The 144,179-nt window shown below is 40.6% G+C and overlaps 2 protein-coding genes across 5 annotated transcripts; both read right to left on the minus strand.

The window, feature by feature from the left end:
- Positions 1-7,302: 7,302 nt before the first annotated feature.
- On the minus strand, positions 7,303-22,213 carry sptssa (serine palmitoyltransferase, small subunit A). 3 transcript variants are annotated; one of them, XM_059956426.1, is made up of 4 exons: positions 21,868-22,213; positions 19,621-19,904; positions 14,223-14,359; positions 7,303-7,973 (listed from the first exon to the last, which is right to left on the minus strand). In XM_059956426.1, exons 3-4 carry the CDS (start codon positions 14,323-14,325, stop codon positions 7,870-7,872), a joined length of 207 nt encoding a protein of 68 aa, XP_059812409.1. In that variant the 5' UTR covers positions 14,326-14,359; positions 19,621-19,904; positions 21,868-22,213; the 3' UTR covers positions 7,303-7,869. The 3 variants fall into 3 exon arrangements, with proteins under 3 accessions (XP_059812409.1, XP_059812402.1, XP_059812392.1); XM_059956419.1 differs by lacking the exon at positions 19,621-19,904 and having other exon boundaries at positions 21,868-22,210; XM_059956409.1 differs by lacking the exons at positions 19,621-19,904; positions 21,868-22,213 and adding an exon at positions 21,294-21,843.
- Positions 22,214-27,169: 4,956 nt separating this feature from the next.
- snx6 (sorting nexin 6) lies at positions 27,170-105,133 on the minus strand. Of its 2 annotated transcripts, XM_059956493.1 has the most exons (14): positions 104,996-105,133; positions 104,812-104,862; positions 96,481-96,585; positions 94,520-94,630; positions 85,194-85,315; positions 84,983-85,106; positions 82,787-82,882; positions 75,927-76,032; positions 74,858-74,933; positions 54,341-54,380; positions 42,329-42,415; positions 37,290-37,449; positions 35,331-35,416; positions 27,171-30,216 (listed from the first exon to the last, which is right to left on the minus strand). In XM_059956493.1, the coding sequence occupies exons 1-14, from the start codon at positions 104,999-105,001 to the stop codon at positions 30,163-30,165; spliced, it is 1,224 nt and encodes a 407-aa protein (XP_059812476.1). In that variant the 5' UTR covers positions 105,002-105,133; the 3' UTR covers positions 27,171-30,162. The 2 variants fall into 2 exon arrangements, with proteins under 2 accessions (XP_059812484.1, XP_059812476.1); XM_059956501.1 differs by lacking the exons at positions 94,520-94,630; positions 96,481-96,585 and having other exon boundaries at positions 27,170-30,216; positions 104,996-105,130.
- Positions 105,134-144,179: the final 39,046 nt, after the last annotated feature.

Here is a 144,179-nt window from a genome sequence, read left to right on the forward strand (position 1 = left end):
ACCTGATAAAGGTGTATAAGATGATCAGAGGCATTGATGTCAGAGGTAAGTTTTTCATTCAGAGAGTGGTGGGTGTGTGGAATGTACTGCCAGCAATAGTGTAGAGGCAGATACAGTAGAATCCTTTAAGAGTCTCTTACATAGGTACATGGAGCTTAGAAGCATAGGACTATGCAGTAGGAAAATTCCATGCAGTTTCTAGAGGAGGTTACATGGTCGGCACAATATTGTGGGCTGAAGGGCCTATAATATGCTGTAGATTTCTATGTTGAGTGTGGAATCAGACTTTCCTCTAAATGTCAAAGCATATTTCTCTTCAACTTCCCATACTTGCCCAAAATTTTGAAAAGTACCTGTAAAAAAACATGGCGTAAAGCAGAAGTTAAGCAAATATTTACAAAGGTGATCAAATGTGCAAATACTCTGTAGTTCCTTCACAACCATTTAAACATCAACATCAGGATACAATTGGTCAGTGTTGAATCAAGCAAATCTGGTTTTCAGTTTACAGCAAAAAAAATAGAATTTTACAAGAAACTATACATCTATGTACAAAGACAAACAACCAATGCTAAGCAGACTAACTGCAAATAAAAGTAATACTAATAGTCCCCGAAAATGAGTCTGAAGACCATATAATCATGAGTTGTTGTGAATGAATTTATCCATGCCATTTTAGGACCCTGATTGTTGTTGGGCAATAACTATTCCTAAACCTGGTGGCGTGGGACACAGGGTTTCTGTACCTCCTATCTGATGGCGGTGACAAGAGAGCATAGCCTGGATAGTGGGAGCCCTCGATAATGGATGCTGTTTTCTTATGGCAGCATTCCCTGTAAAAGTATTCAATAGAGAGCAAGGCTGCACCTTTGATGTACTCCATGTATCACATCTGAGTTTGCTGGGGAAGTTGGGCCCAGTGTTTCAGAAGCCACAGTCCATAGGAGGCCCAAAAAGATGGGCTGTCCTGTCATGAGAGGACTGTGCATGGGTGGGAGGAAGGAAAAGTGCTTGTTTTGCTGATGTTGCTGGATATGTTCTGCTTTGTTGTGTTCTCCTGAGCATCGTGGGCATGCTGTTAGTATGGAATATCTGGCAACTTGGCTGTGATGTATTCATGCAAACATATTTCCCTGTACATTTTGGCATATGTGATAAATAAATCTGGATTGGAACTTCTTTCGCATCCTTTTCTGGCCCTGGGCAGTAGAGTTTTATAACAAATTTGGGAATGGTATAAAAGTAATAAGTCTTGAATAATCAATGGCTTGGTTGTGAACAAGCACCTGAATCACTGAAAAACATAAGGTATGATATGAATTTGACAAGCTAAGGCAAAAATTTACTTATGAAGCAGCAAGATAATGTTGCACCTGACACATAGGGCTAGGAAAGTTTCAAGAATGAATTTGCATAATAAGACTTCTTAAAATCAGAAAAAATTCCAACAATTAAGTGAAATAGTTTAAATCAGAGGTTCCCAACAATTATGCCATGAGCCCTACCATTAACCGAGGGGTCCATGGACCCTAGGTTTAAAAAAAATACTAGACACCTTGAAAATATGCAAAACACATGCTACATGTCATAATTTGTACTGTATTGGCCAATGCTGTGATGATTACAGTGAACTTGCTACTTCATTTAATTTTCTTTTAACACTACATTCCATTTTAATGAAACACTTAAGTTATTATGAGCATTAGACACACCCTGTTTTTGCATACATCACGAAACAGCTCCCTACTACAAACAAGCCTGGAAATACATTTTAGCACATTTCCTCTACCATCAAAAATTCATTACAGTGAGTAAAATAGGTCAGCCTTGGGTATTTTGAGTTGAATTTGCTGATTTTATAAAACCAGCAAGGCTAGATCAAGGTCCACAATTGTTCCTTCTAGGTTAATTTCAAATTTGACATGCAAATTTGTTAATAATTAGGAAGCAGATTTGGGTTCCTTCATACCATTGAGAGCCACAAAATTTCCTTGAATACAGCAGTAGCTTTTGCTGAATTTCATTCTTTGACATCCTGCTACCTTTCTCACATTTTCAAATGCATTAAAACTATATAACATTTGTCACTTTTGATAGCATTGCAACCGATATTATCCCAACTTTATTTACCCAACATTCAGTGGCAGTCACTCTATAAGAATCAGGAACAGAAAGACTGGTTGCTTAACTTAGATGAACTAAATACACTCTTGTTTCCATGACATAATGGAACATAGAAAAGTCCAGCACAATAAATAAAGGGTTCTGTGGCTTGAATGACTGAATTCCAAGCTGTGTAAGACATTCCATCTTTGAAATTTAGGACTTTCTACCTGAAGAACCTAAATCATGGGTCGGCAACCTGCTGCTCCAGAGCTGCATGCGGCTCTTTCATCTCTGTGCTGCGGCTCCCCGTGGTTTGTTAGTTTTTGAAATGTAATTCGAAATTTGAAGATTATGGTGATCTTGTACAATCTAAAAACGTTGTGGAGACCCCATTTCCTGGCACATCCGAACCGGCTCACAATTAGCCACCGTTCCGGCTAAGGGAGATAGCCTATAGGGGGTTGTGAGTACATGTCTTTTGGAGCATCCGCGCCAACGGGGACGGGTTGAGGGAGGCTTTAAAGCAAGGCTGTTTAGTTCGAATAAAGTCACCTTTGACTGCAGTGTCTTTATTTCAGCGCTGCGTGTAGCACACCGCTACAACGTGTTTTTTAATCGCTATTAATATACATCACCACTGCCAATGCCTGACACCCGCCAGTGCGCGCTTTCTTTTAACTCTTCGATCCAAGGTAGGCTAACTATGGAGTAACCTTCAACCCAACATCTTTTTTTCGGAGTTCAAAATGTTTTTGTTGCATGCAGAAATGTAATTTTGTTTTCTCTGCAGGAGTTCATCAATTTCATAAATGCAACACAGTATAGTTTGTTTATACATAGCATAAAGGCAAAAACGTTGTATGCAGTGTTATTTCATTTTAAATGTCAAACGGGTTTTGTGGCTCCCAGTGTTTTCTTTTCTGTGGGAAATGGGTCCATATTGGCTCTTTCAGTGGTAAACGTTGCCGACCCCTGACCTAAATGATCTTTCACCCCATTGAAGTGATAGTTTTACATTCTCACCTCCAAATTCCTTTAAGTTCATAATCAAGTGCACAAGTAAGGTTTAATACGAGCATAATGGAAAAAAACTTGCTTGTAGCAGTATCACAGATATGTAGATTCAGGCAGTATGTAGAATAAAAATTATACAAAGCAGTTACGAGTCCATTCTTAATAGCCATGAATTCGTCACTGTCCTTTTATCCCAATCACACTTAGGATGAACACTCAAATTCCCTACACTAAATTTAAAAAGTCAGAGGAAATTAATAGATAATATAAACCAACATTATATTCCATTTCCTGATGCACAATGAGATAAAAGAATGAAGGACTTTAAACTTGGATTTGTTGCACCTGTTCTATGGATCAGAACCACCGGTGATTCTCCTCTGGGAGTAGCATGACAAATAAGAGATAGTAATCAGCATGATGGTAAAAATACCCATTGTACATGTAACTGCTTGTGTATCTTGTGCAGCCAGTGCAATCAAGCCAAACTACATGAATATTTATTTGTAAGTTTGGCAATGATCATGTGAACCAAAATACTGAGTAAATTTACTGAAATCAATAAGTGTGCCAGATTGTATACAGAAGTCAAACAAGTGTACTGTAAGGGATGATCTCAGTTAAACCAAGTTTTGAGTTCTAATGGATGGTCACTGACCTAAAGCATTAAAACTTTTTCCACAGATGCTGGGAAACAGGATTAGTCATTATTTCTCGCTTAAACTTTTCTACACCACTTCACGGACAAGGTACAGAAATGTAGTGTATTACCAAATAAAAAAGGGTATCTGAACTACAAAAAGACAGTCAAAAGAAAAATCCACTTGACTATTTCTCCCAGTAGCAGACTTCATAAAATCCATGCTCAATTATTTTTTTTTAAAAAAGAACATGAGCATAGTTTAATTATCAGTGAAATTAACCCCGTAAAAGATCACCTGACAATTTTCTTGATGGCCCTGGTTAATTCCTATTTTTCAAGCCCATTATCTCATAATAAAGAATATTTAGCTAACACAAGATAAATTGGGATAAACAACATACTGGTGATGAGTAACAGCTTACAAATTTTCATAGATCAGCAATGTTATATTTGACAAACACGAGGAAATCTGCAGATTCTGGAAATTCAAGCAACACACACAAAATGCTGGTGGAACGCAGCAGGTCAGGCAGCATCTATAGGAAGAAGTACTGTCAACATTTCCGGCTGAAACCCTTCGTCAGGACTAACTGAAAGAAAAGATAGTAAGAGATTTGAAAGTTGGGGAGGGGGAGGAGGAAATGCGAAATGATAGGAGAAAACTGGAGGGGGTGAGGTGAAGCTGAGAGCTGGAAAGGTAATTGGCAAAAGGGATACAGAGCTGGAGAAGGGAAAGGATCATGGCACAGGAGGCCTAGTGAGAAAGAATGGGGGGGGAGAACGGGGGGGGGGGGGTGGAAGGAAAACTAAATATGTCAGGGATGGGCCAAGAAGGGGAGGAGGGGCATTAACAGAAGTTAGAGAAGTAAATGTTCATGCCATCAGGTTGGAAGCCACCCAGAGCTGGTACATGAGATTTTAATTCCACGTCCCATTCCCATTGATATGTCTATCCATGGCCTCCTCTACTGTCAAGACGAAGCCACACTCAGGTTGGAGGAACAACACCTTATATATATGCCCCTCCTCCCCTTCTTACCCCATCCCTGATATATTTAGTTTTTTTTTCTCTCTGCCCATCACTCTGCCTGTTCTCCATCTCCCTCTGGTGCTCCCCTCCCTCTTTCTTTCTCCTTAGTCCCATGATCCTTTCTCTTCTCCAGCTCTGTATCCCTTTTGCCAATCACCTTTCTGGCTCTCAGCTTCACCCCACCCCCTCTGGTCTTCTCCTAACATTTTGCATTTCCTCTTCCCCCTCCTACTTTAAAATCTCTTACTATCTTCCCTTTCAGTTAGTCCTGATGAATGGTCTTGGCCCAAAACGTCGACAGCGCTTCTCCCTATAGATGCTGCCTGGCCTGCTGTGTTCCACCAGCATTTTGTATGTGTTGAATGTTATAATGGTCAATTTTTGGTGCTATCCCCACAAAAGGTTAATCCTTATGTGAAGCAAGAAAAATTGTTTGGGATTACTGTTTGAAAGGCACAATCGAAATTCTTAAAGTCTGTACATGAATATTTACGCTCAAGTTTCCAAATTTATCTTCAAATGAATTAGAGCCACATTGGAAATTTAAAAAATTCACCTTGGTCTGCTTTGCTTTTAGTTACGCTGTAATATTTAAATAACTTTTACCCTGCTAGATACTTTGAGCTTTAAGTACTGCAGGTTTATCCATCGGTGAGTTGCTTGTTGGTGGAGAAACTTAAGGAACTGGACTTGGTGCAGATCGTGCTGCTGTCTGCGTCACAGATATGTCAGAGGAGTCAGCATGCGAAGGTACTGTGCAGTCTAACAGTGAGTGATCTTCTTAGTCACTTTTCTTGGATCACAAGACCATGTTGGACATTGGTGGTGGAGTGCTGCAAGTACAATTAACTGGATAGATTAATTATCACTTTTAATGTGATGGTAACTAACGTATAGATCAAGAGAATCATACCAATCAATAGAAATGATCCAAAGGATTAAGTCATGAGTTAAGTTTGTCTGATATATCATATCTCAATTTGGTGGTTATTCCATTAAATTCAATCACAATACCCAAGATCAGCACAAGCTATAAGAACTTAGTAGCAGACTGGAAGACAATAGGGGACAAGGCAGGGACTGGGTATTGATAGTGAATGATCAGCCATGATCTCAGAATGGCGGTGCAGACTCGAGGGGCCGAATGGTCTACTTCTGCACCTATTGTCTATTGTCTAAGAGAGAAATCATTCAAATATACTGTATATCATTAGTTCAGCTTGCATACAAATGAAATTCTTTCTAATATCCTGACCATTACATAGGCTTTATTATAGCTTATATATACACAAATTAATATACCCTGTTCAAAACTGGAACATCAGGATGGAGGGGGGAGAAAGCGGATGGATTACCACATTAACAAATGTAACTACAAAAGAAATGTCTAGTTGTTCAGCTACATTTTAAGTAGAGCCACTTCCTTCCAGACTTGGCTGTAAATACCACTCATTCCCATACTAAATAGCAAAATCAACATTATAAGTGAAACAATCTGGTGACTAGATCTGTCAGATTACTACCAGCAGTGATTAATAACTATTACCATGGACTTATGCAAATTAGCTTCCAAGGAACCCACAAAATAAATAAAATTACTCCCTGACCAAGGAAATTTTGTTTAAACCCAGTAAAAGTTTCCTCCGGACAGGAAGGTACAGCAGGAACTATAATGAATTCTACAAGTCACAATAATTGCCTTATATGACAATAAAGCTACAGTAATAATCTGAGGCTTCTTCAGCTTCGTATGTCCACTGAGCTTATTACTGATTTCCTGTTGAACAAGTTCAAATTTAGATTGTAAATTTTTGGTATAAAGTATTGTTCAGTTGATTACCTACATCCTTAAACACCTGGCCATTCAAACAAATTTGGGAGTTTTCAGGAAAGTTTCCCACCTATCGACGTCAGCAATTTACCTCATTGACCTACCCAGCTGAAGGCACTCCACAAGACCACTTCTTAGCAGTTGAAGTAGCCTTTACAAGCTGATAGAAGGAGAGCAAAAAAAAAGCACTGCATTTGGGCGTATGTACCGCGTACTAAGCTTAAAGCAAGCAGAATGGTGTTAAACAAACGTTTTGGCAACAGTCTTGTAGTCAAACCCAGGGAAAGTGTCCAAACAAGAAAAAAGTACTCATTATGCTATTGGCTGAACTGGCAACAAAAAGACAGTTATCAATGATGCTGTTGATAAAACAGACAATAAATACACCTTTGGCAAACTTTCAAAAACTGGTTAGTTTAACCAACAAATACACATGCAGTCAATCGGTTTACAATATACATACATCATCCATGTCATTTAGAAGTCAATAGTGGAAGATTTGCATGGGTACTTTAATGTGTTAATATAGAAAGTTCAGTTGCATTGTAATTTATCTTACACATGATGAATATTGCCAGAAATAGTAGCATCAAGAATGTGTGTCTTTCTTTACGATTAAGTGGTACTAAATGTACTGGCCAATCTCAAATCTAAATAAACGAAAACAAGGGAAAGTCATCATAGGAATTTTCTATTTAATTTTAGGACACCAAAAATATGACATCTATACAAGTCCTTACAGGTGGTCATTTTTAAATGGTATTAAAAATGATACTTCAAAATATGCATCTCATGAAATTCCAACTAGGTGCCAAAAAATTCAAAAAAGTTAAAAATTTAAATTCTCAGACTTTGATATATTATCAAATATGGCATTTTACCAAATATTTAATTAATGAGATCCAAGATATAGTTGAATTACATGTATCACATTTTACAATAGTGACATTTATATAAAGATACAATAATGCATTCACAGTGCAATATGCACACTGTAAAAAAAGGCAAGTACTGTTATCAGTAAATACATTAACTAGGTTAACAAGGGCAGTTTAATGTTGAAAGAATGTATATTAAAACAATAAATACAAAACCATGAAATACACTCCATTCTATTTTGGTTGCAAGCTTCTAGTTTTATAATCCATTCAAGCTGATCTTCACCAACATTCTTAGTGCAGTTACTAAATAGAGATCTTCCTACTCCCTTGTGTACTTCCGGTCCTTGGTCCAGGCTTAAGGCAGTCATGGTACAATCTCAAAGTAGTGCAATATTGCCATAATGTGCTGAGGCATGAATACATAACCTGTGTACACTGCCATCCCAACAATAGATATCAATAGGGAGTCTAAGTAGTAATGTTAAGGAACAGAATTTGATAGAAGCATTGCACTCATTACCAAAAATGGATACATGAACTTAAAAGAGACTGTATTGGTCTCAAGTTCTTCTACATTGCCATTTAGGAAGACAATTAAGCATAACAGGAATTTCTAAACAACACTTTGACTGGAGAACAAAACTTAACAGCAGAAGCAGACTTAGTTTATCAAAACAAAGATTCTGTAGATGCTGGAAATCCAGAGCAATACACACAATATGCTGAAGGATCAGTCCGCCATACCACCAAACACATCTACACAAAGTGTTGTCACAGGAAAGTGCATCCATCATTGGAGAATCCCACCACCCAGGATATCCTCTCTTCCCATTGCTGTCATTAGGAAGGAGCCTCAGAACTCACACCACCAGATTCAGGAACAATTACCCCTCAACAAAAAGGCTCTTGAACCTGAAAGGATAACTTCACTCACCCTACCACAACCAAAGGATTCACTTTCAAGGACTCTTCACCTCATGTTCTTGATATTTATTTTTTTATTATCACTACTTCTCTTTGTATTTTCACCGGTTTTTTTGTCACACTTTGAACAAAATGCTGGAGGAACTCGAGCATCTACTGAAAAGAGTAAACAGTTGACATTTCAGGCCAAAACCCTTCATCAGGCCTTATACTACATATTACAATTCTTAAAATGCATATGCCTAACACATTATAAAGAATTGACCTTCTGGAAAGAATTGCTGCAGGGGATGGGGGGAAAAAAATCAAATATTTTGAACTTTGTGACATAACAGACCTTAGTGGAATTAATTCACCTGATATCAACAATATTAACTGTAGTCAGCACTGAAAAAGTATGAGTGAAGCTGCCATTACTAGTAAGAAGGTGCTTTGGAAGCTGAAAGGTTTGAAGGTAGGGGATAAATCACATGGACCAGATGGTCTACACACCAGGGTCCTGAAAGAGGTGACTGAAGAGATTGTGGAGACATTAGAATGATCTTTCAAGAATCAATAGATTCTGGTACAATCCTGTAGGGCTATAAAATTGCAGATCACTCCACTCTTCCAGGGAGAGAGGCAGAAGAAAATTATAGGCCAGCTGGACTGACCTCAGTGGTTGGGAAGATGTAGGAGTTTATTGTTAATGATGTGGTTTGGGAGTACTTAGGGACATATGATAAAATAGGCCAAAGTCAGCATGGTATCCTTTAGAGGAAATCCTGCCTGACAGATCTGGTGGAATTTTTTGAAGAATTTTTTGAAGCAAAGGAGAATTGGTAGATGTTGTGCACTAGGATTTTCAGAAGGCCTTGACAAAGTGCTGCACATGAGGGTGATTAACAAGTTAAGAGACCATAGTATTACAAGAAAAATACTAGCATGGAGAGAAACAGCAAGAAAATTCAAAACTCCAAGGTGCAAGGGGACATGGGAGTCCTCGTGCAGGATCCCCTAAGGGTTAATTTACAGGTAGAGTCAGTGGTGAGGATGGCTAATGAAATGTTAACATTGATTTAGAGAGGACTAAAATATAAAAGGATGTAATGTTGAGGCTTTATAAGGCACTCGTAAGGATTCACATGGATTATTGTGAGCAGTTTTTTGGGCCCTTTATCTGAGAAAAGATGTGCTGCTATTGGAGAAGGCTCAGAGGAGGCGCACAAGAATGATTCCAGGAATGAAAGGGTTACCATATGAGGACCGATTGATGGCTCTGGGTCTGTACTCTGTGGAATTCAGAAGAATGAGGGGGTTGATCTCATTAAAACCATTGTATGTTGAAACTCCTCAGTAGAGTGGATGTTTCTAATAGTTGTGGTGGGAGGTGGGGACAGTGTACAACCAGACAGCAGAATCAGGTTAACTAACACCAGCATGTGTCATGAAATTTGCTAACTTAAAATGCTATTACTGTGTAGATGCAAATTTTGTGAGCTCAGCTACAATGAAGTGCCAGGTGAGAAATTATACAATTTCCTCAAACTCAAATGCTAAACTTTGGAATGTGTGCATTAGACTTTATCAATAGTATCTGGCCCAAATGTTAATAACATACAGTGCTTTGTAAAAGTATTCAGCTGCCAACCCTATGCTCACATAAATGTGTATTACAACCAGGGATTTTTATCAATTTAACTGAGAATTCTTATTTGCGAATTAAATGCTCCTCCCCCTGCCCACAGTAGACCCAAAAAACAGGGAAAATTGTAAAGCATGAAAAACTCAATTCGAAAACTGAAATGGCAGTTCAACCCTTTTGCTCAGTACTTAGTTGAACCACCTCCCACAGTTATTACAGCTAGTAGTCTTTTGGATGAGTACTATTAGCACTGCACAATGTAATGGGGCAAGACTTGCCTATTGCAAAATTGCTCAAGATGTGCCTGGTTAGTCAGGGAGCAGTGGTGAACAACAATCTTGAGATCTCGCCAGCTATTCAAACAGGTTAAGGTCAAGACTCTGACATGAATTTTCTTCACTAAAGCCACACTTGCTGTGCTGTGCTCTTTGGGCCATTGGCCTGCTGAAAGACAAATTTCCTCCCCAATTTAAGCTTTCTAGCAAAGGCCAGCAGGTTTTCAAATCCAGGTTCTCTCTGTATTTAGCACAATTCACCTTCCCATCAATCCCGACCAGATTTCCAGTCCCTGCGGCTGAAAAGCTTCCCCATGGCATGATACTGCATTCACAATACTTTATAGTAGGGATGGAGTTTCCAGACTGATACGCAGTATTGGATTTATGCCACACATACTGCTTAGTGTTGAGGCCAAAAATTTCCACTTTAGTCTCATCCGACCACAAGACTTTCTTCCACATCTTTACAATATCTTCTAAGTGACGGGCAGTTACACTTTTAGTTTTAGCCAGAGCTTCCTCCTTGCCACTCTTCCATAAATATCCCTTTTATTGAAGGTCTTAGAGATTGTGGAGCCATGAACTTCACCTCCACTTGCAGGTACTGACTATTGCTGCTTATTCAGAATGACCCTTAGCATCACAGTAGCGTCTCTTATAAGTGCCATTCTTCTCCGTCAACTAAGATTAGAGGGGCAGCCTTACCTAGGCAATATGGCTGTGGTTTCATATTTTTGTTCACTTTTCCACAATGGACTGCACTGAGCTCTAAGGTATGTTCAGTGCCTTTGAGATGGTCTTGAACCCCATCCCCAGATTAGTGCTTCTCTCTTATCATTTCCCTGACTTGTCTTAAATGTTCCTTTGTCTTTATTTTGATTTGGTTGTTATAAATCTACTATACTGTTGAATCTTACAAAGAGAAGAGGAATTTACTCTTTTGAATTCATTGAAAACAGGTTATCCTACAATCTTCTAAATCAACAAATTAAGTGAGTCAGTAAGTTAATATAGAGTACTGCATCTGAGGAAAGTTAGCGTAATTACAAAAGGGATGAGTACATTTTTTTTCAGCCTCAATTTTGATTTTTAATGTTTTTAGTACATTTTTGAAAGGTTTGGGAAATTTATTTTTGATTTGGCATGATGCACAATGTTTTGTAGATTAGCTCAAAAAATCTTACTTTAATACATTTTAAATTTAGAAAATGATACAGTAAAATGTGAAAATAGTTGTGTGTGCAGAATACTTTTTGAGTGCACTGTATACCCCCCTGAAAATCGAGAAAATACTGCCAGTGACTTAAATATTTCAGTTTTCTACTCAAATCTTCAATATATTTCCTGGTATCACAAACCTTTGAGCTAAGAGGCGGGCACTAAGTTGATTGGCAAAACCTACTGCAGCAGAAGATCCCACCAAATGGCAAACCTGACGAATTATAATAGTTGGTGAAGCCATCACCAAGCCTGAATGGCCTGCCAGAGTCAACTACCAAAACATCCGGCAGGCACCAATACGCTCATTAAATTAATAATTTAATTATTAAATCTATCAAAACAAAAGCACTGGAAAAACAAAGTAAATTACTATTTCACTTCTTCCTTTTCAAACTAACAAGCTCCCTGGCATGCTAGAACAGGATTATTGGGAATAACTTTTCTTCAAAAGGGCAAATTTACTCCATCACAAAATTTCAAGAAGAATCCACAGCCAATGCAATGGAAAATTTCCTGCAAAGAACAGTGTGGGAGCTTGAGCTTGAACTTCCACTTGCTTGACACTCTCTAAATTACACACCAGAAAAAGCAAGGAACTGTTTCGACTTCAGCAAAAACATCAGAATAATATTCAAACAATACACACAAAATGCTGGTGGAACACAGCAGGCCAGGCAGCATCTATAAGGAGAAGCACTGTCGACATTTCGGGCCGAGACCCTTCGTCAGGACTAACTGAAAGGAAAGATACTAAGAGATTTGAAAGTAGTGGGGGGAGCGGGAAATGCAAAATGATAAGAGAAGACCGGAGGGGGTGGGATGAAGCTAAGAGCTGGAAAGTTGATTGGCGAAAGTGATACAGAGCTGGAGAAGATATCTACTATAAGCCTACAGACTCTCACAGCTACCTGGACTATTCCTCTTCCCACCCTGTGTCTTGCAAAAATGCTATCCCCTTCTCACAATTCCTCCATATCCGCCGCATCTGCTCTCAGGATGAGGCTTTTCATTCCAGGATGAAGGAGATGTCTTCCTTTTTTAAACAAGGGGCTTCCCTTCTTCCACCATCAACTCTGCTCTCAAACGCATCTCTCCCATTTCCCGCACATTTGCCCTCACCCCATCTGCACGCCACCCCACTCGGGATAGGGTTCCCTTTGTCCTCACCTACCCCCCCACCAGCCTCCAGGTCCAACGTATAATTCTCCGTAACTTCCGCCACCTCCAACGGGATCCCACTACAAAGCACGTCTTTCCCTCCTCCCCTTTCTGCTTTCCGCAGGGATCGCTCCCTACACGACTCCCTTGTCCACTCATGCCCCCCAATTCCTTCCCACCAATCTCCCTCCTGGCACTTATCCTTGTAAGCAAAACAAGTGCTACACCTGCCCTTACACTTCCTCCCTCACCACCATTCAGGGCCCCAGACAGTCCTTCCAGGTGAGGCGACACTTCACCTGTGAGTTGGCTGGTGTGGTATACTGTGTCCAGTGCTCCCAGTGTGGCCTTTTATATATTGGTCAGACCCGATGCAGACCGGGAGACCGTTTCACTGAACACCTACACTCGGTCTGCCAGAGAAAGCAGGATCTCCCAGTGGCCACACATTCTAATTCCACGTCCCATTCCCATTCTGAAATGTCTATCCATGGCCTCCTCTACTGTCAAAATGAATCCAAACTCAGGTTGAAAGAACAGCACCTTATATACCGGCTGGGTAGCCTCCAACCTGATGGCATGAACATTGACTTCTCTAACTTCCATTAATGCCCCTCCTCCCCTTCTTACCCCATCCCTGACATATTCAGTTGTTTGTTGTTTTTTACTCTCTCTCTCTCTGCCCATCACCCTGCCTGTTCTCCATTTCACTCTAGTGTTACCCCCCCCCCCCACTTCTTTCTCCCAAGGCCTCCCGTCCCATGATCCTTTCCCTTCTCCAGCTCTGTATCACTTTCACCAATCACCTTTCCAGCTCTTAGCTTCATCCCACCCCCTCAGGTCTTCTCCTATCATTTCGGATTTCCCGCTCCCCCCACTACTTTCAAATCTCTTACTATCTTTCCTTTCAGTTAGTCCTGACGAAGGGTCTCGGCCCGAAACGTCGACAGTGCTTCTCCTTATAAATGCTACCTGGCCTGCTGTGTTCCATCAGCATTTTGTGTGTGTAGTTTGAATTTCCAGCATCTGCAGATTTCCTCGTTTTTTTTTCAGAATAATATTACTGGCTACAGCATTGTCATAAGATTTAGGGAATAAAATAAAAAGAGCCAAAGTGCCTGTTTCAGTACTTCACAAGATATCCTGAAGGACATGTTAAATTGAAACACACACTAGTTTAAAAAAATTACAATTGGTAATAAGAGGCCTTTAAAGACAGCGCTCAGTATTTCACAAGTTACCATCATAAGCAAAGGTAATATTTAAAAAAAAGGTCTTACGCAATCCACTTTGTACTTTCAAAGTCCATGATACTGTCTGTAACAAATGTTGGTTGATTACTTTAAGTGCTACTCTTGCTATTCTTGCTCTTCAGTTCGTTGAATATTTGTTTTAAAAGCCTTTGATGTTCAAGGACATGCACATTTATTGTTGACAAAGCATTTTGCGTAATTTGCTTCCTGCTTTTAAACCTTACACAAACAAAATGACAAACACATTTTGGAAGGATACTGAATATGGTCCTTTCCCATGGTTCAAGCATATATAGTGCTGTAACCAACAAGTACTGATAGTATAGCCAAGACATCTGTTTCCACGCCGTCCCCAGTGCCATGGTCACTGCTTTGGATTCCTCCAAAGATTGCAAGCTAGAGAAAATAGACGCATTAATGAGTACTGTACGACATTTACTGTGTCAACTACTTTATGAAGCTACATTATTTCAATCCAAGATAATGCAAATTCTGTGCAAAGCAAAACAAAAGGAAGTTAATTTTGGTTAAAATTGGGAGAGGCAAATAACATCAAGTAACATCATGAAATCCCATTAGAAATGCTTGTTCCAAAATAAAAATCTTGCTTCTAAATACCACAGGAACAAGTGTGCATCTGAACATATATTCCAAAGACATTTGCATATGGTTTAAATCATCACAAGCTGTGAATCAAATCTTCAACCTACTGGAAAATCAGATTTAATATCACTGGCATATGTCATGATACTGTATTTGTTTTATGGTGGCACTAAATGGCAATGCATAATAAAAAAAACTACAAATACTGTATACATGAAACTTAAAGTAGTGCAAAAAGAGAGGGAAAAAAACTGAGGTAGTGTCCATAGGTTCATTGTCCATTCAGAAATCTGATGGCAAAGGGGAAGAAGCTGTACCTGAAACGTTGAGTATGTCTTCAGTGTACCTCCTTCCTGATAGTAGCTATAAGAGGGTATGTCCGGGTTGATCAGATCATTGATGATGGATGTTGAGTTTGAAGCATCACCTTTTGAAGGAGCCCTTGATGGTAGTGCCCATAATGGAGCTGGCAAAACTTACAACTTTCTGCAGCTTTTTCCAATCCTGGGCAGTGGCCCCTCCATACCAGACAGTGATGCAACCAGTTAGAATGCTCTCCACGGTGTATCTGTAGAAATTTGTGAGTGTCTTTGGTGGCAAAACAGTCTTATCTTCCATTTATCCCCGAGTTCTGACCTTTACGAACAACACTGTCACATGACAAATCATGGAACAGAGAAACAAACCCTTGTGCCCTCCTCATCTACGCCAAGTACCTATCAATACTAAACCTGTTCACTACATCCTATCAAGCCATGGCAATTCAAGAGTTAGTGCAGGTGCTGTTTAAATACTATGAGAGCATCTGCTTCCAAACTGTGTTTCAGACTGCAGTACATACACCAGATAATGAGGATAAGTATCCCATCTGCCTTCTTCAATATCCCATCTATCTATGCTGCCACCTTTGCAATTGTAAATTACTGTTCCTCAAAACTCCCTCAGAACCTGCTAGGCCCTTTCCTTATTGTATCCCCATCCCAACAAATTGCATCATCTCACACATATCAGCATTAAATTCGCTGCCCATCTTACCAGCAGATCAGTAACATTCTGTAGCCTGAGTACCCTGCTCAACATCAACAACATTACTACTTTTCATCAATTCCTCCGAAGTTTGCATTAATTATGTTTACACAAAATGTCCGTTAACATTTGCTACCACTATTATTGGTGCTGATGCTTCAAGTTACTTCCTACATCCTGCAATTGGAGGAAAATCACCTCATAGCCATCACATCTTAGCAGGTCAGAGAGAAAAGAGCAAGAAAATCCCAATCACCATATGTTGGCAACAGTAAATGTGGCTCCTAACTGAAGGGTGAATATAGAATCAGAAGAGGACTGCAAACAATGAAGATATGTATGCATGTCAAGAGCCGGAAAACAAAGCTGTGTACATATTTGCTCCCAATTATGAAGTCACATTTTCCATCTGTAGAACTTTCCACAGACTTCTCAGTAGTCACGTTCACCTTGCATACTTGTGTTTGGGAGACAGAAGTGGGTCAATTTTAGGCTACATACCTACATTATTGAACATTAAGATTGGTAAAGGTTTCCAGATCAACTAAAATAAAAGACTCCAGATTATGTGCTTTGCATTTTTAAAAAATACAAGTCCTATTTATATCTATTTGCTCCCATTCTCCAAATTACTGTAATTAAGAGTTCGGCACGGACTAGGAGGGCCGAGATGGCCTGTTTCCGTGCTGTGATTGTTATATGGTTATATTATACCCTTGAAATACTCAACATGCAATTCCAATGCAGCTTTAAAATGTAACAACTTGAACCTATTGACATGATTTAACAGAGTAACACACAGTAGTATAAAGACTTCACCCCTCCCCCCACCCCTGAAGTTTTCATATTTTGTTTTACAACATTCAATCACAATGGATTTAATTTGGCTTTTTTTGACACTGATCAAAAGAAAAATACTATCTTGTCAAAGTGAAAACAGATCTCTACACAGCGATCTAAATTAATTAGAAATATAAAACACAACATAATTGATTGCATATGTATTCATCCCTCCCCCCCTCCGTAATATGACACACCAAATCATCACTCATGCAGCCAACTGGTTTTAGAAGTCAGATAATTTGTTAGAGATCACCCGTGTCAATCAAAGTGTTTCAATTGACTGTAGTAAAAATGCACCCGTATCTGGAAGGTCCAACTGCTGGTGAGTCAGTATCCTGGCAAAAACTACAGCATGAAGACAAAAGAACACTCCAAGCAACTCTGCAAGAAGGTTAATGAAAAGCACACGTCAGGAGATGGATACAAGAAAGCTTCCAAGTCATTGAGTATCCCTTGGAGTACAGTTAAGTCAATCAACAAGAAATGGAAAGAACATGGCACAGTTGTAAATCTGCCTAGAGCAGGTCATCCTCAAAGACAGCGACTGTGCAAGGACTAGTGAAAAGGTCACCAGAGACCTACAACTCTGGAGGAGTTACAAGCTTCAGTGGCTGAGATGGGAGAGACCGAGCATACAACAACTGTTGCCCGGGTGTTTTACCAGTCACAGCTTTATGGGAGAGTGGCAAAGAGAAAGCCACTATTGAAAAAAAACACGCATGAAATTTCAGCTAGAGTTTGCCAGGAAGCACGTGGGAGACTCTGCAGTCTGCTGGAAAAAGGTTTTATGATCTGATGAAACCAAAATTGAGCTTTTTGGCCATCAGACTAAACAATATATTTGGCATAAGCCAAATACCATGAAGCATGGTGGTGGCTGCATTATGCTGTGGGGATACTTCAGTGCAGCAGGGCCTGGAGGAGAGTAAAACAAATGCAGAAAAATACAGGGAAATCCTGAAAGAAAACCTGATACGGTCTGCAAGAGAACTGCAACTTGGGAGAATTTGTTTTCCAGCAAGAAAATGACCCCAAGTGTAAAGCCAAAGCTACACAGGAATGGCTTAAAAACAACAAAGTCAATACCCTAGAATGAGAATTTGTGGCTGGACTTGAAAAGGACTGTTCACTCACGATCCCCCTGCAATCTGTTAGAGCTTCAGCAATTTTGTAAAGAAGAATGGGAAAGATCTATCCACACAGACTCAAGACAGTAATTGCTGCCAAAGGTACATCTACTAAATACTGACTTGAAGGGGGTGAATACTTATGCAAACAATTATTTAGTCTTCTATTTATAATTTAGATACTTTATAGAGATCACTTTTACAGAAAAGTCTTTTTCTGTTGACCAGTGAAAAAAAGTGATTCAATGTTGTAAACCAACAAAACATGAAAACTTCCAGGGGGTGGGGGGCAGATGAACTTTTTAAATCGGCAGTGTAATATTTAAAACAATTCAGTTCCATAACTGCTCAACAAAGAGCGAACATCAAGAGGAACAAATAGGACCACCTTCTCAAGGGCAACTAGAGACAAGCAATAAATGCTGTCTTAGCTGGTGACGCCCACATCCCGTAAATGAATTTTTAAAACATATAAATAAAACCTTCCCTGTTGTGGCCCAAAAGTGATTCTAGTCAAATCAATGTTGTTGATCATTCTCAGTTCAGGGTCAGTTTGGGATGGGCAATAAATCCAGGCATTACCTGTGCACTCATCTGCATAACCTGAACAGATTATTAGCTTTAAATGTGAAAGTTAGATTTTCTTCTGTCTACTGTCTAATAAGTATTTGGAAAATGTCTCAGATCACCAACGATCTCAATGACATGTGAGGGCAAAATGATTTATTAATGTTCTTAGATCTAAAGAAAACTTCCCACATTGGAAAGGAATATGTTTAAAGAAAGCATATTAGACAATAAAATGAAAGGAAAATATCAGGCTGACAAAAGGCACAGCAGAGCACATATTCCTGGACCCAACCTATTGATGCACACAAGAAGAATGCACGTCAGCGCCTCTACTTCATTAGGAGTTTGAAGAGATATGGTATGTCACTAAAAACTCTTGCACTAAATCTCTTCAGGTGTATGGTGGAGTACATTCTGACTGGCTGCATCACAGTCTGGTGTGGAGCCTCAATAGGATGCCGAGCATTACAGACACAGCTAGTTCCATCACAGGCACAACTTTCCGTCACCAAGGACACCTTCAAGAGGATAGTATACATCATTAAAGATGCTCGCCATTTGGGGGCATGCCCTTTTCACCTTGCTACCATTGGGAAGTGGTACAGGACCCTGAAGACCAACACTCAACATTTCAAAAACAGCTTCTTGCCCTCTGCCACCAGATTTCAGAATGGCCCAGGAACACTAACTTATAACTGCTCATTTGCATTATTTTCAGTAATTTATGTCTTGCACAGTACTGCTTCCACAAATCAACAAATTTCACGTCAGTAATAATAAACTTAATTCTGATACGAAACATATAGAAGTGATCCAAAAAAAGGAATAAGAGGCCTACATAAAAAGGAGAATAAGTGAAAAATACTTCATAAACATAAGTGAAAGGCTGGTCAAAGAGTGATAAGGGCAGCTAGAAAGCAAAGGAGAAGTACTAAATACACCTTGCACTGGTCTTTACTAGAGAAAGATGTTGCTGATACAGCAAAGAACAAAGCAAATATTTAAAAGATTGCCTATATTCAAAATGGATGGGGAAACAAAACATCTTGTCTGAGCGAGATGCATCCCAGGTAAATGCTAAACAATCTTTGATCCTGCTTTGCTCTGAGATGGTACAAAAAGACAGGAAGATTTCAAGTGTAATCCTTCTAAGAAAAATATAGGCCAGTAGGTCCAACTGCTGTGATGCGGTGTTGTTTTGACAAAATAATCAGGGATCAAATGTAGTAGAACTTAAAAACCAAAACCCAAGCCAAACACAAACAACTTGTGCCATTGCCTGACCCATAGGATTACAAATACATTTCTGAAATGCAAATAGTATTGCAATAATTGAGCTCTTTGACATTACTGTGCTCATAAGGGTAGTGTAACATGGATGTTAAAAAGCACTGATGAAATGCAACAGAAGACTGCTAGCCTACAAAGTTAAAGGTACAGCAATCACACAAACATACAAACAGCTATTTTTAAAAAAGGATGCTTTACCTTTTTGGACAGAATTACTAGACCACCATTCTTGTTGGCATATATTAGATGATATTCGAGGTGTGGAGTAGAATTCCAAATAAAATGAAGCTGAGGGTGTGTAGCAAGGAATGAAATGGATGCAAGAGATATCAGGATGGCCCATGTCATCTGGCAAAATGAGCAGCTGTACACAGATCTGTTCTTGCACCCCTATTAAAGCAATACAACTTAAATAAGGATGCAAAAACAGATGGGATATATGCTCAAAATATCTTTGAAGATGGCAGGAAATGTTGGGGAAGCTATTAAAGAAAAACAGAAGTTATCCAGAGTTAGACCAGAATTGACCAAAAAACTTCAGCTGAGTATCACACATTAATAAAGATTAAGGCCCAGGCTGAATGCAAAATAAATTTACTTGAATGACGACAGGAACTTTGTTCATATAGAAAGAATGGGGAAGGTGTGATTGTTTATTTGGTCTCTAAGTTTTCTCCTTGGAGCAGTGACTATGTAGAAATTATTTCCTATGGCAGAAGTGTCAGTAGTCATCAGTAGCAAAAAGGCAAAATTTAAAAGTGATCTACAATGTGCTTCAAGGAAAATGTTAGGAAATGTTATAGAATGAAAAGGAGTGAATACTCAGTTTAAATGGAAAGGAGTTTACAGAGAATCAATGAAATAGTTCAGCCAAAAGGCCTCTTTTTACATTATATCATTCTCTGATCACATTATTTCTGGAAATTCAGATTTTTGCATTGTTAAAATCAAGCTTTTACAAGTTTAAAAAATACAACTATCTGTTTGAAAGTTGCATTGGACAAAATTAGTACCTTGCAGTTAGTGTGCATTATTCAGTTATGTCAAAAACTCATTGTATTTAAAGTGGTCTCCACCCAAGAACTCAATTAGCAACTTTCCATTCTTCCCAGCAGGTTACTCTTGTTTTGTCAGAATATGGTCTCATACAATTGCTTTTGTGATGCATAAGCACTCGTGTGTTGGATACAATCTGCAAAATTAGCTGCATTTCAAAGCTGGGCAAATCTAAAATCTAACTGCCAATTTGAAATTTAGAATGTTCATAATCAATGATTACAACTAAAAGTTGGAATGTATAACTAACATATCTCCAGTAGGCAATAAAATATTATTCTCCTTGTTGGAAGTGCATTCACTCCTGATCAATTTAGCTGCATCCTTCAAATGCTGAAGCCTAGAACTGGTGGCCATGTCTTTTGTTTCAGCACAATAACAGCTGCAAGCTTTTAATTTTAAATAGGACCTTACACTTGTATGTTATAACCACACCACTGAAATCGTCCATTAGTCAAAAAAAAAGCAACATTATCATTCTGAGCCATATACTAGGCCATATATTTAAATGGCCTCCCTAGGCAGGGAAGAGAGATAAAATAAATTTAGGTCTGCTAAGTAATGAAAATGTAACTTCAGTCACCGATTTTACTGCCACTTCTATCCTTTCATAACTTATTGATACAGATGCCAATTATATTTGAATCACAATTACTCTATTCTAAAAAGCAATAACCTCCATCATATCCTGCCTACTATTTAAAAGAATCGCATACACCATCTTCTCCCACACCCACATTACTAGTTTGCTTCCGTTGCATATTAAAATACTCATGCAAAATTCTGAACATTTAAACGCACATAGGTGGACTTACATTTTTTTAGGGGAAATGTTATTTCTGATTCTAAATATGAAGTACAGGAATTTTGCGGGTAGGGGATTGAGAGAGAAGCTACATCCGAAGGCAGTTAAGTAGTCCATAGAATCAATACCAAGATAGTTAGGGCAATCTATCAGTCTCATCCCCCATTTCTCAAACACCAATCCAGTTCGCTTGAAGAACACTGCCACCCCGTCACAGTGCAAGAAAGCCTGCCGACCTAGTTCTCCGGAGACTGAGGGGGGGAATCCATGAGCATCGTAGAAGACCTAAACCAACGAGTCAGGTCCAGAGGCGCGACCGACCCACATTGCTGCCCCTCAACGATATGCGATGCCACAGCAAACGACGGGGCCGCAGCGGGCTCCTCCTCGTTCACCAACTGCGCTGGCAGGGTGAAGGGGGAGCCAAACATCCTGTCAAAGGCCGGCGGTGTCCCGGTTACCTCAGCCCCAGGAGCGGCACCGCCCGCCCTGGGCCCAAAGCTTCCCTCACACCAGCGCCCGTCTTACACAGAGCGGGGGCACCGGCAGCTTGGGCCGCGAATCCGGAGCTACAGCGACATTACCTGCGCCACCGCCCGTCTCGCAGCGACCTGAGCCGAGATTCGCCGCTTGGACTGGCTCTCCTGTCGAGCGCGACTCCGCTTCCTACGCCCTCTGCGGCCGCACAGCGAAATCCTAGCGATAGCGCCCAAAAATAACCTGTCGCCGCGGCAATCGAGAGAAGCTAGATGAGCAATTAGTGATTCGCAGCGAGCAGCCTCGTCAGTCCTGAGACAGGGATTGTATTAAATGCCCCCAAATAGTGAACAGCAATTCGAAGAATAACTATGCTAAGAGATTGTGCTCCGCTGTAAAAATGACTTCTCGTCGTAGGTGACTTTAACTTCCCCAGCATAGACTGGGACTGCCATACTGTTCAAGGCCACTAGGGAGAGGGCAAAGCTCGACATACTCTTGAATAACAGGGGGAAGGTGACAGGGGAGAAGCACTCTGGGACAAGTGACCATAGTTTGATTAGGTTTTAAATGGAAGTGAAAAGGGGCGAAACAGATCCACAAGTTCAAGTTCTAAACTGGGCAAGGCGAATTTTGGGAGCATGAAACAGAAGCTTGCAAAGATTGGAGTAGGATGTTTGTGGCCAAAAGGACCATGACACCACTATATGCATATTACAGAACAAAACATTTAAAGTGCTGCGCAGTCTTCAGGCCATGTAAAAACTTCCTGCTGGAAGTTGGTCCACACAGCTGTAAAAAAAAAGAGGAAAGTTACCTGGCAAACACCAAATGGGGCTTCTTTGTGTGAAGCCACAGGGCATGGTCAATGAATAGTTTCCTCGTGTTTTTAGAGAAAGGCATGTAGGTTTCAGAACTAGGAAAAATAAATGGGGTGGTCTTGGGATAACTAGAAGAGGAGGTGTTATATATTTTGAAAGATATAAAGGCAGACGAATCTCCAGAGCCTGACCAGGTATATCCAACAACACTGCTGGAGTCTAGTGAAGAAATTGCAGGAATCTTGGCTGAGCTATTTGCATCATTGTTAGCCATGGATGAAGTGCCAGTAGACTGGAGGGTTGTCCAAGAAGATCACAACCTTGTTGTTGAGTTTGGAGGCTTGCATGCCTCAATGACTCAGAGAGCTAAGTTGGCTGGAATCAGAGCATTATACTTTGGCTCTTAGTAGGGTCACCCGTGCTAAGCATGTCAAAGGGCAGAGGTCAGACTAAGATTCTCCAGATTCTGGGGTTCAGCTCAGGGCTAACAACCTTGACTGGAAAAAACAAAATTGTTACAGCAATGAAGAATTGGATTTTCTTTATCTAGCTTTAGGACTTGTGTTGAGGATCTGATCACATTTTAGGTCATACTTATGCAGAAATAAAGAAATTCTACAGGATGTCCTCTGTGTTCTCTGACCAGTGAGAAGTATGATCAAAGGACATAGGAGCTTCAATAAACATGTGTTTTTCACAATGGTTCCTCCAAAGTGATCAGAAGTTTCTAGAAACAAAATAAATAATTGAGAGACAATTTATAACACCAGAGGAGACTGGTCAGACTATCCACCCACTATAAATCAATTATCCCATCAGCCTTATCCCACTATCTGGCACGAGATTTTCATCCTTCAGTTTACATCAACATTCCTCATAACTAGGCATCAGAGTTTTTGTCTCCATTACTCTTGGAGGCAGTTAAATCCAAATCCTTCCTAACCTCCAGCTGAAATAAATAAATCCATCTCCCTCCGATCCTTCAACCAATGCCATGTCATCTAGTTTTTGTTCCCTCAGCTACAGGAAATAGGTTGTTCTTATTTGTTCTACCTAAGCTCCTCATTCTTTTATATCCCGTGATTATTATCTCCCCTTGGCCTCCACTGTTCTAAGAGAACAGCCCTAGCGTAGCTAATGTTTTCCTTAAAGTAAAAATTTTGTAGTACTGGTGCCTTCTTTATAATTCCCCATTGCTTTCATCTCTGGCTCATCCATATCTTTCATGTACTGATATGAATAGGAATATATGCAGCACACCAGCTATGTTATTCTTCTTGTGTAATCTGCCTCTGCAAATAGAGACTTTTTAAACCATGATAATGACCTATTCTGCTACATCTAAAGATCTGTGGATACATATTTATTCTTCCACACAATTTAATTTCTGTCCATTTACTGTGCTTTCTTGTGCCTTCTTGCACCTTCATCGCATTAAATTCCACTTGCTACTTTTTCAACCCAACTGATATGTGCTCATGTTGCAACCATGTAAGAGGCCAGATGATGTCATTTAAAAGCCTTTAAGTGACAATGACCCTTTTTTCAACCAATAGTATACAATACTGCTCTCTTGTTAACATTAAAGAAACTCCAAACATTTTTACATATGTATTTTCCCATATTTACAGAATCCACCACACTTCAGGTCTTCTCATTCTCTAGGACCTTCTCACCCATATCAAATTGACTGATGTTTCTCCAGCATCTGCTGCGGATTTCCCATGATATCTTGGATTTACTATTTCTACTTCACCTACAGCCTCATCATGATCTTCTGATCTTGCATCTCATATCAATTTTAGCATCCTGATGATCATAGGCAAATAGTTTACACAACAATTAATTGCCATCTCAGCAATGATTTACCCCAGTGGTAGATTGAGTTATTGTTTAATAAAGAGATTGCATTTCAGTGTTGTATGGAGTCACCCAACTTGTCAATGAGCAGTTTCTTTGAGGCCTTCTTCACAATCCAAATTGTCTATCTGCTTCACCATTTGAGACTGGGATATGCACATGTGTTTGTCCAATGCCCAGAACAGAAATGTGGCCTATTGTATGCTATTTTTGTGATAAATAGGTAGTAAAAACTTACCATAATTCATCAATGTTTCTCTCAGCCTTGTCACATGTTGATTTGGTGGAGAGGGATTTGAAAGCATAGTCACTTTCTGTGTTTTTGTAGCAATGCAGTATTTCCAAGGCTTAGTGAGTTGTCCTGGATTTTGGCAGGACTGAGGTGGATGGCCTAGATTTTTGTAGCATTATGACAATTATAACAATACAAGGTTTAATGCACATTTGTACTTTGTTCCCTTTAATGTGACACATTTCCTTAGTTTTCTATGTGGTTTGATTTGTAGATCTTTGTCACAAAATAGTAAAACAATTTAAGAAATGGGTGGTGAAACTGGTCTGCACATGAGGGTACTCTATAGTAAAAGCTGAAACTTTGAGGATTTAAAATGAGAGTTTGCAGAGTGTGGTTTAATACTGGATACACTGATTGCATAAACAATGTCCAATATAATACAAACACAATTTATACCAAGGGAGAAAAAGTAAATGTGCCAAAAGCATACTTCAATTATATGTGAGCTTATAGTTAGTGATGTAGTTCTATTTTCCAGCGGTCATATAGTTCTGCTTATTTCTTTTTAGTTCCTCAAACTTAGTGTCAGTTATCTGGTATCCTACATTTTAGTGGTTTAGAACACAGAACAAAGCACACTAGAGCTCAGAAACAAACCCTTTGGCCCACCATGTCAGCAGTAACTATGATGCCTATCCAATTTATTTCATCTTTCTACATATGATCCAAATCCCTCCATGCCCGGTCTGTTCATGTGCTTGTACAAATACCTCCTAACATTGGGACTGCAGCACACTGCAGGCACTACCACCCTCAGTTAAAAACTCACCATGGAAGTTTAAAAATATTTTTAAATAGTTTGAACATTAGTTCCGTTGCTGATTTTTGTCTTTGTCAGCCTTTCAATCATCATCTTCACACCTTCCCATCTTCAATGAACTGACAGTGTCGTCGGCATATGCTTAACCAGGCCTGCCTGCTCCCACCGCTGTTTTCACATCTGTCTACTCTGCCTTAGATGCTCATTCTTGCTTCTCTGCTGCATCTGTGAATTCCTGCCCATCCAATGTGAAATGCCAGCCCCACTCCAAACGGTTCTGATGTCTGCTCTGTAACCTAAACACTATCCCTACCTTGATATTCCCACTGGATGATGAAAAAACCCAGCTCACAGTATTAAATGCTGGCCTTCACTGAATCTACTCTCCATTCCTGGACCCTTCAAAATCACTAGAATTAGAAACAAGTCATAGAATTGAATTCCCAAAGGAACATGGAATGTAGGGAAGCACAATTCAACCAATAAGTTGATAACCAAATAAGCCAAACCTACTTGTCCAATCATCAAACCTGTCAAAAGTTTTCAGGTTGCTGAACAAAACTCAAGTAGTATTTAGAAAAATCACACATTTATTTATTAGTGTGCATCTATTCAGTCACTTTGCAAATTCCCCACTGTTAAAGTGGTCCAAAATCATTGCAATGGTTCTAAGGAATACAGAGTCACGGCAGTCAGCTTTGATCTGCTATATTTTTATATTATTTTTTGCTGGTGCCTCTGAACTTCTGGTCAACAGTGGACCCTCAGCAGGTGGATAGTGGATTCTGAACCATGGTAATGCCATTGCATATTAAGGGAAGCTGGTTAGATTCTCTCTTGTTGGAGATAATCATTCCTCAGGACTTCTGTGACACAATCTACTTGCCAATTTATCAGCTTATGCTTGATTGTTGAGTAGGTCTCACCGTGTGCAGCTATGGGCTACTTTATTTGCTGAGGAACCGCAAATGAAATTGAATGTGCAATCATCAGAAGCTAACCCTACTTCTGCTCATGATGGAACACTGGCCACTGCTGAAGCTTTTGAAGAACTGGACCAAGACCTCTCTGGGGAACCCTTCACTTGGGACCAAGATGATTGACCACTGACCAACACATAGATCTTCTTTTATGTGAGATACAAATCCAAATATATTTGGCACCACTGACTTCAGTCTCACCAAGAGCCTACACTCAGTCAAATTCTGCCTTGATATTAAGTGCAGTCACTCTCACCTTTGGAGGTCTGAAGCCTAAATTCCTGGAAAAATCCAAAGTATTAGTGAGTCCATTATTAAAATTATTATTATGTGCATCTTGGCAGCAGTATCAGTGATAGCTTCTGACATTCTGTTGAAGATTGAGAGTGAACTGTTTGGGCCAGCATTAACCAGGAATTTTTTTGACATTGTGTGTAAATGGGCAGAATGACCTAATTCCGCTCCGATGTCTTATTCTCCAACGGTGTTGTTATACTGGAATAGTTTGACTACAGCACAGCTAGCGCTGGAGCACTCATGTTCAGTACTGTATAGCTGAGATTCTGTCTGGTCCCACATCCCTTGTACTATCCAGAGCTCTCAGCTGTTGATGATTCAGCAGCTAGAGGTTCAACATTCCTGTGCCATAACTGGTCATAGAACTTGATTTCAAAGGAGGAGGCCACAATGTCAGAAGTAATAGGTATGTAATTACAGTAAACAGGTTTAAACATGCAAAGTCCATTATGTATTTTGATTAACATTGAGAAAAATACACAACAGCTGCAATAAAGGAGGACAGAAGTGCATGCAGAATAAAGGTCTTAAATACATTGCAGTTATGTAATAAGTGTAGCAAGTATGAAAAATGAACTTTTACACGAACTGTATTCATATTTTAACCAATGCATAAATACAATTAAAATAATCCAAACAATGACTGCTGCATTATTTTTCCTTTGTCATATATTGTAGGGTGTACCGAAGGATATTAAGTGTTCAGAGTGAATTTAAAAGATTACAACAGCAAAACAATTTATGTAATCAATTTAGAAAAAGCAACTGTTGTGTTTGTTAGCGACAGGTTAAAGCTGAGATTTGACTGTCAATGTGCTTAATTGTTCAGTTTACTTTACGTACAACTACCCCATTTGCTGTCCTCAGGTGTGTTAAAACCTAATGCAGTCCCTATTCCAAAGCCTTTCTTCATAGCTGGAATTGGAAACAAGATATAGAACTGAATTCTTACGTTCAGCTAATTGGGTCCGAATAAGAGGGAAAGGTTTTAACAGGTCTTTATCAAAGTTCAGCATTTTTACATTTTTCATATTGGTTATCGGCTATAAGGAGCTGTATATGGGGAAATAGGTAATCTTAACATGTTTGGGTCAATATCGTTAATATAAAGTACATTTAGCAAAGAAATACATATAAATGTTTTGCCATGATCATAGAAACTGAAAAACATCTCAGTAAGAAAATTATGAATTTAGCCCTTCCATATTTAGTGAAAGTACATTGAGTTATATAACCATGTGTACAATAATTTATTTGATAAATTTAATTATAAATATCTTGCTACATTAAAATATACTCTCAAATATAATTGTAAACAGTGCATAACATTCTAATTGAAATTCCAAATAGGGAGGCAAATATGCTTGTGCTTATTTTATACTTTATAGTTGACAAATGTTCAGTGCCATTTTGTACCTCAACCAATCAAAATACATCACCCCTTTAAAGGGAACGTAAAGTGCTTTATTATACACTAACTGCAATGAGACACAGGACTACTCAAATACTTCACTGTAATCAATCTCTATGTGTGACAGCTAGTTTAGCAAAATCTGTAGCTGGAAGTCCTTGCTTAGCAAACTGCACTTAGCAGACTAAGTAATGATTCTATATCTGGCTTGGCTTAGGAATTAGGTCTTACTGGAAATATAAAAAAGGAAGGATAAAAAAATTTGAATTTACAACATTTGAAATATTTTAGTCAAATGTAATTCATAGCCTCTGCTTTCAGCTAGTGTAGAATACATTCTAATCAAGCATCCTGAAGAAGGAATGTGCTTTTAAACACTGAATTAGTAGAAAGCAAAAGAAGCCATTAGTGTGCTTACCAATAAAGTCCATCTCCAGATGCATCTTCCACTCCCCTTCAATATTTCTGAGGGACCATTTCCTCTGTAATCCTTTGTTCATTCTTCAATCCATCAACAACTATTGATTACACTTCCCCTTGCAACTATAAAAGATGCAACATCTGCCCTTTTACTTTATCTCTTCATACCAGTCCTTCCAGGAAACCAGTAATTAATTTGCACTTTTACAATTAAACTGCATCATCTCCCTCAGTGTGGTTTTTCCAGCAAAAACAATCAAATTCAGCAATCAAAAACAGTGATTGGGTCACTGTTTTGCAGAAACTTCCCTTCAAGTTCACAAAAGGGACCATGAGCTTCTTTATCCTCCTCTTGCTCTGATTTGCCTCTGGCCTCCGAAACTATTCCAATGAAATCCAATGCAATACAAGCGCATCACCTCCCACCTAGACAATTTCCAGCCCAAGACTACACAGAATTCAACAATCCTGAATAAGGAAGCTTTTCCTGTTAGAACTGATCAGTTCTGCTGTAGGATCATTCACCCACAACATTAAATCAAGTTTTTTTCCCTCTCTCTCTGCCTGATATGCTGGGTATTTCCAGCATTCTGCTTTTTTTCAGATTTTCAACAGTTTCTCTGTTTTACATCTGTGCAGCAAGTTTTTTTCTCCCTTTTCTTTTACTGTGCTGGTACATCTATTTCCCAAACAGCATAAATAACCTTGAAATGCAGAACAGCAGACAGTTCTGTTATTACACAGTACTTGTCATAGTACATGATTGTGTGAACTGTCCCTAGGTTCTCTGGTTTCCTTTCACTTCCAAAGAAATGCCAGTAATTTGGAGGACACTCTTAATTACATACATTTCCTAGAATAAGTGGGTGTTAGTAGGGAGAAATGATGGGCATGTAGGAGAGAATAGGTTACAGGGAGCTACGTAGAGGAATAGGAGTGATGGAAATCCTGAAAGCAAAATGATCCCCCTTCCATTGCATTCATAAAAAAGAGATAAACAAAACTTCTCTCGCATACCAGTTTATTACACAATGGTTAGGAATCATTCTGTAAGTTTAAGGCAGATATACATTAGATTTAGAAATTATAATTCAGTTCTAACATAATTTTTAGTTGAAGATTAATGTTATCAATATAAAAAAATTAAAGACTAATTGTCATATTAAGATGTTGGAGCAGCACTAAATGCCAAACAATGCACGTGACTATACAGAATACAAGTAATGGTATTTCATTTTATTTTTAGAAACATCCAAATTAGGCCTCTGATATTGTAAAAATGAATATAGCTGGCAAATATACAATAATATAGAAGGTATTGACAAATGAAGAGAATATTTTGATTTCTGGACAATCAAATACAAATGATGTGTTATGTAGCATCTCAGTATGGGGTTTCTTGATTCAAGATTTTTCTCATCAGAGCAAAACTGTCGTTTACTTTTGACATATAAAGAACCTCCTCGGAGGAAATCTCTATAAAGCCAAGAAAGCTTGCCAAGTGTTCTTCCTTGTAGAGTTGACGTACACAGCCCTTGTTAATACAACCATAATGTAGTTAACTGTCACCTTTCAGTGCTACAAGACAACTCTGCAGCAGTTGTAAGTGGCTCTGTGAATAAAGAAAACATATATAAAAATCACCTTACTAAAACAAACATTCAGAAGAAAACAAGTAACACTTTCATTCAGAACCAAATAAACAAAGATCGCAAATCTTGTCAAAGTTATGCAATTGAGTCTTGTACATTTAAGTAGCATTTCAAATTCTCAGAGCATTCAAGGTGGTTGAATAAAAATTGTCCAAGATACATGCAGCCTCTGTGTATCCTGTTCTTCAAGACCAGCATCTTGAAGAACCAGTGAAATGTGTAAACTACAAATTTACAAATAGCTTTAACTTTCTGTATAAATTTACTTTATCTGTTAAGATGGCATAATTTCAACACTTCAAAAGTCTCACGTTCTTATCAACACCAAATTATAGTTCCCCATTCCTCATATTTTCCTTAGGACACATGTACAGTATATTTTCATTTTCACTGAAACAATTTTGAGTCTTGCATAAGGAGCAGTATTTTTGTCAGTTATCAATCTGTCTTATTAAACAAGTTCCAATGGGCTTGATCTGAAACTCCTGTTGATACACAAGCCTTTTTAAGAAAAAAAAGCAAGGGAATATTTAGTGCAATAATCAAATAGTACACTTTGTTGTAATATAACAAAGTGGCTATACAAGTTACCAGTGTTGTTAAGACAAATAGCATGCTTGCCTTTATTATTCAATATACTAAAGTCAAAAATCAGGAAGTTATGTTGCAGATTTATAGAACTCTAGCAAGGCTGCATCTGAAGTATTGCAAACAGTTCTGTCTCCCCATTAGTTAATAAAAATATAATTCAAAATGCATGTAGTGCACAGCACAGATAAATAGCCAACAGTAAAAAGTACAGAAAGCAAGTGGTGAGTTCAGGGCATTATTGATCGTGTGTTGGGACGACACCTGCTGAAATGCCCATCTCTCTACTAGATAGACTGATTCTGGTAGCTCCCCCCAACCCCCTCCAATCCGATATCCTGAACCACCATGTGGCCAGCAACTCCTGGCTTCTGTCTGTACCTATACCCTGATCCCATCAATTCTTTGGCAGAGAACTCCCTAATATCTGTTGTCACAAGCATTGTACTACTCCCCTTGGTTCCACGCCCTCCTCCTCTCTCTCAAGGGCCGAAGCCCCCTGTAACTGGCATGGGACTGCATGGTCACCGGTCTGGTAGACGAGAGGGCAATCATTTTTTTCCAATAGACAATAGGTACACAAATAGGCCATTCGTCCCTTTGAGAGAATCCACTCTACCCTATCAAGCCAGACATCCCCATTTGCCATCCATGTGTTGGGATCATCTCCCTGCAGCATCAGGGCTCGTACCTTAATGGGATCCAGTTGCCAATTAGTCTGTTGGGCAGCCTCTATTTGCTGCACCCTCTTTAGCTGATAGACCATCTCCATACCCTTGTCTTATAGCTCTTTGGCCCAGGTCTGTGCCAACTAGGCAGCTTCCTTTCTGGTGGTACAGCACTTGTGCAGCACCTCCACCTCATCTGAGACTTACTATCCCCGATCTCTCTGTGCGATCAGCTCATGCTGGCACCTTACAGTGGCTGCCAGAAAGCATCCTCTGGCTCCCCTTCCTCTTGTGGTACACTACCTTATTAAGTATAGATACGATGTGGTGTCCGATTTTCACCCCTCAGGAATTCAACTCATCTGACCAGTCTATGGGTGTTCCGTGTACCATAGTAGGTTGGTGACTCCTAAGTGCTGCACTGTTGTCACCCCGGGACTCAGCATTGCTCACACAGGGTTCTCTCTCTCGTAACTCATCTTCTGTTCGCTCACTGAATCCTGCTTGCAGTGCCATATGTTATGGAGAAGCAGGTTCACAGGATCGGTAAGTGAGACAGAAGACACTAATTACGAGTATTTACTGCAGACAAACAGTAAAACACACAACCAAACATCCAAATCAGGGATTCCCAACTTTTTTTCTGGCATGGACCCCTACCATTAACCAGTGTGTCTGTGGGCCCCAGGCTGGGAAATTCTTATCTAAATTAAACAAGTACTCATCTAAGGCACCTAAAGTTACAACAAACTACAACACTGAACATCCAATAAGACTTCAATCTCAGCAGCCACTTCATTAAGTCTCCCCCCCCCCCCCCCCCAAGTTACACTACTATAAAACTAAACATTCAACAACAGGTACTTAGCTAAGTGCGCACACAAGCCCTCCTACATCTACAGCCCTTTCCCAATGGTTCTTCAGCACTGGTCATGACCTCAGTGTGAAGATGAGCCCCTAACAAAGAGAAAGAATCTTTTGTACACACCATTCTTACACCCTTGAAGCACCTGGAACTGGAAACCGGTGCCATGGCATGAAAGCCAAACAATGGGAAAGAACTGTAACATCCTTAAACAGGCCCATCAATGACTGGCACAGCTGAAGCAGCTCTCAATCAGGAAGTAAGGTAACCCTTCTCATTATGTTCCTGTGCTGTACCAGTCTCTGTTCAATGTTCCTGAACGCGATTGGAAAAGATCAATATATTCAAAATGGTTATACTGGAAATTTTTAAATAGTTTGGAAAAGAAAGCAATTGATGAAGGTTAAAGAGCTGGGGTTCTTTTAAAATGGAATAGCAAGATAATTGATATAATGTTCAAAACCAGCACATGCTTTTGCAAGGACCAAACATTTCACAAGATGGCGCCGATAAGTGTTCAAGGACATTTTCAACCTTTCACTGCTGCAATTGGAGCTTGCCTCCTGCTTCAAATCATACCACTGCCCAAGAGAGCAGAGTGAGCTGCCATAACGACTATCGTCCAGGTGCACTCACACCTACTGTGATGAAGTGCTTTGAGAGATTGATCGTGGCCAGAATGAATTTCACCCAAGGACCTGGACCTGCTGCAGTTTGCTTGTTGCCACAATAGGTCGACAGTGGATGCAATCTCACTGGCTCTCCACTCAGCCTTAATCATTTGTTTTTTAATTACAGCTCAGCGCTCAACACCATCACACCCTTAGCACTGTTACAAATGTGCCACAACTCTGAGGGGCCAAAGGGTACAAAGTAGCCCCCTCCTTGAGAATCACAAGATCGCTTTTAATTTGGGTCTGGGACCCAGGAAATGAGAGGGAGACACGCAGAATCCTCAAGGTTTGGAATGTGTCCTGGCCTCAGCGAGACAAAGCCAAGGATAACGGCCATTGTCTCTTGGAGACGGAATTGTGTATTGAGTACTGTACTATTCATTGAAGCCCTCAGGGAATGAACAGAGGGGGCTGGTTGAGGGATTGCATCATCCCAACCTGATTGACATCTGAGACCCCGTGAGTAAGGATAAAAGAGGGTCTGGGGAACAACCCCTTTAGACGCACCAGGAGAAACGCTAGAAATCCCGTCTCAGCGTTTAATAGCAACATCCGGTGGTGACTCGTGTGTGTGTCCATCCTTGCCCGGATGACGAGCTTTCCACGGAACGGCTTAGCTAAAGGACCGGCTACACCAACGGAACTCTCGAAGGATCGACATAATAAAAAGGAAAAGCTGGCAAGTTTCAAACATCTGTCTCTCTCCAACCAAAGGCTGCAGCCTGAATGAACTAGTGACTTTTATATTTCCATCGGACAATACATTATCCCCTAGACAACGATAGAGCTATTTCTTATTGATTATTATCATACCTGCACTTTTAGATTTAGTACTGATGACGTGTAGTATCTGTATGTTTGCATTGATATTTTTGTGTATTTTTACCAATAAATACTGTTAAAAATAGTACCATCAGACTTCAACGGACCTCTCTATCTTTGCTGGTAAGTGACCCAGTTACGGGGTTCGTAATAGTACTAATCAACAAGCTTCAAAACCTGGGTCTCAGTACCTCGCTCTAAACCTGAATCCTTGAGATCACAGTCTGTGCTGATCAGAAATAAGAACTCCTCCGTGCTGACAGTCAACAATGGCACGCTAAGAATACGTGCTTAGCCCACTGCTCTACTCCCTCTACACCCATAACTGTGTGGTTAGGCACAGTAAAAGCACCATCCATAAATTTGCATAAGACACAACTATAGTTGGCAAAATTTCAAATGGTGATGAACAGGCATACAAGAGTGTGCCAGAACAGCTGGTTGAATGGGTGCTGCCAACAACAACCTTGCATTCAGCATCAGTTAAGTCCAAGGAAAGATCAGCAGTGGAAAGGGTGAGCATTTCAACTCCCTAAGTGTCAACATCTCCAAGGGTCTATCCTGAGCCCAACATGTTAATGCAACCACAAAGGCGGCAGGCACAACAGCAGCGATATTTCATTAGTTGAGGAGACTTGGTATGACACCAAAACCTCTTGCAAATTTCTACAGATACACCGTGAAGAGCATTCTAACTGGTTGCATCACCGTCTGATATAGAGGGGGCAACTGTAGAAGGCCTGAAAAAGCTGCATAAAGTGGTGAACGTGACCAACTCCATTGTGGGTACAAGCCTCCCTAGAATTGAGGACATCTTCAAAAGACAAGCCTCAAAAAAGGTGGCATCAATCATTAAGGACCCCTATCACTGAGAACATGCCCACTTCTCACTGCTGCCATCAAGGTGGTGATACAGGAGCCTGAAGCCACACACTGAATGTTTTAAGAATAGCTTCTTTCAATTTTTTTGTTCTCTTTTTGCATTACTTATTTTTAAATATATTTCTTATTGTAATTTATAGCTATTAATATTATGTATTAAAATGTATTGCTGTCGCTAAACAACAAATTTCACAACATAGGCCAATGATATTAAACCTGATTCTGATTTACTGTTTAAAACTTCCACCAACTCTGATGGAAGTGTCTTAGTTTAACATGCGCAGTTAATAGTCGTTCAGCTCTAAAGTACAACATTTTAAACAGGAAGCACTGGTGAATCATAAGTCAAAATAAGTAGCAACCTTATGTATCCATCTGAGGGGAATATGACTGTGTCTTGGCTTGAAAGAATTTAATAAATAGGGATCCTGCAAAAACTACAGTCGAAGATAAAATTTCAAGTGTTTGAATAGTTTTATACACAATGTATGGTCTAAACTAGCAAGTTTAGTCCTTACATTGTACTTTAACAATTATTTTTAAGTGAATTTTATGGAGGACTATTATGACATTACCTTGGAATGTTTTAGTTCCAATTCTGCCAATTCTACAAGGTTTTTCCGAAATGCTGCAACTCTTCGAGTTTTGAAGTCTATAAGCTCTAGGAACAAAATTGTAATTATCAATAATACAATTTCAAGGAAGATAAATTAATCTTGATTAATACTGCTTGCTCAATTACTTTTAACTGCTTTTCTAGAATCAGTTAATAAAGTAGTCCATTCACTCCCATGTAATTTTCAAGTGTACTTAAATAAAAACAGGAAGAGCTGGAAACAATTCAGACAATATATGTGAAAAGAGAAACAGAGTTTACATTTTAGTACCAATTGTTAGCGTTGTTGCTTTTCACACCTTGCGATGTATCAGGCACCATCTTTGCTATTTCCATAACAATAGTCTGCTGTTTTTAAACGAGGCCGAGTTGCTAGTTTGACTCAACCCAGATTCGAACTTCAGACCATTAGCCTCAAAGTCCGGTGCTGATGCCACCACACTACCAGCTGGCAATTCTACTGAGTATTTCCAGCATTTTTCATTTTTATTTTGGATTTACAGCATCTACAATTTTAAATTTTCATTTACTATTTATTAAACTTCTCAAGAGTGATGCAACTCTAAACCCAAGCCCCTCTGTAGATTCTCTGATAGTAATTAAAGACGACAAAGCACAATTTGAAAAACCAATAAAGTTATCTTGGGTGTTCAGGATATTATTTTTTCTAATCAAATCAAAATCACCAAAACTGATTATGCAATCATCTCAAAACTACTGGAACCAGTAGTGCGCATACCTCTACATTACAAGGACTACACTACACTGTAAAATATAAAGCAAATATTATAAAACATTTTAAAATATACCAAATGTGAATGACGTTATTAGTCATGAATAAGATTTGTCATTTTTAATATTCAAAATATCAGCTCAAAAGCCTTTCAGAAAATTGGGGTTTTTTTTTAAACAGCTTCTCTAAATTTCCTGTGCAATTGATAAGTTATTATCTGTTTTTTGGCGCTACTTAAAGTTAATGAATTTCATGGAATGTGCTGGTGATATTGACCTGATTCTGATTTAAACTTTTTTCTGATTCTGCAAACCTTAGAGTCATTGAGCCTAGAAACTCGATGCTGACCGAGGTGCCTTCCTGCTCTGGCTCCATTTGCCTGTGCATAGCCCACGTGTCTCTAAACTTTTTCCATTAACATATAGTCTAACATTTTTTTTAATGTCGTAATTGTACTTACCTCCATCACCGTCAGTTGAAAACTTGCCTCTCAGGGAGGACCCCTTTTAATCTTTTCATTCTTAACTTTATGCCCACTACTTTTAGACCCTCCTTAACCTGGGTACAGGTGGCCGGGTGGAAATATATCTCTACTAAATGAGGTGTAAGGCGCTCCTTTCCTCCATCAGCCTGCAGGTCACCCTTGGACAAGGTGTAGAATGTGCTTAGCCCTCCAATCAGGTCACGTGAAGCCATGGCAGCAGGTGGTGGATGGTTGTTTGAACAGCTGGTGCATATTACAAGTCCTGGTTACGCAACCACTGATGCCAGGCAGACAATCAGAAGATAATGGCTGGGGTCACCCATTTTGTAAAGACACTGCCCAGAAGGCAATGGCAAACCACTTCTGTAGAAAAATTTGCCAACTGCCCATGTCATACAATACAACACATAATGATAATAAACATGGTTAAAGGACAAACACCTTATCCACTCTCCTCATATTATAAACGTCAAATGCCACCACTTAGCCTTCTTTGCTCCAGAACAAGCCAGTCTCTCCTTGTATCTCCCTCCAATCCTGCCAACATTCCCGTGCATCTTTTCTTCACCCTGTCTAGTTAACCTTATCCTTTCTATAGTACGGCAACGTATAATATTCCAGGTGCAGACTCACCAACAGATTATTCATATCTTCTGCTTACAAATTCCAATTCTGAAGTGTAAACAGTGCAAAACAGTTACCTTGTTTTGCTGACTCCGAAAGCTTCTCAAACTTTTGACAGCAGAACTGTTGGTTGGTCTCAGCTTGAAGGACATCTTTGTTTTTAGCTCTTGATCTATCCAACAGCTTGTTTGCACTTTCATAATCCACCAAAGACCTTGCTCGTCTATAAAGGAGGTCCTGAGCACAAAAAATAAAACTTTACGATAGATTTGGAAAGCCTGTGAAAAATTACACAAAATTACACAAATTGACCCACTGCATTTGACCAATCGTAAAAGTTTTCACTGCAAAATAATTAATAGTTTTTATTAAGTGATCATCAAAAGTCAGGTCAGGTAGTGAGAATGACTTGACTTTTTAGTCAAATTAAGTCTTTGCTCTCACAAGTTCCATCTCTGAGCATCCTTTAGTACCTGAAGTACACTAGTATTTATTCCTCAATAATTACACTCAGTGGCCATTTTATTAAATACACCTGCTCATTCACACAAATATCTAATTAACAGATCATGTGGCAGCAACCCATTGCGTAAGAGCAAACAGAGGTAGTCAAGAAGTTCAGTTGTTTGTTCAGACAAAACATCCACATGGGAAGAAATGTGATCTGACTCTGACTGTAGAAGGATTGTTGGTGCCAGATGGGGTGGTTTGAGTAACAAATTGCTGATGTCCTGGTATTTTAACACACAACAGCCTATAGTGTTTACAGACAATGGTGCAAAAACAAAATCAAAAAACATGCAGCAGTTCTGAGGATGAAAACACTTTGATGAGAGAGGTCAGAGGAGAATGGCCTGACTGGTTCAAGCTGACACGAAGGTGACAGTAACTCAAATAACCACGCATTGCAACAGTGGTGTGCAGAAGAGCATCTGTGAATGCACAACACTTAAAACTTTTAAGTGGATGGGTTACAGCAGCAGAAGATCACAAACATACATTCAGTGGCCACTTTATTAGGTTCCTCCTGTACCTAATAGTGACCAGTGAGTGTCATATTCCCATACAAATGTACTTTAATAGTGATGCTCAAATTATTCTTCCCATTAACAATGCTATAATCTAACCCTGTACAGACCAATGGATGAAACTGGGTCAAGATGATAGTGTTGTGAATTCCTGAAAGAAAATCTCTTGCATTCGCATTGGTATAATTTGCATTTTCTTTCTTTTTCTTTCCAAATCTTTTTATTAATATTAGTAATATGGACAGAATACAAATGATATATTGATAAAGAAATTACCAGCATATAAATTCCATTACATATGAAAACATACATAATAGTTACAATATAAATGAGTTTACCAAAACATAAGCCATAAAATATATGTATGAACATAATAAGTCTAAATATTTCATAATATATGATATAAAGAAAACAGAAAAAAGAAAGAAAAAAAAACAAAAATAAATAATGCCAAACTAGCTAATCTAATCTAATAACTAATATAGAAGAAAAAAGAAGCAAAAAAAAAGAGAGAAAAAAAAAGAGAGAAAAAAAAGGGGGCTGTTTATAATATCTCACAAAAATAAGTATTCATCAATGCCGTCACTTCTGGTCCTCTCAACATACATAAGCTAAAAGCTGGGAAATCAAATGAACTTGGCACAGGGTCATATTACATCATATGAAAATGTTGAATAAATGGTCTCCATAACTTTTCAAATTTAATAGAAGTCTCAAAAGTACCACTTCTAATTTTTTCTAAATTTAAACATAACATAGTTTGAGAGAACCAATTAAATACAGTGGGAGGATTAATTTCTTTCCAATTCAACAATATAGATCTTCTAGCCATCAGAGTTAGAAATGCAATCATTCAATGGGCAGAAGAAGATAAATGCAGTGAGTCTAAGATTGGTAAACCAAAAATTGCGGTAATAGGATGAGGTTGTAAATCGATATTCAAAACCGCAGAAATAATATCAAAAATATCTTTCCAATATTTCTCCAAAAATGAACAAGACCAAAACATATGAGTTAAAGACGCAATTTCAGATTGACATCTATCACAGATAGGATTAATATGAGAGTAAAAATGAGCTAATTTATCCTTGGACATATGGGCCCTATGTACGACCTTAAATTGTTGTATAATTTGCATTTTGATTAACATCCAAAAAGAAGAATGGGCTGCTCCATTTCTTTTATCAGCCATGCATAAAAGCAACACCAGAGCTAAGAAAGAGAATTATTCTAATTACTTTCAATAACTGTTCCTGAAAAAAAATGGCATTGTTCTTTTTCCATCTACATCAGCTTCTGGGTAAACCTTAAACAAGTACACCTTTGTTTGGTGAGGTAGAAAATTTAGATGACTAGTGAATCTAGACAATGATCAGATTTCTCTACTGTGAAAAGGTGGGGATCAGGAGGAATGTGATGTGACGGCACAGATATCTTCAGGAAATGACCATACTTCAAGGCTGGCAAGCTGGGCCTATCCTGCTGACCCAGTTTCCTAGCTCAGAATCACTGTTCACAGTCCCCTGTATACCAGCAATTACTTGCCTGATTACATAACCCAATCTTGACTCTGGGCTTTCACAATTTGGAATCTAGCATGCATGAAAAATTACAATCAGGTAAATGAAATATCAATATTCATAGTCAAAGCCTGTAATACCAAGCAAAGTCCAAGGCTTCCTATAGGTAAATACCAAAAGACTAGTAATTTTGATTGGTACCATCAGTAAGGTGCAACCTGTTTGTGTAAAATGTTTTATTTACTCAAGAGACTGCAAGCACGAAAGGTGGGAAATGAATTCACACAACTTATGAAGAAAACTGCTCAATTCTTGAAAATCAACTTAACCTGAGGTGCAACGATTTTGTGCACTTTCTGGGTGCCATTACGTCAGGCAAAATGTTGTGAGGACTCTAAATGACAATTTGCAAGAGAAATCTTAAGAAACTGAGAGAATTTCTGTCTTTGGCTAAGGGCTGCTTCTAAGTAGAGAATGTGGAAGTATATATAGTAATGGGGATTGCAGGAATAACATTTGTCTGTCATGCTTTCAGGAAAATAAGGGTATTCCATTCCAAGTACATTTGCAGTATAAATATGGAATGAGCGCTACCCTCCCAATGAAACTCATATCTTGGCTCTCAGGGCTAAAACAATGATGCCTTTTTACCAGATTAGAATATTAATCTTTAATTTGAACCAAAATTCCCCAATGAACTATGCACTGCAAACAAATTGTCAGGACTAGTTGTTAAACATTAAAAGCTCCCTTGGTCCTTGCAGTCACTGCATCCTGAAAGCTCCCAAAAGCATACAATTCTAGGATCCTAACTATACCAGACCAGACAGTGCCATAAATATGATAGTTTGAACAACAGGGGTGAAACTTAACGGGAAGTCAGTACAGCATGTCACACTGGAATGAGGAACAAAAGTCTTCCCCATTATTTCCCCTTGGCAATGTAAAGCTGTTTAGGATTATTGTAAAAATCCATGCCATGGATTACACAATGGCCATGTTTACAATCCAAACCTTTTGAGGGCCATCCACAAGGAACACAATTTTAAACATATACAAGCAAAATATCCGTATTTGGCAAGGTTAAAATGCGACAGCTCCGACTGCTTCGCTCACTGCCCCCACAACAATGTCACTTTCATGCTTCTTTCCAGCATGTCAGACCAGAAGGCTGAGCTGCTCCTACTGCAGCACTATACAGGAGTATAGGCCCAACACTACTGCAAACAAGTGTAACTGTTGCTCTGTGCCATTGTTATATTGCAAGAACCCTCTATCAACCAGAGCTTCACCCCATTTTAAAAGGGACCAGTACTGTACCTGTGTTGTTATTGACAGACACTAGCTCTCCAGTACAGCATAGCTGGGCTTAGCACCACATATGGATCTCAAAATCGACTCAAGCCAAGATGAAAATATTGAGCAGACAGTCGCTAGACAAAGAGGCCCCTCTCCAACAGGGCTCAGGCCTGACATCAGGAGGGACTCCCAATCCCTAAGCTGCAGACTTCTTACTGCTCCCTCTAATCTCTGCATACTTCCCTGATGATCACATGGTTGACCTTTCAAAAGGAATAAGGATGTCTGTGGGGAATTTTCAAAAGCACCGTCAGCAAAACTGCATTTGATGTGTAGATAGTGTGATGAGCAGCCAGACAAGACAGAAACAAGGCGGTCACACAGCAGGGAGAAGTGAGGCTGACCCATCCCCTGTCAAAGTGTAGCCTATACTTTAACCCCACTCAAATGCCCTAACTTCTTTATATACTGCTACACTGTGCAGATCATAATGCTCCCAATTTTAACAGATTGGCATGGATCGGATGGACGGACAATGTTTTCCTCAGGCAGGAGAGTCTGAAACTGGAAGGCACAGGTTTAAGGTAGAGGGGAGATTTTTCGATAAAGTTCTAAGAGCAAGCTCCCTCCCTCCCTCCCTCCCACCCACCCACACGGTGGTGGGTATCTGGAACAGAATTGTTGGAGATAGATACAGTGACAATACATTTGGCCAGGTACTTGATTGGAAAGATGTAGGGAATTTGAGCCTAATGCAGGGAAGTGGGATTACCACAGACAGCCATCATAGTCAGTGTAGATAAGATGGGCCAAAAATTCTATACTCTACATCGTTTAAGATTTTATAATTCAAACATGCAAAGTATGACACATTTCTAATTCATGATCAACAGAATTGAAAGATGTGAAAGGATCCAGGGACAGAATTCTAACAGGTCTATCAGAAGGTCCTTCAGTTAATTTATATTCTCCGTGGGGCTACATTGAAGCACATGACTCATTACTCACAATACCAGCAACCATTTTTCACACTTTTCAGAGCGATACAATCACCATGCTCTCTGTTGTGGGCGGGCAAACAATCAAAGCAAAACCAGTGGTTTCAGCACCACAAACCAATTTGTTAGCTGTAAAAATTCCCCTCATTTCATATTAACTATATCACCTTTATCTTTCAATGTCTTTGGTAAACAAAACCCGAGAAATTAAGAGAAATATCTGCTCTTACATGATTATATAAACCCAGTAATTGGTTTAGAAATGACTTACCTTACCAGCTTGCGATTCTCTTAAGTAATACCTCAAAAGATCAGAAAGCTTTAGGTCTTCATCTGCTGACACCCGTGCTTCTATTTTCTGAAAATAAAGCACAAGATATTAACTACAAAATGATAAGGTTTGCCAATTGAATCTACACAGTGCCTTATAAAAGTATTCATCCCCCAACTTTTTGCTCACTTAAGTAGGTATTACAGCCAGGGATTTTGATCCATTTAACTGATTTTTTAAAATTTGTTAATCACATGCTCCTTTTTCACAGTAGAGCTCAAAAAACAGGGAAAACTGTAAAGCATGAAAAACTAAAAACTCAAAAACTGAAATGTCAACAGTTCAAAAGTATTCATTCTCCATTTGCTCACTACTTAGTTGAATCACCGCTCGCAGCTATTACAGCTAGTAGTGTTTTTGGTTAAGTCTCTGTTAGCTTTGCACAACGTGATGGAGCAAGATTTGCCCATTCCTCCTTGCAAAATTGCTCAAGTTGTGCCAGGTTAGTTAGGAAGAGGTGGTGGACAGCAGTGAGGTCTCGCCTGAGATTTTCTATCAGGTTAAGGTCAGGACTCTGACTGGGCCACTCAAGGACATCAATTTTCTTCATTTGAAGCCACTCCATGACTGCTTTGGCAGTGTGCTTTGGGCTGTTGTCCTGCTGAAAGATAAACTTCCTTTCCAGTTTTAGCTTTCTGGCAGACCCTAGCAGGTTTTTATCCATGACCTCTCTATATTTAGCAGTATTCATCTTCCCATCAATCCTGACCAGATTGTCAGTCCCAGCTGCTGAAAAGCAACCCTACAACATGCTACCTTAATCATACTTTACAGTAGAATGTGTTAACTGGCTGATTTATGCCACATGTACCTCTTAGTGTTGAGGCCAAAAAGTTCCATTTTTGATGGTCACATCTGACGAAAAGATCTTCTTCCATATCTTTACAATATCCTCTAAGTGATGGTTTGCAAAGACCTCATCTCCAGTTGCAGCCAGTAACTCACTCAGAGTGACAGTAGCTTCTTTTACTAGTGCCATCCTTCTCCAACAACTAACTTTGGGGGGGGGGGGGGGGGGGTGGCCTAACCTAGGCAGTGTAGCTGTGGTTTCATATTTTTTCTACTTTATCACAATGGACTGCACTGAGCTCCAAGGTACGTTCAGTGCCTTTGAGATGGGCTTGTACCCCTCCTCAGATTTGTGCTTCTTATTAGTTCCACAACTTCTCTTGAACACTCTCATCTTCATTTTGGTTTGGGTGCTGAAAATCTACCATACTGTTGGATCTTAAAGAGGAGGTACTTATTTTTATGAATTCATTGAAACCAGGTCATCCCCCAGTTTTTTTACAACAACAAACTGGGTGAGTTGGTAACATAATATAGACTATTGCACCTGAGGAAAGTTAGCATAGTAATTACAAAGGGGATGAATACCTTTTTTAGTCTTCATTTTTAGTAAGTTGTTGCCAGGTTTTGGAACTTTTCTTTTCATTTGACATGATTGTGTTGCCTTTGTGGCAGTTGTTTAGCTTGTAGTGTTTTCGCTTGGTAATTTGTTTGTTGCCATTCTGGTTGAGGTTGGGATTGTTTGGCGTGGATTTGTTGTCTGTGGGGTGTCACGGCGTGCGATGGCGTCGCGTCCGGTTTCGCCGCGTCCTGTGGGGGGGTGCCGGTTCGGGGAGGCGGGAGGGTGGGGGACGAGACATGTGCAAGCGCAGGCAGCGGTGGTGTTTTCTCTCTGCGCATTGGAGGCGTGGTGGGGCAGTGCCATGGGGTGGTCGATGTGTTGGGTTGTGGTGTTGGCGCCGATCCTGTTGGGGGTGGCGGCGGTCGGTGGGGTTTGTGTTTTCGTTGGTTTGGGGGGTTGCGGATGGTTTGTGTTGGGGTGTATTTGGAGCGGTCGGTGGCGTGGGGGGATTCTGGTTGTGTGCTGCGCTTTGGTGTGGTGTGGCTGTTGTGGTTTTGCTCTTGTGGGTATTTGCGATGTGGGTGTGGTGTCAGGAGGGGGGCGGGTGCTGTGCCGGTCTTGTGTTGTTTTGTCGGCGGTTTTTGCCATACGTTAATGTGGAAGAGTGAACAGTAAACGGTTAATCTTACTGCGACCGTCTTCATTAACAACGGTTTACCTCGGTGTTTAGTTCAGCGTTATCTTACAAAAAAAAACTTTAAAAAAAAGGGATTATTAACATCCATTTTATAATGAAATCACCATGAATTTATGTAAAGGAAAATGCATTTGACAAATCTGCTAAAGTTGTTTGTTTGCTGCAATTAGCAGAATAGATAAGGGTGAATAAGCATTAGTTGGACTTTCAGAAGGCTTTTTATACAGGTTTATAAATAAGAGCATATATTAGGGTAATATACTAGCATGGATTGAAGATTGGCTAAGGAACAAAAAAACTAAATTATAGGGGTTATATTTGATAGGGAGTAGGACAAGTGAGATGCAGCAGAAATCAGTACTTTGGCTCTAGCTTGTCACAATTATTTGAAAAGGAAATCGAATGCACTAACTTCAAATGTGAAAATACAAAATGGAGTGCCAGTAGGGTGTGCAAGGAGGACCCTCTCTCCAACTTAAAACCATTTTTCCCCTCTGTTTCCCAGTTCTTACAAAGCATCTTCAACTTTAAACATTAAATATTTGTCTTTCCACACTTGCTGCCTGACCTGCAGAGTGTTTATAGGACTTCAGTTTTAGATTTCAGATCTCCAGTATCTGCAGAGGCTCCAAGGAGCTATGGACATGGATAGGTAAATGGAAGCACATGGTAGCTGACAGAGCAGATTGATGCGAGGCCATCCCCTTAATTTTATTTTTTAAAAAGCAAACATTGGGATTCTTTATCTTTAACTAATGACAGTAAGAAATGAATTGGCATTTACATGAATTGTGTATGTGCATAAAATGTATAACACAAACCTCAAGATGTTGCATATGATTAAGTATTCAGAAGTGTGTTGTATTTAAATCCTATTGTTCACAATACAATTGAAGTAATCTTATTGACATGCAGGGCTCTGGTGAGGCTGCATCTGAAACATTGTCCTTCTTAAAGGGCTTAAAAGAAATGTTCATTAGATTGATCTCTGGGGTGGGGTATATGGCCTATGAAGAAAAATTAAGCAGTCTTGATCGAGAATTTTGAAGAACACAAGCAATTTCATTGAAGCAAATAAAATTCTTAAGGGTCATGACAGAATAGATGCAAGGATGACGTTTCCCATAAGTGGATGCCTAGAATCAGAAAGCATTCAGGACAAATATAATTTATTTGCTCACAAACTCAAGGCCATGTTCCTCAATTCCCTTTGTTACGAATGTGCCACAACTCTAAAGGGCTGAAGGGTACAAAGTCGCCCCCTCCTTTTTGAGAATCGCAAGATCGCTATTAATTCGGGTCTGGGACCCAGGAAATAAGAGAGAATCCTCAAGGTTTTGGAATGTGTCCTGGCCTCCGCGAGACAAAGCCCCGGATAACGGCCATTGTCTCTTGGAGACGGAATTGTGTGTTGAGTACTGTACTATTCATTGAAGCCCTCAGGAGATGACCAGAGTGGGCTGGTTGAGGGATTGCATCATCCCAACCTGATTGACATCTGAGACCCCGTGAGTAAGGATAAAAGAGGGTCTGGGGAACAACCCCTTTAGACGCACCAGGAGAAACGCTGGAAATCCAGTGACAGCGTTTAATAGCAACAGCCAGTGGGGCTCGCGTGCGTCCTCCCTTGCCAGGATAGCGGGCTTACCATGGAAGAACGGCTTAGCTAAAGGAGAGGCCACAAGGGAACGGCCACGACAACGAACTCTCGAAGGATCGAAATCATAAAAAGGAAAAGCTGGCAAGTTTCTAAAAATCTCTCTTGACTCCAACCAAAGGCTGCAGCCTGAATGAACTGAGCGACTTTTATATTTCCATTGGACAATACATTATCCCCCAGACAAAGATAGAGCTATTTCTTATTATTATTACACCCGCACTTTTAGACTTAGTATTGACGGCGTATATTATCTGTATGTTTGCATTGATATTATTTTTGTGTATTTTTACTAATAAATACTGTTAAAAATAGTACCATCAGACTTCAACGGACCTCTCTATCTTTGCTGGTAAGTGACCCAGTTACGGGATTCGTAACACCTTATTCTTGTTAAGAGACTGTTTATGTGATTTTCAACTTTGGATAAGTCATCATTCTTTTCAATTACAAGCTTTCACAAACTGGAGTCACCACCACCAAACTTACCAAAAGCTCTATTTACTCCATTCTTTGCAAATTCTTGATTCTATTTAACCTGACTTGAATATATGCAAATGACACCCTCATCTGCTATGGCTTTTACTTCAATTTGACTATACCAATAGATCCTTTCCTGCTGGCTCCAAGCCTTAGCTCGTAAAAATTTTGTAGCCTTGTCCCCTCAAATTATTATCCATTACTTGGCTGACCTCCATTCTCTCTCAATCCCATTCTACCCTACCTAAATCTGCCTCTAGGAATACCACTGCTGTGTATGTGGCCTGGCTACACATTAATGCTATTAATAAAAACGGTGGAGATGGCAGCTCAGTTTCATGGTTTTTTACTGGTAGAGTCTGAACTTTAACACACACGTACAGATCAATACACGCCTAATAGCGCATTCAATGACGTGTTACTAAAACATAAAGTTGTCCCTTATTATACTGAAGGCTATACAGTACACTCCTCCCCTTTTATTTTAATAATGTATCAACTGTTTTCTTTTACTGGGGCACTATGTAAACAAATGTTTATCCTTAACATACAAACGCCTACCATTTGTTTACTTACCAATTTAATAATAACAAATTGCAAACCCCATTTCCAAAAAAGTTGGGATATTTTCCAAAATGTAATAAAAACATAAATCTGTGATATGTTAATTCATGTGAACCTTTATTTAACTGACAAAAGTACAAAGAAAAGATTTTCAATAGTTTTACTGACCAACTTCATTGCATTTTGTAAATATACAAAAATTTAGAATTTGATGGCTGCAACACACAATAAAAGTTGGGACAGAGTTGAAATAAGATTGAAAAGTGCACAGAATATTCAAGTAACACTGGTTTGGAAGATTCCACATTAAGCAGGCTAATTGGTAGCAGGTGAGGTATCATGACTGGGTATAAAAGTAGCGTCCATCAAAAGTCCTTGCAAGCAAGGATGGGTCGTGGCTCACCCCTTTGTGCCAAAGTTCATGAGAGAATTGTTAGTCAGTTCAAAAGGAACATTTCCCAATGCAAGATTGCAGAGAATTTAGGTCTTTCAACATCTACAGTACATAATATTGTGAAAAGATTCAGAGACATCTCAGTGCGTAAAGGGTAAGGTAGGAAACCACTGTTGAATGCGCGTGATCTTCGAGCCCTCAGGCGGCACTGCCTAAGAAACCGTCATGCTACTGTGACAATTATAGCCACCTGTGCTTGGGAGTACTTTGGAAAACCATTGTCACTTAACACAGTCCGTCACTGCATCCAGAAATGCAACTTGAAACTGTATTACACAAGGAGGAAGCCATACATCAACTCTATGCAGAAACGCCGGCAAGTTCTCTGGGCCCAGAGCTCATCTCAGATGGACCAAAAGACTGTGGAACCATGTGCTGTGGTCAGATGAGTCCACATTTCAGCTAGTTTTTGGAAAAAACAGGCGTCGAGTTCTCCATGCCAAAGGTGAAAACGACCATCCTGATTGTTATCAGCGAAAGGTGCAAAAGCCAGCATCTGTGATGGTATGGAGGTGCATCAGTGCCCACAGCATGGGTGAGTTGCATGTATGTGAAGGTACCATTGACTCTGAGGTGTATATTAGGATTTTAGAGAGACATATGTTGCCGTTAAGGCGACATCTCTTCCCAAGACGTCCATGCTTATTTCAGCAGGACAATGCCAGACCACATTCTGCACGGGCTACAACAGCGTGGCTTTGTAGACACAGAGTGCGTGTGCTTGACTGGCCTGCTGCCAGTCCAGATCTATCTCCTATTGAAAATGTATGGCACATCATGAAGAGGAAAATCAGACAATGGAGACCACGGACTGTTGAGCAGCTGAAGCCTTATATCAAGCAAGAATGGACAAAATTTCCAATTGCAAATCTACTACAATTAGTATCCTCAGTTCCAAAATGATTAAAAAGTGTTATTAAAAGGAAAGGTGATGTAACACAATGGTAAACATGCCTCTGTCCCAACTTTTGTTGAGTGTGTTGCAGCCATTAAATTCTAAACTTGAGTATATTTACAAAATACAATTAAGTTGGTCAGTAAAACTATTGAAAATCTCTTTTTCAAAGATGTGCACCTCCAACTTGCTAAGAGTTCTAGGTAGCAGATTGCCTCCGTATAATGAAGACTCCTCTGTGCAGCTGTCCTAGACATATACGCATCTTTGTGCTATCACTTGTCTTCCTTACCCGTATCTCATTTGTTCCAACTGAGCTAATTACACAGCCAATCTTAGTATTCTCCTTAGATTCCAAATAGATAGTCTGACCTTTATGATACCATCTCTTATTGTAATATAAATTTTCATCTTCTATTCGTGCTTCACATCTTTGTGCTGGTGATTCAGCAGGAGTGCTGGGAAGATGCCCAGGAGAAGACAGAGATGCTGGTCTTTTCAGAGATTTAAGCTTATTGTGAGTTTGCAGGTCTTCCATTATCTGTTCATCTGTTAACAAGTAATTTAACTGCGCAGGTGCAGGTTTTCATCTTTTGTCTGTAATTGGAACAGTGTCATTAGGTCTTCTCCTTAGTTTCCTCGTCATTATTGGCTTTACCTCCATAGAATCTCCTGAGAGTTCCATTGTTAGCCTTTCATTCTCAATCATCTTATTTTTTTCTTCTAACTCAATCTTTTTATCTTAAAATTTCTTCATTGCTGCCTTCTTCTATTTAATATAATTCTTTTCCACTTGTTCTGTCTCCAGTTGCAGAGAAAGCTCTGCATTTTGTATTCTTTCCTTGTATTGTTGATCTAGTTTCTTCATCCTTTTTGGATACTCCTGCAAAGTGCCTTCCTGTAACTGCTGTAGCTGTCTTTTGAGAGATGTCAGTTTCTCCTGGTACATCTATTCTTTTACTTCCAGATAGTCTTCATCATTCTGTGTATTGACAATATCTGTCTCCCTTGCATCCTCTGTATCTTCCTCCAAGTCACGGCCATGGATACAGCATTCATTCTCATCATCGGCGCAGTCTAGTTCCTCCTCGTCGCTGCAATAGTCAACAATGGGTGAGAGCTGCCCTCCTTTGTTGACACATCTAGTGCCTTGATGGTGTGCCAATCCAACTGGTTTTTCCTGAGCCATTCACATCCCAGCAACGGTGGTCCTCCATTTTTCCAGTACATACAAGTTCAGCTGCTTTGTTTTGTCTCCGTAGGTCACTGTCACTTTAATTTTACCTTTGGGATGCACTTTCTGTCCTGTGTAAGTCTTTAGCGGTAGTTTAGTTCGTTTCAGAGGTATGTGAGAAAACAGTCGTTTGTAGTTGTATACAGAGATCACTGTTAAAGCTGAGCCTGTGTCCAACTCCATTTGCAGTCTAACGCCTACCACTTGTGGAGTGATCCATATTACTCTTCGATCATCTGTCTCTTTCATGCTGTGAAGTTGCAGACAAGATGATTCACTTTTGCCTGTCGTTTTCATCAGAACTGCTTTCTTCCAATTCGTGTACATTATTGCCTTTTCCTTTCTAGGGTTTCTTGTTTCTCTGTATTTTGTCCTTTTTCTGCTGTGTACCAGCTTTACATACTCTGCCAATGTGGCCCTGTTTGCCACAGTTTCTGCATTCTTTGTCTTTAAACCAGCAGTCATCAGGGTCATGTGACATGTTCCTACAATGGTAACATACCTTTCCTTCATTTCTTCTCAGTGACATTTTATTTGTAGCATATTCCAGAGATTTTTGTTGAATCTCTGAAGCACCATGTACTATTTCCATTGATATTGCAATGTTCAGTGCCTTCTCTAATGCAAGGTCTTTTTCACCCAGGAGCTTCTTTTGTGTGGTTTCACAGTGCATGCCACACACCAACCTGTTCCACAATGCGTCCTATAGACCAGCTTTGACAATGACAATGTTCTGATAATTTGCACAATGCAGCACAATATTCAGAAATGCTTTCATTTTTGCTCTGATTCCGTTTGTGATATTTAAATCTTTCAGCAATGACCAGTGGTTTGGGGTTTAAATGCTGTTGGAGAGTGTCTACTATTTGCTTGAACATTTGGTCAGTTGGCTTTTCAGGGGTCAACAAGCTCCGTAGCAGCCCGTATGTTTTGCTCCCATAACACTAAGTAAGTCGCTGGCTTTCTTTTCATCATAAACACCGTTAGCCTCACAATATACAGTGGTATGCAAAAATTTGGGCACCCCTTATCAAAATTTCTGTTAGCGAGTTAAAGGTGACCTGATTTCCAAAAGGCCTAAAATTAAAGAGGGCACATTTCTTTAATATTTTAAGCAAGATTATTTTTTTAATTTCCACCTTTTCGTTTCAAAATAACAAAAAAGGAAAAGGACCTGAAGCAAATGTTTGGGCACCATGCATGGTCAGTACTTAATAACACTCCCTTAGGCAAGTATCACAACTTGTAAACACTTTCTGTAGCCAGCTAAGAGTCTTTCAGTTCTTGTTTGGGGGATTTTCACCCATTCTTCCTTGCAAAAGGCTTCTAGTTCTGTGAGATTCTTGGGCCGTCTTGCATGCACTACTCTTTTGAGGTCTATCCACAGATTTTCGGTGATGTTTAGGTCGGGGAACTGTGAGGGCCATGGTAAAACCTTCTGTTTGTGCCTCAAGGTAGTCCATTGTGGATTTTGAGGTGTGTTTAGGATCATTATCCTGTTGTAGAAGCCATCCTCTTTTCATCTTCAGTTTGTTTTTTTTTAATACAGTGTGATGTTTGCTTTCAGAACTTTCAATTTAATTGAATTCATTCTTTCCTCTACCAGTGAAATGTTCCTCATGCCACTGGCTGCAATACAAGCACAAAGCATGATCGATCCGATCCACCCCTGTGCTTGTTGGAGTTGGAGAGGTGTTCTTTTCATGAAATTCTGCACCCTTTTTTCGCAAAACATACCTTTGCTCACTGCGGCCAAAAAGTTCTATTTTAACTTCATCAGTCCACAGGAGTTGTTTCCAAAATGCATAAGGCTTGTTTAGATGTTACTTTGCAAACTTCAGATGCTGAATTTTGTGGTGAGGATGCAGGAAAGGTTTTCCTCTGATGACTGTTCTATGAAGGTCATATTTGTGCAGGTGTCGCTGCACAATAGAACAGTGCACCACCACTCCAGAGTCTGCTAAATCTTCCTGAAGGTCTTTTGCAGTCAAACGGGGGTTTTGATTTGCCTTTCTGGCAATCCTTTGAGCAGTTCTCTCAGAAAGTGTTCTCGGTCTTCCAGACCTCAACTTGACCTTCACCATTCCTGTTAACTGCCTTTTCTTAATTACATTACGAACTGAGGAAACAGCTACCTGAAAACACTTTGCTATCTTCTTATAGCCTTCTCCTGGTTTGTGGGCATCATTTATTTTAATTTTCACAGAGCTAGACAGCTGCTTAGAGGAGCCCATGCTTCTGATTGTTGGGACAAGGTTTGAGTTGTCAGGGTATTTATAAAGCTTTGAAATTTGCATCACCTGGCCTTTCCTAACGATGACTGTGAATAAGCCATAGCCCTACCAAGCTAATTAAGGTCAGAGACCTTGGTAAAAGTTATCTGACAGCTCAAATCTCTTGGGGTGCCCAAACTTTTGCATGGAGCTCCTTTCCTTTTTTTCACTCTAAAATTGTACAAAACAAAAATAATAATTTTCTAGATGAGCCTCCCATAAGGGACTTGGCAAATGCTTTACAAAATTCTTTGTAGACAACATTCATAGCTCCACCTTCATCTTTTACCTATGCCAACTTTTCAAAAATTTCAATCAAGTTAGTAAGACACAATTTGCCTTGTACAAAACTGTGCTGACTGTCCCTAATCAAGTCATGGTTTTCCAGTTGCTCATAGATTTTGAAAATGCCGGTTTCACGTAAAAACGATAGGCATCCACACAATACATTTTTAAAAATATCTCTGTCCACATTGAAATGGAGATTTTGGCAAATCTCCTCCTACTGTGCATACGCAGGACACATCTACCGAAAACAAGCGACACGTTTGGTGTCGAATCTCGCCATAAAAGTGCGCGTTTGTGCAGTTACAGACTAGAAAAACTTGAAACAGCGGACAGCTGTTGGCTCTCACACGGGAGAACTTAAAACTAAAAAAAACAAATACTGGAGCCTACGGAGGCAACCGACAGGGAGTTCACGGACAGATTGACCCGGCTGACGACGAACATTGAAAAACTGACTAACTCTGTTGCATTAATAAAGCACCTTGATAAATGAGTAAAACATGCCTGTATCAGTTATCTTGTATTTCCGTACAATGTTACATTAGGGTGTTACACATCTATTGTCAGAGAAGTACTTGCATAAATAGGTAAACCACCTTCATACAAGGACAGAAAACAGGGCAAAGTGAGTATACTCATTTATTAAGTTATGGGTTAAAGCATTTGGTGAGTACATTTCTAACTCTTCTGGCTTCAGTCTCATTGCCATCTGTTCTGAAATTGTTAGGTTGCTTTCAAGAAAACAATGAAATAGCACACTGCCATCTGATAGCATTTTCAAAAGTCTCCGGTTACTCCATCCACACTGGTCTGCCTGAGCAGCGTTTTCAAAAATACCCACCCTAGAAAGCATTGCTGAAAAGCTCCGGTTTTGGGGGACAAAAACACTGCTTTAGTGTGGAAATGAAGAGAAAAAGCTTCGGTTACGGATTTATCCAGCATAGTGTGGTTGTAGCCTCAGTCCCTGGGGATCAGCGCTGGCTGTGGTTCACCTGGACGTGCTGCAGCTCTGACTGTGTCCCTTGGTCTCCCGACATTCCAGACCCCGGCTGTGCTCCTGCTTCCTTTCAGACTCGTGGCCTCGCTCTGCCTCCTTTTCCCGCTCCTTGGCTCATTCCTTGTACTCTTCCTCCGAGTGTCATTATCAACTAAAACACGGCATTCTGATACAGTAACCTGGTCGCCAATTTGTTGTGTATGTGGCCTGGCTACACAACAATGCTATTAATAAAAATGCTGGAGACAGGAACTAAGTTTCATGGTTCTTTACTGGTAGAGTCTGAACTTTAACACACACGTACAGATCAATACGTGCCTAATAGTGCATGCTCAATATGCGCCTAATAGCACATTCAAAGGCATTACTAAAACATAAAGTAGTCCCTTATTATACAGTAGGCTATACAGTACAACCACCACCCTCACCACCCACCCTCCTCTTACCCCACTACCACCACCTGTGAATGTTGGTCCTCTGAGTGGAACTTCTAAATTTCCCATTCCCACATCTGATGACTGATAGTTATACAAGTTACTTTTGACCCTACATTCTGGAGAACAGTCCTTAAACTTCTCTGTCTCCTTTTCCTTCTAAGAAAATCCTCAAAGAAAATCTCATTCAATCAAGTTCTTTTTTATCCATCCTAATTATTTCCTCAGCATTTGTTTTATCCTATAGTCAGTGAAGTACTTTAACCACTTTCTCCATGTTAAAAACTGCTCTATAAACAGATGTTTTTGCTGTATATTCATACTGACTTTATACAAGACAATACTAGCATTTTTAATAAAGAGCAAGCCTATTAAAAATTGTTCAGCTAAATTTCAAAATCTGAAAGTTAATCATCAGGCAACACACACAAAATACTGGAGGAACTCAGCACGTCAGGCAGCATCTATGAACAGCAATAAATAGTTGATGTTTTAGGCCAAGACCCTTCATCAAGACTGAAAAGTAAGAGGGTAGAAATCAGAATAAGAAAGGGTGGAGGGGGAAGGAACATAAGCAAGCGATAGGTAAAACCAGGTGTTAAGTGCATGCAAGTCAAAATTGACATACCCTTGTTTTTTCGAATAATTCTGATACCTTCAGGAAAAATCTGAAACAAAATAGAATATATTACCAAACTATAAAGTATATTTTCCAAATATAGCATACAGCGCTACATTGTGTAGGAAATTTGTTTAAGCAGTCATTCCAATAAAAGTCACCATTTTAAAGTCTGAAAATAGTTATAGGTTAAAGTAAGTTTGCACTTGGATTTCTACAACCAGCGTCTCAGAAGTATCTCTAGAAATGCTAAATGAAATTAGGTTGGCAGGTTGCAATTTATCTCTTACTAGGCAAATATTTCTACAGAATTGCTTATAACGTAAATTTGAAAGTTTCATTCAATGAACACAACTGCTGACAGAAGCAGAAATATCATATTGACGCAGTGAGCATACTTATTTATATATTGCATTTTGCTCGATGCAGACCAAACTGTAATTTTTTTTGTGTGCCATACTCTGCCAGAGCTTCAGTGACCACTTATTTTTGCAAGTGGCTGTCTGGAGGAAAGATTCTGTGAGTGGTCGCCCACATCCTTCTCACAGCACAGTGTTTTTTTTTACGAGGCCCAGTTGTGAGCTCGACACTCAAGCTGGCACAGATGGAAAGCATGTCCAGGAGCATCCCAAACTCGGGAACCTTCGCTCCGGAGTCCAGCGCTAATGTCACCGTATTGTAATAAAAATATTATAAAGGTGAAAACCATCACATAGTAAATACAGCTGAGTTCATTCAGTTGTACCAATGATTAATCAGGGCAGCTGCTATTTGGGACAAGTCTTAAAGAACAAAATCTAATCAAGAAAATAGCTAGGTTTGCCTTCACTTATTTGGGATTCTCTTCTGCTTAATTGGGACAGGAGACAGTTGCCAAACAGTTTTTAACTAGCATCAGTCACGTGCACTTGTGTGGCCGTCAAGACACTACACCATGTTAGAGCAAACAGTTTTTAAACAGCAAACAAGAGAAAATCTGCAGATGCTGGAAATCCAAGCAACACACACAAAATGCTGGAGGCCAGGCCAGGCTGCATATCTGGGGGGGAAAAAAGTAGTCAACGTAGATTTAAGAGGTTGGAGGAGGGAAGAGAGACACACAAGGTGATAGGCAAAACCAGGAGAGGGAGGGATGAAGTTAAGAACTGGGAAGTTGATTGGTATAACAGATACAGGGCTGGAGAAGGGAGAGTCAGACAGAAGACAGAAAGCATGGAAGAAAGAAAAGGAGGAAGCATCAGACAGAGGCAATGAGCAGGCAAGGAATTGAGAGAGGGAAAAGATGGGGATGGGGAATGGTGAAGTAGGGGAGGGGCAGGCATTACTAGAAGTTCGAGAAATCGATGTTCATGCCATTAGGTTGGAGGCTACCCAAAGGGAATATAAGATGTTGTTCCTACAACCTGAGTAGACATTAAAGGAGGTCATGGATGGACATATCAGAATAGGAATGGCAAGTGAAATTAAAATGGGTGGTCACTGGGAGATCTCACTTCTTCTTGCAGATGCACAATGGGTGCTCATTGAGGCGGTCTCCCAATCCACATCAAGTCTCACCAATATACAGTAAGCCACACCAGGAGCACCAGATACAGTAAGTGACCCCAACAGACTCACAGGTAAAGGGACACCTCACCTGGAAGTACTGTTTGGGACCCTGAATGGTAGTCAGGGAGGTGGTATGGGGGCAGATGTAGCACTTGTTCTACTTGCAAGGATAAGTGCCAAGATGGGATCCTGTTGGAGATGGCAGAAGTTCCGGAGAACAGAAACCCTATCCCTGGTATGGTGACGGGAGGATGGGGTGAGAGCAGACATGCGTGAAATGGAAGAGATAAGGTTGAGGGCAGCATTGATGGTGGAGGAAAGAAGGGAAGACCCTTCCTTTGAAAAAGGAGGACATCCTCTTCGTTCTGGAATGAAAAGCCTCCTCCTGAGAGCAGATGCAGCAGAGACGGAGGAATTAGATAGCATCAGCTGCAAGTATTTGTGTAGCTAAAAAAAAAGCAGCGATTTTTGTTACTGATGGCTGGTGAGAAATAAGTAGCAAGATAATTTAGAATAGTTTTGCTCACTGCAGTTTCAAGCATTCAGGTTTGGAGATGCCAGAAACATTAGGGAGTGAAAATGAAACGATTTCAGTACTTCAGGTTAGGAAATACGAAGAATTAAAAGATATTGACTATCGTCTTCAATGTTACATTGAAAATGAAGATTGAGGATGCATCGCATGGAAGCACTTCCTTAACTGCATTTGGTGTCTGTGCTGATTAACTTACAATCAATCAAAAGAATATGGCAGCATACACTGCTCCAATAAACATTTGGAACTAATACACAGTTTTATAGTACTGAGTAGTATTAATAGTGTTTTAATTTGTTCGTCATTTCATTTAAATACGTAATGTTATGCAGTTAAACAGCAGTTTGCCTTTTTTAAATACCTTTTTAACTATTTTCACGAATTTTCAGCTAACCGGGGCAGCTACTTAATTGGGCCAAAATGTATGATCCTGATATGTCTTAATTAACTGGAATCACTGTACAACATTTTAATTCAATGAAACTTTGATAAGTTGAAACCCTCAAGACTTAAGAGACTTTGTCCCATTTATTTAGAGGCTACTATATCTAAATAAACAGCAACTTGACAGGTATTCATCAACAACAACACATCAAAGGTGCCTGCCTACTTCAAGCAGTTCAATCTGGTGTTCCTAATGTTGAGCTCCAGTGATTCATTCAACTGCCATTAACTAAATATAACTGTAAAATTACCAGTTGTAAAGTACTTTATGTAAAGAATGGTTCTGAATCACTTGGAAACGTTTGACTTGAAGACTTAACCCTGTTTAACTACACACCACCATAGCATAAAGTCTACTTGTTTCAAATTATCTGATTGTGTTTCTAATGTTGTGTAGTTACATTTCATTCAACTGCTACTAACTAAACTAAAATGTTAAATAAATGCTTGTACAATATTTTGGTTTAGTACTTTAGATTCAAACTGTTCTGACAGATTTTCAGAAACACTGGACTTCACTCCTATTAATACACTTTTAATTCAAAAGAATGTCACATAATATTACAATAAATTTTCCAGTAAGCTGTCAAGTTTGATGGGGAGTGTGGAAAATAGGACCATATAATCATTGGGATTTCCAAACATTGAGATAGCAGATTGTCAAGAGTTTGGCCAGAATATTACACATATTTGGTAGCAAGCCAAATTACAGCCATATTTTTGAAAAATTATCCTTGATTGACTGTTTTTCACTGGGAAAAATATAATTACCATGGCAAAAGAGCAGATCCTGGGCTGAAGCGAGTGTCACACCAAAGCCTATTCACTATCAGTAGTGCTATGGAATGCCCTGTATGGAATGCTATGGAATGCCTAGACAAATACTCAAAACACCATCATCTAGGTGAAAACAACCTACTTGATTGATATCCTATCCATTGTCTAAATCTCCACCAGCATCTGTGTTATGTGTCATCTACAAAAAGTAGTGCATTTTGTTGCCTAAGCTATACTGGTACCAAAATGCACTTTTTCTTAAGAGCAATAAGGGATGTGATAAATGCCAGTCATAAAAAATAATTTCAAGCCTTTCTATTTACTGGATTTCAATACTTAATTAACGTGGACTTAAAATAAAATTTTGTTTTCATTAACCACCCAAAATAGGTCTACCTCAAATCATACTCGCTTCTCACTACTGCCATAGGGAAGGTGGTACAGGAGTCTCAGGACTCACCTCACCAGGTTCAGGAACACTTATTAATCCTCAACCATCAGGCTTGTGAACCAAAGGGGATAATTTGACTCAACTTCACTTCATCATTGAAACACTCCCACAACCTATGGACTCACTTTCAAGGACTCTCAAACCCATTCTCATGCCTGCTGCTTGTAACCTTTGATGCCTGACTAATCAAGCAGCAATCAACCTCTGCTTTAAATATATTTGATTACTAGTCTCCACAGCCATCTACTGCAATGAATTGTACAGGTTCATCCTCTTCCTCATCTTTGTTCTAAATGGACGTCTCTCTGTTCTGAGGCTGTGCCCTCTAATCCTAGACTCACTCATTATGGGAAACATCCATCCCACATTTACCCTATCTTGACCTTTCAATATTCAATAAGTTCCAACGAGATTCCCCCTCATCCTTCTGAACTCCAGTGAGTACAAGCCAAAGCCCTCAAACTCTCCTCTATTTCATTCCTGGAATCATTCTCATATGTTTGTTTTTGTATTTGCACAGTTTTTTTGTCATCTTTTGTACACTGGTTGTTTGACCATCTTGTTGTGTGCGATCTTTCACTAATTTTATTACGTGGCTTTGTATTTACTGTGAATGCCCACAAGAAAATGAATCTCGGCATTCTACATACGCACTTTGATAAGTTTACTTCGAACTTTGAAATCATTTTTGATAAGTGTTCACTATTAACATTATCAATTCTATCTCACATAAAACAATTTCACCATTAATGCAAAAATCCATGAACTTTATTCAACTAAAAGCTTTACTATCCTCCAATTCTGTAGTACCATGATTGCAATCCAAAAAAACACATTAGTGAAGCACCTCTTCCTTTATATCAAAATAAGTCACTTCATCCTTATGATATTTAATGGCTTTGATCAACAATAATGGCATTGCTTGCCTGAGAATATTTTCCCCCCATACATTACTTGATTAAATCTTATAAACATTTCCTTTATAATATTGAAGTCAATGCATGATATACTGCATATTAGTGTCATCCTTTGGTCTGTAATTTTTACTTCATCTATATTTATCTGAGTGAAGCTAGAGAACAGCAAGTTCAGGAGAAATTGTTGAGAATTCTATGAGCCTGTGTGAGTGTTGAATGTGCATGCTTGTATTACAAATTATTGTAACATAGTTCTTAAAAGAAAGTTTATGAAATCTAATAATTCATTTGTCTGTCTCATCTACAGAGACAAGGTTAGAGGGAAAGCAATTTTTGTGTCCCCTGTCCGATGTTTAAGGAGATTAGTACGAGATATTTCAGCATTGCTTGTATAGTCAGAAAAATACTTGCAAATTCAAAAGTGAGATGTGAAATCCTGTTTAAAAGCTAATGGGTGCAAATCATTAAAAACAATTTCAGAATTCAATGTTTCATATTGATATATTTTAGTCTAACTGACATACATATACCCAAAAAAGAAAAGACATTGAATTCAATCACAAACAAGAGAAAAATCTGTAGATGCTGGAAATCTGAGCAACATGCACAAACTGCTGGAGGAACTCAGCAGGCCAGGCAGCAGCTAGGAAAAGAGTACAGTCAACGTTTTGGACTGAAACCATTCAGCAGGGCAGGAGAAGAAAAGTCGAGGAGTAAATTTAAAAGGTGGGGGGGAGGGGAGAGAGAATCAAGGTGATAGGTGAAACCTGAAGGGGGAGGGATGAAGTAAAGAGTTGAGAAGCAAATTGGTAAAAGAGACAGAAGGACATGTTGTGGGGGGGGGGGGGGGGAGCACCAGCGAGAGACGATGGGCAGGCAAGGAGATATGGTGAGAGAGGGGAAAGGGGGATGGAAAATGGTGAAGGTGGAGTGGGGGACGTTACCAGAATTTTGAGTTATTGATGTTCGTGGCAACGGTTGGAGGCTACTCAAACAGAATGCAAGGTATTGTTCCTCCAGTCTGAATGTGGCCTCATCACAGCAGTGGAGGCAGCAAGGATAGACATAGTGGAATGGGAATGAGAAGTGAAATTAAATTGGATGGCCACTGGGAGATCCCACTTTTTCAGATGGACTTTTACCTGTAGGTGCTCAGCAAAACAGTCTCCCAACCTATGTCAGGTCACTCCAATACACAGGAGGCCCCACTGGGAGCACCGGTGTATGACCTCAACCGATTCAAAGGCGAGGTGTCACCTCAACTGGAAGGGCCTGAATGGCAGAGAGGGAGGAGGTATAGGGGCAGGTGTAGCACTTGTTCCACTAGCATGGATAAGTGCCGGGAAGGAGACCAGTGGGGAGGGATGAATGGACAAGGGAGTTGCATATGGAGTGATCCCTGTGGAAAGTGGGGCGGTGGGGGCGCAGGGAAGCATGTCCTTGGTGGTGAGATCCTATTGAAGATGGCAGAAGTTTCAGAGAATAATGTGCTGGACAAGAAGGTGGTAGGTGAGGACAAGAGGAACCCTATCCCTGGTAGGGTGGCAGGAGGATGGGGTAAGAGCAGACGTGTGTGAAATGGAAGAGTTGCGGTTGAATGCAACGTTAATGGTGGAGGAAGGGAAGCCCCTTTCTGTGGAAAAAAAGGATATCTCCTTCATTTTGGAATGAAAAGCCTCATCGAGAGCAGATGCAACAGAGGAATTGAGAGAAGGGGATGGTGTTTTTGTAAATAACAGGGTGGGAAGAGGTATAGTCCAGGTAGCTGTGAGAATCCATGGGTTTATAATAGACCGTGGATAAACTATCTCCGGAGATAGAGACAGTGCAATTGAGAAAGGGGTGGGAGGTGTCAGAAATGGACCAGGTAAATTTAAGGGCAGGGTGGAAGTTGGGGGCAAAGTGGATGAAATTGACAAATTCAACATGGGTGCAGGAAGTGTGGGACGGTCACCAGTATAGGCTTGGAACATACTGTTCTACATAGCCAACAAACAGACAGATATAGCTTGGACGCATGGGCTACAACTTTTGTTTGAAGGAAAGAAGGAGGAGTCAAAAGAGAAATTATTTAGAGTGAGGAAAAGTGAATTAAATTTACTTTTAAACATGACCTAGACTTAGTGAAAAGAAACTTTTCTTCAGAAATAATAATAAATCTTGAAAATATATTCACTCGAACCTTACCAATTGAAGACTGCAGTCATTTTGCCCATACTTATCATGTCAGGATAGAGATGCCTTGTGCTGCTGTCTTGAAATATACTGAACTCTGCCATTCAGAACCATGGTCTGAATGGGAGCAGACCTGCAGACCGGTCCATTGAAAATCCTTACATATAGTATACTGTGCAAAAGTTTCAGGCATATACTGTATATGTAGCTAGGATGCCTAAATCACAATATTCTATTTGTCAATGTGGAGCAGAGTAGCTTGTACATCTGCTGTAAGTAAAGGATGTTGCAAATGGCAAGGATGGAATGCCGCATGAGGAATGTGGGACAGGTGACAGAGCAGTACAAGGGCGGGGAGGGACATGGGTGTAGTCATACCCAGCCAAGACACCAGGCAAGGTCATTTGATTCCAAACTATTGGTTTATTAGTCATCACAGGAAGTCACTCTGGTGCTTCCCACTTGCTCCCTACTTCCTTTCTCTTTTCCCCAACTATAATTCCCCTCTCCCCGCCCCTTTCCCATTCTCAGTCCACCATACAGACCCATATCAGAATCAGGTTTATCATCACTCATGAAATGTGTTTTCTGCAGCAGCATTACAGTGCAATACTCAAAATCACTACAGTACCGTGCAAAAGGTCTCGGGCATCTTAGCTATATACATGTGCCCATGACTTCAGCACAGTACTGCACGCCCCACCTTTGGAACACACACCTACCCCTGCCCTGCTCTTCTGGGACACACACTTACCTCCCCCACACCCTGGGATGCAAAAGGGTGCCCAAGACTTTTGCACAGTACTGTATAACAGAAAAACCTGTTGATACTTTTAACAGCTACCTTGTAAATCTCAGAGGGCAATCCCTACAGGATTTCTAATGAATAAAGAGCTCTCTAATGAGATAATAGCTACTTCACTCCAGTGTTTATTTCAAAATGATATCATGGTCCAAACATTACATTTTAGGATTTATTTGAATCAACTGCATGCATATACAAAAAAAAAGCTAAAACTATTGCATTAAAGATTGATTGAGCTGTAGTACATCACACTGTTTAACCCAGGTAGCGCAAAAAGCCACAAGCAAAGCAAAATTCATAATTAGCAGGCTAATTGTGAGAAAAAAAGTTCAGTGGAAGAGACTTGAGTGACAGATATAATTTCATTAGATTTGGTAAATGGTTGGGAAATCTCAGTAAGGCAAATCAGCACTACAGATGTTCTCCAGACTACTAATGCCCAACACATGTACAGCCCATACATACAATGAGTGTTTGGGAGACTGATGGTATGGATTTGTCAGCTGCTGCAGGAAAACTTGAAAGGCACCACATTCCTATTTGCAAACTGTTCAGGTAACAAACAGTTCACAGGTTCAAGAACCTGCTGTTACCTGGGGGAGGAATTATCTACACAAGTTAGTAATCAGTATCCATCATGTACAGGGCCCTGGTGAGACCACACCTGGAGTATTGTGTACAGTTTTGGTCTCCAGGGTTAAGGAAGGACATCCTGGCTATAGAAGTGCAGCGTAGATTCACAAGGTTAATTCCTGGGATGTCCAGACTGTCTTACGCAGAGAGGTTAGAGAGACTGGGCTTGTACATGCTGGAATTAAGGAGATTGAGAGGGGATCTGATTGCAACATATAAGATTATTAATGGATTGGACAAGATAGAGGCAGGAAATGTGTTCCAGATGCTGGGAGAGTCCAGTACCAGAGGGCATTTTTTGAGAATAAGGGGTAGGTCATTTAGGACAGAGTTAAGGAAAAACTTCTTCTCCCAGAGAGTTGTGGGGGTCTGGAATGCACTGCCTAGGAAGGTAGTGGAGGCCAATTCTCTGGATGCTTTCAAGCAGGAGCTAGATAGGTATCTTATGGATAGGGGAATCAAGGGATATGGGGACAAGGCAAGAACCGGGTATTGATAGTAGATGATCAGCCATGATCTCAGAATAGCGGTGCAGGCTCGAAGGGCCGAATGGTCTACTTCTGCACCTATTGTCTATTGTCGACTGTCTATGATATGAAGTGAGAAGTAATAAAGGCAACTCCACATCATCTGCACATGCATCAGGAAATGAAATTTCAAAAAAACCATTAATTTTTTCCCAAATTCATACAAATATATTTTTATTTCACATCTTTTTTTATAGAGCATTAATTCTATAATTAATTCTACATTTTCAACCAACTTATTCAAAAGGAAACTCGCACAAAGCACACGTGAATGTAAAGAAATAAACATCTTTAAATAAGTAAGCCAGTAGGAAATAAGTGTGTATAAATTCCTCCCAGTGCAAACTACCCTGAAAATTTCTGCTTTAATAGCTCCATAAACAATAACCACTGCACATAAACTATCTTACACCAAAAATAATCATTTGCTAGATTGCAAATGTTTCAAGCATTTCAAATTGGAGATTCTCAAGTGTTTTTCTTCTACATTTTGAAATGTGTACAAGTATGTAAACTTCCTGGAATTTCAAAGAATGAGGGATAACCTTATTCAAATATACAAGATCCTAAGGAGGCTTAACACAGTAGAAGTTAAGATTTTTTCACTAGTGAGAGAGTCAAGAACAAGTGGACACTGAGTGGGGAAGGGCAAATTATGAGGCTATAAGGCTAGAACTTGCGGGTGTGAATTGGGATGATGTTTTGGCAGGGAAATGTACTATGGACATGTGGTCGATGTTTAAGGATCTCTTGCAGGATGTTAGGGATAAATTTGTCCCGGTGAGGAAGATAAAGAATGGTAGGGTGAAGGAACCATGGGTGACAAGTGGAAAATCTAGTCAGGTGGAAGAAGGCAGCATACATAAGGTTTAGGAAGCAAGGATCAGATGGGTCTATTGAGGAATATAGGGTAGCAAGAAAGGAGCTTAAGAAGGGGGCATGAAAAGGCCTTGGCAAGTAGGGTAAAGGAAAACCCCAAGGCATTCTTCAATTATGTGAAGAACAAAAGGATGACAGGAGTGAAGGTAGGACCGATTCGAGATTAAAGTGGGAAGATGTGCCTGGAGGCTGTGGAAGTGAGCGAGGTCCTCAATGAATACTTCTCTTCAGTATTCACCACTGAGAGAGAACTTGATGACGGTGAGGACAATATGAGTGAGGTTGATGTTCTGAAGCATGTTGATATTAAGGGAGAGGAGGTGTTGGAGTTGTTAAAATACATTAGGAAGGATAAGTCCCCGGGGCCTGACGGAATATTCCCCAAGCTGCTCCACGAGGCAAGGGAAGAGATTGCTGAACCTCTGGCTAGGATCTTTATGTCCTCGTTGTCCATGGGAATGGTACCGAAGGATTGGAGGGAGGCGAATGTTGTACTCTTGTTCAAAAAAGGTAGTAGGGATAGTCCAGGTAATTATAGACCAGTGAGCCTCACATCTGTGGTGGGAAAGCTGTTGGAAAAGATTCTTAGAGATAGGATCTATGGGCATTTAGAGAATCATGGTCTGATCAGGGACAGTCAGCATGGCTTTGTGAAGGGCAGATCGTGCCTAACAAGCCTGAAAGAGTTCTTTGAGGAGGTGATCAGGCATATAGATGAGGGTAGTGCAGTGGATGTGATCTACATAGATTTTAGTAAGGCATTTGACAAGGTTCCACACAGTAGGCTTATTCAGAAAGTCAGAAGGCATGGGATCCAGGGAAGTTTGGCCAAGTAGATTCAGAATTGGCTTGCCTGCAGACGGCAGAGGGTTGTGGTAGAGGGAGTACATTCAGATTGAAGGGATGTGACTAGTGGTGTCCCACAAGGATCTGCTCTGGGACCTCTACATTTTGTGATTTTTATTAACGACCTGGATGTGGGGTAGAAGGGTGGGTTGGCAAGTTTGCAGATGACACAAAGGTTGGTGGTGCTGTAGATAGTGTAGAGGATTGTCAAAGATTGCAGAGAGACATTGATAGGATGCAGAAGTGGGCTGAGAAGTGGCAGATGGAGTTCAACCTGGAGAAGTGTAAGGTGGTACACTTTGGAAGGACAAACTCCAAGGCAGAGTATAAAGTAAATGGCAGGGTACTTGGTAGTGTGGCGGAGCAGAGGAATCTGGGGGTACACGTCCACAGATCCCTGAAAGTTGCCTCGCAGGTCAATAAGGTAGTTATGAAAGCTAACACTCCATAAGCTTTCTTAAGTCGAGGGATAGAGTTTAAGAGACGCAATGTAATGATGCAGCTCTATAAATCTCTAGTTAGGCCACACTTGGAGTACTGTGTCCAGTTCTGGTCGCCTCACCATAGGAAGGATGTGGAAGCTTTGGAAAGGGTACAGAGGAGATTTACCAGGATGCTGCCTGGTTTAGAGAGTATGGATTATGATCAGAGATTAAGGGAGCTAGGGCTTTACTCTTTGGAGAGAAGGAGGACGAGAGGAGACATGATAGAGGTGTACAAGATATTAGGAGGAATAGACAGAGTGCACAGCCAGTGCCTCTTCCCCAGGGCACCACTGCTCAGTACAAGAGGACATGGCTTTAAGGTAAGGGGAAGTTCAAGGGGGATATTAGAGGAAGGTTTCTCCACTCAGAGAGTGTTTGGTGCGTGGAATGCACTGCCTGAGTCAGTGGTGGAGGCAGATACACTAGTGAAGTTTAAGAGACTACTAGACAGGTATATGGAGGAATTTAAGGTGGGGGGTTATATGTGAAGCAGGATTTGAGGGTTGGCTCAACATTGTGGGCCGAATGGCCTGTAATGTGCTGTACTATTCTATGTTCTAAAATAATTTAAAACTAAAGTATGATTCACTACCATTTGAGAATTTTCTTCACTGATTACTGGATGTATATAGGTGTAATCATTAGGTGTATTTAAGCCACCTCAAGACAGCACAGATCAGCCATGATGGTATTGAATAGTGAAGCAGACTTGAGGGACTGAGTGGCCTACTCCTGCTCATATTTTCATGCAGTTTTGAGTTCATTAGTTTCGCTTTCAGATATGCTGTCCTAGAGAAATTTTATTGCGATTGGCAAGATAGCAGCTGGTTTAAAACAAAACACTGCTGTTGAATACCTGATATCGCTTGAATTAACATGTAGCAAGAATAGGAACAAGGGGAAACACTACATTTCACTCTTCTCGTTATCACAACCCAAAAATGACCCATTTATTCTTACCCTGGTTTTTTTTGGTCTGTTAACCCATCAATGCCAGTAATATTACCTCAGATATTGAGTTCTGATTTTCATTAATAACCTGTTGCGGCACTTTTTACAGCAGTTTTTTTCCCAATTTTGTTTCAGATTTCCAGTATCTTTTTTTTGCATCCAGTGATTCATTTTCAACTTTTCTGCCAAATACAATCTTAGTAATTTCAACTGATCTGTCAAACAGGTCTTTAAAATGTTAACAAAACAACTCTGCCCAATTTTCTGATCACTGTTATTTCCTTAACATTAACACATTTCAGGATTAGCCCTATTACTAACATTTAGGTTAACTCGACTATAGCTCCCTTTCTTAAACACTAATTCCCAAACTACAGATTAACAACCATTGCATCCATCTCCATTTGTACCTCATTCAAACCTTTGGACACAGTTATTTATCACTTTTTATTTCCATCAGTATCTGTAATCTTACTTTAACCCCATCATTCATTCCAAACCTGTAATTCTCTACTCGTTCCAGGAAGATACCTTCTAGAAACATAGAAAGATAAGATATCGATTAGGCCATTTGGGCCTTCTAGCCTACTCCACTATTCAATATAAACACAAGTGATTCTGTCTCACAATGAAGTTGCCTCTCTCCTAGAAACTTTGATGCCTTTTCTTAGATCAATTCGTACAGTCTCCTCAAATATATTCAAAAACTTGGTCTTAGCCTTTAATACAGAATTCCACAAATTCATTAAATTCAGTGAAGAACTTTCTCAACTCAGTTATAAATGTCTTGTTCTCTATCCACAAACTGACCCTAGTCCTCACAGCAATTTGTGTTACTGCAAATTTAGAAATATTACATATGGTTCCCTCATTCAAATCCCTGATAAGCACTAAACAGCTGAGAACCAAGGATTGATCTCTGCAAGTACCCCACTCGTTGTTAGAACGAGCCAAAACAATCAGCACCTAGTGGTCAGCTGAAACCAGTCCCAGGCTGACTTTCACTGGTCACTGCGCCAATCAAGGACTCAATTGCTCTGGGGCAAGTCATTAAATAGTCACACTGGGGAGTACGAGTTTGAACAAAGTGTTCAGACTGGTTTACTTTTACTGAATAAAGGGTTCATTCAAATTCCAGAGTGTTCCATTATCGGCTTTGTGTCTCATCAGTAGTTATAGGCAAGTGAACACAACAAATTAGCAAAGAGGAGCTGTATTATAATTGACACGGCAATCTCAGCAGAAGACTTGTGCACAATTCTACAACAGCAGCAAGCTCAAATTGAAGTGGCACAGTCGAAGTTAATCGAAACCTTAACTAGCAGGTTATCAATGAGTCTAAAGATGCTGGTGTCAAACACTAAACAGAACTCATGTGGTCAGTTGTTGCATCCATTTCCAGTTTGTTGCTGCTTTAGAGTTATGTTTGATCATGGTTCAAGCACTATGAAGATGTATTTACGAGTTTGCCGGTAAAGACTACTCCTGGAACACACACACTTTGCTCCAAAAATTAAGTACTGATGAACATGAACACTATTTCAATTTTATTCTGCTTAAGAACCCATGGTCCCCATCATTTGATTAAACTATCCAACAGCCAACAAGAATTTTTGGAAAACAGTCATCTCTCTTCAGTGTTTGCTACTATTGCCCAAAACTTGTTTAAAAAAAGATGCCAATAACTATCACATATGCCAGTATTGTCGATTGTGAATGTGAAAAGTTCAAGCTGGGTAACATAACTAAAATCCCAGTTCAAACGTCTGATTTTTATTTGCAGACTTCAGGCACCTGGTAATATAGATATTCACAAATGACTCCTGGCCAGACTGGAGCAAGACCCTGACGTGACTCTACAAGCTGTCAAGTGTTTGATCAACCCGAAACACAATTCCAACCTGGCTGAACAGACCAAGGTTAATGCAATGTCCAACGGCCCAGACATTATCACTCAGCAGGTCTCCAAGCAGCCAAACACAGCTTGTTGAAACTGTAGTGTGTGAAATTTATAGAAGAAACTGCCAGTAGAAGAACATTTGCAGCAAATATGATCACTGTAGTCACAGAGGCTTTTGCCATCCTTTGCATTGTTTAAGGCCAGTGCAACACAAGGGCAAAGACGTTTAAAAAAAAATCCACAAGGAATTTAATGGTAATGTTTAAAGTGGACTTCACCCCCAGGAGATGGTACATCAATATACTTATGAACAATCGGTTGGTCAGGCTACAATTCAATACTATGCCAGACATCACAATCATCTCCAAGCTCATGTGGCGGGGACTTTGGTCCCCACCAGTCATCAACTCATCATTCCACCTGCAGTGCATTGAGCAGAACCCTCCACTGACAAGTGAACTGCACTGCATGGTGAAGCTGAATAGTAATCAAGTTAATGGTATGTTACCCAACAGGCCAACCAGATCTTGGAATAGACTGGATGGACAAACTTAATCTCTGGAGCATCCCTCTGGATGAGGTCCAGAGGGATGAAGTCTGAAGACATTGGCCATTCAAATCATGTCAGTCAACACCACACCACCATCAATATACGAGGCCATACAACAACAATGCTATGCAGCAGTGTTTCAAAAAGATTTAAGTTGCAGTACCAAACTGCAAGTAGAATTCCATCTCCATCCAGACACAAAACCAATCTTCTGTCCCAAGAGACCAGTACTATACTCAGCCTTACCAATCATGGGCCAAGAGCTAGATCACCTACAACAAGCTGGTGTGATCAAAGCCAGCAACCACTGAAGTTGACAGCTCCTATTGCTGTTATCAAGAAAGCCACAGTACAATGAGGTTGTATGCAGACTTCCCAGCTGGTCTCAATGCAGCTCTGGGAACACATCAGTGCCCATTACTGGTACCAGCAGATCTTATCACAAATTAAACAGTGGTTGCTTATTTGTAAAGATGGACTGAAGCCTGGTAGAAGTGGTGGAGAATTCACAGGAGCTTCTCACGATTACAAAACACAAGGGGTTGTTTTCCTTCCTCCATCTGCCTTTCAGGGTAAAGGCAGCTAATTCAATTTTCCAGCAGTTTATGGATACCATACCGAGTGGCATTGATGGTGCTGCTGCTTACCTCAAAGACATCACTGTGATGGGCACAAATTAGACAGAACTATGCCAATGTCTGGACCAAGTTTTGAACAAACTACAAGACTTTGGATTACAACTTTTGACCGGAAAAATGCAGCTTCATGATGTCTTCTTTCAAATATCATAGATGGCATGGTCATCGTGCAAATCCCAAAAGCATCACTGCTATTTCAAAGATGCCTCTGTAGCGGTGTGCTACACACAGCGCTAAAATAACAACACAGAGTCTGTAAACTGCAATTAAAGATGATTTTATTCGAACTTCACAGCCTTGCTTTAAAGCCTCCCCGGGCGCGAATGCTGTAAGGGACACGTACTCACAAACCCCCGCAGGCTTTTGGACCTGGCCTTTGTGCCGGCGCACTGGCTATTTGTGAGCCGGTTCGAGTGCGCTAGGAAGTGGGTCACCACACCTCCACCATCAGATGTCAGCACATTACGATAATTTTTTGGCATGATCAGTCATTATTCAGCATTTCTCCTAGCAATGCATACCCACCGAATAACCTACTCAATGATGCCACATGGAAATGGTCCAAACAATGCCTCGAAGCTTTTGATCAGGTGAAGAATATCCCGTCATCCGACCTTCATTTCAACAGCTGCCAATCATCGTCACAATACATGTATCTAACGATAAGTTGGAGCTAATATATCCCACACTGTCCCTGATGGTTGCAGCAGAAAGGAACTACAGACAAATTGAGAAGGAGCCTTGGGCTTCATCTTTGCTGTGAAGAAATTTCACAAGATGCTTTATGGCTGATGCTCAACTCTCCTTACTGATCACAAAACACTGCTGTCCACCTACAGGTCTAAAAACGACATCCCAGTGTATTCAGCTAACTGTCTACAAAGGTGGGCAACAATGTTATTAGCCTATGATTTTGAAATCAAATAAACAATCCAGAAACTTGGTCTGGCAGATACCCTGTCCAGACTTATGAACCACAGGTTAGTGAAAATGAAGATGCAGTTGTGACAGCAATTTCAATTGATTGTGAGTTCGCCAGGTTGTACTGGATGCTGCTGAAGCTCTTCCAGTCATGGTCAAGATCAGAGCAGAAACAGCTACAGATCCACTTCAGTGTATCTCCAGTGTACCTCATTGATGAATGTCCAGCTAATGTTGAAGAAGATGTCAAACCCTTCTACTGACATTATACGTCGCTCTCAAGTGTAGACGAATGAAAGTCCTGACAAGATGCATTGTGTACAGGCCAGATACAAATGAAGATATCAAATTCACGTGCAAACTGTGTACTCAGTGCTCTACGGCAGCAAGGAATCCAAGGAGAGTCCATCCACAACCATGGCCTCAGGCTACAAGACCTTGGAGTTGGGTACATACTGACTTTGCTGGCCTAGTCAACAGTGTCCAATCAACCAATGTCCTGGTCGGCACTTATTCCAAATGGCCAGAAGTATTACCCATGAAGTCCACAACAACGGAGTCTACCTTTCAACAGCTGCTGCACATCTTCACTCTTTTTGGAATTCCATAAACACTTGTTCCTGACAACAGCACACAATTCAGTTCAGTTTGCTCCATTCTGCCAGAACAGTGGAATTATCCACATCCGCTCACCCCCATATCATCCACAGTCCTACGGCCAAGTAGAGAATGTCTTCAAACGGTTGTTTTGGAAACCAAGATGGCAAGGAGCATCATCTAAGGTTCTAAACACATTCCCACTGACATACTGAATTACAGCACATCCAGGCCTTGAGGGAAAGTCCCCAGCTGAAGCACTTTTGGGAAGAAAACTGTGCAGAGTTGGATGTGATGCTGCCATATCTGAGGCAGCCACGTCATCCTTGGTCAACGGTGAAATCATTCATGCCTGGAGCTACAATGTGGGCCAGACAGTATCATGATGGGCAAGACACCTGGGTACCAGGTCAGGTTGCCAAATGAATGGGGAAAGTGCTTTACAAAACATCGCTTGGCATCGCCACGTCAACCAATTGTGGTCATATGCTCCCAAAGGCTCAATAAGTTCGTTGGGCAGATTTTCAAACACAGATGGACCTTCATCTCCTCCTGGAAGGGTTTGAATCACACCAACCACCAGCGCCAGCACAGTGGCAAGCAACATCATGGCAAAAAAATTACACTGTCTGCAACCACTAAGGACTAATTGTCAGCATAAACCAGTTGTCTCATTTCAAATCAACCCTTGGCTCAAATCCCACAGGTAATAATCTTCAAGAGGGAGGTGTTACAGCATGCCAGAACAATCAGTACCTAGTGATCAGCTGAAACCAATCCATTGCTGACTGGCACTAATTGGTTGATGTCCCAATCAAGGACTTAATTGTTCTGGGGCAAACCATTTAACTGGCAGTGCAAGTTTGAATTGAGTTTTGAGACTGGTGTAGTTTACTGAATAGAGGGCTATTTTGAATTCCAGCTTGTCTGGCTTCAGGTTTCATCAGTAGTTACAGGCAACTGAATACTAGTCACACCCTGCCAATCTCAAAACTACCCATTTATACATTGTTTTCGTTCAAACAATTTTCAAACTGTGCTAGTACATTTCCAACAATCCTGTGTTACAAAGGCCTTCTGAAAACACAAAATATACATCCAGTAGTTGTCCTATGCTACTAGTTACATCCTCAAAAATTTTTAATTTACGTCACTTCCCTATTCTTCAGTAATTCCTCTCACCTCCTGTGGACGTAGTTACATTGGGTTTCTCAGTAGCTTATTGTCAAATTCTGCTTTACCTTCCTTTACTGAAGCTTTAATCCTCCGTTGTTGATTTCTGAAATTCGTCCAATCTTTTCCACCCTTTGCAGACGATATGAACTCCTGAAATTCCCCTTGAATGCTATGGAGGATGATCTTCTTTGCCTCTTTATGTAAGATAAGTTAATTCACCATTAGCCAAAATGGATCAGCCATGTAAACACTGTTGAGTAAGAACAGGCAATGTATCCTGCAGCAACTGACATCCCAAATCCTTTCCAGAAATTACGATGCACAGGTCAGGAACTTGATGAAATACTAAGCACTTGTATGAATGAGTGCAAGTCTGATACCAGTCTGGTTCAACAGTATCCAGAATAGCATGCCACTAGTACCCCTTTCAATACCAGAAACACTCATTTCCTCTGCCAGTTGGGGCCCTGATCTGCAGCAAATGTCACTGACAAAATGTACCTACATTTAGGCAAGGAGCCCCTCGGGCTCAAAGATGAATTACTGCAACTCCAGTTTTATGGATCCTGAGGCGCCAAAGTTAAAAACTACAGACTCTTCCACTGATAAGGAAAAGTGGCGAAAGCAAGCAAATGGGTAGTCTGTGATGTGCAAAATTGCTGCTTATGCAAAATTTCTGTGTGCTCCTAAAGTATTGTGACCTCAAACCATCATCTCTTTTTTGGGCTCCCAGGAACCTGTTCAAATCTTACATTTCTCTACCACACCGAGCACATCCTTAAATCTTCCTCTGTCCAGTTTAAGTCTTCCTTGAACAAAGCTCAGAACGGAGCATCTGAAGTTGGCCTGTGAAAGGACCCTACTGCTGTTTTGCTTATCTTTCCAGTATATTGATGATTTATGCAGACACAAGCACTTTCCATTGTCCTGAGGTGCCTGCTGAAGGTAGTCCAGGCATCAGAAGCATATAAAGTGTCAAGATCATGGCTGCTTGGTTTTTGAAAACAAAAACAAACATTAACAAAAAGCTTGTGCTGTCTCACCAAAAGTGGTGGTGAAGGTCGCTGACATCTGTCTTTACCAAGAGTTGGATCCAGAGAAATTAGAAGTTGTCCATTTTTTCTCCAGGATTATGCTTTGAATTGTTATCAGAGGACAGTGTGTCACAGCGTTAGATTTATAGAGGACCTGTCTTTCAGAAGCTGAATGCAAAGCCCAGTGTCTCAAATGTTTCAGGAAGATGTTAGCAATGGCTTGAAGCTTGGTATCTGACCTGCACAAATGACAATATAGCTTGTATATACCTCAGCAGCTAGAGATTGGATAAAATGGTCTGGTAGAAATTTGTCATAAGATGAACAGCTTCCTATTATTCTGAAGATTACCCAAGTTTACATTCAAAATTTAATAAAGGTGAGATGCAACATTATAGCAAGAAAAAAAAAGGATAGTTTTGGGAAAAATGAAGCAACAAGTCAAGCAGCAACCCAGTGGTAGCTTTCCCTTTGGCAAGCAACAGGGAAAGCCCCTGGTGGTTGACCTTTAAGATGGTCATGACCATAGCATCCCCAAAGCCCACCAGAATATCCTCCTCTTCCCAGATGAGGTTGTGGATTAGTGATTTAAGAACTTCACAGCTAAGTTTCAGGTTTTCAAGTGGAGATACTACATAGCCCAGAGGCCTTGGGACACAGGCTTTCTTGACTTCCTTTTGCTCAGAATTCGTTACAAGGCTGGCCAAATAGACTGCTGAGAGACAGAACCAAGGCCAATTACGTTGTCAGTGATATTGTTAAGGAGGTCCTCGATGCATCTACTCTATTGGATACGGACCAGCTCCTTGCCTTCAATGAATTTACCCCTGCTCTTCGCTCAGCACTTGCCACCAATCACAGCAAGCGCAGGATCTCTGGTGCTGCAAAATCCATCTACAACCCAAACACCCAAGATTGCACCTGAAATAAAGTAGGGATTAATAGGACTACTCCGACAAAATTTCCCAAACTCTCAACTTCTACCAACAAGGATGATGGCGAGAGACACAAGGAAGACCATTAGTTCCCTCTTCATAACATACATTGTTCTGACTTGGAAATAGATGTGTCAATATCCTCTGTTACTGGATTTGAGAACTCCATACTCAAGGAGGACTACAGCAAATCAAGGTGGTGATCAGTCAATAAACCATGAAATTGATGCCAATACTCATGAAACCCCAAAAATGAATTAACAAGTATAAAAATGCACCAAATAGTACAACATGCAAGTCTGGTAGATATTACTGAATCAATGCAGAAAGGACTGAATGTATTAAGAATACAGTCAACTAGACTTACAGAAGTTCTTTTTAAATGCTCACTACACATCTGCAATTTTAAATGTGTTTATTTTAATACCATCCTCTAACCCCATTCCTTCCATTTCCTCTAAAACTACTCACCCTTTCTGGAATAATTACCATGGATCAATATAAATGGATGCACTTTACTTCAGCCTCAAGTTAACATATTTTGTAGTAGAGGGCATCAGAAATCTTACTATCATTAAAGTGGACTTCCAGGTATGTTTACAAAAATACCGCAACTCCTTAACTTTTTTTCCTCACTCTTGTCAATAAAACCAAAGAAAATTAAAGCAATATTATCTATTGTCTCAACTATTCAAACAAGACATGCTCTGATTAAATGATTTAATGTTCCGTCCAGTAAATGCCAATTGACAATTCAAGCGAAAATGTATTTGGACAAATGAAAATATCTTAAAAATCTTACTTGCATAGATCTGTTGAGTCTTGAGTTCCTAAAGAGTACAATATTGAACTAATTCTACTGTTGTCATCTGCCACATCTGGAAAGAAAAATCATGTACAGTGCTACAGTAAGATACATTTCTCATGAACTGATCAGAAAACTTAGTTTTTATAAACTCCTCATTTAGTCTGCTTTGGTGCACAATTTCAAAACCACATATGCCTGAAGCCAATCCATATCTATTCCCTTTCCCAATATTTCACATCCTTCATAGAATATTATAATAAACTCTGCCTCATCCCCAATAGTGAACTGAATTTCAGGTTTGTGAAGCTATCTAATAACCAGAACCATAAATATTCTCTTTGACTAATTCAACAATCCTGCCAGTTTTACATAGACTGGTTGCAGTCTATCATTCCAAGTTAAATCAATGGCCAGTCAGAAGTTCCTCAGTAAATCAGCAGCTACCTGCTAAATGCAGACTACAATGTCTGCATTTTACAGCCTGTAAATATGTGCTTGAATATGTAGGAATGTGCTTAAAGCCAAGTCTGGATGCAATCTGCAACTTACTGAGCTGAAATTATTCCTACTTGACTCCTCATAATATCAGCCAGAAATAGCACACCTAGTGAAGCCCCATTCACATGACTAAAAAGCAAAGTCATTTGGGGTATTAAAAATGTAATTATTAACAATTAATAAGACAGCACAAGTTGCCATAAAACATTCCACAGGCAAGCCTTTAGTTTCTGTCATCTTTGGCCAAATCGCTGCACATGGATTACCTTGCAGAAAAGCTGCAGCAGTAAGAACAAGACACTGGGAACCAAAAAAAGTGATGATGGGCAGTGTGATCTGTCCCTACAAATTGGAGGTTACGTTATCTCCAAACAATTATACATAAACAAACATAAATTGTGGTAGTCCATGCTTACATCTTTCCACTAATTACATGCCCTACAGGAATAAGTAAACTACAGTGAAGGGATTCAAAGAAATGCAAATGAACAAAACTTTTAAATATTCAGCATATTTCTTCAGCATCACTTCACATTTCAATGGATCACATAAAAATGCTACTTACTTTTGTGTGACTTTGTCAATTTGTCAGCTTTGACAGCTGCGTCCTTTATTCTGTTATTATATTCTAGAAGAAAGGTTTTCTCATGCTCGAAGAAATCATCGACATCCTAAAAATATTTTGTATTTAGTTTAAAACAACCTAATATGGAATTAAAACACTTCTGCTGAAACAACATTCAGATAGCTGTAAGTTTTCAAAATTACATTTCAACTCTCAAGCTCAAATCATAATAGTTGTCAGTTAAATAGAAGGCCAAATTCTGCATTTTTTAAAGAAACTAATTGCACCTTAACAAGTTTAGAGTCAGAGCCATTGAGCACTATATCACAAAAAAAAAGTCCCTCTGGCACATCTAATTGGGGCTAAACTGTTATTCTGCCTAGCCCCATCGACCCATACCTGGAGCACAGTGCTCCAATCCATGTAATTATCCAAATCTCTCTTAAATGTTGCAATTGAACCCACATCTAATGCTTCCAATGGCAGCGTATTTCACATTTGAACCATATTCCAGTGAAGATGATCGCCCCTCCCCCACCCCCGGTAATATTCAGATAAATATTTCACCTTTCACCCTTAACCTATGACTTCTAGTTCTAATCTCATCCAACCTTAGTGGAAAAAGCCTGCTTGCATTATCTCCGTCCAAACCCCTCAGAATTTTGTATATCTCTATCAAATCTTCCCTTCTTCTCCTACGCTCCAGGAGAAAAGTACTATTCTATTCAACCTTTCCCTGTAACTCAACTTCTCAAGTCCCATCTACATCCTTGTAAATTTTCCTCGACTCTTTCAATCCTATTGATATCTTTCCTGAAGGTTGGTGACCAGATCTGCACACAATACTCCAAATTTGGCATAAAAGTCTTACACAATTTCAACACAACATCCCAATTCCTCACTTAAAACTCTAATTCATGAAAGCCAATGAGCCACAAGCTCTCTTTATGACCCCATCTTCCTGTGATGCCACTTCCAAATAATTATGGAAATTTACTCCAGATGCCTTTGTTCTAATGCACTACTCAGTGCCCTACCATTCACTGTGCAAGTTTTACCCTGGTTTATCCTCACAAAATTCAACTCACTTATCTCCGTTAAGTTCCATTTGTCAATTATCAGTCTATTTTTCCATCTGGTCAAGATCCCACTGCAAGCTTTGAAAGTGTTCCTCACTGTCCACTATGCCTCCAATCTTGGCATCAGCTGCTAATTTACTGATCCAGTTTACCACATTATCATCCAGATCATTGCTATAGATGAGAAACAACAATTGATCCAGCACCAATCTCTGAGGCACACCACTAGTCACAGACTACCTGTCAGAAAGGAAACCATCTATTACCACTCTGACTTCTCTCATGAAGCCAATGTTGAATCGAATTTACTACCTGATCCTGAATGCCAAGTGACAGGATCTTCTTGACCAGCCTCCCTTTTATGGCTTTGTCAAAGGCCTCGCTAAGGTCCACATAGACAATAGCCACTGCCTTTCCTTCATCAACTTTCCAGGTAAACACCTCAAAATTCTCTACGATGGTTAATATGATCTACCACATACAAAGCCATGGTGACTGTTATAATCAGACCCCATCTATTGAAAGACTTCTAACCTGTCCCATAGAATACCTTCCATTAATTTACCTATAAATTCTCAGCTTACATTTTCCCTGGCCTTTCTTAAACAAAAGGAATAGCATTTGCTATCCTCCAGCACCTCACCCATTACTAAGGAGATATTAAATATCTCTAATAGGGCCCCTGCAAATTCTGCACTAGTCTTTTACAAGGTCTCAGGGAATACCTTGTCAGGCCCTAATTTTTTGATCTTCAAAAGGACCAATTTTGTCCCTTGCAATCCTTTTGCTCTGAATTTACCTGTGGAATCTCTTGGGATTCTCCTTCATCTTGTCCACCAAAGCAACCTCATGCCTTCTCTTAGCCCTCTTGATTTCTCTCGTGTACATTTCTTATACTCAAGTACCTTATTTGTTCCTTCCTGCATATATATCCCCTCCATCTTCACCAAGGCTTCAATATCCCTTGAGAACCATGGTTCCCGCTATCTGTTAGCCTTGCCTTTTGTTCTAACAGAAACAAAAACTCTGTACTCACAAATATTTCACTTTTGAGTGCCTCACTCTAGTCAATCATCCCTTTCCCATAAAAAAAAATCTATCCCAGACCACACCTGCCAGATCCTTTCTGGCTCCATCAAAATTTGCCTTTCTCCAATTTAAAATCTCAACCCGAGGACCAGTCCTATCCTTCTCCATAATTATCCTAAAAATGGAATTATGATCACTTTTCTAATGTAGTTGTCATCAGGCTAATGCTCTTTGTTTTTAAAAAAACAGACTAACTATTTATTTCTGGATAGCATTAAAGACTTTCATTGAGACAGCACCTTATTTAATGCATTGAGAAATTTTAATTTTAGTCCTAATTTTATATCATGGATTAAATTAATATATTATAAACCTGTTGCTTCTGTTCTTACAAATAATTATAGATTCTCTTTTTTTCAATTATCTCGTGGTACGAGACAAGGTTGTCCTTTAAGTCCTTTATTATTTAATATTGCATTAGAACCTTTAGCCATTGCTATTCGTGAATCTCCTAATATTTTTGGTATTACCCGTAATGAGAAGTTATACAAATTATCACTTTATGCTGATGACCTGCTGTTATATATTTCTGATCCTGACAGGTCTAATCCTGCTATTTTATCCTTGTTGGCTCAATTTGGTAGTTTTTCTGGTTATAAATTAAACTTAGATAAGAGTGAATTATTCCCCTTAAACGCGCAAACTTTATTGAATGACAGGATTCCATTTAAAGTTGTTACTGATAACTTTATCTATTTAGGTATAAAAATTACCAAGAAATATAAAGATTTATTTAGACTGAATTTTTTACCTATGCTTCATCAAATTCAACACCTTACCACAAGATGGTCTCCCTTATTCCTATCATTAATTGGTCGGATTAATGCTATTAAAATGATGATTTTACCGAAATTTTTATATTTATTTCAAGCCTTACCAATTTTTATTCCTAAATCTTTTTTTGACAAAATTGATTCAAAAATTTCCTCATTTGTGTGGCAAAATAAAAACCCCAGGTTAAGTAAAAGGCAATTACAAAAATCTAAAAAAGATGGTGGTTTAGCTTTACCTAACTTTAGATTTTACTATTGGGCGAATAATATTCGTAACCTAACGTATTGGAAATTAGATTTGGACTCACCATTGTGTCCACAGTGAGTAAATTTGGAATGCAATGAGGTAAAGGGATATTCTCTATTCTCCGTTCTTGGTTCTTTTCTTCCTGCTGATTTAGTTAAATTCAATAAACAGCTATCTAATCCTGTTATCAAACATACATTACGAATTTGGTTTCAATTTCGTAAATTTTTCACTTTGAAAAACTTTGTTCTTGATAGCCCTATTTTATTTAATTTTTTTTTCAAACCTTCCTTGACAGATCAAGCTTTTAGCATATGGAAAAGGAAAGGTATAAAATGTTTTCGTGATTTTTTTTTTGAAGGTACTTTGATGTCTTTTGACCAACTTTCCAATAAATTTAAATTACCTAAATCTAATTTTTTCAGATATTTACAAATCAGAAATTTTTTTTTTTTTTACATAAAGTTCTACCATCTTTTCCCAATTCAACTTCAATGGATTTCTCAGATTTGATTTTTACCTTAAATCCTTGTCAGAAGGGATTAGTAGCTTTTATTTATAATATGATTATGAAGATACAACCAGAAATATCTGATAGAATTAAACAACAATGGGAAAAAGAACTTCAATACAATATATCAACAGATAAATGGGAAAAAATTTTACAAATGGTTAATTCTTCTTCTATATGTGCTAAACATGCTTTAATACAATTTAAAATTGTACATAGAGCTTATATGTCTAAAGATAAGCTTGCTCGATTCTATTCTCATATTAACCCTCAATGTGACAGATGTCATTCAGAAGTGGCTTCATTGACCCACATGTTTTGGTCATATCCCACTTTACATAACTATTGGAAGGACATATTTGTTACCATTTCCTCAATTTGGAATATCGATTTACAACCTCATTTTATTACTGCAATTTTTGGTATACCAAATGAGGATGGTAATCAGTTTGCTCCTTCAATCAGACGAATGATTGCTTTTGTAACATTAATGGCCAGAAGGTCTATATTACAAAATTGGAAAGAAGTAAATCCTCCTACCACGTCTCAGTGGCTTTTTCAAACTATTTCTTATCTGAGTTTGGAAAAAATTAGAAGCACTATTTTTGACTCATCAATTAAATTTGAAGAAACTTGGGGACCGTTCATTCAACATTTTCATATGAATTAATTTGGCCTTTTCCAGACCTTCTCTCTGCTTATTCTTGTTCAGGTATGGAGTTCCGGAGTTCTTTGACACTATCATATACTTATAAACTGTTATTATTGCCCATGTTAGTTTAGTTTAGTGTTTTTTTTCAATATATATTCTCTTTTATATATTTTCAAAATTTTTTTTCTTTTTCTTTTGACGATTATTTTTGTTTTTTTTTCATATATAATTATATAGACTTGATTGATTAATGTACTTTTTTTTGTTGATGTTCAATAGGATATTATTATCTTATTATTAATGTAATTTCAAGTCTATTGTATTCATAACCTATTCATTATTATGTTATGTTTTTTTTATATTTATATGAAACTCAATAAAAAGATTGAAAAAGAAGAAAGAAAGAGACAGCACCATTAACTATATCATTGTCTGCTGAACATCAAATCCAGGGAGGAATTGGAAGTGTAATTGAAACTAATGGAAAAAAAAAGTTGGATTCAACTTGAAGAATGGGAAGAGCAATACAGAAAGGCTTACAGAAGACCAATGGTGGAGTGCAACAACAATACATAATTTACTAAAATCAGAGGAATGGTCTGTTTGGAAGATGAAATAAGGCTTCAAGAGATGTAAAAAAAAACTGGGTGTGACTTGATAGCGCAAAGGTTTTAAAACTTTCATTCTGGAGTCATCATAAATCATTAGGGACAGAAACGATAAGCAGAAAGTTAACTCCAGGGAAGAACATGGACGTTTTCAACAAGTTAGGATATTCTCAAGGCCTACAAGGAATTTGTCAGAATTATCATTTGTAAGTAATAAGGGCATAAGAGTTCCAAATATTGAGCAGCTGACGTAAAAGAGAAGGTCAAAGTAAGCAAATGCACCTTTTAGTTAGAGGGCAACAATTAGCACAAGTTAGGGAAACCAATATCAAATATCAGGTTAATATAACTAGACATCAATAACAAAATACTGATTAATTCACTGATTTTACAAAAAATGATTTGAGAATCTGGAAATCTGACAATGCTTCTTATTTGTCTATGCTTCTCATTTTACAATTTTTTTTACTTTTTAGTCAAACCTTGATGTAGCTAAATACCCTCTCCTGCTCCCCCCCCCCAGTCTAGTGTACTGCATCTTCTTTATAAGCAGCAGCTACCTCACAGATAAATATCAGCAAAAGGTCTGAAGTAATACTTTTCACTTGAGATAACAAACCTAAAAGCAATCTAGTGAATAAAATGCAATGGTCATTGCATTAGAGTGTTAGATATGACAAATGAATATTTTCAAAATATTATGCTTAAGTACAAATGGCTATGTAATATTTTAAAAAATGATATTAAAATGTTTTTCAACTTAGATTAAGTTAACTTAAGTAGAACTGTGAGCAACATAAGCAGAAAATTTAATTTAAAAATTAACATGTCAATTGATACTTTAAAAAAAAAGAGCATTCTTAAAATTAGGCCAGATTCAACTACTCTGCAAATACATAACCTGCATGCTGGCAGCCATGATCAAACCAAGAAGCCATTTATCACCCACGAGGAAATCTGCAGATGCTGGAAATTCAAGCAACACACACAAATGAACACAGCATCTGTAGGTCCTGATGAAGGGTCTCGGACCGAAACGTCGACAGTGCTTCTCCCTATAGATGCTGCCTGGCCTGCTATGTCCCACCAGCATTTTGTGTGTGTAGCCATTTATCACCTTTGTGGTTAAATGTTCAATTTTTTGTGTTTGCACTGAAACCATTCTGTTCAATGCTGTAATAATAAGCATGTATTAGGAATGGTGTGTTCTTCACAAATGGAAAACAAGCTAATTATGGATTGATGGTTTTCTACTGAAATGTTGACAAGATAGTAACGTTATTGCAGAATAAACACGGACCAATAAGACAACACCACAGTTTGGGAAAACAGCAAGTAATAAACTCAGCACTCCAGCTTTCACCCTATTATATATTTAACCACAAAAGTTAACCAAGTTTCAGAGCTGTAGACTGGAATCTCTACTTTATTGAGAGCTAGTGGGAAGTATTAGTACATCAAAAGAATATTGATTTCTCCCAGCTGTCTCCTCTGTCAAAAATCACTTTCTGCATTATCAACAAAAATAAAATCCCTGTACCACTTGCTAATATCATACTGTTGTGTTCCCTCCTTAGTCGTGCCTTACTATCAACAACATCTGGCAGGAATATCCTGCTCCCTTTTCTGAACAGTCTTCCATAATCACGTAATCAAAAAGCAGCTAATTAGGAGCCATATTATGTTCATGAATTTCATTTTCCCATTGAACCAGTCCAAAAAAACAAAGAAAATCTTTACTTTGAAAGGCTTTTTGCTTGGCCCAAGGTTCAAATGTCTAGAAGAGGAATATAGATTTGCTATATGGTGTCACATGGTTGCCAACAATGCATGTTTACTATTTAAGTCTGATAATATTAATTTTTTAAACTTTAAAATCATTAGAAAATATATGAACACACCTTAACACCTGCAACAAGAACTTCATCAGCTGATTTTACCACATTCTTAAAGAAATCTTCCAGTTTCTCTTTTTTATTTTTTCCTCGAATACTCAACTTTTTAAAAAAAAAATCAAAATAGGTAGTTATTACACCTAGCACAGTATTTGGCCACAAATGTAACTTAATCAACACTCTAGTTTTTTAAAAAAATTGAATTTCTAAAATCATTTCTCCATTTAAAAATATAAGACAACAAGCACAAAGCTTTACAATGGAATAAAATTTATGTCTTAGATCTTTATCATCAACTCCAAATGAAAGCACAGGCATTGGCATCAAATTGTTCCATTATATCTGGTGTAATCATCAATCCAGATGGATTTCAACAGATTCAAAATATGGAAAACCTGCAAGGCTTGCCATCAAACCATGCTTTTTTAAAAATCTTTTTAGATAATACAGTAAAACAAAGCACTTCACTAAAGGTCACAATTTAATTTCCTCAAACACCAAGCTCCCCCCTACTGTGGGAAGGAACTAAGCAAACACTTTTATCTGCATTTCACGTATTCAGTTAATTAAATCCTTAAAAATAAACTAAACAGGCAGTCTCGGTCTTCCTAGTTTCCATCAACTTCAACTATTAATCTTAAAGGAGATGGCATCTAACCCTTCCAAAGCTACAGTAATCATTAACTGTTGCAGATAAATTATCACAAATATTAGTGGTTTGTAAGAGGAATTTGATTATCCAATCTTTCAGCATTTTGTTGGACCACTCAAAATATTTTGAGCATTTAATGCCAACATAAACAAGCTAAATTAATTTATTAGTTAGCTACTTCAAAATGAATGTCAACTGTTCTGAACTTTGTGTACTAAATCCTGGTATATGGTTAGCAGCCTTATGTTGGAAATCAGTTTCTGAAATCATGAGACTTCTAAGCACATCTTCCTTCACATCAACTTGGATCAAAATTATTTGCAGAAAATATAGAAAATGGAAATCTTAAATCTTAAGGATGCCATAAACATCAAAAGTAATTTGATGTTTCCATCACTTAAAATTAAAGCATGTACAAAGTTGCATTCCAAACAAAAACAAAAAAAAGGTAAGTAATTCAACACAACACAATTGACTAGATTGTGGTGGTAAACACAAAGTACACTGCAGATGCTGTGGTCAAATCAAGACGTACAAACGAGCTGAATGAACTCAGCAGGTCGAGCAGCATCCATTGAAATGAGCAGTCAACGTTTCAGGCTGAGATCCTTCCAGTAATTCCCTCCCTCTCCCTTCCACCATCCTATTTTCACTCTGCCCCCTCTTCTAGCTGCTTATCACCTCTCTTATGATTCTGCCTTCTTCTACTACCCATACTACTCTTTCGTTCCTTCTTCACCTTTCCGGCCTATCCCCTCCCTGCTTCCCCTCTCCCACCCCTTGATCTTTCCTCCGATTGGTTTTACACCTGGCACCTTCCACCCTCCCCCCACCTTCTTTATGGGGCCCCTGCCCCCTCCTTCTTCAGTCCTGACAAAGGGTCTCGACCCAAAACGTTGACTGCTCATTTCAACGGATGCTGCCCGACCTGCTGAGTTCATCCAGCTTGTTTGTACGTCTAGATTGTGGTGGACTTTGCCCACTGCCTATAGTGCCCACTGACCCAAGAATTACCATTTCCAAATACCAAAATCAAAGAAGGTAACTTTTCACATACTGCAAGGTAAAAACTCCAAAATAAAAAATGAGCAAGGCTTTGGGTGCTGTGTCCATGAGGCCGTACACCCAGAATGCCCTGAAAACACTGTAAAAGACTTTTGAACAACATTTACCTACCTCTGAGAGGAACATATAGAAATATTCAAATAGATTTAAAGGTTTCTATTTTAAATGTTGAAAAATAAATTTTAAAACACTAACAAGTAACCCAAATTTACTTTTTGTAATTTCAAATTCTCTATCATCTTGACCAGCTCGTCACTGACACCACATATAGCTAAACATGTACTGAAATACAAAATGTGCTGGGGGTTCCTTATGAAACCAAGAACTGTCAATTTGAATTAGTCCTCTAAAGACAACCATTGTCAATATATAGGCATAATACCATGCCTTTATTAACTGCAGAATCTTCATAAATTAGTTAAATGTTAAACTAATCTTGAGTGGGTACTATACATAAAAGACCTTATAAAGTAAACTCAACTGACATCTTGATTATATTCCAAGAAGACATGAAAGTTTAAGTCATTTCGTAGAACTGGATGTGCAGCTACACGACACAAGAATACTTCATGCATGGCAACAGTTTTCTTGAATATAGCCAGGTACTCGCTGTAAAAAGAAAATAATTTAACATCACAATTAGCAACTGCATGGCAAAGTATTGACTTGTTTAATCTGCACGTATATCATGCTCACGCTTCAAGTTCTTGTTTCATCTTTGTGAATTCCTCCTTGGTCATTGATCCTTCTCCTTCTCCAAGTTTCTGCAGTTTATCCCTTGAAGCATCAAAGTCAGGCTTCGGAGGTGCTGGTGGGATCTGTTGATACAGTATGCTTTTTATTAGTAACTTGCTTCATGTTCAGCATTGCTCTACTTTTGACCTACTGGAAGAAATATGGCTACAACTGGAAGCTGTGAACTGGTTTTCATTCTCAAATCAAAATTACCTTTCAAGTTGAAATATCAGACAGTACAATGAGAACTCATGGTAGCCACTGTGGGTGGATTTAATCAAGTTCCCCTTACACACTTAGTTTCTAAAATTGTTCTTTTGTACCAACATTATGGAAGATCCTTGAAAACACAAGGTCAGTATATTTGTATCAGTAGAAGTATTTTAGCTCCCTGTTATGTCAAATGCAAGATTTACTTCCAATTATCACCTATTAAGATCCTAAACTCAGCTTTCCTATTTAATAACCATCCATCTTTAGAGAAATTGTTTCTCTAGCAACTATGAAATTAAACCGGACAGTAGATGGGAGCAAAGTCAAGCTGAAGAGTAATAAAAGATGAGGAAACTACATCTAAAAAGATCACTTTGAATCAGTGATAAAGTACATGCAAGCTCATCAAGAGATAAAAGTCTGTAGGAAATAGCAACAGAATTAAGCAATTTGTCTTGTGCCTGGTCTACCATTCAAGAGTAACAAGGCTGAATTCTTAACCTCAGTACAACTTTCCTGTAGTAAATCCATAATTTGTTTCCCTTAATGTCCAAAAATCTACTGATGTCTATCAGTCTCCACAGCCTTCTTGGATTAGGAATTCATTCCTGTCATGAAGAAATTCCTTTTCATCTCAATCCTGAATGACCAGTCCTTACTTTGAGACCAACTCTCCTAGTTCTAGGTACTAGAGCTTGAGAAGATCTCATTTCTGTATCTATTATTTCAAGTGTCTTCAGAACTTTGTATGCTCCACTGAGATCATCTCATTTGTTTAAACTCTGAAGAATGCAGGACAAGTCAACTTGCTCTCTCCATTACAAGAATCAATTGTGACCTTTATTGTACTTCTACCACATGTATATCCCTCCCAAGTTAGCAGGATCAAAAAGTTAGAATATTCCAGCATCTTATTAAATTTCTGTAAGAATCCTTTACTCTTGTAATAAAAGGACAATTATTTGATTTCCTAGCTGCTTCTACACACTCACATTAACTTTCAATAATTGTACTAGAATACCTAGGCCACTCTCAACACAATTTTATGAAAAAAATGCTGATTTTTCCATCAAAACAAATTTCATATTTCAATTAAATTCCACCAACATAGCCTGTCAATATCCACCCCAAGCTCCTCTGCAATGTTCCCATTTTACAAAGCCACTCATTTTCGGATCGTTGGTAGACCCAGATGTATTATGCTTGTTCCTCTCATCCAACAGATAAAGCTTGGCAACCATAAGGAACCCAACCCCGATCCCAGCAGCATCCCACTAGCTAACCAAGTTAAAATTGTCTTTTTCCTGTTTTCTGTCCACTTTAATCAATCCATTGCATATATTAAACAGATTTCCATATGCTCAAATTTTATTTGATAACCTCCTTTGTAGCACCCTATCAAAAACCTTTTGAAATTCTAAACACACCAAATCATTTTGCTTCCATTGTCTCCATTTGTATCACTTTCAAACCTTTGGAATGAAAGTCGGTCTATGGCAGGTATGGGCAAACTACGGCCCGCGGGCCATATGCGGCCCATTAAGCTTTTTAATCCGGCCCGCAGAACTTGATGAAATTATATTAATAAACCTTGTTAACGTTTTTTCCCCGCAATTCTGGCGTTTTCCCAATAGATGACGCACTCTATATACATTTGTGGCGACCCATTTCCTGGCACATCCGAACTGGCTCACAATTAGCCAGCGTTCCGGCTAAGGGAGATAGCCTGCGGGGATTTCCGAGCACAGAGCTTTGGAGCCTCTGCGCCACGGGGGGAGCAAGTTGAGGGAGGCTTAAAAGTGAGGCTGGGGATTTCGAATAAAGTTTTTTTCTTCGACAACAGTTACCAACTCCGTGTCGTAATTTTTGCGCTGCATGTAGCACACCGCTACACATTGACCTTTGTTGAGGTGCAGCGTATTACTCCACATTTGCGCTTTACTCTTTGTTCGGCTGACCTATTTGTGTGAACAGGCGTTCAGCGTCATGAACATCAACAAATCCAGCCACAGATCCAAGTTAACTGACCAACACCTCAGATCCATCCTGAGAATCGCCACAACAAAACTAAATCCAGACTTTGATGCGCTGGCTAAAAAGGGAGACCAAAACTGTTCCCACTGAAATTAAAAATAAGTTTCTTCGTTGTGTTATGTAAAAAAATGCATTTGAAAATATTTTTTTCAATAAGCCTTACATGTTACATGTCATTTCTGTTAAGTGATGGACATGAGTAGTGTGCAGGTGCACGTACGTTCTCAAAATAAAAAATGCGCTCCAGATCAAATAACGCGCTCCGCATACTGTCTTTGTGCTGGTCGTTGTTGAGTTTTGGCACAGGGGACAATTGAATAAGAAGGAGCAGGACAAGTAGACCTGCATCTCCTACCATTTTTGAAATAAAGACAGTCAGGAGGAGAGTGATGATGGTAATATCTTGAAGGATAACAGCATTTTCAGTGCTTTAAAATAATGACTGTTACTATTAAAAAAAGCTGTATTTTATTCATTTAATTTTCAGTGTTTTAAAAGTCATTTCAATAAATAGCTAAATACCATGGGACTTCAAAGACAGATATTTTGTTGTAATGCATTTGTTCATTTTCAATTGAAATTAAAGCACATGTTTTCTACATATCCCATGATATTTTATTTTCTCTTATGAGGTGTATTACCAAAACACTCCGTCCATCTGCTCCTGGTCCGGCCCCCCTGTCAAATTTTAGAACCCTTTGTGGCCCACAAGTCAAAAAGTTTGCCCACCCCTGGTCTATGGGGACTAATCCACTTTCAAAGCTGTTAATTCCTCCTTTTTTAAAATTTTTTTTTTTAACTTGTTTATTTCTTTGAGATCTTTTACTCGAGTTGTTGCTTGCCACTATTTCTGAGAAACTGAGGCTTCCTAAACAGACAATTCAAAATACATAATTTCCATAATTTTCCTATCATCTCAATGGAATCTACACTAACTTTGCTGGGTTTTTTTTTTAAACTTAACCATAAAGCCTTTCACAGTCTGCTTTTATATTCCTTGCTCTATTATTCATTCTACTTTTCTACCTTCCCTTATCAATGCTTTAGTCTTCCTTTGCCAAATTCAAAATAAAAATCTAATGCTCATTTCCCCTTTGGCAACAATGGCATTTTTCTTTGATTTAATAGCATTTTAAATTTCCGTGGTAGTCATAGCTAAACCACTTCCTTTTGGATTTCTGTTGTTAATTATGTATTCAAATTAGCAATTGTTTATCTACTTTCATACCTCTAACTCTAGTTTCCCTATTGACTATAGTTAGTTCACATCTCATGCTTTTACATAGTTTGCTCTTAACTTTAAAATCTTAGTTTTGAATTGAACCAAATCACTTCCAATATCAAATTTTATCCTACAACTCTTTTGAAAGGCTTGTTTTCTTGTTTAATGCGATATGTACCCCCTTCTCATTACTACCCTCAGGGAGCCTGAAGACCCACACTCAATGTTTTAAAAACAATGTCTTCCTCTTCACCAGATTTCAGAATGGACCATAAACACGACCTCACTATTCTTCATTTAGTTTTTGCAACTTATAGCAACTTTTGTCTTGCAATGCACTGCTGCCACAAAAATACAGATGTCTTGACATACATCAGTAATAATAAACCCGATTCTGATTCTAATGTGACTCCACTATTTCAGAAAGGCAGCACACACGTCAACAATCGACCAGCTAGTATCATTAGTAACAGAGAAAATAATGAAATCTGTAATGAGGTAATAACAACTAGAAAATAATACGATTCAGCTGAATCATATGGATTTATGAATAAGTCCCTTAAAAGTAGTTTGAATAGCAAGGTTAGAGCCTGTGGAACTGAGGGTAATATACTAGCAGGGACTGAATTGATTAACAGACAAAGAGCAGAAACTAACTAAAAGGTGATTCACAGATTGGGAGGCAGTGTCCTGTGGGGTAATAAAAGGGTAGGTATTGTTTGGCTGAGAAAATAAATGTCGTATTTCCATATTTGTTCATGATACAAAGTGTGGGCTTGTGAGTAGTGAGGAGGGTATAGCAATGTTTCATGGGGATATAAACAAGCAAAGTGAATGAGCGAGAACATGAAACATTTAATGCAAAAATGTGATGTTCTCCACTTCGGTGCGCAAGTAGTATATTACTTAAATGTTGATATTCAACATTCAAAGGTGCCTAGTTGTCCTTGTATACAAAACAAAGTTAACCTGCAGGGGCAGCAAGCAAGTAAGGCCAAATGATGTGTCATCTTTAAAGCAAGAGAAATTGACTATAGGAGGAGACACCTCATACTGCAATTATAGAAGGCTTTGGTGAGGCCATTCCCCTGTATGCAGCTTTGGTTTTCTTATGCAAAAAGGATAAATTTGTCACAGAGTACAATTTGTTTCTCTTTCGGGTGATGGGTTTACTGTTCAAATAGAGTTTGCATGGACTCCTAGAGAGTTCAGAGGAAAAGGCACAGAACCCTTGTTAGAATGCAGGAAAGATGTTCCTCAAGACAAGAACTAGTCTTGAAATAAGGGAAAAGACACTTCATACTGAACTGAAGATGAGCATCTTTGGAGTGTGGTAATTCCCCACTCAACAGGCTTGAAGGCTCAGATTTTTGAGTTCAGGTCACTGAATATATTAAAGCGATCAATGGATTAGTAGAAATAAAGGAAATCTAGAGACTTTGGGATATTGCAGACAAAAAGAACAGACAGAAGAATAGCATGATCTTGATGAATGGCAGAAAAGCCTTAAACTGCTAGATAGCCTGTTCATATTTCTTGCATTATCTTTAACAAGGGGACGTCAAGGTCAAGGCTGCCCTTAGTTACCATTTTCTGAATGACGTCAAAATGTACAATGCCTTCACAGAAGGTACAGTTTACATTAACTTACTTACATATTTGTCCAAATTTATCTAAGCTTTCCTAAATCTTATTCTTCTGTAATATTACTTAAATTGATTCCATGACGTGGTCCCAACCTTTGCTGCTGAGGTAATCCAATCCGCTTTATTTGGACAAGTGAGTCAAGGGATACGTTGAGACCATGAATACATGGTATTGAGATTGGGTGAGCCACGACCGTATTGACCAGCGGAGCAAGGTTGAAAGGGCTGAATGGCCACCTCTTATTTCTCAGGTTATTATGGCCATGCTCCACTCTCAACAACTACTTTATTCCCAGATGCTCTGAATGCAACAGGGCTTAATACCCACTGATTTTGTAGCTGCTGATCTGCACATTTGTGGGGTTGACTGTGCATTTCCGAGTCTGGAGCTTCACAATATAACTTGGAGTCCTGCCATGTGCAGAAGTTCGCTGATGACACGGCCATAGTGGGGTGTGTCAGGAATGGTCAGGAGGAAGAGTATAGGAAACTGATTCAGGACTTTGTGATATGGTGCAATTCAAACTACCTGCGTCTCAATATCACCAAGATCAAGGAGATGGTGGTGGACTTTAGGAGGCCTAGGCCTCATATGGAGCCAGTGATCATTAATGGAGAATGTGTGGAGCAGGTTAAGACATACAAGTATCTGGGAGTGCAGTTAGACGAGAAGCTAGACTGGACTGCCAACACAGACGCCCTGTGCAGGAAAGCACAGAGTCGACTGCACTTCCTCAGAGGCTGGCGTCATTCAATATTTGTAGTGAGATGCTGAAGATGTTCTATTGGTCAGTTGTGGAGAGCGCCCTCTTCTTTGTGGTGGCGTGCTGGGGAGGCAGCATTAAGAAGAGGGACGCCTCATGTCTTAATAAGCTGGTAAGGAAGGCGGGCTCTGTTGTGGGCACAGAACTGGAGAGTATGGCATCGGTGGCAGAGAGGAGGGCGCTGAGTAGGCTACGGTCAATCATGGAAAACCCTGAACATCCTCTGCACAGCACCATCCAGAGACAGAGAAGCAGCTTCAGCGGCAGGTTGCTGTCAATGCAATGCTCCTCAGACAGGATGAAGAGATCATTACTCCCCAACGCCATTCGGCTCTACAATTCAACCACCAGGGGCAAGACATGTTAAAGTGCCGGGGTTAGGACTGAGCTTAAGTTACCACTCAATGCACTTTAGTAAACTATTTAAGAACTTTTTAAAAGCTATTTATTAATGCTTTTTGGGAGGGTGATTTTAGATGCATATCATATTTATACTGAGTTAAATACTGTATGTAATTAGTTTTGCTACAATAAGTGTATGGGACACTGGAAAAATGTTGAATTTCCCCTTGGGGATGAATAAAGTATCTATCTATCTATCTACATGGATCCTCCAGAGAACCCTCTTCTGGTGACTGGTAAATGTTTACCATGAGCTTAAATATCAAAAGTTGGGCTATGTCTGGAGCCACAGATCAGATAATGGGCAGATGGGGGAGGGGTCTAGAGTGCGTGCTTTGTAAAAACTTCTATGTCAAATTCAGCTTACTTTGACAGGCTAAAGCTGGCAATGAAGTTGTAATATCTATGGAGGGATAAGATTGCAATCTTTGTGGGTACATTTTTTTTAATCTATGGCAAAGTTCACAGATTTAGAAGATTTGGTTTGTGATTTTGCACCACTGTGTGATTAACTCTGTTAAAAGAGATGGTGTTTGATAAACCTGGCAATTTTTGCATCAGACTGAAACCACCAGAATTAAGTGCCAAAGACACCATTTTTCAACTGTAAGATTTGTACTTTCAAACAAAATCGACAAAAGCAGAATCTAATTATTAGTATAACCCAAGATGTCCTCCATATCATAACATTTTAATATGATCCCACATTGATATTTATGATGACACACAAGACACTTAGCTCATCAGGTCCCTTATGACTCTCCTGAACAGTTTTATCAGTCCCATTTCCTTTTCTGCACTATCCTATTGCCCCATAAACTTATATCTCTCACACTCACATCATGTTTCATTTCAATCCTCTTGCCAGGTACCTGGACATGGAGGTAAACGTATCAGGGTTGTGCAGGAAAAGAGAGCTCTTGGTGAGAAACCCATGTGATCTTGCAAATTTTCATTAACATTCAATTTCAAGACTGGTCTTCTTCCACAGTGCATTAGTGAAAAAGCATTAAGAACAGCACCATTCCTTAAACAGCAGATAAGAGTCCATAACCAGTCAGAGTCTGCAAAGATCAGAATCTAATCCAGATCCCTAGAACTACTGGGCAGAAGCATCAACTGTTGTGCCACAGTGTGTCCAAATGAGGGATTCATCATAAGCTTTAATTATCTGCAATTCAATTACATTTAACAAATTTCCTTCTTCTCGTGACCTTAGAAATTAAATTTTTGATAAGCTTAATAAAATGCTTTGTTTTACTCTACTTCAAATCAGATCTGCAAACGAAAAGGCTACATTCAGATGTTATTGATTTGGGAACTAACCATCTTGGGTTTTTTTTGCCTTTTGATGAGTTATAAACTGATGTTTCTTGCTACCTGCTGGGAAATGGATCTGTGAAATTAATGTAAATGGAATAGTTAATTTGGGTTTTAAATTACGGAAAGGAGATGGAGGGAGAGACAAAAAAGGATTGCACCCAATCGTAATGTCACAAACAGGTCTACAGCATTTAATCGGCACAACTAAATACAGCACATCATTCACAGATGCTAGACACTTTATAACTGCAAATTAGTGGCAAATGGGAGTATGTTAAAATTAACATTAGAGTATCACTGAAGAAAACGGCATCCTGGGGGGGGGGGGGGGGCACCCTTTCATTCATGTTTGGTTCCTGACTTTTTGATAACTTGCTTCAAACAAAACACAGTAATTCAACTTGTTTGTGAACAAACTAATTTCCCCATTTCCTAATTGTTTACATAAAACGACAAAAAGGAAACACTTAAAATTTATAAAAATGCATCATGACCATCAGAAGCTTCCCACCTCTTGCTCACCCACCCTCCCCCTCAATTCTTTGAGGCATCTCTGTATTCTAGATTAGTTCATTTTTTCTTTTTCCTTTGCTTAACTTGTCTAATCTGCTTAATTGCTATGTTCATTTTGTACCAGTTATTATTTAGAAAAATAATGCATTCTGATTGCAATCCGTCAGCTTACAAGCCCTGCCATACCTGATCAATTCGATTATTTCAGGGAAATTACTGCTCCACAGGAGAGGAAGATGAGACATTCTAATTGGCATTTTCATCGATAAAGTTAATCAGTTAATCCAAAATTTTCTTTCAATGTTTATCATTTACTATTTTAAGATATAGATTACTCCGGTACCTCACTTGGTGATAATTAGCATTAATAGATTCAACACTAAGAAGTCATTATAAAAATTATATAAATAACAATGCATTACAGACATCACTGCTCTTCTGAGATTCTGGCACTCATCTCTGCCTTCTCCATCACTCTGTCATGAACCTGAAAGTTCAGTTACCCACTGGCACTGCCAGAGCAGTGAAATAGTCCATGCTTTCATTGCCTCAGCAGCTCACTCTATACCACGCCATGTGGCAAAGTCCTATAGCCACCTGTGAGGGCTATGACAACTGATATTGCTGCTTAGCATCAAGATGCAGAATGCACCCTGACCAGTACAGTGAGTGCAGCACCTGCTCCACATATTAACAGATCCTCTATCATTACCTTCTGTAGAATGCAATGGACGCTACCATTTCCCCCTCTTTGTTTAGCTGCATGGCTCACCCCCGCACAGACATTTCTTTTAACAACCAGCTCAATTGCTGCCATGGCAACCAGGGCACGTCCCTGAACCCCACATCCCAGTCTAATCAGCTGCGCCATTCACCCCAGCCCTCTCAGCTAAACACTGCACACTGCTTCGGTGTTCTAATCAATCCCAAACCACCGCTACAGGAACATCAGGTTCCAGTGCAGCCTGAGTATTTACCTTTCAAGTGTATCTGCAAACATTCAGACTACAAGACCAAAAGTATTACAATGAATTGTGGTTTGAAGGGTAGTGTTAAATGGAGTATCAGCGGATTTGTATAAACTTTAAATTTGGCCCAGTTAAAAACATCATAGCAAGATAAATGATTTTTCTTTGTTATAATTAACTATTCCGTTTCCAAAACACTCACAACGTAGCCAGCATATTCTTCATTTTCAACAAAAGCATCATGAAGCCAGACAAATTCTTCATGCTGACGAACTACAGAAAATTCATCTTGTTTGAAATTAGGTAGAGTACTCTGCAAGGATACAAGCACATTGTAAGTCACAATTTATCTTTGCAATGTTTTAAAGAGAAACAGGAAACTTATGGTAGATGCAATAAACTATTAGCATAAAGCTGACTTGCATAATTGCCAAGAATTTTAATATAACAGACCTGCATTTACAGTCAAAAAATAAATAATGGTGATAAAGGGCAGTAAGTAGGATTGGATCAAAACAAAGCACTGGCAAAGTTTGAGAGAAATGTTTTTGGAGTACTCTAAATGCAGAGGAGAGCAAGAAAGTGGAGGATTAATGGAATAGATCACTCTCCAGTGGATAAATGGAAATAAGGAGCAATCCTATATCAGAATATGCCACACTTTTAAAAAAAATTAGCATTCGTAAAGTTCCTTTGACAACACAGAACATCCCATAGCACTGTGCAACCAATGAAGTTGTTTTAAATATAATTGTTGTTGCATTGTAGGAAACATCAACAAATTGGAGAGGAAGCTTCCATAAAGAGCAATGTGACTATTTACACGTGATATTGATCGAGACTGCACCAAGCATAATGCCCCTGCTGTTCTAGTGCCTGGGAATCTTGTGCCTGACTGAGGGAGTGAAGGGTTAACTATTTCCTTCCAAAAGCAGCATACCTGGCATGCAACACTTCTGCCATAGTGCATTTAGGTGCCCAAGCTGGACTTCTGAGCTCTAGTTCCTGGAGTGGGCTCCCCAATATTCCAACTCAGAGGAAAACTGTTTCTTACTGATTTATTAGCCAAATCAAAGCATGAGATACTTGAAAATACATAATAATGCTGAAATCAATCCAGAAGGGTTTAAGGGGCATGTGCGGCAAGATGAGCACAGAATTGAATTTTAGTTTAGCTAAAGATTATATTATGGCATTTTTCAGATCAAGAGCAAATAGCTTGAGTTTTTATTTTACATTGAAGATAATGATTTTTTGAACGCGAACTAATTTCCTTTTGCTAATCACAATTTGGTGGCGCAGCGGCATCAGCGCCGGAATTTGGAAGCGAAGGCTCCCAAGTTCGAACCCAGTCAGGCCCCCCCCGAGCACGTTCTCCATCCATGCCGGGTTGAGCGCCAAGCTAGCCACTCGGCCTAGAAAAAAATCAAGGGTTGAGCCAGCAACGTTCATACCGTGACCCAGTTAATCCGAAAGGAGACCAATCCTGACACCACGCACCAGACAAGAATGGCTGACTGGTGTGACAAGCTATGAAATGAAAACCTATAAACAATGAGATTTTTAAAAGGCATTTTAAATTTGTTGATCAAAATCAAAATTGTTAAATAACTTAAGCAAATAACCAAGATTTTTAGAGGACAGTACAAGGCAGACACATGCAGGGAGTAGCAGGTGTATGGAATGTGCTGCCAAGGGTGGTGGTAAAGGAACATACATTAAGGACTTTTAAGAGACTTTTGGATACATGGATGAAAGAAAATGAAGGGCTATATGGGAAGGGTTAGAGTAATCGTGGAATCATCACAATATCTTGACTTATACTGTAATGTTCTATGGTCTAAAAAAAGCAAAGTGTAAGAACGTGAAAACTTTTAATAATGATGCAACACAAGCATATACGATTAGCACTTGAAATGAAATTTGAGCATCCTCACTTCAAAGTGGTTTGCATACAGTATGTCAGTCACTCGTGATTTTTGTAGCAGCACCTGAAAAATTCAGGCAGGAAACGCATGTACTGTGATTTTTGAAGGATTACTTTGTTGTTGGTACCAATAAAATTAAATGGAAAACTATTACATCAATTATATACTGTATAACACAATATTAGAAAAAACAGATTAAAGTGCTCAGTTTTCATCTTAACTTTAATCCCTTTACCTTTGTGTGAACTGTAAATTTAACTTTATCTCTTTCACTAAGAGCGTCAGAAATGTCAACCTGAAGAGTGCCATCTGCTTGGAGATCCACATTGACTGGTCTAGACTGAAATAGGAAAAATAATTTTAAACTAAGCTGCAAAAATATTCAAAAAAATAGACAATATTATTTCATTTAAAAATAAAATATAGAAAGTGCAAACTAATACATGTTGAGTCAGAATTGGTGAAAACTCAAATCTTAAATGGTAAAGTTTCAAATGTCAGAGAAGCACAAGGAGTTTGCTAGGAGATAATCAGGTCACCAAAGTTGGCAGGAGAATAATTAAGTAGAGGCAAATAGGCATTTAAAAGCCATGAACATGCAACTTGAACTTCAATTATTTAGCAATAGCCTCTATCATTACAGATTCATCCATTACAAAATAAAAGATAAAAAAGGATGAAAAATGCTGGAAATATATTCACTGGGAGTCTATCTAACATTGTATAACTCTTATATTACCCAAAGTTAGTATTTGTCATGAGTTGAGATTGGGGGTTTGAAAAGCAAAATACTATAGATGCTTCAAATTCTGAAATACTAACAACAGAAAATGCAGCAAATGCTCAGCAGATCAGGCAGTGTCTTTTGAGGAAAGGGGAAAAAAACAACAATATTTCAACTTGACAATCTTTAACTAGAATGTTCTCATTATAAAAGATCAAAATAAAAATTTTGACCCACAGCCACCCTAACCCAGATGACGGTGCCTGATCTGCTAATTATTTCTAGTGAGTCTTGTTTACATTTATTATTGATGAGTAACTAATAAAGATCTTCAAAATAATAGAAAGATAATCACCAGTGGTAGGATTTTTTCCATTTACTGGCAACAATAATAAACCAATACAAATATTAGTAATCCTTCAGTAACATTTGTATGGATGGCAGACCGAATATGGAATTCTCTGCTTCAAACTCCTACTGAAACAGGATCCATAAGGAAAATTAACTGGCTGCTGGAACAAGAATGACATATAATAAAGAATGGTGAAGGATAAAAGCAATTAATGAGAAGTGCAGAATCAGACTGTGTCCCATGTGTGATACAGCACTGACAGACTTGAGTATGTCTGATTTTACACGTACGTGCAGTGAGTATTTATATGAAGATAACCTCAAAATTTGAACTGCAAACATAAAAAATATAAAATAACATTTTATTACTTTAAAAAACCTACAAACAATAGCTACTGTGTGCACCAAAATATCATCTTCCTTCTACAAAACTCAAACTAATACAGTACTAGAAACTTTTATAAAAAATATTAATTACAATTTCCACAGAACAGGACTGCCACATTAAATCAACATTATTGTGGCAACACATTATCCTTCAGCAGAACATGGCATTACCTTTTACACCAAGGCTAATCTCAGCAGTAGCCCAGCAAAAGGAAAACGTTTAAGATTTTGTAAAGTACAAAATCTTCCAATCGCTGTATTAATGAAGAGAAAACCAAAAAATTTAATATATAAAATCAGTACCTTTAAAAAAACTCCCCAGTTAGCAATAAAGCCACTAAAATTTAGATTTTCAAACTAATAATTATTACAGATTTGGTTTAAGACAGTTTCCTTTCAACAGACAATCCTTTCCACCAATGCCAAAGATTCTTGTCTTGATTTTAAATTAAGTTGCAATCCACTTCCTGTTGAATACAGCTGAGATTATGCTTCTCTAAAATGTTTATTAACAGGTGAAAATTAACTTAAGGAGCACAGTAAAAAGGAAATATTGGAAGTGGGAAGTTCAAAGCTGAACCAAAGAGAAATGGGGTGATTAAGTAGACAGAATTGTGCAAGAGGTCTGTGAGGAGTTGTACTAACAAAGATAGAAGGGGACTTCAAATAGACGGATAGAAAATTTTAAATCAAATCCAGGGATGCCACTATTTGTCAGCAAGCTTAGGCTCTAACTGAGGACTAATAATGTGTTCAAACAAGAAGAGTATTTTATTTAAAATTTATTAAACATATGCACCAGCAATGATAATTAAAATGCACTGTCAACTCAAATGCCACACTTGACATAGATTCATTTTAGAAACTGTAAGGCAAAGAAATGCACAAAGCTAATTCAGTATATTTACTTCCCTACTTTATCTGTGAATTTGGAGAAACAATAAATTATGCGTTCTGATTTTATAACAAAGACAAATACAGTCCACCCTCCTTATCTGCAGAGTATTGGTTCCGGGACCCCTCGCGGATACCAAAATTCACAGATGCTCAAGTCCCTTATTCAACCTGTCTCAATGCGGTGGACCTTAGGACCCAGCGGAACCCCAGACCTTATTCAACCTGTCTCAATGCTGTGGACCTTGGGGCCTAGTGGAACCCCAGACTTATTTAACCTGTCTCAGTGCGGTGGACATTAGCAACCGGCACCAGAGCTCAATGCACAGTGTTTCTGTCCAAGAAAATAATCACGATCACGATTGAACAAAAAGTGGAAATAATAAAGCGATCAGAAAGGGGTGAAACACCATCGGTCATTGGAAAAGTGTTAGGCTACGTCAGTCAACAATCAGAACAATTTTAAAGGATAAAGTGAGAAAGGCCCTGCCCCGATGAAAGCTACAATTATTACTAAGCAACGCAGTGGTTTAATTATTGGGTTTTGGGGTTTTGATCCTCCACATCAAGCCGGCACAGTGGAGAGCGTGCTCAGAAGTGGTCTGTCTCTGGATCAAACTCGGAAAATTCCGTTCCTGAGCCTGGCGCTGAAACATACGTTCTTAAGTGTTTTATATGAATAGAAAGATAAAATATACTATATACCAAGACAAACATTTGACTAACTGATGCTAAATAATACCGGATGTACCTGTTCCGACTTACTTACTTAGAGAACCTCTGATTTTTTTTCAATCCTGATGCACGATAACCCACGCACATCCTCCCGTATACTTTAAATCATCTCTAGATTACTTATAATATCTAATAGAATGTAAATGCTATGTAAAATGATTGTTATACTGCATTGTTTAGGGAATAATGACAAGAAAAAAGAATGTACATGCTCGAACAACAAGTGCTGGAAGAGCACTTCCAGGTTTTCGCAATTTGCGATTGTTTGAATTCACGCATGCAGAATCCGCAGATAAGGAGGGCCAACTGTATTTGGATGGCACGGCAAAAAAAACTTCTACTGGAAGGAACAAGAAAACATGAATTTCACCATTGCAAAAAGTCACAGAAAGCACACAATGTTGCATGGTAAAATGTTCTTTCACAATTATCAATCACTATAGCCATCTCATCGTGATTGAACAACTCAAAACCAGTAGTACAGGTCCTCCAAGGATACAGGAGGGTTCAGTCCGGAATTTGAACAGTTTGCATGCTGGAATGCAGCCATGAACTGAGTTCTTCCATGGCAGATGCCTGCAGCACCACAGCAGCTGGCAAATCCAGACTGAGCAGCTCTCACACACTGATTCATGTGTACAGACTATATACACAAGTATGGCATTCGTAAGGGGAGGAACTTTATTAACAATTAATAACCAAATTCAAAAGGAGTCGTGTTTTTCCTGGAAGGTTCACAACTCCTCTGACTCTATGCAGCTAGTGAAAAAGTTGCTGATGATTACTTCTGTGTTAATTACCTTCTTTATTGAACATATTATTCACACTCAAGGAGAAGGGCATCTACTGACCACCCACATTAACTATCGGCTTCATTGCATTGAGAAAGTATCCCATCATGCACAAAAGTTATTACAAAAATTGTTACAAACTATTGTTACACAAAAGTTACTACAAAATTGTTTCTGCAGGGAGTATGAGAAAGTAACAAAGTCGTAACTCTACAGATCAACAGGATAATCTGGATCCTGATTACTATTGTACACAGAAAAACTCTACCCCTCATCAAATCATCTGATTTACACTTTCGGCTTAACTAGTCTATGAAACTTCCCATACAAGAATGCCTCCAAAACCTCAACAAGTTTATACTTTCATTCTTTGACTCTTTGGGATTAATTAAAGCAGTGCCAATAATAATAACTAATTAAGTTGATTACACAAATAAAGCAGCCTATTCAACAGTCTTGACAAATAGCACAAACATTTTCTCTGTTTACTTTTGCAACCATGTTTTCTATAAATTAGTTGATCTGTTTCCTTATAATTGAAGGTGTACTTTAAAACATACCTGTATGACAAAAATGCTATTTCAAGTTTAATTGTCATTCAACCATACATGAATACAGCCAAACAAAACAACATTCCTCCATGGCCAAGGTGCAAAACATAGTACCAACAATCACACACAGCACAAGCCACATACAAGACATCAGTAAAATACAGTAACAAAACAAAAAGTCTAAGGTCCCCGAGTCCATGAAGGTTGCAGAAATCTGCAGTTGAACACAGTACGGATTGCCTTCTGCCAAGTGAACACTGGGGTGGCAGCACCAACTCCAGCCTGAACGCGTGCCATACCGCCTCTGCTGGAGCGCACCGACTCCGATGCCTCTCTCCTGGGTGGCAGTAAACTGGCGACACCACAGCTTGAGGACTAGTCCTTGCTACAAACGAGGCCAAGCAACTCCCCTGCAGTCCACCGATAAAAATCAATGAATCGGACTTGCAGCATTCCACATTCACAACGTCCAAAAGGGTTTTCCAATAACAAGAAAAGCAACCAAGACGATCGATCACTCACTGTTGGGACTGCACACCACCTTTGCGTCCTGACTCCTCAGATGCCTCTCTCATGCAGGCAGCTGCTCGAACTGTACCAGCCCAGCTCTCCCAGCTTCTCTGCCAATGACCAACTTGCTAATGGGTACACCTGCAGTACTTCAAGTTCTTAATGTCCTGCAGTATATTGTAATTGTAAGCAATAAATTTAAAAAGGACACCACCACCTTTGGTTGACCCGTAGAAGCTGTTGTGAGTGAACGCAATGCCAATTTACAGCACAATTTATTTCATTCCATAAGATCTGGACTCATTCAGCCTTGAAAAGAATAAGCCATACTTTTGTAACCTTCAATTCATTCATGATAAGGAATCAAACTTTCCATCTCTTCTTTCAACCACCATCAAGGCTCGACAGTTCCTTAAAGCTTAATTGTCTGAAATCAAAGTTAGAGCTTAAACAAAGCACTAAATGTGACTTCCCTCAGACTCGGGTTCAATACTAATTTGGTAATATGACCAACCATTAAATTTATGCTATAACATTGTTGGACTGCTGAACAATGGATTCTGTGTGCTAACATTGTGCTTTTTAAAAAAAAACATCCCTGTTACAAATCGTGGCTTCTGACATTGATATTGGCAATCTTTAAGCTGATAAAATACTGAGGAACTTTCTTAGCCTACAGCTATAGCAGGCGATAATCATTCAAAAAAAAACCCACGAACAATGAATCAGGTTTTACAAACCCAACTCTCATTTTGAGCATTTGTATCAATATATTCTGGAATGTGCACTTCAACCACTCAGGGCAGGGGTTCCCAACCTTCTTTATACCATAGACCCCTACCATTAACTGAGGGATCTGTAGACCCCAGGTTGTGAACTTCTGACTTAGGGAAACTAACATATGTTTGTAATATTGTGCAAACACGAGGAAATCTGCAGATGCTGGAAATTCAAACAACACACACAAAATGCTGGTGGAACACAGCAGGTCAGGCGGCATCTATAGGAAGAAGCACTGTCAACATTTCGGGCCGAGACCCTTCATCAGGACTAACAAAGGGTCTCAGCCCGAAACGTCGACAGTGCTTCTTCCTATAGATGCCGCCTGACCTGCTGTGTTCCACCAGCATTTTGTGTGTGTTGTTTGTAATATTGTTCTGATCTTAATAATAAACTTTTCAACAAAGCCAAATAACCAATTCAACTTCGTGTTCTAAACCATGACTGTTTTCGTAAACTTGCACATCTAGCCATGAAATGCAAATTTTATTTATTTATAGAGATACAGCACAGAACAGGCCCTTCTGGTTTAACAAGCTACACTCTCCAGCAAACCATCTATTTAACCCTAGTCTAATTACAGGTCAATTTACAATTACCAATTAACCTACTAACTGGTTAGGTCTTTTGACTGTGGGACGAAGCCGGAGCACCCAGAGAAAACCCCATGGACTCACAGGAAGAATGTACAAACTTACTTCCAAAAGAAATTGTTATAACATTGCGCCGTAGTACCTTTTAAATGCCATTCAACTCCATTCTACCAACTGGCAGACCCTGGTTAGTTTGGATTAGCAACATCTCTTCCATACTCACCATCAGCATAAGTGCACTACACGACTGTGTGTTTTGCCCCTGCTCTATTCACTTTATACCTATGATTGTGTAGCTACAACACCAAAGTTGTTAACAAAATCAAAAATACTGATGAATCGACATATAGGAGGGAGACTAAAAATCTGTTTAAATGGTGCCACAACTACAAACTCTCCCTCAACATCAAAATCAAAGAGCTGATGATCAACTACAAGAGGAAGAGGCTGGAGGTCCTTCCTCATTAAGGGATTGGGGATGGAGAAGGTCAGAAGCTTTAAACTCCTTGGCACTAGTATTATAAGATGATCTCTCCTGGGACCAGCACACCAAGTACCATCACAAAGGTGGCATAACAACACCATCTACTTTCTCAGAAGTTTGCATAGATTTGGCATGACATCAAAAAAATTGACAAACCTCTCCAGATGCACAGTAGAGAGTATCCAAACTGGCTCCCCAACTCCCTAGAATGGAAACAATGCCCAAGAATAGAAAAAACTGCTGAAAGTGGTGGTTACAGCCTAGTCCAACACAGAGAAAGCTTTCCCCACCATTGAGCACATAGACATGGTGCCCTGCCACAAGAAAGTGGCATCCATCAAAGATCCCCACCATTGAGGCCATACTCTCTTCTCAATGTTACAAATGGGCAGGAAGTACAAAAGCCAGTTGACCACACCACCAAGTTCGCACAATTATTAACCTACAATCATCAAGCTCCTAAATTAGAATAACTTCACTCACCACAACTCTGAACTGATTCTACAAACTACAGACTCACTTAAGGACTCTAAGTCATGTTCTTGACTTTTTTTGCTCAGTTTGCTTTCTTCTGCAAATTGGCTGTCAGTCTTGGCTTAATAATGTTTTTTTTCCCCTCATGGATTCTATTGCATTTCTATTTTTCCTGTCAAAAATTAAACTCAAGGTAGCACAAGGTGACATACATGTACTTTGATAACAAATGTACTTTGAACCTTAATATCAAACACGAGGAAATCTGCAGATGCTGGAAATTCAAACAACACACACAAAGTGCTGGTGGAACACAGCAGGCCAGGCTGCATCTATAAGCAGAAGCACTGTCGATGTTTCGAGCCAAGACCCTTCGTCAGGACTAACCAGCATTTTGTGTATGTTGTTTGAACTTTAATATTTTGTTTACTTTTTATTCACATTTTTAAAAGTGCCAAACCAGATCATCCCAATATATTTTGCAGCCAATGAAATGTTTTTGAATTAGCTGTAAAGCAGACAATTTACACACTGTAAAATTCCATAATAATACAACTACAAGATGGTCTTGGCATTGCTAATTGAAGGGTAAAGAATAGCCACAGCACCAAGAATAAGCCACTCTGCACAGATTTGAAATAATGCATGGGATATTTTATTTGAGAGGGCAATAAAGTACCTCAGCTTATCAACTCATCTAAAAGACAGCACTATCTCACAGGTTTTGCATTTTTCTAGTACAAAACCAGACTACACAACCTTCTTACTCAGAGGGGAGAATCCTATTAACTGCAACAGCTGACAGAAGCTGTGCAAATAATGCTTCAGTTTATCCTTCGTGGCTACATTTGAATCCATTTAAAACTCACTTTAAGTAGGTGCAGAGACAGAGAGAGGCAAGCCTAGTTCTTCTCCCAAAATATGAAGCTTACTAAAGAAGGAAAACAATACAATTTGCATTTCGTTTTCTTGATTTTCTTTTCAAAATCAGAAAATATTAATTTCTTCTAGCAGATTTGGTAACTATAAGCCTGAATCAATTCTAAGAATGAAAATATTTAATGCATCTTACAATATCGTGCCAAAAGAGATGCAAAGCATAATAGAAACCTACATGACATTTAACCTTGTTTAACGGGATATAATTCGTGCACAGTTGCAATTGGCACGAGGCAAGTTCACTTATCGAGGTAGTAACTAGGATAGGGTTGAACGTGATTTAAAATCCCCTTTACGGCCCTACTGAGGGCCCAGGACTGGAGAACCAGAAACTGAGAACGGCAAAAACTTACTCCTCTGTCCTCTTCTGACAGGAAGTCGGGGCCATCGTCCAAATCTTCCTGCTGTATAAATGAAATAAAAATGTCACTACACAAGTCAATACTGACGTCAGTGCCCAAAACACAAATCGCTCAGGGGAACAAAAGTGAAATGAAGTGTAAAAGACCGTAAATGGGACAAATTAAGAACACCCACCATCATGGCTGCGCAGCAGAGCCTGTGTCACGTGAGGCGCAGGGAAGCCCGTGACGCGACGGACAGGGAGGTGGAGGCTCCTGGAGCGGCTGGGGGCGCGACGTGTCCGCGCGTTCGCGCAGTCCACGGGCACGCGGCCGAGCCCACCTCCCTCTGCCGCAAGGAACAAGTTTCCCGATGTCAGCTGCCAGCACTTTAAATTAAACGGGTGGGGACGTGTTCTGCAGCGGGGAAGTTAAAGGCACAACGAACGTGGAGCATAAAACACTACGGCACAATGCTGGCTCTTCGGCCCGCGATGGTGTGCAGGCTTTTTAACCTACTCTAAGATCAGTCTAATTCTTCCTTCTTACATAGCCTTCCATTTTTTTTCCTAACTCCCCTTGTGCCCCTTATGCCTTGACCACCGCTCCTGACGGGGCGTTCAATTTCTTTGTAAAACTTACTTCTGACTCTCCCCACCCCACCCCATTATACTTTCCTCCAATCACCTTAAAATTATGCCCCTCATGTTAGGCATTTCCACCCTTGCCATCCAGTCAATCCATGCCTCTCCCAGCATTTTGTGTGTGACACCTTCATCTAGTCATCTCTCATCCTGGCTCCATAGCCCTAGCCCACTCAACCTGTCCTCCTAAGAGCTCTCTAATCCAGACAGCGTCCTGCTGAATCTCCTCTGCACCTTCTTTAAAACTTCCACATCCTTCCTTAAATGAGGTGAACAGAACTGAACATAATATTCCAAGTGTGGTCTAACCCAGGTTTTATAGAACTGCAACATTACCACACAGCTCCTGATCTCAATTCCCCAACTAACAAAGGCCAACCCACCATCTGTCTTCTTAACAACTCTATCAACTTGTGCAGAAACTTTGAAGGATCTATGGATGAGGACTCCAAGATTCTTCTTTCCTCCTTGCTGCTAAGAACCCTGCCTTTAACCCTGTGGATGTATTGCCTTCAAATTCAACCTTCCTAAATTAATCATTTCACATTTTTCCGGGTAGAACACTATCTACCACTTCTTAGCCCAGCTCTGCATCTGTCATTGTAATCTAAGCTATCTGTATTGGTGATAAAAATAAAGGGAGGCAGTGGGGGGGGGGCACATGGTAGCAAGGGAGGCAGCTGAGGAATTACAGACTTAATTTAAGAAATTAATTACATATTATAAGGAGTTGATCCTTGGTGCTTCATAAATGATTACAATGATCACATAATCACCTCATTTCTTGCCATTCTCACCACCATTCTCTTAGACGTTGTTTGAAGCATGCTATAATTGTTGAAAAGCAATATGACTCTTTTGTATTTGGCATATGAGAAATCTGAAGAAATCATGTCATCTTTGGCACATTATCGCCATTCACTTCTGTACTACAGAATTAGCTGGTACGATTCCTATACTCTAATCACACAATGACATAATTCCTGTGAATTAGGATTTAATGGCGTAAAGTTCAGAATCTGCACCTTCAACTGGTCTTGGCCGCATTTCTCTAGCCCATGGCTCAACCAAGATTTTGCTGTCCCACTTTATGTACCTTCACGCAGAGAGTCACGTTTTGCCTAAACTGTGATGATGTCATAGCTTTCCCCTTATTGATCACTGTGCCAGAAGCTGGACTTAAACAAGAGGCTGTTGACTATGGTCGTTAATCCACAATAAAAATGGCAGAAGCAGACCATCCAGCCCCAGGGGCTTACCTCTCCTGACATTTTTCAAAAGTATTTGTTTTACACTGCCCTCACAAACATCCAGGTTACTCTCTTTGGTGAATATTGAAACAAAATATCCATTAAGGACCTCCTCTGACTCTAGGCAAATGTTTCCTCTTCTATCTCTAATCGGTATAATCCTCACTCTAATCATCCTTCTGTTCTTTACATATTGCTATAATGTTTTGAGGTTTTCTGTAATTCTATTTGCCAAGGCTTTCTCATGCCCTCTTCTACCTCTTCTAAGTCCATTCTTCAGCTCCTTAATGGCTATCTTGTAACTCTGCAAACCCCTGACCGATTCTTACTGCTTAAAAGAAGTTTCTTTCTTCCTTTTGACTAGATGTTTCACATCTCTTGTCAACCATGTTTCCTTCACCCTATCATCTTTCCTCTACCTCAATGAGACAAACTTATCCAGAACCCCATGCAAATACTCCCTAAACAACCTCCACATTTCTGTTGTGCTTTTCCATGAGTACATCCATTGCCAATTTATGCTTCCAAGTTCCTGCCTAATAGCACCATAATTCCCCCTCTCACAATTAAATACCTTCCCATGCCATCGGCTCCGTCCCTGTTCAGGATTAAGATAATGGTCAGGGATTTGTAGTCAAAGTCTCCACAATGTTCACCCATTGAGAGGTCTGGCACCTGACCTAGTGCATTACCTAGCTCCAGATCCAGTATCTCCTCTCCTCTAGTCAGATCATATACATATTGTGTCAGAAATCCTTCCTGGACACACCTAACAAATTCTGCTCCTCTAAATCTTTTGCACTGAGGAAGTGCCAATCAATATTAGGGAAGTTGAAGTCATCCATGACAACAACCCTGTTGTTTTTGCACCTTGCAAAAATCAGCCTCCTGATTTGTTCCTTGGTGTCTCTGTTGTGATTGGGGGATCTACAGAATACTCCTAACAGAGTGATTGCTCCCTTCCTGTTTCTGACTATCACACATACTGACTCAGTAGACTATCCCTCGATGACTATCTCCCTTTCTGCAGTTGTGATACTATCCCTGAATGCCATTCCTTCACTTATTTTACCTCCCACCCTGTCCCTCTTGAACTATCTAAATCCAGGACATCTAGCTGCTTTTCCTGCCCTTGTGACAGCCAAATCTGTGTAACGGCCACGTTATCGTCCTACCATATACTGACTCTTGCTCTAAGTTCATCACCCTTGTTCCTGATACCTGTTGCTTCAAAGTAGACAAACCTCAATCAATCCTACTGACTACAATTTATCCTTCCTCGCAGTCTCTATGCACATCGCACTTACCTGTATAGCAAATGCCCCATCCTCTGGCCTATTACTCTGGTTTCTATTCCCCTGCCAAACTAACTTATCAATCCCCAACAGCTCTAGTAAATCTGTTCCCAAGGATGTTTGCCCCCCTCAGATTCAAGTGTAACCTATCCATTTTTTACAGATCATACCTTCTCTGAATGATCCATAAGTGCCTCCTAGGATATGGAAGTGGGTAATATCAAAGGTTCAAAGGTCCAATTTAATGTCAGAGTAATGTATGCAATATACATCCTGAAATGCTTTTTCTTCGCAAACATTCATGAAAACAGAGAAGTGCCCCAAAGGATGAATGACAGTTAAATGTTAGAACCCCAAAGTCTCCCCCAGCTCCTCTCCCTCCCATGCATAAGCGGCAGCAAGCGACAATCCCCCTCCCACCACCGGCAAAAATAAGCAAGCATCAGGACCACCGCCAAGTACTCAGCTTGAGCAAAGCAACAGCAAAGACACAGATTTGCAGTTACCCCAAAGACTTCGTGTTACACCTGGCATTCGACATACTGCAGATTCTCTGTTCCTCAGTAAGGAGGTGTCTCTGTTTCCTTCCCAGCGAGTGGGGAGACATAACAAACGACTCGCTGGTTTATGATGTTAGAAGTCCATAACGTCACTTTTTTCGATCTCTGTGCCCGAAAATCGCAAAGATCCCAGGTCTTCGGGCCCACAGTAGATATCCTGACTCCCCCAACAACACACGGATCTCCTACCATGACACCAACCCTCGATCCACCCGTCTCCAGAGCCCCCAGATCTTAGGCTTCCAAATTTGAGCCGGACTCTCAGGCCATACCCTTGGCATGCCAAACAACAGCCAGTCCTGAAACCCCAAGAACAGGTCCCATACCTGCAAAGAACCGTAGTCAGTGTGTAATTCCAGGTCAGAGTCTTCAAAAGAACCCTGAAAGGGGAGAATAAGATGCAAGCAAAGGAGTCACCATTTAGCACCATCTTAACTTAGCTCTGCCTCCAACTAATATTTTAAGAAGTCAGTGAAACTCTGCTATCCAACTTCTCAGAAATCCTGACGGTTCAGGATTGTGGCTAATCAGATAATGTTTGGCTCACTCCCTTCCCTCTCGGCAGAGTCTTCATGCCCTGACTCTCTCCAATACATCAGGGCCCTGGTTCCTGTGCTCCTTCGAATATTCCAGGGCACTAGTTTTCACACTCCCTCTAACAATACAGGGCCGCAGTTCCCATGCTCCCTGTATCATATACTGCTACGTTCCCCAGCTTCCTCGAACACACTGGGGGTTCTATTTCCTTGTTGTCTTTACCATGCCAGGGCCCTAGTTTCCAAGATCCCCTAACACTCTGCAATCACCTTTCTACTCACTCAGATCCTTTCTCCCATGCTCTTTTTCCACTCAAATGGGCTTCATTCCCGTATTCCCTTTCAACTTACTTAGCTTATTAGGAAGTGCATTACAGTGTGTAATACCTTAAAAATTGTATTTAAAAGGTGTTGAGCTATTGAATTGAATTGACTTTATTTCCCCACATCCTTCACATACATGAGGAGTAAAAATCTTTACAATATATCTCCATCTGAATGTACAATGTACAATCATAGTAATTTATAATAAATAGAACAGTCAATGTAACATAGAAATACACTCAAATCAGCGTGAGTTAATCAGTCTGATGGCCTGGTGGAAGAAACGGTCCCGGAGCCTGTTGGTCCTGGCTTTTATGCTGCAGTACCATTTCCAGGATGGTAGCAGCTGGAATACATTGTGGTTGGGGTGACTCGGGTCGCCAACGATCCTACTGGCCCCTTTTATATAACTGCCCTTGTAAATGTCCTGAATCATGGGAAGTTCACAACTAAAGATGCACTGGGCTGTCCGCACCACTCTCTGCAGAGTCCTGCGATTAAGGAAAATACAGTTCCCACACCAGGCAGTGATGCTATTAATAACATCCAGTAATAAAATAACTTCCGGTAATCCAGAAAATCTAACAGTACCATATAATCAAATTCCTGATCATGCTGGATTATTGTTACATGTACTGAGGAACAGTGAAAAACAGTGAAAGCAACGTTTTGCTTTCCCTCTATACAGATCATTTAATTACAACAATACATTGAGGGAATATAAAGGAAAGCAATACAGAATGCAGCATTAAGTGTTACAGTTACGGAGGAAGTGCAGTGCATGCAGACAGACAGACAGACATACTTTATTGATCCCAAGGGAAATTGGGTTTTGTTACAGCCACACCAACCAAGAATAGTGAAGAAATATAGCAATATAAAACCATAAATAATTAAATAAAAATAAGTTAATCATGCCAAGTGGAAGTAAGTCCAGGACCAGCCTATTGGCTCAGGGTGTCTGACACTCCGAAGGAGGAGTTGTAAAGTTTGATGGCCACAGGTAGGAATGAATTCCTATGACGCTCAGTGTTACATCTCGGTGGAATGAGTCTCTGGCTGAAAGTACTCCTGTGCCTATGCCCGGTTCAAGGTTATAAAGAGTTAGATTACGTGGTCAGAGTACTAGGGGACCATTCAGTAGTCTTATGACCTTATGACCTTACAAGCCAAGCTGTCCTTAAGCTTGGTGCTATGTACTTTCAAGCTTTTACATCCGTTGATGGATGGGAAGTGGGGGGCGGAATAGGTTATAGCTGAGATGGGTAGGGTCATTGATTATGTTTGCTGTGTTACGTACCCTGTAACTGGGTCACTTACCAGCAAAGATAGAAAGGTCCGTTGAAGTCTGATGGAACTGCTTTTAACAGTATTTATTGATAAAAATACACAAAAAGAATATCAATGCAAACATACAGATAATATACGTCGTCAATACTAAATCTAAAAGCGCGAGTATAATAATAATCGATAAGGAATAGCTCTATCGTTGTCTAGGGGATAATGTATTGTCCGATGGAAATATAAAAGTCACTTTAGTTCATTCAAGCGGTAGGCTGCAGCCTTCTTTGGTTGGAGAGAAAGACAGGTTAAAACTTGCCCATTCCTTTGATGATGTCAATCCTTCGAGAGTCGTTGGGAGTTGATTTCCCTGTTGTTAGCTAAAAACCGTTCTTCCGTGGTAAAGGCCCACCGATTCCGGGGCAAATGGAAATGGACGCACGTGGCCTTCCCACCGGCTTTTGCTATTATGGGATCGCTAGCGTTTCTTCTGGTCTGTTCCCCAGACCCTCTTTTATCCTGACTCACAGGGTCTCAGATGTCAATCAGGTTGGGATGATGCAATCCCTTCACCAACCTCCCCCTCGGTTCATTGCCTGGGGGCTTCGACGCATCGTACAGGATTCAATGCACAATCCCATCTCCAAGAGACAATAGCCGATATCAATGGTTCTGCCTTTCGGAGGCCAGGACACATTCCAACTCTTTGTGGATTCTGCATGTCTTTCTCTCATTTCCTGGGTCTCCTGAACTGACTTAATAGTGATCTTGTGATTCTCAAAAAGGAGGGGGCTACCCCACACCCTTCGGCCCCTCAGAGCTGTGGCACATTCGTAACAGCTGCTTGACCAAGGCCGCGTGAAGTGTGGACAGAGTTCATGGTGGAGTGGAGGAGGCTGCATTCTATGATGTCCACAACTCTCTGCAGTTTCCTGCAATCCCAGACAGAACAGTTGCTATACTTAGACAAGATGCATGCAGACAAGGTGCTTCCTGTGGTGCAGTTATAAAAATTGGTGAGAGTCCAGTGGGACATGCCAATTCTTTTTACCTCCCGAGAATGAAGAGGTGCTGCTGCATTTCTTTTGCCAGATTGGACCAGAACAGGTATTGGTGATCTTTGCTCCTAGGAATTTGAAGCTTACAATCCTCTTGATCTCTACACCATTGATGTAAACAGGAGCTTGTGCAACATTCCCCTTCCTGAAGCTGATAACCATCTTTTTTGCTTTGCCAACATTGAAGGAAAGGCTGTTGCCATAATGTCACATGACTAGACTCTCTATTTTCTTCCTGTACTCAGCTTCATCATTATTTGAGATTCAGCCCATGACCATCATTTGCAAACTTATAAATGAAGTCAGAGTACAATCAGGTCACAGGGAGTAGAGTGGGGTCTGAAGACGCACCGGTGTTGAGGGTAATCATGGTGGAGGTGCCAATCCTTACTGACTGGTCTGTTGGTCAGGACGCCAAGGATTCAGATAACTAAAGAATGGCAAGAAGGGAGAGAATATGTAAACATAAAACTATACCTCACATTAGTCAGAAAAGAAAAAAAATAAGAAATATAGATTTTATGTGCATGGTTGAGTATCTTCATTTCATTTATTTCAGATTTCTAGTAGTAGCAATTACTTGATTTTCATGGTTCTAGCATATTTATTTTCTCTCCTCTGCCCTCATTCATTTAATTTTTCTTGTAATTCCCCCAGACTGGCCATCTGCAATGAACAAGCTTTTGTTACATTCTTTCAATCCTTTGTCTCGTTCAATCTCTTCAGATTGCCAAACGTTCACAAACATTCCTGTTGTTTTCTGTATTTCTCTCCTTTCTCTGTAACAAAAAAACACAGTTGATTTCTAACTTTTCCTGATTCTGATGAAAGGCCATTAAACTGATGTGTAATTTGTTTCTCCCTCCAGAGATGCTACCTGACCTGTTGAGTATTTCCATCATTTTCTGTTTTCATTTCATATTTCCCATATTTGCATTTTTTGCTGTATGATTATGTAATATAGGCAGGTTTCTTGATGTGTGCGTTGTGAGAATATGGACAAGCAAAGTGAAAGGGTGAGGACATGAGAGATGGGCTATAAAATGGAAAAATAGGAGTTTATTCACTTTAGAAAAGAAATGTTTAATTGATGAAGACCAAAAAGTGTTGGTGTTTTGCCCAATTGCATTTGCTTCAAGATCACTGACAAGCGCAGAACGCCTCTATGCGCAGATCGACCGAGAGGCCCTTAGTCTAGTATGGGGAATAAAGAAGTTCCATCACTACCTCTACAGAGAGAAGTGTACACTAGTGACAGACCACCAGCCCCTTGTGTCCATTTTCCATCCCAGGAAGGGAATTCCTGTGATGACGACTACCTAGTTACAACGCTAGGCACTATTCCTAGGAGCCCACACTTATAACACAAAAATCAAGGGTACCAAACAACACAGCAACACTGATGGCTTGTCACATCTTCCACTGTTGGCAATTGAAGAAGAAGTCTTCATACTGCGACCCAGCAGAAGTGTTCCACACAGCACTGGTGGACCAGTTGCTGGTAACAAATTCTGAAACACAAAGAGAAACAAAGAATGACCCGACATTGTCCAAAGTCTATGATGTCATCATGCAAGGAGGGACAGCTCACGATAACCCAATGTTTCCAGAGTTCTCAGTGAGACAAGACCACAAAACACTGATGTGTGGATCTCATGTTTTGGTTCCCTCTAAACTGCACACCAGAGCATTAGAAAACATGCATGAAGGACACCTGGGTACAATCAAGAAGAAGAGTCTCATCCAGAGCTATGTGTGGTGTGTGGGAATAGATAAACAAATTGAAGATGGCCAAAAGCTGTACCGGATGCCAAAACGTTCACAGTACACCCCCACAGGCAATGTTACACTGGTGGGATTTGCTGTCATCACCATGGCAGAGAGTACATACTGACCTTGCTGGACCACTCATGGGCTCCAAGCTTCTGATTGCTGTGGATGTTCATTCGAAGTGGCCGGAAGTTAAACCAATAAAGTCAACCACCTCAACAAAGTCTGCCTCTGCCCTGAGGACTATCTTCACCAGAAATGGCTTACCAGAACAAATTGTGAGTGACAACAGACCACAATACGAGGCAAAAGAATTCCGACTGTTCATGAAGAAAAATGGCATCAGACGTTTCAAGTCAGCTCCTTACCACCCAGCAATGAATGGGTTAGCTGAATGGTTTATCCAAACCTTCAAGAAGTCCATTAAAGGGATGGACAAGGAGGATGGTCCTTTACAGTTCAATGTTGACGCTTTCCTTTTGTGTATCAGAACTCGGTTCATGCAACGACAAATCAAACACCGGCAATGCTGATCATGAGCAGGAATCTGAGATCTTGCATAGACCTCCTGAGACTAGACCTCCGGAGGGAAGTGCAGAATAAACAGATCAACCAGTTGTCAAGTGAAACAGCGAGGAGCTTCGAGATTGGACTCTAAGTCTTCATGATTACTGAGAAGACAAGTGGACACCTGGTAGGATAGCTATAAGAACTGGACCACGGTGGATGTTAGAGATCAGGCATGCAGACATCATGGGGACCAAACCCTGGATGCACAACAGAAGAACAAACCTGAATCAACTGCATCCAACAAGATGGACTCATTACAGTTACTGGACTTACCTCTCAGTGATGATCACTGACAGCAATGTGACACTGGAAACTGAGAATATTGTCTTAGACAAGACACCTACCAAAACTGATGCCACTCCACAGGTCCAGAGGTGCTATCCCGAAGGAAACAGAGCGCCACCTGAAATACAGAATCATTAGAACTGTGAAGTTAGCTATGGACTGTCATTGCAAAAGCATGTTTATGTGGAATATGGGTTTTATGAAAGGGAAGTTTAATGTTTTGTACATATACAGTTTTATGTTGTATTAATCTAAAGAGGGAGGAAGTGTAAGGTATGGATCTATTTCATTGAGAGCAATGACCCACCGCTTTTAGCACTATGAGTTGATCTGTTGTCTACACAAGCGCATGGTTCTCTCTCTCATTGCAATGTGAAAACAGCAGTTAAAGCAATCTCCCGTGTGCATATTTTTATTTAATTGACATGTAGTTGTACACTGACATAATAGTTTTTCCGATAGATGCTGACTCTGCATGCATAGCAAGGGGTTTTCACATTTCTAGCAAACCTTTGCTAGGACTTTGCAATTTTATAAATATAATATTGTATTGTCTGACATCTGGGAGTGGGCTCAGAGGTAGAGGTTCAATTTGTAAGAGAGATAATAAGAAAAGTGAAACAGTGCGGAACTTCCTCTGTTGCTATTAAAATACCAGAAATACCATTGAAGTTCTATCTACTTGAACAAGCAGTGAAGCTACAGGGTGCTGCTATATGGAGGAACTTGGATATCTCCACAAAGCTAATACTTGAATTCAGCAAGTATGGAGAGTCAAATAAATATTTCTGTTGCAGGGGGAGAAGTATAAAAGTTGGGAAGTCTTGCTACAGCTATTATTTTTTTTTACTTTGGCATTCCTGAGGATGAAATGGGAATTTCTTCTACTCTGGTTTTGTGTATTTTGTGGATGATGATCATGGCCAATATGGGAACTGCAGATGCCCTCCATCAGGTGGGATAGAAGGTCCCTGACCAATAGTTTGTGGTGTGGTGTGGTGTGCTTCTCCTATTGTTTGCATGCGGTTCTGTGTGTTGCCAATGTATCCCAAATGATTTTGCTCTACTTGAAGTCATCATGGACCAGACTTTCCCAGAGATCAGTGGAAACCTTGCATATCTTCTTTGAATGTTTTCCTCTGTGCGCCTGATAATCTCTTGGAATAGTTTGATATTGTGTATATGAACCCCATGATCTGCCCCAACAGTCAAAATAATGTAACTTGGGCTTAATGGTGGAGATGCCAGCCAGGGACTGGATACTGAAGTAGGTTTGCTTATCCTTACAGGGAGTCTGGAGCATTGTGCAGAGAGGCAGTTCCTGAATGTGGGAAGTAGACTACAATTGCAGTGAGTAGTGCTGATTAATGGAGTTTTAAAATAAAGAAAGGCTAAACTTGCAATTTTGAAGAACTGGAGTTAATTTTATTGAAACACATAAGATTCTGAATGGGCTTAGTATGATAGATGCTAAGATGATACTGAGAATTCAGAACAAAAATATACTGTCTAGGATTAAGGGGCCACCTATTTAAAATACATGAGAATGATTTTTATCTCTTAGCTGGTCATGAATATTCAGAATTTTCTTCCCAATATCATTGTGGAGTCTGAATCACTGAATAGATTCAAGGCTGAAATAGGTAGATATTTGGACTGTAAAGGAAACTGGAGTTGAGGCCATGATTTTATTGACTGGCTGAGCAGACTTAATGAACTGCATCGCCTCCCTCTTTTTAAAAAAACTGACATTAGCTCATCCGGCTTTTCAAACAACCAACCCATCTCCACTTTTTCTCTTCTATCTCCCAGATTCATGCCCACCCTTTCAGCACTCTGAAACTCATAAGTCAGCATTCCACCCTGAACAGTACTGAAATGTTCTTCATCAAAGTCACAAATGATGTCCATTGTAATTCTGGTATCCAGAACCTCATCCTTTTTGCAACTTGTCTGCAGCTTTTCCTGTAAAAGATGGCAAACTCTACCCTTACTATCTGAAAAATATTGCATGGTTGACTATTTCACACCTCTCCAGATCTCTTCACCTTTGGCCTTTCTCATTTCCATTAAGCTAGGATATAAAACTAACACGTGAAAGTTTGAAGATGCTGGGTGTTCCCATTCAGGGCCCCAGACAGTCCTTCCAGTTAAGGCAGCATTTCACCTGTGAACCTGCTGGGGTCATCTATGCTGCCTTCACCATGTTGGTGAGACCCATTCCAAATTGGGGGACCACTTTATCGATCACATCCGCACCATCCACCACAAATGTCCACTATCAGGGTGGAGGAGCAACACCTTATATTCTGTCTGGGTACCTTCCAACCTGATAGCATGAACATTGATTTAATACATAGAACATAGAAATCTATAGTACTTTACAGGCCCTTCAGTCCATAATGTTGTGCCAACCATATAACCTACTCTAAAAACTGAATTTCCCGAGTGCATAGTTCTCTGTTTTTCTAAGCTCCATGTACCTATGTAAGAGGCTCTTAAAAGACCCTATTGTGTCTGCTTTCACCACCGCTGGAAGTACATTCCACACACCCACCACCCTCTGTGTGAAAAACTTAACCCTCTGTACCTATTTCCAAGCACCTTAAAACTATACCCCCTTGTGTTAGCTATTTTCAACCCTGGGAAAAAAGCCTCTGACTATCCACACTATCAATGCCTCTCATCATTTTTTATACCTCTATCAGGTCACCTCTCATCCTCTGTTTGTCCAAGGAGAAAAGGCCAAGTGCATTGAACCTATTTTCGTAAGGTACGCCCCCCAATCCAGGCAACATCCTTGTAAATCTCCTCTGCACTCTCTCTATAGTATCCACATCCTTCCAGTAGTGAAGTGACCAGAACCAAACGCTACTCCAAGTGGGGTCTAACTAAAGTCTTATATAGCCGTAACATTTACCTCAAGGCTGTTGAACTCACTCCCACAGTTGATGAATGCCAACACACCATATGCCTTCTTAACAGCACTGGCAACCTGCACAGCAGCTTTGAGTGTCTTATTGACATGGACCCAAGATCTCTCACATCCTCCGCAGTAACAAGTCTCTTACCATTTTTATTATATTCTGCCTTCAAACTGGATCTACCAAAATGAACCACTTCCATTTGTCACTTCTCAGCCCAGTTCTGCGTCCTATCAATATCCCGCCGTAACCTCTGACAACCATCCAGACTATCCACAACACTCCCAACCTTAATGTCATCAGCAAACCTACTAAACCACCCTTCTATTTCTTCATTCACGTCATATATAAAAATCACGACGGGTAAGGGTCCCTGAACAGATCCCTGCAGAACCCCACTGGTCACCGAGCTCCATGCAGAAAACAAACCATCTACAACCACCCTTTGCCTTCTGTGGGGAAGCCAATTCTGAATCCACAAAGCAAGGTCTCCTTAAATTCAATGCCTCCTTACTTTCTAAAGGAGCCTTGTATGGGGAACCTTATCAAATGCCTCATTGAAATCCATATACATTACATCCACTATTCTACCTTCATTGATGAGTCTTGCTACATCCTCAAGGAATTCAATCAGGTTCAAAAGGCATGACTTGCCCTTGACAAGGCCATGCTGACTATCCCAAATCAGATTATGTCTCTCCAAATGCTCATAAATCATGCTTCTCAGGATCTTCTCCAAGAACTTGTCCACCACTGGTCTATAATTTCCTGGGTTATCTCTACTCCCTTTCTTGAACAGGGAACAACATTCACAACCCTCTAATCCTCCAATACTTCTCCTGTCCCTATTGATGTGCAAAGATCATCACAAGAGGCTCAACAATCTCCTCCCTTGCTTCCCACAGTAGCCTGGGTTATATCTCATCCAATCCCGGTGACGTATTTAACTTAATGCTTAATGTTTTTCAAAAGCTCCAGCACATCCTCTTTCTTAATGTCTATATGCACAAGTGTTGCAGTCCACTGTAAGTCATCCCCACAATTGTCAAGGTCTTTTTCCCTGGTGAATACTGAAGCAAAGTGTTCATTAAGTACCTCCTCCGACTCCATGCACACGTTTCCACTCTCACACCTGATTGGTCGTATTCTCACACGGCTCATCCTCTTGATCTTCACATACTTGTAGAATGCCTTGCGGTTTTCCTTAATCCTGCTCACCAAGGCCTTCTCATGGCCCCTTCTGGCTCAACTAATTCCATTCTTAAACTCCTTCCTAGCAACCTTGTAATTTTCTAAAGCTCTAACAGTCCTTAGTTTCTTGAACATTTCGTAGGCTTTTCTTTTCTTAGTTAGATTTTCTACATACTTTGTATTGGATTGAATTGACTTTATTTCTTACATTCTTCACTTCCTTCGGAGCAAGGAGGCTCTGAGTGAATGGCTGATTTTGGGAGCGAAAGCATTTTTTACTACTCGGGGGGGGTAAAAGAGAGGCGAGACTGCGCAGGCACATGACAACAGCCAGTAGAGCGCGAAAGGTTTAAAAAGAAGATCGCCATATCCAGCGGGCAGCAAAGTGATAGAGCTTTGGCTCAATGGACTTAGGCAGTAACAGGATGAGGCGAGGTAGGTTTACCGGTGTTATTTGCAGAAATTTATTTGCCAGTTTTCTGTGCTCGGTGTCGGATGTGGGGGGTCCTGGAGTCTCCTCGGCTCCCAGACAGCCATATTTGCACCAGGTATGTCGAGCTGCAACTCCTAAGGGACCGCATTAGGGAACTGGAGATGCAGCTCAATGACCTTTGCCTGGTCAGGGAGAGCGAGGAGGTGATAGAAAGGAATTATAGGCAGGTGGTCACGGAAGACAGACAAGAGGGTCACAGTCAGGAGAGAGAAGGGGAAGAGTCAGGTACTAGACAGTACCCCTGTGGCTGTACCCCTTGACAATAAGTACTCCTGTTTGAGTACTGTTGGGGGGGGGGGACAGTCTACCTGGAGGAAGCGACAGTGGCAGAGTCTGGCCCTGTGGCTCAGAAGGGTAGGGAAAGGAAGAGGAAGGCAGTAGTGAGAGGGGACTCTATAGTTAGGGGGCGATTCTGTGGATGCAGGAAAGAAACTCATATGGTAGTTTGCCTCCCAGGTGCCAGGGTCCGGGATGTTTCTGATCGTGTCCAACATATCCTGAAGTGGAAGGGAGAACAGCCAGAGGTCGTGGTACATATTGGTACCAATGACAAAGGTAGGAAAAGGGAAGAGGTCCTGAAAAAAGACTACATGGAGTTAGGAAGGAAGTTGAGAAGCAGGACCACAAAGGTAGTAATCTCAGGATTACTGCCTGTGCCACGTGACAGTGAGAATAGGAATAGAATGAGGTGGAGGATAAATGCGTGGCTGAGTGATTGGAGCAGGGGGCAGGGTTTCAGAATTCTGGGTCATTGGGACCTCTTTTGGGGTGGGTGTGACCTGTACAAAAAGGACACGTTGCACTTGAATCCCAGGGGGACCAAAATCCTGGTGGGGAGGTTTGCTAAGGCTATGAGGGAGAGTTTAAACTAGAATTTTTGGGGAGTGGGAACCAAATTGAAGAGACTGGGGAAGAGGAGGATGGCTCACAAATAGAGGAAGCTTGTAGACAGTGCAAGAGGGAGGATAGGCAGATGATAAAGAAGAGACGCACTCAGAACAAAGGTTTGAGATGTGTCTATTTTAATGCAATGAGTATGGTGAACAAAGTGGATGAGTTTAGAGCATGGATCAGTACTTGGAGCTATGATGTGGTGGCCATTACAGATACGTGGATGGCTCAGGGACAGGAATGGTTACTTCAAGTGCCAGGTTTTAGATGTTTCAGAAAGGACAAGGAGGGAAGCAAAAGAGGTGAGGGTGTCACACTGTTGATCAGAGATAGTGTCACGGCTGCAGAAAAGGTGGACGTCATGGAGGGATTGTCTACAGAGTCTCTATGGGTGGAGGTTAGGAACAGGAAAGGGTCAATAACTTTACTGGGTGTTTTTTATAGGCCGTCCAAAAGTAGCAGGGGTCTCGAGGAGCAGATAGGGAAACAGATCCTGGAAAGGTATAATAATAACAGAGTTGTCGTGATGGGAGATTTTAATTTCCTGAATATCGATTGGCATCTCCCTAGATCAAGGGATTTAGATGGGGTGGAGTTTGTTAGGTGTGTTCAAGAAGGTTTCTTTACACAATATGTAGATAAGCCTACAAGGGGAGAGACTGTACTTGATTTGGTATTGGGAAATGAACCTGGTCACGTGTCAGATCTCTCAGTGGGAGAGCATTTTCAAGATAGTGATCATAATTTTATCTCCTTTACAATAGCATTGGAGAGAGATAGGAACAGACAAGTTAGAAAAGCCTTTATTTGGAGTAAGGGGAATGATGAGGCTATCAGGCAAGAAATTGGAAGCTTAAATTGGAAACAGTTGTTCTCAGGGAAAAGTACAGAAGAAATGTGGCAAATGTTCAGGGGATATTTGTATGGAGTTCTGCATAGGTATGTTCCAATGAGACAGGGATGTTATGGTAGGGTACAGGAACTGTGGTGTACAAAAGCTGTAATAAGTCTAGTCAAGAGGAAACTAAAAAATTACAGAAGGTTCAGAGAGCTCGGTAATGTTAGATATTCAGAAGATTATAAGGCTAATAGGAAGGAGTTTAAGAAGGAGATTAGGAGAGCCAGAAGGGGCCATGAGAATGCCTTGGCAGTCAGGATTAAGGAAAACCCCAAGGCATTCTACAAGTATGTGAAGAGCAAGGGGATAAGACGAGAAAGAATAGGACCTATCAAGTGTAACAGTGGGAAAGTGTGTATGGAACCGAAGGAAATATCAAAGGTACTTATTGAATACTTTAGTATTCACTGTTGAAAAGGATCTTGGTGATTGTAGTGATGACTTGCAGCAGACTGAAAAGCTTGAGCATGTAGGTATTAAGAAAGAGGATGCTCTGGAGCTTTTGGAAAGCATCACGTTGGATAAGTCACCGGAACTGGACAAGATGTACCCCAGGCTACTGTGGGAGGCGAGGGAGGTGATTGCTGAGCCTCTGGCGATGATCTTTGCATCATCAATGGGGATGGGAGAGGTTCCGGAGGATTCGAAGGTTGCGGATGCTGTTCCTTTATTCAAGAAAGGGAGTAGAGATAGCCCAGGAAATTATAGACCAGTGAGTCTTACTTCAGTGGTTGGTAAGTTGATGGAGAAGATCCTGAGAGGCAGAATTTATGAACATTTGGAGAGGTATAATATAATTCAGAATACTGAGCATGGCTTTGTCAAAAGCAGGTCGTGCTTTATGAGCTTGATAGAACTTTTTGAGGATGTGACTAAACACATTGATGAAGGTAGAGCAGTAGATGTAGTGTATATGGATTTCAGCAAGGCATTTGATAAGGTACCCTATGCAAGGTTTATTGAGAAAGTAAGGAGGAGTGGGATCCAAGGGGACATTGCTTTGTGGATCAAGAACTGGCTTGCCTACAGAAGGCAAAGAGTGGTTGTAGATGGGTCTTATTCTGCATGGAGGTCGGTCACCAGTGGAATGCCTCAGGGATTTGTTCTGGGAACCCTACTCTTTGTGATTTTTATAAATGACCTGGATGAGGAAGTGGAGGGATGGGTTAGTAAGTTTGCTGATGACACAAAGGTTAGAGGTGTTATGGATAGTGTGGAGGGCTGTCAGAGTTTACAGAGGGACGTTGGTAGGATGCAAAACTGGGCTGAGAAGTGGCAGGTGGAGTTCAACCCAGATAAGTATGAAGTTGTTCATTTTGGTTGGTCAAATATGATGGCAGAATATAGTATTAATGTTAAGACTCTTGGCTGTGAGGAAGATCAGAGTCCATAGGATGCTCAAAGTAGCTGCGCAGGTTGACTCCATGGTTAAGAAGGGGTATTGACCTTCGTGAATCGTGGAAATGAAGTTAGGAGCCGATAGGTAATGTTTCAGCTATGTAGGACTCTGGTCAGACCCCACTTGGAGTACTGTGCTCAGTTCTGTTCACCTCACTATAGGAAGGATGTGGAAGCCATAGAAAGGGTGCAGAGGAGATTTACAAGGGTGTTGCCTGGATTGGGGAGCGTGCCTTATGAGAATAGGATGAATGAAATCAGGCTTTTCTCCTTGGAGCGACGGAAGATGAGAGGTGACCTGATAGAGGTGTTTAAGATGATGAGAGGCATTGATCGTGTGGATAGTCAGAGGCTTTTTCCCAGGGCTGAAATGGTTGCCACAAGAGGACACAGGTTTAAGGTGCTTGGGAATAGGTACAGAGGTGATGTCAGGGGTAAGGTTTTTACTCAGAGAGTGGTGAGTGATTGGAATGGGCTGCCGGCAACGGTGGTGGAGTCAGATACAATAGGGTCTTTTATGAGACTTTTGGATAGGTACATGGAGCTTAGAAAAATAGAAGGCTATATGTAAGCCTAGTAATTTCTAAGGTATGGACATGTTCAGCACAACTTTGTGGGCTGAAGGGCCTGTATTGTGCTGTACATTTTCTATGTTTCTATATGAGGAGTAAAAATCTTTATGTTACGTGTCCATCTAAATGTGCAATGTAGCATCATAGTAATTTATAATAACTTCTAATATGTAGAACAGTCAATGTAATATGCAGTACACTCAAATCAGCATGAGTTAATCAGTCTGATGGCCTGGTGGAAGAAGCTGTCCCAGAGCCTGTTGGTCCTGGCTTTTATGCTATGGTACAGTTTCCTGGATGGTAACAGCTGGAATAGATTGTGATTTGGGTGACTCGAGTTGCCAGTAATCCTACGGGCCCTTTTTACACACTTGTCCTTATAAATGTCCTGAATGGTGGTAAGTTTACGACTGCAGATGCGCTGGGCTGTCCGCACCACTCTTTGCAGAATCCTACTATTGAGGGAGGAACAGTTCCCATACCAGACAGTGACGCAGCCAGTCAGGATGCTCTCAATTGTGCCCCGTAGAAAGTTTTTAGGATTTGGGGACCCATACCAAACTTCCTCAACCATCTGAGGTGAGAGAGGCGCTGTTGTGCCTTTTTCACCACACATCTGATGTCTGGATGTGACTATGGTGTTGAAAGCTGAGCTGTAGTCCAAGAACAGCATTCTCACATAAGCATCCTTCTTCTCTAGATATGTAAGGATGATATGTAGAGCAGTGGATATTGTATCGTCTGTGTCGCTCGATGTTGGTACGTGAATTGTAGGGGGTCCAGTTTGAATGATAGCAAGCTGCAGATGTAATCCTTGACCAGCCTCTCAAAGCATTTGCTTATTATTGAGGCGAGTGTGACAGGACGCCAGTTGTTCAGGCATGTTACCTCAGTCTTTTTTGGTACAGGGACAATGGTGGATAACTTGAAGCAGGAGGGCAGTCTACACAATGGTTCTTTAACTCTACCGTCCTTTCCCTGACTCAATGGAACATACCTATGCAGAACTCCAGGCAAATGTTCCCTGAACATGTACCACATTTCTGCCGTGCATTTCCCTGAAAACATCTGCTCCCAAATTCCTGCCTAATAGCATCATATTTCCCCCTACCCCAATTAAATGTTTTCCCAAATTGTCTGCTCCCATCCTTCTAAAGTGATATGGTGAAGGAGATAGCGTTGTGGTCACTTCCTCCAAACGTCTCTCCAACTGAGAGATCTGACATCTGACCAGGCTCATTTCCCAATACCAGATCAAGTACAGCCTCTCCCCTAGTTGGCTAATCTACATATTGAGTCAGGACACCTTCCTGAACACACCTAACAAATTCCACCCCATCTAAACCCCTTGCACTAAGGAGATTCCAATCAATATTAGGAAAATTAAAATTTTCTATCACAACAACCCTATTATTATTGCTCCATTCCAGAATCTGCCTCCCTATCTGCTCCTCGATATCCCTGTTACTATTGGGGGGGTCTATAAAAAACACCCAATAGTTATTGCCCCTTCCTGTTTCTGACTTCCACCCACACTGACTCAGTACATAATCCCTCTATGACTTCCTCCTTTTCTTCAGTTGTGACACTCTCCATAACTAGCAAAGCCACACCCCACCTCTTTTGTCTCCCTCTCTCTTTTCTTTTTGAAACATCTAAAGCCTGGCAGACTCAGCAGCCATTCCTGCTCCTGAGACATCCAAGTCTCTGTAATGACCACAACCTCATAGATCCACATTTTGATCCACACTCTAAGTTCATTCTGCCTTGTTTATGATACTCGTTGCATTAAAATAGACACATCTGAAACCATCTGGCTGGGTGCATCTTTGCTCTAACATCTGCCTATCCTTCCTCACAAACTCCCTACAAGCTGTCTCTGCTTGTGCTCCAACCTCGCCATCCTCCACCTCTTCACTTCAGTTCCCTTGCTGCAGGTTTGGTCCTTTATCAACTCTGCGCAAAATTCGTCCAGTTTACTCTGTGATGCAGGAAAGTGTTCACATACCTGAGCTAAGTAGATGTTGGCATCTTCCATGAGGGCAGAGTCAGCTTCCGACCACTAATTTTTGCATGGCATATTCTGCAGAGTGTTTGGTGTTGTGAAAGATGTTCCGGGGTCATAACAGTATCGCATATGCTTCATTCTGAATATTAGCAAATGTAGAGGGAGGTCATCCAAGAGTTTTGAGATAAGGAGGCTGACAAGTGGCTTGTGGTCTGTTTCAAGTAGGAATTTAGTACTAATTCACAAGACCACGCAGAGAGTCAGCATTTCCTTTTCGATCTGGGCGTAACGCTGTTCAATAGGAGTCAGTGCTCTTGATGCATACGCCACCAGTTTCCGTACACCACTGCGGTGCTGTATGAGCACTCCCCCTGGGCCAATGGAAGCGGCGTCCGCTGAGCCCTTGGTTGCTTTGTTTAGATCAAAGAATGCCAATGCCAGAGAGATAAGCTCTGCTTTCAGTGATGAGAATGACTTCTCTTGTGGTGCACCTGAGGTTGAAATGTTTTTCTGAGACAGGAGGTCACATAGTGGTTTTGTTTGCTCTGCCAAATCTGGACTAAACTTTCCCAGCTGGTTTACCCATCCCAAGGAAACTGTGGATCTCTGATACTTTTGTAGGTTATCCCTACCATTTTGTCTGAATCTAGTTGCACTCCCTTTAAGGACAGTTGGTGGCCTAGGAACTTCACCTCCAACTTTGCAAATTTACATTTCAGGGTGATTCCAGCCTGTTTCAGTTTCTACAAGGCAGCTTCCACTCTTTTGTCATGTTCCTCACTTGAGCCTGTGAAGATGAGTATATCATCTGTTACGCCTGTCATCCCCCACTCCTTTTTGAGAATCGCAAGATCGCTATTAAGTCAGGTCTGGAGACCCAGGAAATGAGAGAAAGACATGCAGAATCCACAAAGAGTTTGGAATGTGTCCTGGCCTCCGAAAGGCGGAACCATTGATAACGGCCATTGTCTCTTGGAGACGGAATTGTGTATTGAGCGCTGTGCTATTCATCGATGCCCTCGAGGAATCAGGCAACGTGGGCTGGTTGGGGGATGGCATCCTCCCCAACCTGATTGACATCTGAGACCCCGTGAGTGGGGATAAAAGAGGGTCTGGGGAACAGCCCCTCAGACGCACCAGAAGAAATGCTAGAACTCCTGTAACAGCGTAATAGCGAAAGCCGGTGGAAAAGCCCACGTGCGTCCTTTTCCATTTGCCTCGGAATTGGTGGGCCTTTACCACGGAAGCACGGCTTTAGCTAACCACAAAGGGGAAATCAGCCCCCAACAACTCTCGAAGGATTGACATCATAAAAGGAATGGGCAAGTTAAACCTCCGTCTTTCTCTCCAACCAAAAAGCTGCAGCTTGAATGAACTTGAGTGACTTTTATATTTCCATCGGACAATACATTATCCCCTAGGCAACGATAGAGCTATTTCTTATTGATTATTATTATTATACCCTCACTTTTAGATTTAGTATTGACGACGTATATTATCTGTATGTTTGCATTGATATTATTTTTGTGTATTTTTATCAATAAATACTGTTAAAAATAGTACCATCAGACTTCAACGGACCTCTCTATCTTTGCTGGTAAGTGACCCAGTTACAGGGTACATAACACATCCATGTGGCAAACTACTCCTACCAGTCCCTCCAGAATTTGGTTCATTCTCATCTGAAAAAGCTTCAGGGCTGATGAGATGCCAAAAGGGTGTCTATTGAAGGCATAGCATCCATATGGTGTGATAATGGTTGTGAGCTCTGTAGCACGCAAACTAAACTGATCTGACAGAACCCTGAGTTTGCATCTAGTTTGGTAAAGAACTTTGCTCCATTCTCTCAAGTTCAACTTTGACTTTGTTCATCAATGGCACTGGTATACACCTCACTGTGGTCAGAGAATAGGGCATCACTCCTGACCGCAAATGGATAAGGTACTCTTCTTTCAATACCCCAAGACCTGTAAACAACTCTGGGTACGTCTCCTGCCACTGAATATTGTTTAATGAATCCAACCTTGCAATGAAGTGTCATCTTCTCGATGGCATGTCATCCCAGTAGTGGTGAGAAGAGATTCTGAACAACATAGACATCCTCTTTTAACTATTTCTTTCTTCTACAGATGGAGGTAGAAAACTTTCCTTTCATACTATGCTTATGTTTCCCTGGCCCCATGTTCACTTTCTTCATTGGGTTTAGTGTAATGCCTGTTTCCTTCAGCAGCTTTGTGAACTGACATTCAGGGAGGGTTGCAACATCTACCCTGCTGTCCATTTTCAACGTCACTGCCTCATTTTGCAACTGAACTTTAGTATACCAGCCTTGTCTATTTGAATCTAGAGCCCCAAGGCAAGGTCTGTCTTCATCTGAATCGTGGTCTTCTTTGACCTCCTGAAGAACTATTTTTGAGTGACACCGACTTTTATAATGGCCAATTCTATTGCATTGGTGACATTTACATTGGGGGAAGCAGCATCAGTGCTAGTGATGCAAAAAGTCAAAATAACCTCATCGAAAAGGATAGATCCGTCCCACTGGGACTCTTTTGAGTTAGTGGTGGAGAGGAGGTCACTTAACAAACTGTTAATCCATTATGGACAATCAGGCACATCCTCTCCATGATCTACCGAATAAGCAGCGGAGCATCCCTTTGAACAGATTCACTCAGCTCCGCTGTCACAAGGATCATTACAGAAAATCTTTCCTACCAATTGCAATAAGCACTTACAACAGTTTATCTCTGTGCGACAGGAAAACATGCATCACAGTACAATAGTCTTTGCTTTTTTATTTCATACGTTATTATTGTGCATTGTAAATAATTATTGTGTAAATTACTCTGTATTATTAGTTAATATTATTATTGCTAAGTGTGTTTAAATGTGCTGCTGTAACAATATAATTTCCCACTTTGGATCAATAAAGTACTTATTATTATTACTGTTATTTTACTTTCTGACTGCAACTTGTTTGTACCCTTCTTTTTATACATCTTCTAGCATTATCTCAGCATTGTTTTTGTGTCTGAGTTCTGCCTGTTGCTGATGAACATTCTCACTCTGCCTGACCATAGTACAGTAATAGCTTTTTTTAGTGTGAGATTTGCTTGTAACTGGCATCTCTCTGATAATTTGGTGTCTACTAGCCCGGCAACCATCCTGTCTCTAATGAGCTCATCTCTCAGATTTCCATATGCACAGTTGTCTGACGGGGCATACAATGCTGTGATGAAGCAATTTACACTTTTATCTGGTTCCTGTTTCCTAGAGTTGAACTTTGTCCTCTCATATGTCACATTTCGCTTTCCTGTGAAATATTCTTTGAATTTGTCCTGCACTGTTTTGTATTGCCTTTTCTGAGCATCCCTCCATCCTAATCCACTCATGATGTAATCTGCTTTGTCACCCATGCAGTATATCAGTGTGCTTACTTGATGCTGTTCTGAAGCCTGAGTGAGATTGCTTGCGTCCCAGCCATCTCTCAAAGTCCCCTGGTTTAGAGAAATCAAATGTCTCGGAAGGCTTTATTAGGTAAGAGGATGTAGATACTGCAGGTATTTAGCAAACACTTTACTGTTTGCTAGTGTAAGGCTCTGGTGAAGTTTGCTGTAGAAGCAGTGTTTGGGTTATGGTTGGAGATAACAGGTGCTTTGTAGTGTGAGCCGTCCAGTCAGGGAGCACGTTATTTTTCTGTGCCTGACACCAGTGTGAGCTGGAGTCTTTGTTTGCTGGAAAGAACTTGTCATAGGATTCAACCCATTGGGGGACCATGATTCGATGGAGCAAGGTGTAGAAATCTATTGAGGATCGGTGAATAAGACTTTTGGAAGATTTGAGCTCCAACTTGTGCACATTTGAGTGTTTAATTATGGTGGACCCCTTTTGTTTTTTCTTTTCTTTACTAACCTTTTAGTTAACATTCATAAATATAATTCCTTTAATCATATGCAATGTGCTGTCTGTTGTTTCTTGGCACTAAGTTGTTACAAGGTCGCAAATCACACAGCATCCACACAAACCGGGGTTTGGGGTGGGACAGCCATCCCAATCTCACGGGTTTGGCTGGACCGGAGTCTGTTTTACCTAGCCTTATGCAGCCCAAGGAAATCAGGGTTTCACTGTGGGGGTATTGTCCTGGATTGATTTTGTTCGATGCTGTGTGATTGCCCTGAGCAATCCAGTGGGTTGTGTGTTTAAGCCTGTGTTAAACTATTGTCCAGTAAAATGATTAAGATAAGTGGTTATGGATGCTGAGCAGTGGTGCAAATCTATGGGATTACCGGCAAGTGTATTAAGTAGGCTGGACCTTCGTAGCCCCGATGAATTGTTGATTAGGGCTCTGAGTACTGTTAAAGCATCAGGAACAGTTATGATCATGGAGCAGAGGTCTGACAAAATGACGGGTAAAGACTTTGTTTTAGTTCAGACTTGTGCTAACATAACGGCAGTGGATCTGCCTCGTACTATTGGGGCCCCAGGAAAGGGGCTGTCCATACTTTCTGGGAGGAGGGGAGTGTAGATGAGGGTGCCAAATCGGAAGCTGAGTTTCCTATAGCTGCGGACAGAGACTTTAAAGACAAGTCGCTCTTGTTTCTGTGGAGTGAGGGGAAGGAGTGGTCTGATTTAGAAGGTTTAATGAGTCCTCCAGCGAGGGATGAGCATTCTGAGTTGATATCAGCCCTTACATCCCCAATGAATAAATGGCCAAGTGCCCAGGTGGACCTGCAGTTATCACAGGCTCAGAATGTTCTCCGGTGTAACGCACACCCCCGAAGGGGAAGAGAAATATGAGAATTGGGCGGAGCAAACCTCTCAGATACTGGATGAGTGGCAGTGCTCTGACAATGTGAAAAGACAGCGACTGGTGAAGAGTCTGCCAGTTCTGGCTGCTGACGTAGTGAGATCCTTAAAGACACAGAACCCTTTGGCTACTTCCGCAGGCTACATGCAAGCGCTAGAAAATGCTTTTGGCACGACGGGAAGCCCAATGGAGCTTATGACAGCGTTTTGGAACATGTTTTAGGAGAAGAGGGAGAAACATTTTTTGGCTAGAGAGACCTACATTCAGCCTACGTTTTTTGGCTAGAGAGACCTACATTCGGCCTACGTTTTTTGGCTAGAGAGACAATTGAGTTGCTTGCGGTGTGGGGGGGGGGCATTCAAACAGCTGAGTTAAGAATGGACCAAGTGACGAAAGGCACCCAGTCACAGACATGATTGTTTGGGGTCTCTGAATGTCTCGTAGGACATGCCCCCCCTCGTTTGTCAAGCTAAATAGAGAAGTAAGCGAGGAGGAGAATGTGACACAGGTGTGGGAGGCCTCCATCAGCAGGGTACAGTCCTTGGTAGCAGACCATGTTGCTGAAATTACCCCCGATAACCCACCCCCAGGGGTGGTAAAGGAGCTTATGGCAGAGTTTAGAACTGAGATGTCCCAGTTGTTACCGGTGGGTGTGGCCACCCCACATGACAAAGGCAACAGGGAGTCAGACCCTTGAGGGGACGGACTAAGCAGAGCGCTGCTAGAGAATGGGATCCCACGAGAAGGGGAGCATCCGGTATTGTCTGCTATAACTGTGGGGAAGAAGGACACTTTAGGTGGAAGTGTGAAGGCCAGGAAAGTCTTCACAGAGTGAGCCGTCCGGGTACCTGAGTGGTGAGAGACGTCAGGAAACTTAGAAGAGCCCCAGTGAGGGAACAGCCTGGCATCTCATGTGGAACACATTCCAATCAATATATCAAGGAACATGCTAAAACAAAAAAACCTTATTCCTGAAGGCTCAGTGGGGCCAAGCTCCAGTGTATTGCCATGGATCAAGGGTATTTGTGCTAGAGCCATAATTGACACAAGATCCCAGGTTACTCTGCTGTACCATTTGTTTTACAACCGGAATTTGACTCATTTACTCATGACGCCACTCAGTGTGCTAGAGATCAGGGGACTTAGTATGAATGACTACCGGTACGATGGTTACTTGTTATTGAAGCTGGAGTTTTCGGAGGCAGATGTGGGAGTAGCTGAGGTTCATGATACATTTGTGTTGGCTTGTCTGGACCCTGTCGAGAGGGATGAAGCTTCAATTCACGTGGGAACAAATACTCCTATTGTGAGGAGACTAGTGGGAGCCTGCAAAAAAAAAAGTTGGAGAGAGCTTTCGGAAAACATTTCCTATTCATCCTGTGTTCTGAGCTGCTTTTGAGGAAGAGCATGGCCACATTGGGCTGGATGATGAGCATAAGCAAGGGACTGTGTGGCTCACCCAGTCAAAACCAGTCATGTTAAGTAGTTAGAGTGACAGGAAATCAGAAATTTCCTGGAATGCCTGATGCCGAGGTCCTCTTGGTGGATGCTCCAGAGGAGTCAGGCTTACCTACTTTGCTACTGGTGAGGCCAGAACTGCAGAAGATGTCAGTTGTACAGGTGAACAGGATGGCAGTGAGTGCCTGGCACACCTTGGAGAGGGAGGTGACCCTCAGGCAGGGGATTCCAATGGCACATCTTTCCAATGGCATCATCTTTCCGGTGATGGTAATGTCTAATGTCTCTGTGAGACGAGCCGGGGAGAAACTCTCTCTGAAAAGAGGAAAGTTGACTGCCGAGTCATTCAATTTTGGGGACTCCCCGGTACCTAGAGGTTGGAAGAGGAGGTTGATAGAGAAGATGTTGAAGTTGGAAGATGTCTTTTTTGCTGACAAATTTGATGTGGGTTGTTCCATGAGCATTTGCCACACCATTGGGGTGACAAAAGACACCCTGTTCAGAGAAAGGTCGCGGCGACTGGCACCGGCAAAGGTGGAGGATGTTCAGCAGCATCTGCAGGAGTTGAAGGAAGCTGGGATCATCACTGAGTCCAGTAGCCCCTATGTGTCCCCATGCAGTGGACTGAAAAGCTTGAGCATGTAGATATTAAGGAAGAAGATGTGCTGGAGCTTTAGGAAAGCATCAATTTGGGTAAGTCACCAGGACCGGACGGGATGCACCCCAGGCTATTGTGGGAAGTGAGGGAGGAGATTGCTGAGCCTCTGGCGATGACCTTTGCATCATCAATGAGGACAGGAGAGGTACTGGAGGATTGGAGTGTTGCAGATGTTGCTTCCTTATTCAAGAAAGGGAGTAGAGATAGCCCAGGAAATTATAGACCAGTGAGTCTTACTTCAGTGGTTGGTAGGTTGATGGAGAAGATCCTGAGAGGCAGAATTTATGAACATTTGGAGAGGCATAATATAATTCGGAATACTGAGCATGGCTTTGTCAAAAGCAGGTCGTGCTTTATGAGCTTGATAGAACTTTTTGAGGATGTGACTAAACACTTTGATGAAGGTAGAGCAGTAGATGTAGTGTATATGGATTTCAGCAATGCATTTGATAAGGTACCCCATGCAAGGCTTATTGAGAAAGTAAGGAGGCATGGGATCCAAGGGGACATTGCTTTGTGGATCCAGAACTGGCTAGCCCACAGAAGGCAAAGGGTGGTTGTAGATGGGTCATGTTCTGCATGGAGGTCAGTCAACTGTGGTGTGCCTCAGGGATCTGTTCTGGGAACCCTACTCTTTGTGATTTTTATAAATGACCCGGATGAGGAAGTGGAGGGATGGGTTAGTAAGTTTGCTGATGACACAAAGGTTGGAGGATAGTGTGGAGAGCTGTCAGAGGTTACAGCGGGACATTGATAGGATGCAAAACTGGGCTGAGAAGTGGCAGACTGAGTTTAACCCAGGTAAGTGTGAAGTGGTTCATTTTGGTAGGTCAAATATGATGGCAGAACATAGTATTAATAGTAAGAGTGTTGGCAGTGTGAAGGATCAGAGGGATCTTGGGGTCCGAATCCATAGAACACTCTAAGCAGCTGCACAGGTTGAATCTGTGGTTAAGAAGGCATATGGTTCATTGGCCTCCATCAACCGTGGCATAGAGTTCAAGAGCCGAGAGGTAATGTTACAGCTATATAGGACCCTGGTCAGACCCCACTTAGAGTATTGTGCTCAGTTCTGGTCGCCTCACTACAGGATGGATGTGGAAATTATAGAAAGGGTGCAGAGGAGATTTACAAGAATGTTGTCTGGATTGGGAAACATGTCTTACGAGAATAGGCTGAGTGAACTCGGCCTTTTCTCCTTGGAGTGACGGAGGATGAGAGGTGACCTAATAGAGGTGTATAAGATAATGAGAGGCATTGATCATGTGGATAGTCAGAGGCTTTTTCCTAGGGCTGAAATGGCTAGCACAAGAGGGCACAGTTTTAAGGCGCTTGGAAGTAAGTACAGAGGAAAAGTTAGGGTAAGTTTTTTATTCAGAGAGTGCTGAGTACATGGAATGGGCTGCCGGCGACTTGGTGGGTCTTTTAAGAGACTGCTGGTTAGGTACATGGAGCTTAAAAAAATAGAGGGACATGGGTAACTCTAGGTAATTTCTAAAGTAAGTACATGTTCGGTACAGCATTGTGGGTCAATGGGCCTGTATTGTGCTGTAGGTTTTCTATGTTTCTATGTGAGGACGGACAACAACCCATTAACTATCCTGACCTTGGCAAAATTGAATGTCACAGGCCATCAGTGGTTGGTAGTCTTGTCTGCCTATGATTTCAGCCTAAAATACTGGTCAGGGAGTCAGGATGCCAATGTCTTATCTCAACGTTCACATGAAGGGCTGGACAGGGACAGAGAGTGGGAGAGCGTTCCTGTCCCTAGTGTCAAAGTAATGTGCCAGTTTTCCATCATGAGGAAGGTAGAGGAAAGGCAGGGGCAGAATCAGTCAGTAGATCATTTGGGAGCTTCTGATGGTACAATTCTACAAGATTATTGCAACCTGACTGCTCTGAAAACAAAGCAGTTGCCTGAATTGAGTCCTGGGGAAGTGGCAGTCACTCAGCGGGATGACCTGTGCATAGGTACCATTAGGTCAGCGGTTGCAAAAGGGGACATGGCCCATGTGGACAAGATGAAACACTCTGCACTATCTCTACTACAGGCCCAGATTGGAGTTGAGGAACCAGATCCTATATCGGGTCACGTTGCCTTCAGACTGGGCTTGGCCTTCCCAGCCGGTTCTGCCTGAGAAGTATCGAGGATTGTGTTGAAGTCACTTCATGATGATTCCAGTCAGTTGGGGTTTGACAAGACTTACGGATGGGCCAGAGATCGGTTCTACTGGCCCCGAATGAAACTAGAGGTTGAAGAGTACTGCAAGTCATGCATTCGATGTATACAGAGGAAGACGCTGCCTACGAGGGCCACACTGTTATCCCACTTGCAGAGTGCAGGGCTACTTGATCTGGTATGTATGGATTTCCTATCAATTGAGCCTGATGCCAGCAATACAGCAACGTCTTGGTTATTACGGATCATTACTCCAGATATGTGCAAGCCTTCCGTACCAAGGATCAGAGGGCACCCCCATGGCCAAAGTGTTATGGGGAAAGTATTTCATTTATTATGGCCTCCCCAGGTAGATACATAGCCATCAGGGACAAGATTTCGAGAGTAGGCTTATACACGAGTTACTGAGCATTCTTGGAGTCAAGAAGTCGAGGACTACGCCTTATCACCTGAAGGGTGTTCCCCAGCCCAAGAGGTTCAACCAGACATTGCCAGATGTGCTCAGAACCTTGGAGATCAGTAAAAAGAAAAAGTGGAGTCAACGCATTGGGTATCTGGTCCACTGCTACAACTGTACACAGAATGAACTAACTGGGTGCTCGCCATATTATCTGATGTTTGGGCATGAAGTGAGGCTGCCTGTTGACTTGTTTTGGCACTGGCGGGGAAGATCTACCAGAAGACTTATCTGAAGTATGTGCTGATATGAGTAATGTGCTGCAAAGGGCTTATGAACTAGCTGAGGTCTTGGCTACCCAGCAGGGTCAAGGAAATAAGAGGAGGTATAATCAAAAGGTTCGGTTCTCCCAACTAATGCCTGGAGAATGAGTGCTTATAAAGAATTTGGGGCTACCTGGAAAGCATAAATTGGCTGACCACTGGGTGGCTACACCCTATGTAGTGGAGAGTCAGTTGCCAAATATACCAGTATTCTGGGTGAAACCAGAGGATGGGAATGGACTTGTCAAGATTCTCTATTGGAAGCTCCTTCTACCTCTGGGGCAAGAGGTATGTGTTGGCCCAGAGCCTGACCTGGACCCTAAACCTAGTAAGGGAATTCTGTGGTGATGTGGAGGAACTGAAGGACAAGCAGTGGAAAGGACTAGGCTGGACCTCACTACTGAATGTGATACAGACTCAGACAGGGTGAGGAAATGGGGGTGTGGTATATGCTGCCCTTAGTTTCCCTAATAATTTACAAAGAGATTCCCATCCCTTTTCACACTGAGGCAGGTGAATTGGGGAGAACTAGCAGTGGACAGGCAGGTTTGTGGTTAGGAGGCTGGACTCTGAAGTAACTAGGCATGAAGCTGAGTTCAGCTAAGTGACAAGGAAACCCCCAGACAGACTGGCCTATGCTGCACCTGGGGCACAGATTGTGAAAGCTATTCCCTTGATGAAATACATCACTGCCATTTACACCTGGGTTGGAGGTCCTGATATCATGAAATTTCTGTGAGACGACGTCGTGCTATTTATGAAGGGATGATAAATTATCTCAAAGTCATGTGGAAGTGACTAGCTTTGGTGGGGGGAAGAGTGTAATGCCCTGTTAAAGGTTTCACTAACGTAATGGTTTTCTGTAGAAGCAGTGTTTGGGTTATGGTTGGAGATAACAGGTGCTTTGGAATGTGAGCCATCCAATTGGGGAGCAGGTTTTTTTGTGTGCCTGACACCAGTGTGAGCTGGAGTCTTTGTTCAGCAGGAGACGAAGAGAGAAGACACCAGAGGGAACTAAACATAGGACCTGGTGGGGGACAATGATTTGACAGAATGAGGTGCGGATGTTTACTGAGGATTGGTATATATGACTTTCGGAAGAGATGAACTCCAACTTGTGTACATTTGACTGTTTGATTATATAACTCCCTGGGTCACCTCAGGCTCGCTCAGCTCGTTCTCGTCTAGAGGGAGCAGCCTCTGGCCCCGCCAAACTGGGTAATCAGCTGGTGTGGATGCTGTGTGATGTCCCCGCCTCACCCAAAAACAGACAGTACACCATATGCGATTAAATGAGTACAATTTATAAAGGTTACTATAACTAAGTGATTAATAACGATACAGTATATATGAAGAGAAAATTAAAGAAAAGGCGCCAAACTTATCAAAGTCCAAACCACTTCGTGCACAACCGTTGGAGCTCAATTACTGAAGTCTTCTGGCCACCATTCGATCCCCTCCGAACTCCTCGACTCGCAGCTCAGGACCCTCCGAACTCCTCGACTCTGCAAACAGCTCAGGACCCTCCGAGTGGTCAAGCAAGCACATCTAGCTTCATCCCCCCCCCCTCGGAGAATCTCCCGGCCTCGGACCCCCCTTTGGGGTCCGATCCTCGCCCAGCTTAGAACATTGCGTCCTCTCTCTCGACCCCCTCGCGCCGATCTGCCCAAAAGCCCGTCAACAAAAGCTTACAGACTCAGAAGAAAGAACATTAATCCCCATTTGGTTTACAAAGGAATACCATTCTCATTATCAGTAAATTAGCATTCCTGCTAGTTAACAAAAAGAAAAAACCCTCTTTACACTCTCCCTCCACCAAATAAAAGTCATGTCCTCATGACTACTAAATAACTCGCCACCTTTCCTGCCAACACACCGTAACCCAAGCACAAACAGTGACATCTCCTCCCCACACAGTAAACCTCACGCCCTGTCTTTCAAGCGCTACTTAGGCCAACTATCCGGGAGTTCCCTAACCCGTCTGAGACCTCCGTACCCCCTCACCTAAACCCTTCAGGCTCGGACACAACTGGGGATACCTTGGGCCCACTACCAACTCCTCTCTCAACCTCTCACTCATGCCCCACACTGCACTCAGCTAACCCTCCCCGCTACACCTGACTCAATGGGAGAAGGGCCAAAGGTCTCTTCCTGTTCAGTATTCACTGCACTTCTCTCCAGCTTTTTCTTCCTCATGACTTCTTCCAGATCAACTTTCAGGTTTTGCACTTCATTTGAACTGTCGATGGTCATCTTCAGGTTCCCTTCAAACTTCCGCTTCTCTCTTCTGAGATTTGTCTGTAATTTCTTCACCTCCCCAAACTCCCCTCTCCGGGTTCTCAGTTTGCTATTACCCTCAGTCAGACAACTTTCTTCATTCTCTCCAACTTGTAAGTCTTCCGAATGGTTCCAGATCACTTTCTCCAGTCTCTCCGTCTTCATTTCAAACTTGATTCTGTAGAGACAGTCACTCACGAGCTGCGACCTTCGCCAGCCCTGGCACTTGACCAGAAAACACTTTAACTCGGTAGTTCTCAGCTGCTCCTGCAACGACCTCACTTCATATTCTCCTGAGGCAAATCCAAATACCAAGAGATCATCCACATACACCAAAACTCCAAACGCCTCCACATCCCCTATGGTCTTCCACCTGCCCCGGCTCCAGATATGCCCTGTGGCATCTTTTCAGACCGGAAGACTCCTAGAGAATTTATAACAGCCGTCTTCTCCTTGTCGGCCCCGCTCATCGGGATCTGGCAACATCCACTCCTCAGATCCAGCACCTTAAACCACATCGCACCACTCAGATAGGCCATCGCCTCTCTGGCCCTCAGGGCCATATTCTGGTCACTAACAGTGCGCCTCTTCAACGCAATACAATCCACACACACGCTGCCTACGTCTTCCACGGCTGTAGGGGCCAGTCGCCGCAACCTCTCTCTCTCCGAGGTGTCTTCAGCAGTCAACTCCCCTCCTTCGTGGTATTTCCCAGCGTCCACTAAGAGGGTCTCACCCTCAGATACTTCCCCCAAGCCGTACCACCACTGGCTCTTGTTTGAATTCGGTATCAGCCCAATGCTGCTACACATGTCCACACAAGCAGCTCGAAACTCTGGGTGCATCGACAATGCCTCCAAACAGCGCTCACCCGCCTCCTCCGGGCAGGCCCCCAAGTGCACCAGCAGGATATTGGTTCTCTCCAGAACAGAAACGCTGCCCGTCTCAACGGGGTCCGGACACATCAGCATTAATGATTCATGAACCTCAGTCTCCTCCACATTTGCCTCTAAGAACTCCATTTTCACTGACCAACATCCGTTGTCTGGATAATCACCGGCACTGGTACCCCGAATCTCCAGTGTCCTCAATGTTGTCAAGGGTAAATGCTTCCAATAACGGTTATGAAACAAACTGTACAGCAACTTAACCGGCGCCCCGGTGCCGAGGATGGCTTTAACTTGACTTCCATCCATCCGTAACAACACCTGTGCGCGTGGCCCCTCTAAGCCTTCAGGAATAGGGTCTGCTCCTTTCGGGAGTTCCTTGGTACATTGCTGGGAACGTGCTCCCCCAGAGACCCCAAGCCGTTCCCCCACTGGGCCTCCTCTAAGTTTCCCGACACCTATCGAATCAACGGAACAACCGATCCCCTTGACAGATCCCCTTGGCACCACAAGCAATTTATCTGCCCCCCTAGGCAAAAAGGGATACCCTAAAAACTTCCCACCAATCTCCTGCCACGGATATGATAAGCCCCCCAGCTGCGGCATTTGACTTCCAGTCAAACCACACGCATTTTCCCACACTTTCCCAGAACTGGCAGCGGTCACTTCGAGGTAATTGCGCCTGACAGTTCTAACAAAGTCACCAGCCCGCCTACTCAAACTTTCAACCCGTCCCTGTCGCTTTCCCTCAGCCAAGCACATCCACTCACCCAACAACTGAGGGGTCCGCTCCGCCCACGCCTCCGCCCCTTTAGGGCTGGACGTTATTCCAACAACCGGGCGGAGCTCACCACTGCTGAAACATCCCAACCTGTCACTCCTCAATCTCCAAACAGTACGGACAACCCATGGTCCCACCACCATTTCGTCAGCACTAGTCGGAACTCGAACAACGACCTCCAGGCTACCAACAGCAGCCACCCCACCCAACACACACGCAGCGATAACCAGCAATCACACACCCACAAAGGCACACCAGCTCTTTGCCGCAGACACAATTTAAAGAGGGTGATCACGCAGCTTCCACAGAAATCAACCCCGGACGAGCACCCCACAATGTAACCCCCTGGGTCGCTTCAGGCTCGCTCAGCTCGTTCTCGTCTAGGGGGAGCAGCCTTTGGCCCCACCAAACTGGGTAATCAGCTGGTGTGGATGCTGTGTGATGTCCCCGCCTCACCCAAAAACAGACAGTACACCATATGCGATTAAATGAGTACAATTTATAAAGGTTACTATAACTAAGTGATTAATAACGATACAGTATATATGAAGAGAAAATTAAAGAAAAGGCGCCAAACTTATCAAAGTCCAAACCACTTTGTGCACAACCGTTGGAGCTCAATTACTGAAGTCTTCTGGCCACCATTCGATCCCCTCCGAACTCCTCGACTCTGCAAACAGCTCAGGACCCTCCGAGTGGTCAACCAAGCACATCTAGCTTCATCCCCCCTCCTCGGAGAATCTCCCGGCCTCGGACCCCCCTTTGGGGTCCGATCCTCGCCCAGCTTAGAGCATTGTGTCCTCTCTCTCGACCCCCTCGCGCCGATCTGCCCAAAAGCCCGTCAACAAAAGCTTACAGACTCAGAAGAAAGAACATTAATCCCCATTTGGTTTACAAAGGAATACCATTCTCGTTATCAGTAAATTAGCATTCCTGCTAGTTAACAAGAAGAAGAAACCCTCTTTACAATTATGATGGGCCCTTTTTGTTTTTTTTTTATTAACCCTTTGGTTAACATTCATAAATATAATTCCTTTGCAGTGTACTGCTGTTATTTCCTGGCATTGAGTTGTAACAGGATAGCAAATTACACAGCATCCACACTAACTGGGGTTTGGGTGGGAGAGCCATCCCAATCTCACGGATTTAGCAGGACCAGAGTGTGTATTCCCTAGACTTATTCAGCCCAAGGAAACTGGGGTTTTACTTGTTTATTTATTATTTTTATATGGACAACCAAAGTCTTTTCCTTTCCTGAGAGTTTGACTGCTCTGTTGTGTCTGTGTGTCTGTGCATTTCCCCACTCTGGTGGTCCACAAATTATACAGTATGCACTTTGGGTGTAGCTAGAAGGCATTGCCTGGCAACCCAGGCCAGTTCTCCACTCAAGCTTCATGGGCAGCTTAGGTTGATATGCCTCTGGATATTTTTCATAGATATACGCAAACAAGAACAGTCTTCCTGCAAATTCTTTCTTGTTGGGAATCTCACTTGGTCTGTAGCAGTAATTCAACCACTTCTGACACCATGCTGTGTTCAGTAGCCCCGGCCTGTGAACAACTCCAGGTATTTCTCCTGCCACTGAACATTGTTTCGTGTTATTAACTATCACTACAATTTCTATCTGAGATTCTGCCGATGACATTTTGTGTCATTGGTGAATTTATAGATGATAGAATGTATAATATTTATTTATAAATAAATACTGACACCAATATTTTGTTTGGCATCAAAAAGCCTCATTACATGTGTTGGGAGTGTTGAGGTTGCTGTATAGTTGCAATGCCTGTCCTTTTTTGTTAGTCTTCATGACAAATTTAGATCAATGTACATGAAGTTAGTTTGGCAGTAAATCTGCCTTATGCTACTAGAAAAACACACCTGACCTTTTAAATACCCTTTGAAGCATTCAGCATCTGGAAAAACAAATTCTTCTGAGTACAGAGTTAACTGTCATTTTTTAGACTGATGTGTTTGAAAATTTTGCTGGAGAAGCTCTAAAGTGATGGCACTGCTGTAGATGTAATTTGTGTAAGTGGGGTCTCAGAGAAACAGCATTAGTGTACATGAAAGTTTTCCACAAAAAAATCAAACAATATTAATGACTGGCATTAACTCTCCTAGAAATGCACACAGAATTGTTTAATGCCATATCAATACCAAATTCTGGAAGTGTAACACAGTATTTTTGGTATTGTGGAGAAAAATTTCAGGTCACTGCTTCAGAAAGTGGTCCAAAATGGACAGGTGCCCTCAAAATCCTATTGAAAATACACTACTGCTATAAATTATTGAAAGACAATTAATTAAAAACATAAAATTCAAAAATGCTTATTAAGCAATTAAACTTGAAATTAATTGGTTGGAATATTCAAGGACATCATCAACTTCTTATTGCTGCAGTCAGAGATTCCTACCCGTTTCAAGAGCGGGTCAACCATAATGGTGCCCAAGAAGAGCAGGGTGAGAGCTGGCTCAATGGCCTTCACCCTCACATCTACTGAAATGAAGTGTTGTGTGTTTGGTCATGGTTAGAATGAACTCCTGCATGAGCGAGGACCTGAACCCAACACAAATTATCTACTGCCACAACAGGTCTCTAGCAGATGCAATTTCTTTGTCTCTCCTCTTAGCCTTCGACCACCTGAACAACAATGCCTACTTTAGGCTACTGTTTATCAATTATAGCTCAGTGTTCAATACCATCATCTGCTCAGTGCTAATCAATAAGCTTCAAAACCTATGCCTCTGTATCACCCTCTGCAACCGAATCTTTAGATTTCCTTATTGAAGATAATAATCAATGCAGATTGCAAGAGGCTTAAGAGGGGTATAGATTCAACCAGATCCATCATGGGCACAACCCTCCCCACTGTCAAGGATATCTTAAAAAGGTGGTGCCTCAAGAAGGCACCATCTTCATTAAAGATGTTCACCATCCAGGACATGCCCTCTTATTACTAACATCAGGGAGGAGGTACAGGAGCCTGAAGATGCAACTTAACATTATACAAATAGCTTCTTCCCTCCACCATCAGATCACTATGTCACTAATGAGCTATCTTTTTGCACTATTTATTTGCTTGTCTATTTATATATTAATGTAACGTATATTTTTTCTGTAGTCCACTTACTGTTGCTGCAAAACAACATGCCAATGATAATAAACCTGATTGTGATTGGTGTAATACTTCCCACATCCACCAGATGTCTTCAACAACTGCTGTCATTTTCACTTAAAGATCATTTATAAACATTTGGGCCAAAAAAATTACTATCACATAAAAATGATTTTTGTGCTGAATTTTAAATTAAAATTGATTGCTAAAATTGATTGCTAAATGTGATTGGGCCCTAATAGGTCTTCAATTTTGTTTTCATTTTTATCACAATAAATTCTCTAAACTGAACAGCAATGATTTAAGGTTAATATTTTGCTTCCAGAATGTTGCATACAGTTTTTAAAAACACAAAATACTGAGTCTTTGGGTTGTACTGGCTAATAGTGCTGTAAAAAAGAAAAAAGATAAAAGTATGGGAAAAGATTTGATAAAGAAAAGCAAAAGCATGCCGTTATATGAAAAAGATCTATTGAATTAATTGTGAGTGATTGAATTCCATAGGCCACACTGCTTTGTAGTAATTTGGTGACACGTCTTCATCATACCCACTGAACAGCAAACCAAGAAACAGTGCAATTGAGTTGAAAATCAATGAACTGCAGACACCAGAGACTCAGCATCATCTGTGGGACAGGAAACAAAAGTACTGCCTGACTGGCTTATTTTTATTATGGAAATGGCAGTAGGTATCCTTGGCAACACCTACCTGATTACTATCCTACATCATTAAGTGGAACACCACCATTATGACTGGGCAAGATATTTACTTTAAACTTTCTGCAGATTAGGTTTAAGGCCAATTAAGGAAAAGGCATTCCTATGGCTCCCTGCTGACCCAGTTCTAGTCAAATTTTGACGGCAGATATGTGTACTTCGTTTGATTTTGGTTCTGAATTCAGCATGTCTGGAATTTTATTATCAAGAGATCAGAACTCAACACTAGGTCAGTGAGTCATTGTTGCGAGTGGATGTAAAGTGCTTCCACCCCTAATCACTGCTGCAGGAGAGTTGGAGGTTAGGCACTGACATCTGTTTTCCAGCTTATATTCTAACTTCTACATTTCAATGTGCAGATACAGAGGTTGGATACAAACTGATTATAGAACTTCTGACAAAAAGTATGATTCTGCCCACTTTAAGAACATTATAACTAAAAACATTGAACTAAACCTAAATAAACATCCCCCCCCCCACCCCCTTGCTTCCCTGCAAGTCTACAATCTCAATTGCAGTCAACCCAAACACCTGGGGAATCCAGCAATAAGTGTGTGCAATACACGTATATAAGTCATGGACTTGTTTTTCCATAAATGGGTAAATGTCATCTCTTCTGCTCTGAATTGCCAGTATTTACCAGCAACAATAGAACCATTATGGCAACATCTAGTGGTGTCATATAATTATTACAAGTAGATGTTACAATTTTAATTGACTTTGTTTAGTAAATGTTTACCTAACATTTTCTAATGTAACTTGTGACATCATGGGTCCAGATTTAGAGCACAACGTCAATTTTATAATAGGAAAGAGTTTACTGAATGAGAAGAAACATAATTTGAAATAAAAAACAAAATAGCAGGTCAGACAATACCTTTGGAAAGAGAAATAGGTCGAAGATCATTCATCAGATTTGAAAAAGAAAACAAGTTAGATTATATAGCAGAGACGTGGGGAATGGAGCAGAATGCAACAACAGGAGTGTCTCTGATAGAGGAACACCAAATGACCTAATGAGACAGTCAATATCAGCTAAAGTTCTTTGTCTATGTAATGTAATGCTAATGTAAGAGTGTGGGACATGCCCAACACACTGGAGTATCAAAAGAAGCAGGACCAAAATAATGGTAAGCCAAATTGGCCCCCTTCTGATACAAATAGAAATCAGAATTTGATATTGGGCCTTGCATGCTTCAACATAGTCAAACAGAAGATGAGGATATGCCCCTCAAGTTTGTAGGTCTGATGAATGATCCAAGACCTGAAAGATCAATTGTTTCTCTTTCTTCAGATAATTGGCCTGCAAAGTGTTATGCAGTATTTTATGTTTTTATTTCAAATCACTTTGCTTTCCATTCAGTAAACTTTTGTAACAGTGCACCAGAAGAAAAGTCAGAATGGGATGGTGAATTACCTTAGTAAGCAAGTCTGGAAGCTCCAGGTCACTCATGAATGCTATTCTCATTAGAATAGTTAGTGCCGAAAATATTGAGCACATTAAGGGTATATACAAACATGACAATACAAATCCAAGAATATCAGTGGTTTTATCGTCCTATTGTAAGAATCCTCTAGTAGACTTACTTCCTTGAGCTTTATTAGGTTCAATTTAAGGTTCCTCCAGTAGTTAAGTCATATCTAGAATTAAACTGTTATACTAAACCTTTTTGGATAACTACAAATAATTATGCACATGATTACTTTTTCCTAAAATTATCAAAGTTTTGTAATATTTTGCAATACATAGCTATCCTTCACAAGAACATCTATTAATATTTTCCCTATTTGACGTAAACATCCCATGCTGAACAGCTTGTTGCAGTATA

The sequence above is a fragment of the Hypanus sabinus genome, chromosome 2 (assembly GCF_030144855.1).
Source record: "Hypanus sabinus isolate sHypSab1 chromosome 2, sHypSab1.hap1, whole genome shotgun sequence".
Lineage (NCBI taxonomy): Eukaryota > Metazoa > Chordata > Chondrichthyes > Myliobatiformes > Dasyatidae > Hypanus > Hypanus sabinus.

Excerpts from the sequence above, each read along its gene's own strand:
- sptssa (XM_059956409.1), bottom strand. The coding sequence starts at position 21,442 with ATGAGACTGATAGATTGCCCTAACTATCTTGGTATTGATTCTATGGAC. Across the intron at positions 14,360-21,293 it reads AACATTTCCCCTAAAAAAAT|CTTGCAATCTTTGGAGGAAT; the intron begins GTAAGTCCACCT and ends TATTTTCTCTAG. Across the intron at positions 7,974-14,222 it reads ATGGGAAAGGACCATATTCA|ACTCCCTATTGATATCTATT; the intron begins GTATCCTTCCAA and ends ATTACTACTTAG.
- snx6 (XM_059956493.1), bottom strand. Across the intron at positions 82,883-84,982 it reads TCTTGGAATATAATCAAGAT|TTGAGTATTCGAGGAAAAAA; the intron begins GTCAGTTGAGTT and ends TTTTTTAAAAAG. Across the intron at positions 54,381-74,857 it reads GACTCAACAGATCTATGCAA|ATTTTTCCTGAAGGTATCAG; the intron begins GTAAGATTTTTA and ends ATTTTGTTTCAG.